This window comes from Lissotriton helveticus, chromosome 9, assembly GCF_964261635.1.
Source record: "Lissotriton helveticus chromosome 9, aLisHel1.1, whole genome shotgun sequence".
Lineage (NCBI taxonomy): Eukaryota > Metazoa > Chordata > Amphibia > Caudata > Salamandridae > Lissotriton > Lissotriton helveticus.
The window spans coordinates 644,744,423-644,888,601 of record NC_136070.1 but is presented as its reverse complement, the minus strand read 5'-3'; the positions used below and the strand labels follow the sequence as shown (position 1 = coordinate 644,888,601).

Here is a 144,179-nt window from a genome sequence, read left to right as displayed (position 1 = left end):
TTCCCCCCATATAAAGTGCTGAATCACTGCTTGCAGTGTTTTAATAGTCCCGGCTGGAGGGAACACGGGAATGGTCTGAAAGATATATAGTATCTTGGGGAGTGCCGACATTTTCACAGCTGCTATCCTCCCCAGCAAGGACAATGGTTGCTTCTTCCAGCACCCAAGATCACTATGGATCTGCGATGTTACTTTGGCGTAATTCAAAGCTACCGTCTGTTCTGTGGACGGCGTGAGAGTAATGCCTATGTAGGGGAGTTGCATCTGAACTAGTAATCCCGCTCCGTACGTGGGTGCTCTGTGCTGTTTGTGGACGTTTTTACCCAGTGGTAATATCAGCGAATTCCCTTTGTTCATCTTGAGGTCTGACGCTCTACCGAAGGCCTCCATCTCCTCCAGGAAGGCTGGCACCAAGTGTTGGGGGTTGTCAAGCGCCGCTAAAATATCGTCTGTGTACAGGCCGATTGGAGTCTGGCTCCCCGCCGAAAATTATGCCACAGATGTCAGGGTTATCACGCACCCTCTGTGCTAGCGGCTCAACATAGAGCGCGAACAGGAGGGGCGAGAGGGAGCACCCCTGTCTGGTGCCGCGTTGGATTTCGAAGGGACTGGAGCATAATCCGTTGAGACGAAGCCGCGCCTGCGGATGATAATAGCAGCTTGCAACCCATGCTTGAAAACGCTCCCCCACACCAAAATGTGCTAGAACCTTCCCTAGAAAGCCCCAATCGACGCGATTGAATGCCTTCTCGGCGTCGATGACTAGGAGCACCGAATACGATTGTTGGAAATGGGCTTTGTCAATTAAGTGGAGGATGCGCTTGGTGTTGTCACTGCATTGTTTACTGGGGATAAAGCCTGATTGGTCCGGAACTATGATCCCCGGGAGACAAGGTCCAAGCCTTGAGGCTAGCACCCCCGTAAAAAGTTTGAGGTCGAGATTGAGTAGGGAAATCGGCTGATAAGCGGAGCACTGGGTAGCGTCTTTGCCCGGCTTAGGCAGCACTATTATGTCAGCCTCCAGCATGTCAGGCGGGATGGAACCGGGGCCCTGGAATTAATTAAAATGTTTAGTAAGAATCGGGGCGGGTTGCGGACAGAAAGGCTTATAAAAACTAGCGGAGAAACCGTCAGGACCTGGTGACTTTAGGGATTTGAGGCGGGAAATGGTACTGATCACCTCTTTAATTCTGATAGGTGCGTCCAGGGAGCTTATGTTCGCTGAGTTCAGAACGGTAGTGGCCGCGCCGTGCAGGTAAGTGTTGGCGCTATCTACAGGTGTGGCATCTGCTTTGTAGAGAGATGCGTAATAGTCCCTAAACGCCCCCGCTATTTGTGCCTAATCGTGGATCTCCTCCCCTTCCTTGTTGTGTAAGGCTAAGATTTTTGAGCGCTGGACCTTGGCCCGTTGTGCGCTCGCTAGGAGGCGTCCCGTTCTGTTCTCCCCCACGTAATATGTGTGTCGTAGTCTGAGAGCCGCATATTTGGCCCGATCTGTATCCACACTCGCTTGTTGAGCTCTGGCGAATTTTAATTTCTTCCAGATTCTTGGGGCCCCCGTGCGACTGTGCACTCATCCAATTCCACTACCTTGGCTGTTAAGGATTCTCGTTTGATTTTACGGTCTTTGACCTCCGCTGCTGCTATGGCGATTAGTTCCCCCCTCACGACTGCCTTTAACGCCCCCCACACTGCCATCATAGGTGTATCTGGCTAGTCATTAACCTCAATGTAATCAGTGATGCGTTTACGGAGTTGCTGGACTATCGCTCTACGCTGCAGGAGGGGTTCCCTCAACCTGCATCGGTCCGGGTGGTCTCTTGATGCTAGGGACTCTGAACGTTATTTCCACGGCTTCGTGGTAGAAAATGGCTGCCGGAGTGATGTCCACATCCACTACCCGGGCCTCCAACTCAGAGGAACCTATGAAGTGGTCCAGTCTGGCATATGTGTGGTGCACAAGGGAATAGAAAGTGTAATGTGATGTCCCAGGGTGCTTAGCTTGCCACATGTCCCTCAGCCCTCTTTGTGTCAACCACTCGTTCCCTGCCGCCGAGATGGCGCCTGTGCTGCCATAGCGGTGGCCCAATCTGTCCTTCTCTTTATCCATCACCAAGTTGAGGTGCCCCCCTAGAAGTAGGAAGGGATCGGGGGAACGCAGGGCCTCCGACAAGGCATTTTTTAGAAAGGGCTCCTGACACGTGTTAGGGGCATAAAGGGATCCCACGGTCATTGTCATGCTTCCCACCGTGATACTATGGGTAAGAAGTCTACCTTTGATCTCCCCCACTTTGTCTCCAACGTGGCCCTGAAAGTGCTTAGCAACCAGAATCGCAACTCCCGCCTTTTTGTCAGGAGTGGAGGAGAAGAACTGTTGAGGGAACGCCCGGGACCTCATCCTATGCCAACTTTTAGGGAGTAAATGTGTTTCCTGAAGTAAGCAGATTGCGGTGCCTTAGTTCTTTAGATATGACAGGACAGCTCGCCACTTGATGGGGTTATTGAGACCCTTTACGTTCAATGTAAGAATTTTCAAAGTGGTATCAGCCATCTGGGCACAAGGGAGTAATTGCTGCGCAGTTCGCCCTTCGTTTTCGTGCTGCACCTTGTGCGCGGGCCTCAGCCCCTGTCGGCACACTGGTTCCCACCCTCCCTCCCTCTGCCCCGCAACTCACCCAACTCTCACTCCCCAACCTGCCCACCTGCCCCCCCCCGCTCCCCCTCCCCAACAAACCCGGACCCACTTCCCCCTTCCAAACAATCCAACTGCTCTCCTCCCCCCACCCTAACCCCAACATCCCCTGTCCCCCCTCCCCGCACCCTAACCCCTATGTAGAAAACCCAATGTCGTATCATAGTCCCAGGCTAGATAACCCACAACACAGGCCCGTGGGAAAGTTCATGTGAGGGAACGTGTGGCTCTGGAGTCCTTTCTGGCCCCCGTCCACCCCCCTCCCAGACCTGCATGGATGTGATGCGAAAGAGACCCCTCGCCTAACGTCAGTCAGTATCCAATGCATCTCTGGACACCTCTTGAATGGCCAAGGCCTGTTCCTGGGCCACGGTAGCAGGATCCGGCTTCATGGAATCTCTGGGTGAGCGTCTGCGACCAACCCTTTGCCACCCACTCTAGGATGGGCTCTGTGATAGATCTTGTGACGGTCGTTGCGAGGCCTCTAGCGAGGAGGTGTCCTCATGGAGCTCAATACCTAGCAGGGAGCAGGTGTCTTGTAAGGATCTCATCTGGTGCAGGGACCCATTCCACTTAAAGATCAGTCTGAAGGGGTGGCCCCAGGAATAGGGGACTCCTTTATCGCGCAGGAACGTTGTGGCTATTTTAAAAGATTTCCGTTTGTGTAGGGTGATGGCCAAGAGGTCCTGATAAAGTGCCACCGGCTACCCCTGGTATGTGAGGGGTTGCTTCTGTTGCGCCTCTCATAGGATTCTCTTCTTTAAAGGGAAGTTGGGCAGGAAGGCCAATATGTCGGGAGGGGGGGCAGGCGCCCGACGCGCCAGGCCGACTCTGTGCACCCTGTCTATACGAATGTCATAGTCCTTTGCTTCCCCCAGGATCTCCCGAAACATGTCCTGTAAGAAGTCCACAATGCTCGCCCCCTCTGCTTTGGATGGCAACCCTGATGTTGTTTCGTCTGGATCTGTTTTCAAGGTCCTCTGCATGAGCCTGCAAATCCACTTGCTGGTTACGGAGGCGGATGAGTTCCTGCTGGAGTTGTTCCACTTCTTCACCCCTAGACTGTTCTGCCTCCTCGACGGCCGCCACCCGCTCGCCTAAGCCATCTACATCTCGGCGAAGTTCCCGATGCTCACCGGCCATGTCCTGCTTCAACATTTGGAAGTCCTCCCACAAGGAGTTGAATAGAGCCTCGAGAAAGGATTTGGTTATGGGTACCTCCCTGTCCCCTTGAACTGCGGGTGGCTTCGCTGGTGGAGAGGGGGGGTTCTTGTCACCCTTGGGAGGGCCCTTGATGAGCATGTCGGTAAGTGTGCGCCTACCTCTTCTCCCTGCGTTGGCCATTTTCTTCGCCGAACTCGCAGTGTCCCTTTTCAAGATGCTGGGGTCCTCAGTAGCTCTCGTGCCACGCGTTTGTGGGGGAGTACTTGGTCACAGACCGGGGATCTAGGCACAGCAGGTGGAGACGTCAAGGGGGAGCAGCCTCAGTTGCTTTCCCAGTCCTCCTCGTGGAACTGGACTGGTACTGGTATTTTGTCATCCGCCAGAGGTGCAGCTCAAAGGGTCCACCATCACGCCAGGGGTATGGGGAAAAACCACAGGCTCTTCAGAGAGACCTCCACGGCTCTGTCTCTCATATGCTGTTGTGACTTGAGGATAGGAAGGAGGGCACCAATATGGTAGTGGGTCCCTGAGGCGACTAGGATATGGGCTGTAGGGGAGCACCAGCCCAGGGGGAAAGTCTCCCTGGGTCCCTTGTAGGCCTGGCTCTCGAACAGCAGGCAGTGCCAACTCTCTTCTGTCTTGGCGGTTCGCCGCCCCTGCTGGGCCATTGCGGGCAGCCTCATGGCGCTCTCCCAGACGTGCCTCTCCATAGCCGGGAGTCGTGGGGGCCCTGCTCCCCACCCGTCATCTGCTATCGCCAGGTTCTAGGTGGCCGGTGCTCCTCGCCCCTCTTTCTCCCACTGCGGGTGCTCGCCAGGGCCGGGACGGGCCGCAGTCGGGCCAGTCACGTAGGCCTCAAAGCCTCGGCCTAAATTTTCGCGCCCGCCGGGATCGGCGGTCTCGGCCTCCAGCGCTGCCTGCCGCTTACTGCCTTCTCCGTCCCTGCCGCGGGGGGCTCCTTCTCACCTCCGCTCTCGAGAGTGCTCAGCGGCAGCTGGTGCTTGACATTGTCCGGGCGCCCGCAGTGGAATCGGAGGCCCGCCCCAGGTCGGCAGGCCCGGGCGCCCGGGTCGCGAGTTTTCCAGGATGTTTTGGTTTCTGTATTTTTCTCGTGTTTCACATTATTCTTGAATAGTGCATACCATAAACTCTGTCTACTCTAGGTGTGTGTTTAAGCTGAGATTGTTAGTGTTCCTAATAGGCTACAATTGAAAGCTCTGAAGTTATGGCAGAAGGTAATATGTTCTTCTCATCAGTGGATCATAAATGAGATCAGAATACATGCTCATCCAATTCTTAGCCTCTCTGCAGATCGCATAGAGCATTGGTCACATGTGCCAATTGTAATTTTGATTCTAAGTCAGAGCGTGAGAAGGGGGTACAGAGCTGTCAAACTATAGACAGGGTGAAAGTAAAAGAAAATTCAGTGCTTACAGATGAGTGGGTTAACTGTGCGTGTAGAGGGGCGGTGAACTGTAGGAGATGCGAGGAAATACGTGCAGTAGAGAGTGAAAAGAGGGTGCTGAAGAAAATAGGTGCGAGATAGGTAGATAGAGGATTTCAGAAAGATGCTGGGTGAAAAGAGGCGTATGTGTCCCAGAGAAACTGCAGAGGAAAGTGGGGTAAAGAGAAGGGAGTGATTGAGACACTGCGAAGACCCCTACCACTACCACACACCTTAACAATTTTAATTCAGTCTTAAATGTTCAGAATCGAAACACTTTCCATTCTAACTATTCACTATAAATTCTATATTGCTATTTAATTGCATTGGTTTTCGATCATTGGCAAAGCCAATAGGTTGGCCTTGTTTTAGGTGCATATCTGTTACTGTGTGATATAGCTGAATGAAATACAGAATTATCACTGGGAGGCACCAAAATACTGGTCAGGTGGTACACTATGTGAAAGGAAGGATTTTAATTTATATATTTTAAGTCGTGCATTCATACAAGCCAAGCCGCTGGAAAAGGATTCCTAGTTTTGGTTTTTAGGCCACACCCCTTTTAGAGGACCACCCCAATTTTTTTCCCTCCCCTAGAAGCTCTGTCCTGCTATATGCTGCAGTAGGTAGGTGAACGTAAAATGTGAATGGCACAACAACAGAGCAATACATAAGTAGACATATAATTTTAACAAAAATAAAAAGGTCTCGGCTAATTTTAGACCTAAATTAAGCAAGGAAACGGGTTCAAGGGCCCTTCATCCCTTTAGAAAGGGAAGAAAAAAAGAGGAGATTATTACAGTAGGGGAGAGAGGATGTAGAAATATAAAAGTCAAGGAAGGGTCTCTGTTATCCTTTCAGAATAAAACAACTTGCTGAATACAATTTCAAATTAAAAGCCAGTCAATAAGTCAGATTGAAAAACATTTTGAAAGCCATTTAACTTGGAAATTTCGAGGCGGTAAGTGAGGTGACATGGATTTTCAAATGTGGCATTCAAGCAGTTTGATTTTTTTAGAGATCCCAGCTGAGGAACCATGGTTGAAGTGCACTCTAATATTCTAGGTTCAGTAGTATAGCTTACAACCAGGGGCCTATTACAGATGACTGCGTCGGCGCGAATTGTCGCTGTGCGCCAGAGTATGCACCCGATGACATTACAGAGGTCAGTAATGCACTGTGATGTTGGTGCAGACTTTGAACTCTGTGTTTATGTGCGTTTGCGTCTGTGCGCATATTGTATTAGCGCACAGATGCAAATGCACATAAATACAAACATACTCTGCCGCACAGTGACAATTAGCGCCGGTGCAGTCATCTGTAATACGGCCCCAGGTCGAGAACAGAGGGATTGGTTGGAGAAATTAATGAAATGCAATTACAAATGACAAGCCTTATCACCTCTTGACACAAGCTACACTCAGGCACATGCATCATACTCAGAGACCATATTGCCTCACATACTGTCATCTTATCACCGGGGCCGGACTAGCCTTATCGGGCATCTGCCCAGGAGGCTGGAAGGATGGGGCTGGTTTTTGAGCGGTGGGGGCCGGTGTTGGAGCAGTGCTGCAATATCGGCCCTAATAACAAAAGCAGCAGTGCTGGGGGCCAGGCCCGGACTGGCCGTTGCATGCACCGGGCAATCCCCTGGTGCGCCGCATAGGTGGGGGGCCGGTTTGGGCCCCCTGGGGGCCGTTTTTGTTACAGGTCGGGTTTTCGGCCCTGTAACAAAATCGGCCGAAAACCGGCCCTAGCAACGAGCTCAGCCGCACCCCCGGACCACTTTGCCAGGGCCGGTTTTGGTTCCCAGTCCGGCCCTGCTGGGGGCTGATTTTATGCAGCAGTGCTTCACGTTTGAACACCCCCAAACCCCCTTCCACAAGGGGAGGGGGATGGTCCAACAAAATTTACAGGGCTGCTTTGGGTTTGCATCACCCAGCAGGAAACTAGGTGCCAATAAGACAAAATCCAGATTCAAACAATCTATATTACTGCCTAGTGGCAGATACTCTTGCTGCACTGTAACCAGAGATTAATTTGTAAGTAAAATAAGTGTAGTGCCCATAGTTTTTCTTAGGAACCCACTGCTGGTACTGCCGAAATATCAGAGTTGGCGAATACCAAGGCTTGCATAGCCTTAATTCCTCCACATTCCCTTCCTGCGGCCAACCGACACTTCGTCTTTATCGCACACTTGCCTGCAGGTTACTTTCATCCCTACTTTGTCCCTCCTTGATAGTTTTCCTTAGTTACTGTTCCTTATTTCTAGTTTTTATCTTCTCTTTCTTGCTCTCATTCAAAGTTTGATGACACACCGCTCGTAGCTGTCTTCTGCAAAGGTCACTGTTCGTGGAGGCTGCTCTTGTTTCTGCCCATATCCTGGACCCAGCGTTTGTCTGCACAGAAGGAGGAACTACTGTTGCTGCTTGCTAACAGGGGCCGGGACTGCGAGACCCAGGGTCCACAGCGCTAGCCCAACGCAGCGCACCTGGAGTCTCTTCCCGCCCCCTGCTCCTCCCCGCCTGACTGAGTATTTACAGCTCGCGGCCCCCGCTTCGCGGGGGGCGCTCGTAGCTGTCTTCTGCAAAGGTCACTGTTCGTGGAGGCTGCGCTTGTTTCTGCCCATATCCTGGACCCAGCGTTTGTCTGCACAGAAGGAGGAACTACTGTTGCTGCTTGCTAACAGGGGCCGGGACTGCGAGACCCAGGGTCCACAGCGCTAGTCCAACGCAGCGCACCTGGAGTCTCTTCCCGCCCCCTGCTCCTCCCCGCCTGACTGAGTATTTACAGCTCGCGGCTCCCGCTTCGCGGGAGCCGCTCGTAGCTGTCTTCTGCAAAGGTCACTGTTCGTGGAGGCTGCTCTTGTTTCTGCCCATATCCTGGACCTCGCGTTTGTCTGCACAGAAGGAGGAACTACTGTGGCTGCTTGCTAACAGGGGCCGGGACTGCGAGACCCAGGGTCCACAGCGCTAGTCCAACGCAGCGCACCTGGAGTCTCTTCCCGCCCCCTGCTCCTCCCCGCCTGACTGAGTATTTACAGCTCGCGGTCCCCGCTTCGCGGGGGCCGCTCGTAGCTGTCTTCTGCAAAGGTCACTGTTCGTGGAGGCAGCTCTTGTTTCTGCCCATATCCTGGACCCAGCGTTTGTCTGCACAGAAGGAGGAACTACTGTTGCTGCTTGCTAACAGGGGCCGGGACTGCGAGACCCAGGGTCCACAGCGCTAGTCCAACGCAGCGCACCTGGAGTCTCTTCCCGCCCCCTGCTCCTCCCCGCCTGACTGAGTATTTACAGCTCGCGGCCCCCCCTTCGTGGGTGCCGCTCGTAGCTGTCTTCTGCAAAGGTCACTGTTCGTGGAGGCTGATCTTGTTTCTGCCCATATCCTGGACCCCGCGTTGGTCTGCACAGAAGGAGGAACTACTGTTGCTGCTTGCTAACAGGGGCCGGGACTGCGAGACCCAGGGTCCACAGCGCTAGTCCAACGCAGCGCACCTGGAGTCTCTTCCCGCCCCCTGCTCCTTCCCGCCTGACTGAGTATTTACAGCTCGCGGCCCCCGCTTCGCGGGGGCCGCTCGTAGCTGTCTTCTGCAAAGGTCACTGTTCGTGGAGGCAGCTATGTTTCTGCCCATATCCTGGACCCAGCGTTTGTCTGCACAGAAGGAGGAACTACTGTTGCTGCTTGCTAACAGGGGCCGGGACTGCGAGACCCAGGGTCCACAGCGCTAGTCCAACGCAGCGCACCTGGAGTCTCTTCCCGCCCCCTGCTCCTCCCCGCCTGACTGAGTATTTACAGCTCGCGGCCCCCCCTTCGCGGGTGCCGCTCGTAGCTGTCTTCTGCAAAGGTCACTGTTCGTGGAGGCTGCTCTTGTTTCTGCCCATATCCTGGACCCAGCGTTTGTCTGCACAGAAGGAGGAACTACTGTTGCTGCTTGCTAACAGGGGCCGGGACTGCGAGACCCAGGGTCCACAGCGCTAGTCCAACGCAGCGCACCTGGAGTCTCTTCCCGCCCCCTACTCCTCCTATTTAGACACACCCTTGTCTAACGAGCGGGACGCGAGCGGGACGCCGGACGAAGCCCGGACAAAGGGCGGACAGTTTTAGACAGTCCGAGACAGAACGAGACTGGACTGGGCCATTCACTTTGCTTGTGTCAGGTTCGAGACATCATCTTTCTGGCGTAAGACTGTCATTATTCCTGCTATTTACACAAATACTTATATTGCTGCAAATTGAAATAGGTGGATTGTTGTTGAGTGTTAATTTGATTGTTCCCTTTCTATCTCTACTTAAGTACTTCTTGTCCATCAATCCGGGGTTTTAATATTTCTTAATATTTTTTATACCCTACGGTGTGGCGCAAACTAGTAATTGTACAAAATGCCGAAAAAACTAGCTCCAATTGCGTCAAATACGATCGATAACTATATGGTTCAAGTAGTATCTAAAATAAATAACGAAAGACGTCAGTCCTTAGGACTAAGTCAATCACCAATTCTTCTCGCTATAAGTCCGTCTCAGCAACCAACTGTGTTTAATACATCTCTAGAGGCCATTGATAGTGACGTCCCTGACGCTGATCCCCATGTCAGTGGGGTACTTGACCAAAGTATACCCCCAGTGGTCGATCTAGAAAATGACACAGAGGTTAACCTGGAAAGCGATGATGGTTTCGATGCAGAGGTACATGCTCAGGTCTCGGAAAGAGATGTTTCGATTGTAGAGCAGGATACCAGGGCAGATAGAAAATGCAAAAAGACTCTACCAAAGCGGGGTGGGTTACGCTCAGGAATGAGAAAGAAAAGGGTTTCACCTCCGCGTAAAACTAAGGACAAGAAAATGGATTCTGTGGAGGTCAGTGCCAAGTACAACAACATTGATGATGAGCTTTTTCTTAGGATAGCAGATATGATAGAGATTAAAATAAAAACCATCATAAAACCAATGGTGGCAAAAATAGATAAACTCACAGCGGAGGTGAAAAAACTTGGTGGGATCCAGAGTAATGTACATAGGGAGGTGGGCAATGTAGCGACTTTGGTCTCAAATTTTACAGCTTTACCGGGGGTGAATGGTTCCACCACGGTGGAGGCAGAGAGAAGTTTGACAGCAACCATTCTACCCGGACAGGTACCAGCGAACGTAGATACCCACACATTAGCTAGAGAAGAGGTGCTGCCAACATCATCCACCGTTCAAACTGCTCCCAGCCAAGAAAATGATTGTCCTCAGTTTATGGTAGAAGCTTCCCCTTTGGTATTGGTGCTGGCAAATGTTCCACCTTTGACACATGGGCAGTCAGAATCTCCTACTTCCCTTTCTAGTAAGGCGTTGCACTGGCTGTCAGGCAATATGCAGCTGGCGATCAACTACAAACTTAGGGGTCTACTAAGGGATCCAAAAGTGATCCTCTACTCAAAGTAACCTCATCAATAGTACAAGGGTACGATGACAGTGACACTCACAGACCAAATCACAAGATGTGAAGAACCAATAACGTGAGTCACCCCTGGTTTAGGATTCCCATCAACGGTCTTGTAATGATCAATATTATCATTTGGTAATCCTTATCGGGTATTGTGTCTCTAGATCATTGAGACCGGCATACCCAGATAACCAGATATGGGGTAGCGACCCACAATCACTCGGTACTACCACATGATGTTGATGTGATGGGAAGTGCAGTGTAAAAATATATGTAAGTGGTGGTCTAAAAAAGGATAGGGAGCTCAACCAAGGTAAATTTTAATGATTGTTGGCCCCTTCCCTAATAAAAACAAGAACAGTGTAGTATCATCATCGCAGTCCAAACAAATAGCTGCGAGGAGACCAACATGTTTCAGCCACTAAAGGTTAACTCCTCTGGCTTTCGTCAGGGTCTCTGTTCAAATAATATACTACTGCTTACAAGTGAATAAAGTGTGAAAAAATATACAAAAAAACACACACAAGTGAAAACCAGTAAAGGATATAATGTTCCATAAATTGTATCAACTCCTCTCTTCGGCACCTGGTTGCAAATATACTGTGTAAGGAGGACAAACGTACAGGAAGATCACAATCAGCTACAATGGTCTGTGGTAAACATAATATTGTTTAAAAAATAATAAATCTACTTGCTTACTCACCCAGGGTGTCCGGGGAGTGGACCTCACCTCTTCCTGGACCTGGCTCAGGATATGTGAGACCCCGCTCTACAATAACACAAACCGGCTACGTAAATTACAAAGACCAGGAGGTCAAACATTAATTTACTCTTGCGGTGAAAATACTGTGTATGGAGCTTATTAACACCCATCTGGAGGTACTCCAAAACACCCTCTCTCCACTCCACTATCAACTTAATGTCTGCACATACTGTTAAATTCAATCTTCCTTTACTCCAGCAACTAACTGGCAATATGAAGAGAAGCCTGATAAGAAGATAAACAACTGCTAGACCAAGTGGACCAATTCTCCTACCTGTCCGTCGTTGTCTCAGGCCGTGACTGAGTCAGGGGGAGGCACAGTCTCTCCTGTGCACTGACTTCTTCACTGCGCTGGTAGGTGTCGTCCCACCAATCAAACCCTGCAGGGGAGGGGACTTGCCCTGTCGCCGCCTCCACAGGGAACACTTATTCAACACTACCAGGGTGTTTAATCTAGCGCTTAGACTGGCAGAAGTGCCCATCGCTAAAATCAGGACTACCTGAACTGCCCAGTGCTCATTACTCGCACTTCCTCAATCACCAGCTCATTCATGGCATCGCGCTCGTATTCTCGCGAGGTTTGAGTCAAACTACTCAATGACGTCACAGCGGCCATTTTGGTAGTTTAATGGTTAAAACTCCCACATTGCGGACTATCTCAAGTATACCCCCCGAGAACTGTATATCTCGAAAGGCACAAAACCGCATCCCTCAGGGATAGTAACAAAATAGAGACAGCCTGTACATTGGGGGCCCGCGACCCGGCCTCGCGCTCATTCTCTCACGAGACTAGCCGGATGGAAACTACAAAATGACCTCACAGTTACAGTGTCTGTAGTTCAATTCTAAATCTAACATCGAACAATGTCATCTCGATGATGCATAGCTGCGTGCATCGATAGTACTGCCACAATTAAACCATCACCCCCATGGAGGGTGTAGTCACCTCGTGCCCAGGGCTGAGGTCATATCAATATTAGAAAATCAATATTGGTAATGTAGTTGACCCGGATAGCAACTTAAAGATAGTTAATAGTGGCCAGAACCAGGGGTAGCAAGGCTCACAGTCATGCCAGCCAGGAGGCACCGGAGAAATCTTCAACCACCCACTGTCCTGAGCCCAACCAAAATAAATAAATATTCATGGTCATGATTAGTCCAAAAATCAAGTTAAGTTCTACCTAGCCAGCCATGCAGACAGGGGCTTACGGTGATAACTAGCCATCTGGTCTCTCATATATTCAGCTTCATAGAGAGAATGTTGTTAAGCACAAGGTCAGGCGGTGACCAGTAATTAGCTCTTTACCATGTGTATTACACGCCAGACCACATGTACACCCACAAATGAGCGATATATCAGGACAGGGAGAACCACGGAATGTCATCGTTCAACCCTTGTCTGTCTGTCCCCAATTTGAACACCCACTTTTGTTCGCGAATGAACAGGTACCGAGACACATCGCTCACATGTGGTGGGATGTGTGGTTTTTCCAAAACATGCCACGTGAAGTCAGTTTCTGCATGATTCCGTGTGATAAAATGCTTGGTGAGTTTGGAGATGTCTTTCTTGCAGCGAAAAGTGCTTTTATGCTCCTGCATCCTCACACGCACCTTTCTCGTGGTCATGCCCACATATCGTTCATTGCATGTGCAAGTGATGAGGTAGATTAGGTTGGTACTGTTGCAGTTTGTAAACTGCCGCAATTCCCATGGCCTATCTGTACCAATGTCCACACTGGTGATTTTGGTCGTTAGAGGGCAAATCGAACAGCCACCACACGGATGGTGCCCTACCACCGGGGGGAGATCCCATAATGTACCTATCTCTCTCCTGGGTGTTGCTTTAGGTCGGGTGTGTACCAAACGATCCCTCAGGTTAGCTGAGCGTTTGAAAGCGAAAAGTGGGAAAGGGATTTTGTCTTTGCCACTGTTCAGAATTTTCCAATGCTTTTTTATCACCTTCTGAACATAGTTCGATTTGGTGTTGAATGTGCTCACTAGTGTTAGTCGGTCCAGAGGTGGTTTCTCTACACGTGGTTCCAGGAGGGCAGCACAATGATTATTCGCTGCTCGTTTGTATGAGCGCTGGACCAATTTCTTTGGGTAATGCCTCTCTCTCAATTGCTTGGAAAGATCGTCTGCGTGGCGTTTGAAGGTTTCTGGGGTAGAACAGTTCCGATGGACTCGAAGAAACTGTCCAAAGGGCAGATTATCCCTCAGGGACTTAGGGTGTTGACTCTCGTACAGGAGAAGGGAATTTCTAGCCATCGGTTTCCTATACAATTCACTCTCCAGACCCCTCGTGGTGCTGTAAATTGAGAGGTCCAAGAATGGAAGTCTGTCTTTGCTCAATTCCATAGTCAATCGAAGGTAGTTGTTCTGCCTGTTCAACCATTGGTGAAACAGTGTGACCGATTCACTAGTCCCTCTCCACACCATCAGGATATCATCAATATATCTTTTCCACCAAATTATGGATGGAAAGAAGGGATTGGTGGGGTGCAAAACTGTAGTCTGCTCAAATTCATGGACGTATAAATTCGCCAACGAAGGCGCAAAAATACTGCCCATGCTGGTTCCAGAGACTTGGTGGTAAATCTGGTCCTCATACATGAAAAAATTTTCTTTCATGGCTATGGTGGCCAAAGCCATAATGAACGGTACTGGAGTGATGGAGTCCAATTCCGATTCGCCCAGGATGGATCTGATGGTGTCCAGAGTCGCATCCTGGGGAATGGAAGTATACAGGGACTCAACATCAACTTCATATTTTTTTTTGTTTTTTTGTATATTTTTTCACACTTTATTCACTTGTAAGCAGTAGTATATTATTTGAACAGAGACCCTGACGAAAGCCAGAGGAGTTAACCTTTAGTGGCTGAAACATGTTGGTCTCCTCGCAGCTATTTGTTTGGACTGCGATGATGATACTACACTGTTCTTGTTTTTATTAGGGAAGGGGCCAACAATCATTAAAATTTACCTTGGTTGAGCTCCCTATCCTTTTTTAGACCACCACTTACATATATTTTTACACTGCACTTCCCATCACATCAACATCATGTGGTAGTACCGAGTGATTGTGGGTCGCTACCCCATATCTGGTTATCTGGGTATGCCGGTCTCAATGATCTAGAGACACAATACCCGATAAGGATTACCAAATGATAATATTGATCATTACAAGACCGTTGATGGGAATCCTAAACCAGGGGTGACTCACGTTATTGGTTCTTCACATCTTGTGATTTGGTCTGTGAGTGTCACTGTCATCGTACCCTTGTACTATTGATGAGGTTACTTTGAGTAGAGGATCACTTTTGGATCCCTTAGTAGACCCCTAAGTTTGTAGTTGATCGTTGATTTCCACGGGGGATAATACTTAGGCTTGGTCTATAAACATCCCTCTAGCCCTGCAAGATAGTGTGTTTTTCCATTTTTAGAGCAGCGTGCAGCTGCGGGCTATTACAAGTTGATCTAATGGATAGTGATCATTTCATTTCTAACAATAAGAAGTGGGTTTTATATTGACTTTTGTCTTGAGGTTTCCTACACCTCCTTACCCTTTCCACTATATAGCTATAATGGCTGAACGCCATGGGTTGGCGTATGATGACTCCATGTATCATTCCATCTTAGATAACATGCCGAGTATCTTAGCAACTCTACCTACACCGACAGTAAGTGCAACGGACGACTGGACTAAAGTCCTAGCATTGAAAAAATCGCACTCCCGGACTCAGACACACGGGATCATCATGGCTGAGTATATGCGAGCCAGTTGTGCACCTCCCGGGCTTATAGTAACCAATGCTCCACGATTATTTTTAAGTGACAAACCGTTCCTGAAGGATTGGTCAATGATTGCCTGGCGCTGCACCCGTGACTGGCTAATTTTGATTATCAGCACAGCCAAACGGGTTGCAGACGCGATTTTAGTAGAAATACAGGTCCTAGAGGGCAAAATCAAGGCCACCATCAGTGCCACATTAAAAAAAAACAAAGATGAATCAGATAAAGCCAACAAAGAATTTGCTGATTCGATACTCCAGACTGAACTTGAGAAGTTCAAGAAAGATCTGGCCAAGTTTAATTTGGAGACTGTCTATCCCTATACTAGCGACAACTACAAAGCCCCAGATTTTAACAAACGAGGGAGAATGTATGGATCCAACTATTCAGGATCTAGCTCAGAGACAGGAAGCGATTCGGAGGCCAGCAATCAGCCACCTAATGCTGGAAACAATCGTGGTAGGGGGGGTAGATCAAAAAACTATAGGGGCCATTACAACATGCCCGGCCAATCTTGGTGGCCACCAGGACCCTGGGGTTATCCAGGTAATTTCGCGCCACCTATGGGCCCCTTTCCTGGGTTTCAAAACTTCAATAGCCAGCCTTTTTTAGCGCGTGGCCCCAGACGGTCACGGGGCAAAAGAAGACCGGCACAAGGACAACCTCAAGTCCAATGGGAGGATACATCAGGCCCCCATGCAGGAACTCGGAGTCAGACGAGAAGGAATGCTCAAGATCAATAAATAGACCTGAACAGAGCTTGGTGGTCAATCTCAGTCAAAGAATTCTATCAGACACAGAGGAGGCTGTGCTGAATAAGGGTTTAGGCTTTGTGACTACGGATGAGGGTGATCCATTTGTCCTACAAACGGAACTAGCACAGTTTTTTCGGAAGCTAAGGCTCCATTATTTCTTTAAAAATAAGAACATTGAAGAATCGGAGGAGGACAAGGACACGAATACTGGTTTGAGGAATAAATCAACTTTCTCACCTCCCTCACATGCCATACCTACTCAAGTACTAACTTTCGAATTGGCTGTGAAAAATGATATAGATTGTATTCAGTATAGTTCGAGATCAGGGTACAACAACCTTACCACTGCGGAGAGACAGGGTCTCAAAACCTTGACCCAAGATGGGACTATTATTGTGAAGCCCGCCGATAAAGGGGGCTCCATTGTGGTCCAAAATGTAGATACTTATAGGGCAGAGTGCCTCTGCCAGTTGAGTAACAGCAATGCTTATCATCCACTGACTGTTGATCCAACTCCAAGACTGATGAGTGAAATTAAAGTCCTGGTTGAAGAAGCCTTAGGAGAAGGCTGGATTACTTCCGCAGAGGCACAATTTCTGCAGACTAAACATCCCACCATGCCTTATTTCTACACCTTACCCAAGGTGCACAAACCACAGAGACCGCCTCCAGGGAGGCCTATAATTTCAGGCCAAGGATCACTTCTTGAACCCCTTTCAGCCTTTGCTGACTATTTCCTCAAACCTTTGGTCAGCAAGATGCCCACGTTTCTCAAGGACACCACCGATGTCCTGAGAGTGATTCCAGAGATAGCTTTTGATCGAGAGATGGACTTTCTTGTCTCTCTTGATGTTGAGTCCCTGTATACTTCCATTCCCCAGGATGCGACTCTGGACACCATCAGATCCATCCTGGGCGAATCGGAATTGGACTCCATCACTCCAGTACCGTTCATTATGGCTTTGGCCACCATAGCCATGAAAGAAATTTTTTTCATGTATGAGGACCAGATTTACCACCAAGTCTCTGGAACCAGCATGGGCAGTATTTTTGCGCCTTCGTTGGCGAATTTATACGTCCATGAATTTGAGCAGACTACAGTTTTGCACCCCACCAATCCCTTCTTTCCATCCATAATTTGGTGGAAAAGATATATTGATGATATCCTGATGGTGTGGAGAGGGACTAGTGAATTGGTCACACTGTTTCACCAATGGTTGAACAGGCAGAACAACTACCTTCGATTCACTATGGAATTGAGCAAAGACAGACTTCCATTCTTGGACCTCTCAATTTACAGCACCACGAGGGGTCTGGAGAGTGAATTGTATAGGAAACCGATGGCTAGAAATTCCCTTCTCCTGTACGAGAGTCAACACCCTAAGTCCCTGAGGGATAATCTGCCCTTTGGACAGTTTCTTCGAGTCCATCGGAACTGTTCTACCCCAGAAACCTTCAAACGCCACGCAGACGATCTTTCCAAGCAATTGAGAGAGAGGCATTACCCAAAGAAATTGGTCCAGCGCTCATACAAACGAGCAGCGAATAATCATCGTGCTGCCCTCCTGGAACCACGTGTAGAGAAACCACCTCTGGACCGACTAACACTAGTGAGCACATTCAACACCAAATCGAACTATGTTCAGAAGGTGATAAAAAAAGCATTGGAAAATTCTGAACAGTGGCAAAGACAAAATCCCTTTCCCACTTTTCGCTTTCAAACGCTCAGCTAACCTGAGGGATCGTTTGGTACACACCCGACCTAAAGCAACACCCAGGAGAGAGATAGGTACATTATGGGATCTCCCCCCGGTGGTAGGGCACCATCCGTGTGGTGGCTGTTCGATTTGCCCTCTAACGACCAAAATCACCAGTGTGGACATTGGTACAGATAGGCCATGGGAATTGCGGCAGTTTACAAACTGCAACAGTACCAACCTAATCTACCTCATCACTTGCACATGCAATGAACGATATGTGGGCATGACCACGAGAAAGGTGCGTGTGAGGATGCAGGAGCATAAAAGCACTTTTCGCTGCAAGAAAGACATCTCCAAACTCACCAAGCATTTTATCACACGGAATCATGCAGAAGCTGACTTCACGTGGCATGTTTTGGAAAAACCACACATCCCACCACATGTGAGCGATGTGTCTCGGTACCTGTTCATTCGCGAACAAAAGTGGGTGTTCAAATTGGGGACAGACAGACAAGGGTTGAACGATGACATTCCGTGGTTCTCCCTGTCCTGATATATCGCTCATTTGTGGGTGTACATGTGGTCTGGCGTGTAATACACATGGTAAAGAGCTAATTACTGGTCACCGCCTGACCTTGTGCTTAACAACATTCTCTCTATGAAGCTGAATATATGAGAGACCAGATGGCTAGTTATCACCGTAAGCCCCTGTCTGCATGGCTGGCTAGGTAGAACTTAACTTGATTTTTGGACTAATCATGACCATGAATATTTATTTATTTTGGTTGGGCTCAGGACAGTGGGTGGTTGAAGATTTCTCCGGTGCCTCCTGGCTGGCATGACTGTGAGCCTTGCTACCCCTGGTTCTGGCCACTATTAACTATCTTTAAGTTGCTATCCGGGTCAACTACATTACCAATATTGATTTTCTAATATTGATATGACCTCAGCCCTGGGCACGAGGTGACTACACCCTCCATGGGGGTGATGGTTTAATTGTGGCAGTACTATCGATGCACGCAGCTATGCATCATCGAGATGACATTGTTCGATGTTAGATTTAGAATTGAACTACAGACACTGTAACTGTGAGGTCATTTTGTAGTTTCCATCCGGCTAGTCTCGCAAGAGAATGAGCGCGAGGCCGGGTCGCGGGCCCCCAATGTACAGGCTGTCTCTATTTTGTTACTATCCCTGAGGGATGCGGTTTTGTGCCTTTCGAGATATACAGTTCTCGGGGGGTATACTTGAGATAGTCCGCAATGTGGGAGTTTTAACCATTAAACTACCAAAATGGCCGCTGTGACGTCATTCAGTAGTTTGACTCAAACCTCGCGAGAATACGAGCGCGATGCCATGAATGAGCTGGTGATTGAGGAAGTGCGAGTAATGAGCACTGGGCAGTTCAGGTAGTCCTGATTTTAGCGATGGGCACTTCTGCCAGTCTAAGCGCTAGATTAAACACCCTGGTAGTGTTGAATAAGTGTTCCCTGTGGAGGCGGCGACAGGGCAAGTCCCCTCCCCTGCAGGGTTTGATTGGTGGGACGACACCTACCAGCGCAGTGAAGAAGTCAGTGCACAGGAGAGACTGTGCCTCCCCCTGACTCAGTCACGGCCTGAGACAACGACGGACAGGTAGGAGAATTGGTCCACTTGGTCTAGCAGTTGTTTATCTTCTTATCAGGCTTCTCTTCATATTGCCAGTTAGTTGCTGGAGTAAAGGAAGATTGAATTTAACAGTATGTGCAGACATTAAGTTGATAGTGGAGTGGAGAGAGGGTGTTTTGGAGTACCTCCAGATGGGTGTTAATAAGCTCCATACACAGTATTTTCACCGCAAGAGTAAATTAATGTTTGACCTCCTGGTCTTTGTAATTTACGTAGCCGGTTTGTGTTATTGTAGAGCGGGGTCTCACATATCCTGAGCCAGGTCCAGGAAGAGGTGAGGTCCACTCCCCGGACACCCTGGGTGAGTAAGCAAGTAGATTTATTATTTTTTAAACAATATTATGTTTACCACAGACCATTGTAGCTGATTGTGATCTTCCTGTACGTTTGTCCTCCTTACACAGTATATTTGCAACCAGGTGCCGAAGAGAGGAGTTGATACAATTTATGGAACATTATATCCTTTACTGGTTTTCACTTGTGTGTGTTTTTTTGTATATTTTTTCACACTTTATTCACTTGTAAGCAGTAGTATATTATTTGAACAGAGACCCTGACGAAAGCCAGAGGAGTTAACCTTTAGTGGCTGAAACATGTTGGTCTCCTCGCAGCTATTTGTTTGGACTGCGATGATGATACTACACTGTTCTTGTTTTTATTAGGGAAGGGGCCAACAATCATTAAAATTTACCTTGGTTGAGCTCCCTATCCTTTTTTAGACCACCACTTACATATATTTTTACACTGCACTTCCCATCACATCAACATCATGTGGTAGTACCGAGTGATTGTGGGTCGCTACCCCATATCTGGTTATCTGGGTATGCCGGTCTCAATGATCTAGAGACACAATACCCGATAAGGATTACCAAATGATAATATTGATCATTACAAGACCGTTGATGGGAATCCTAAACCAGGGGTGACTCACGTTATTGGTTCTTCACATCTTGTGATTTGGTCTGTGAGTGTCACTGTCATCGTACCCTTGTACTATTGATGAGGTTACTTTGAGTAGAGGATCACTTTTGGATCCCTTAGTAGACCCCTAAGTTTGTAGTTGATCGTTGATTTCCACGGGGGATAATACTTAGGCTTGGTCTATAAACATCCCTCTAGCCCTGCAAGATAGTGTGTTTTTCCAATATGCAGCTGGCACCTGGAGGAAAACAGCAATTGGCAGGGGAGATTACTTCGGCCAGAAGAACAGCCTGGATAGGGAATAAACCAAAAAAATTCAAAGGGGATTGTGTGGTGGTGAATTTTTCCCACTTGGCAGTCCTCCCTAATCTCTTGCAAAATATTCCCCCCCCCCACGTAGGAATGGCACCATTGTTCCCCTTACCTTAAAATTCTTCTACGGGGAGCGGCAAAATTTAACATACCCCAAGACCCCAGGGCTAAGGTGGGATATCCCGTGGAACAGGTGGGGTGCAGGTGCCCCAACTAATGAATGGGGGATTAGTCTAGGAAATAGGTACGGTATTTTGTCAGGCCTTAACGACTGCGACTGATTTAAGGGGGATTCTACCTCTGCAGCTATAAAATTGCATCAGGCCAACGCAAATGAAGATCCTGCAGCTCTTAGTCACACTCACACCAGTGACATTTGTGTGCCCCGGTCCATCACACAGGGCATAGGTAACATTGTAGAGTTCCCCGAAGGGACTAAGGGCAAAAACCAACCTAACGATTGTATGGTAACAAATACAGCCCATATTAAAAATGTTTCTATGCAGGAGGCACTGGTCACCAGTTTAGATGGGGGTCTAGCATTACCTTGTTAAGCCGGGGATAGAAATGCTCCTAACTCCAGAACTGAGGGTACAGGCTTACCAGCATTCACCACACTGGTCTCCTGGAGTGTGGCCGGGTTGAGGAGTAAGGTTACGTCTTCGGATTGGCAAGCCTTCTGGGAAAACAAAGATATAATACTTTTCCAAGAAACTTGGCAGGTCAATCCGGAATACAAGCAAGGATATCTAAATTTTTTCACCCCTGCAACTCCCAGTTTAAGGGGAAGATCAAAGGGTGGTTTGCTGACATGGGTCAAGCAGGACAGCAGATACTCCGTCACCCAGCTGAACACAAACAGTCCAGATATTTTGTTAGTTAAACTTAAATGTTTAAATCATAAGGATTTACTTATTTTTAATGTTTATTCAAGGGGACTTCCTGGTGGTAAACCAACAGAAGCAGTTGAACAGTTAGATATTCTTCTTGAGCAATATGGTTCAACAGATCATAATATCATTGTTGCAGGAGATTTCAACTGCTGTTTTGAACCACTAGACAACTATGATGTGGATCTCACAGTGGAAGAGGACTTTATCTGGAATATCCCTCAGTTGGTAATACCACCTATTAAGAAATGGTCAGAGGCAGCATTACAGCTTAAAGTCCTCAACGTGGAGCATGGGTTACGGGCCTCTAACGGAAGATTGGGTTCTGACAAGCAGGGCGCGTCTACCTTTAATAATGGCATATCACATAGTCGAATCGATTATATCCTGACGAATAAGGAAAATTGGTCTACTATGGTCGATATGCGGATAGAAGAACGGGTAGAGAGCAATCATAATCCATTAGTCCTTGTATTCAGGTTGTTTAATTTACCAAAATCTGAGGGCACTGGTGATTGCGTGGAAATAGCTCCCTCAAACAACCAGAGACGGATTAGATGGGCAAACTGTGCTACAAATGAAGAGGGTTTAACTGCCATAAGGGATTTAACAGTCCAGGCCATAACAGATTTAAGGAATAATTCCACTGATGAGGCGATAGTGTTGAACACAAGTCGGATCCACGACTCACTCTTTACTAAACTAGGATCCTTTTTTGTAAAAAGGGCGCCTAAAAAACAATGTAGACCAGCTAGGAAGGAGGATCAATGGTATGGAAAATCCTGTAGAGTTGCATATAAGGCCCTATCAGACGCAGTAAAGACTAAAGAGATAGCCAAGATTAAGTTTGCCCGAGTCATGTACAAAAAAGTACAACTTAAGGCCAAAAGAGACTGGGACAACGAATATTGGAAGGAGCTCCTTAGTGCCTCTAAAGAAAGATCTATGTGCTCCTTTTGCGATATGGTAAAATGGGGTAGAGGGGCAAAAAGGGGCGACCTTATCAATTATGTATCACCAAATGCTTGGGTCGCTTATTTCGCGTCTCAGTTCACCGCTCTTGATACGTCGGGAGCAGTGAGTGAGGCTCCCTTAAAAACAAAAGAGGGTATTAACCATCTATCCTTTACCAAAGTGGACATCATTAAAATTTTGGATATAATCCCTAAAGCTAGGGCACCAGGCATGGACTCCGTCCCAGCCGATCTTTTTATGCATGACAGGGATCTTTGGGCCACTTATATTTCCTTGGTAGCTAATGGCATTGCAATGGGCTCGCCAATACCCGATTCCTGGAAAGGAGCCGAGATCATTCCCATCTTCAAAAAGGGGGAATGCTCGGACTCAGGAAACTACAGACCAATCAGTTTGATTGCATGTATACAAAAGGTAGTTGCAAGGCTTTTACTGCAGCGCATTCAGGGCTGGATAGACGAAATGGATATCTTGTCGCCCCTACAGGCAGGCTTTCGTAGCCATACAAGTACCATTGACCAAGTTTTTAGATTCGTTTTAATATACTGGCGTGTAGTGTTATTGGGGGGGGGCATGCTTTTTGCAGTCTTCGTTGATCTTAAATCAGCGTTTGACCTGGTGCCTCGCACCAAGTTGTGGGCAGCCCTCCAAGAGCAGGGCATCCCACTTGAGATTTTGTCACTCTTAATTAGACTGCATGAAAACAACTATGCCCGGGTTCGCTGGAACCAGCAGGGAAGTACTACTGATAATTTCCCAATTGATAGGGGGGTGTGCCAAGGGTGCGTGCTAGCACCTACGCTCTTCTCGTTATATATCAACAGGGTGATCAGCTACTTTGAGCGGCAACCAACCGATGCTCCCAAATTAAATGGTAAGCTGATCCCCCTGTTGATGTTTGCTGACGACACATTACTGATTTTGAGAACACAGCAGGGACTTCAAAAAGCTGTTGGGGTTTTCGAGGCTTTTTGCAGGGACCATGGCCTTGTCCATAATACGTCTAAGACTAAGTTCATGATCCTGCACAAAAGCAAAACCGTCAGAGGGAAGATGGCTATGGATGGGGTTCAACTAGAGCAGACCCAGGTATTTAATTACCTGGGCATAACCCTATCAACCAAACTAGATTGGAAACAGCATACCAACCAGCTTCTCACAAAACACGCACAATTGACAGGAGCTCTCACCAAGGAATTTTACTTATCCAATACTAGGCCCATTACCCCGGTTCTAAAGATTTATGACGCCAAAGTAGAAGCGTCAGTACTCTACGGGGCAGAACTTTGGGGGTTTAGCAATTTGAGAAAATTGGCGGGGGCGAAAAACAAATTTATTCGCAATATCACAGGCCTACCGCCTTCCACTCCACTAATCCCTCTCCATTATGATTTAGGATCTCATAGCCTAGAGGATATGGCCAGATATAGATCGGTCGCCTACTGGAGGAGATTATGGGTTACACCCGAACTCACCCAGTACGCGCAGGCCTTCATCGAGGTAAGAGACCTTGATAAAGCTCGGAAAATAACATGGTTGAGAGAGGTCAAGGCTATTTACAAGGCTATGGGGCTATCTGCACTGTGGGATGACCCTGCAGGTAATCCCTTCCCACCAAAAAAGACTTTTCAAGGTCTGTACTGGAGTATGCTTGAAACATCGAGACTCGGCCGCTGTATCGAGCCGTCGCTTACGGCTGATTTCCTAGTTCTCAAGCATTCCCCGGTCTTTGAGGCATACTGGGACTGGATCACCATTCCAGGGGATAGGAAGAAGTACCATCAGTTTAGGGTGGGGACATTGCCTCTAAATGCCTTTACCGCTAAATGGCGAGGAGGTCAGGGATTCGCCTGCCCCTTCTGCCCTGGTCAATGGGAGGGTATTGGGCATGTCCTTTTTGCCTGTCCTGAGTATAAGGTTCCCAGGAGATCCTAGTTAAAACCTATCTGTCTCCAGATAGGACTCAAAACGGGCACTGAGGCAGCCAGGATACTGAGTACTGACAACTCCCAAGCCGTAGTAATAGCAATAGCTAAATTTCTTCACTGGATGTGGATAATTCGGGCCCGTAAAATGAGCCTACAGTAATTTGGTCTGTTTAAAACAAAAATATGAAATTGGTAAATGTATTTAGTGATCAACGTTCCTGGTGATGCATTTCCTTTCATATTTTAATGATATTCATATATAACTAATGATTTTACCTCCTTCTTATTGTAATTATTTATTGTTTCTACTGAATTGATTTTATGATCCTTAGCTGGCCATTGTTAATTGTATAGGGATGAATTATGGATTCTACTAGCTATAAATGATGTATTCTCCCCACTTTTTCTTTTTCTACTTTTTAGACTTGTTAAAAATCTGTTTGTCCTCTTTTTAAAATGTTTTATGTAATGTCTTTTATGATTGAAAAATATCGAAATAAAGACTTTTGAATTTGAATTTGACACACCACTTACAACCACCTATACAATTTAAGCACTGAATTATGTAAAACAAACATGGCTCCTAGCCCAGTAAGGGCCTGTCTCAAGCAGGGCATTTGGACTGGGTTCCAGGGTGACAGGGTGACCGAAGAAACACCTGCCCAACACCAGTAGAGGGCTGTCCGGACACTTCTGAGTTCTCTGTCTGGGATGTGGGTCTTTTACCCACAAAATGGCTCCTTCTCCCATGATAGAAGCTGCATGGGGTGGGAAAGTCTGTGTGAAAGCAGATCCACCATATCTTCCAGAATAGAACTACAGTGACCGTACCTTTAAAGTTGGAGTTAATTTCCTTTACCCACATTGGCAAGCACTGGGAAAACCAATAGGTCTTGCCTTTATGACCACTGGCTTTGCCAATGCCTTTTGGTGATGCTGGACATCATGGAGGAAAGAGAAAATTATTTTACTCAATGCTGTGCAGCATTGGCAAAAAAAAAGAATTGTTCCCATAGCTCATGCATGCATTATGACGTATGCATGTGTATGTGTCACAACGCATGAGTGCTAGCAGAATAACGCAGGTACCATTTCCTTTGTTTCTTTATTTGCAGATCCAAGATAGCAGATGCCACTTGGATTGGTCAATAAAATTATCAAGAATATTTTAGTAGGAAATCAGAAATCAGAAAATTTTAGAAGAAGGATCATGTGCTGGTGGGCAAAGGAGAGTGTGGGGTAGGAGAGGGAAAGGGCAGTATTGGTGAAGGAGGGCTAAAGCAGGGCAAAATGGTGACGGAAACACAGGGTGGGGGAAAAGCACCCTAAGGAGAGAATAATTTGTGGCTTTGTAGGAAGCTGGCTCTCTATATAGTGCATTACAATTAAGTACACTGTGCAGAGAGTCCAGAGAGACCCAGATTAGTATACAGAGGCAAAAGTAGATAATACTAACGCTCTATTTGTGGTAGTGTGGGTGAGCAACCAGGCTTATCAGAGGGTAGTGCTAAGCATTTGTTGTTTTCACAGAGGCAATAAATGAGGCACACACTCAAGAGTGAATCCAAGTCCTATTAATAAAAATAACACCGATTTTGATATAATTTTTCAGAACAAGAACTTTGTTCTACAGTAATTAATTTTCAAGGTAGGAATTTTCCAAGTTTGCTAAATAAATCACTTTTGTGCACAATTATGCACCATTGAAGTCAATCAAAGAAAATGGAAAAATGCACATAAAATCATACAGTTGGATTTCGAGGTTCATCTTTGGTTTGCGATTTAGGTAGGTAGCTAGGCCAGGCTCAATGTTCCACCAGCGGATTCTCTGGAGCGTCCGGGAGTCAGTTCAGTTCAGTTTGAAAGCTTTATTCAATCGTTCGATAAACCATCATAAAAGCACACATATGGTTACATACATCAACAATAAAATGAACAATTTATATAAAATACAAGATTTAGTACAATTGCACAAGGTGAAGGGATAAAATCAACATAACAATAATCAGTATAGGAAGGATACACTCGCAATTAAGACATGAATTCCATGCTTTTCCTAGCTGACATTGATTTTAGAATAAATGTTGCGGTATAAAAACAGACATCCGGATCATCAAGAGCAGATAAAAATCTCATAGCAGTTGTAGCAGTAGACACAGAGTGTTTCAAAAAAAGGGGTTTAGGATAAGCAATACGGAGATGTAAATACAAGGGGCAGATTAACAGAAAGTGCAGCGTGCTCTGTTTAGTGGTGCCGTCACATGGACAGGGTGTTGTCGTATGTTTTTTCATCAGGGGGAAAGCCACCAAGTTATGAACAATGCCCAATCTCAACCGAGTAAGGACATACTGATGAGATTGCTTAGTGACTACTTTAAGATATTTGGAAAAGCCATAACCTGCCATGTTATTAGTATTGTAAAATACATGGGTGGTAAACTGGCAGCTGACTTCTCTACGTAATTTAGTTTTTTCCCCCAAAAAGACAAGTTTGAGCTCCTGTTTAGAAATGTTAGTGGCACTAGCTGGGTCCGCAAAGACATCCAAACCATGCACATCTTTATATGAAGTCAAGACATATTTAAGCCATGGGATCTTGTTAAATTTATCCAGGCCAAGGCAATCTTTTCTTATTCTCCTTGTAAAACCAGTTTCATCCTTGGCCCAAATTGACCTCCACGCCATGAGGGGTCTCAATCCTGTTAAGTCAGACAAATATTCCAACCCCACCTCTTTGTGGGCCAGCTCGTTTGAGGCCGACGTTGGAAGGCAAAGGAGTCTCTTAAGGAAGACATTTTCAACAACTTGCAGATCCCCTTTTTGGCAATATCCCCAGACGCCCGAGCCATAGAGTGCCACTGAGGCACATCTATGTCGGTAAACATTTAGCATATCTAGTGGGCGCCGACTACCTAGTTTAGATGCGAATCTAAAAACCCCTGAGGCCGCCTTGCCCATCTTAGCCTTAATATTGAGAATCTCAGGTACCCAAGTGCCACTGCTAGTAAATGTGATTCCAAGGTAGCAGAATGTATCCACAACTTCTATTGTGTGGTCCCTAAAGTTGAATGGTCTCAGCTTTTTCACCTTTCTCCCGCAAGCCATAATAAAGGTTTTGGAGTTATTAATTTTAAGTTTCCTCTCTTTTATAAAATCGAAGAAACAGTTCATTAATCTTTGCAGACCTACAGGTGTTCTAGAAAGTAGAACAGTGTTGTCTACATATAGCAGTACCGGGATCGCTAGGCCCTCAACTTGGGGAGCATCAGCTTGGACCTTCTTCAGCTCAGAGTCCATTGCGTTTATAAAAAGGGAAAAAAGTAACGGGGCTAAAACACAACCCTGCCTGATTCCAGATTTAACCTTAATCTTCCTAGTACATTCTCCCATTTGGCCGAAACGAATCTGAGCTGACAACTTATTATATAATCTGGCCAGGAAATGAATAATAGCAACAGGGGTCCATTTCAAGCAATGTGGTCCACAGTAATGCATGATCCACCAGGTCAAAAGCACTGGAGAGATCTGCAAAGCGGAGGAATAGAGAGCCCTGCTTGGCTTTAGTGTATTTGCCAATAATTAATTCTAGATTAATACACTGTTCAGTCGTGCCAAGGCCCTTGCGGAATCCAAATTGTGAATCCGCAAGGATACCGTTTGCCTCGGCCCATTCCCTCAGACGTACTAAAAGAACCCTGCTCATTATTTTTAACGAAGAGTCGAGAAGGGAGATAGGGCGGTAGTTCTTAGCCTCTCCTCTATCTCCCTTCTTGTAGATCGGCAAAATTATGGATTCACCCCAGGTAGATGGAGTACTCTCCATTATAGATGCATTAAAGACCTGGGTTAAAAGGGGGCTCCATAATGAGAGGTCCGTTTTATATAGGTCAACCGGGACCCCATCAGGTCCTGGGGCTTTTCCTCCCTTGCTTTGCCGTATAGCCATATCAACTTCAGGTAATGTAATCTCGAGGGGTAGTTTGGGCCCAATCATTTAAATACTGGGACTTATAAGATCCTCCCCAGCCGGGTCAAAGATTCTGGTAAAGTAATGGACCCAACTCTCCTCACTAACCTGAGCAGTTAAGACCGGGAATTCCTCCATTTGGAGGAAAGGGCTATTAACTGTGCTCCAGAAGAGCTTACTATCTCGTAGCTCTGCCGCTTTTGTCAGGTTGTCCCATGCTTCTTCCCTTAGTTCCTGTTGTCTACGATTCAGATGGAGTTTGTATGTGGCCCTAAGATGTTTAACAGCTTCCCTATCCCTAGGGTGGTTAGAGAGGGCGTTCTTTAGTTCGGATAGGGATCTCGTACAGGCTCTATCAAACCAACCCACAGTAGCCCTTTTATTTTTGGCATTAGTAATGGTAAGAGTCCTTTTAATAATAGCGTTAAGTTTTTCAAATTCAGAGAAAGTACATGACGGAACAGCATCATCATCTAGACACCGTTGCAGCACTTGGAAACTGGCCACCACGATTTTACGCAACAACTTTTCAGAATTGTCTCCGCACCATTTGATCCTAATACCATTCTGCCTACAAGGTATTATTTCGGCAACAATCCCACAGTTAGCTATAGGTTTTGTCCCCCATATAGATGTCAACATAGTGATGGCATTGTGGTCACTAAGGCCTAAATCAACAATTTCGGGAATAGTACGGTAAGGGCTAATTTTAACTGAAACCAACAAATAGTCTATTACAGATGCAGAATTCCTCCCTACAAAAGTCGGTACTATGTTACCTTCGCTATCGTCAGCTGGCTGAAATATTAAAAAATCTAGGTTAAGCATGAGTGTATTAAGGGAGTCACCATAAATTGAGTGGACAAAATGAGCCCGGTCCTCCCCATTTGCCCCATCGAAACCACATACATTTGTAAATGAACGAGGACATAAATGAATATTAAAATCCCCTCCCCATAAGATGTCATAAGGGTTATGGATAGCCCGACCAATTTTTGTAACAACAGTCTCTAGTTCATTAACAACACAGGAGCTGGAGGGGTCGAACACATTATTATAATGGTTAATCAGCAAAATATCACGGCCCCCACTTTGCTCCAACCATAGAACTTGCGAATGGAATCCAATGGTGGTATGGGATTTTACTCGGGCAGGGAAGTTAACAGACAGTAAGATCACCAGCCCGCCTTTTGCCCTTCCCATGATGGATTCTTGGGCTGGACAATTATAGGACACAAATCCATCAAAATAAATCTCTGCCGTGGACCACGTTTCTTGAAGGCAGAGGATATCATAGTTAGTAATGGACTCCCTCCAACCAAGAGACTCCTCCTTCTGACGCCAACCGGCGATATTCCAGCTCACTAGTTTATAACCAGAATCACAAGGGGCTACCTTAGGTGCTGGGTTCAATAATAACCGCTCCATATCAGTAATGGTGGTGAGGACTGGTGGATGAATGGGATCCCGATGAACTACAGCCACCGGTGAGTACTCCAGGGGGTTAGTGCAAATAGGACCTAATGGAGGAATTATCCCCGGAGGATCTACAACTATAAGCGAGCACTCCACAGGGGTGATTCCATGAGGCTCAACAGATTCACCCGTTATTATTTTACTCATGTCGGAAGGTCCCTGCTCTAATAGGGGTTGGGCAGCTGTGGGTAGTCAATCAACTGCATCCAAACAACTGAACCTGTTATAATCACAGAAGGGTGCGTTCAGGGGCATTGGAACCGGTCTCACATCGTATCTTCTATTTCTGCCCTTCCGCTCAACCCTGATCCAGTCATCCCTTCCTCCACCATAGGTCAAACAATTAGGAGGGAAAAAGAAGGACAATGGGAGAGTCTGGATGGTGGAATCAAAAGATCTATTAGAGCCAGCACAGATATGGGAAACAGTTCTAGGGTCTCTAAAATTTACGGTTATACAGTCCCCCATTATGGTCTTAACTGTTTTACCCAACCAGGGCACCCTTCTCACCATGATGATTTCATTATGTAGGTGAGCTGGTAGAGGTCTAGTCCAGTTTAGCCACCTGACTACCTTACTTTTTAGGGAGCTAAAAGTTTCTTCTTCCCCTTCTTCTAGTGCGGGAGCTCCCGCCAGAACCACCAGGAAGCGGTTGGCTTCGGGGGGGAAGGTCAGGTAAGCGAGGTCTGGTGGCTCTATGCTCTTTGACTAGAGCCAGCAGGCCTTGTTGGCTATCATCGGTTTTCCCCTTGGCACAACTATCCCCTAAAAGGGGTACAGATATTGTCTTAAATGGTACCTGGTTCACCAGGTTAGGGGCTGGAAGGCCTGTGGGTCTATCATTATGGGTTTGGGCCCCACCATCAACTTGGGTCACAGGTCCCCCGGGCTGAGATATTAGAAGAGGGGGGGCAGGAAGATTCTGCTTACAGGGCTTATTAGGGTTTGCTAGTATGGCAGATGTAACCTTCTCTATATTAGTCAATCGGAGTTCAATTCGCTCCAGTTTAGCTTCTAAGGGGAATAAAATTGATTCAAATAAAGCTCCCAAGCTTTCAATTGTTAAGGCTTTGCCCGGCTGGTTAATGGGGGGAGATTGGATTAAAACGACAGGCCCATTTTTAGGAGCTATTAGCCCCTCAGTAGGGATTGATTGGGAGTTACTGTCATGTCGTAGCTTAGCTGATTTTGCCTTACTTCCGTCTTTCTTATTATAGGCCCTCTTTCTTTTTGGGATCGCTCCCTCATTGACCCCCTGTGGCAAAATATTGTTGGTGGTAGTACCAGGATCGGGGGAGGTGGATACATGATTATCAAGAATTACATTAATTTCCAGTAATATTTCATTGACTAAAATGTCCAAGTCCTGGGTTGCATGTTCATCCCCCTTCTGGAATATGGATTTGGCCTGTCACTGCAATAACAGTAACAGTATCCTGACACCTTTCGGGTGTTTTGGCATTAGCAATAGTCCCCAGGGAGGATCTTTTAAAAGCCGATAGTTCTTGAGACAAACTTTTTTCCAGTAGAGTGATTTCCGTATTGATAATAGAATTAGCTCTGATAAAAAAAATTCCATACCTCCGACTGTGGACCCTCCGGCTAACGACGATTTACTCCTGGTTTCACGCCCAGCCATATTTTACCGTGATTAACGTATTAGCAAGGAGTAGTTCGGTAACAAATATTAGGGGGGTGGCCCGGTCCGGTCTTAGCCGGACATGAACGGGCAGAAACGGGCCCGCCCTTGTCCCAGGCTTCACCCGGGACGCTCCCGCGCAGGGGCCTACTACACCTGCTATGAAGGAAAGAGGATGGTCGGTGGGCGTGGCAAGCAGGGAGAGCGGGCCAGGTGCTGGTGATTTGATCCTGCAGGGACTCCTGGGAAACTGAGTCCCTGCGGCACCGCTCGCAGCCCTGCTGTCAGTCCTGCCCCCGGCTCCACCAGCCTCGATGTCTCTGCCCCAGCTCCGATGTACACACCTACAAACCGTGAAGCGGGACCCGCGCAGCGGGTCCGGCGAGCTGCGATGTTGGTCCCGTAAAATAACAGGCAACATCTCCTCGTGGGCAAGGTCAGTTTGAAGTAGCGTCCGGGACACAACTTGAGCAGGGTAATGAGGTTGTTGGTAGCTGGTGCACAACAAAGAAAGGGGCCACCTGAAAAACACACTGCGCAAGGGGACTTTAATGTACGTCTGAGGAGTCCCACTCCGGGGAGCAGGTCGCAACAGCCTCAGGTCCATGGGAGTACAGTTGGTTTGTCGATATCCAACCTGGAGATTCCATGGGCCACATTTCAAAGCTGGGATTGCCTTTGAAGCCTCCCACCTTGGAATGCCATTCTGGCCTGGAGGAGGTGTGAAGAATCTAGACCCAGAGCATGCTTTGTTCCGGGCCTCTTAGAGTGCAGGCTCTCACCCCATGAGGTCAGAAACATGTCTGGTGGGGGCAGGCTAGCTAAGACTAGTCAAAGACCACACCTGTGTTTGGTAGGTTTTCAGGGGATCCTCTGTTTGTTGCCTCTCCTTTTTGTTGTATTTTTTTAATCTTTTTTTTTTAAGTTTGATTCATTGAACACTAAAGAAAAACACAAAATAAGCTGTAGTAAGAAGAAAAAACAGTCAATATTAGAAAATTAATACATTATACCACAAGGGGGAGGGGGGATGGTGAAGATTATTCAACAATGTAAAGGGGTGCGAATCCAAAAAGAAGGACAAAGCAAGCAGTATAATCTAAGAAAAACAAGCAATATGAAACAGATTAAGGTGGTTTGCATACCTCCATGGAAAGGACATCATGGGTGATGGAGGAGGGGGCAGAAGAGGATAAATAAGTCACTAAAGGGAGCCACAGGAGATCACGCTTAATTGCTAGGGAAACAGGGGAAACAAAATTAGTATCTAGCCTATGATGGAAACAGACTGCATTCCACCATGCAAGGGAAGGAGACACAAGTTGCTTGTTTCCAATTTGATGTGATATGGTGAAAAGCAATGGCAATGACGAGGTCTAATAGGAGATAGTGCCAGTGTGACTGAGGAAGTGCAGAGGATAAGGAACCTAATAAGATGTAAACAGGGGAAAAGGGGATAGAAAAATTGAATTTTTTTTGGAGCTGTGTCCAAACCGAATTCCAAAATTGAAGAATGGGAGGGCAGTCACAAAGCATATGTTTCAAATCAGCAGAGAGACAGGGGCATGACCAACAAGTAGGGAGGGCATCTGCGGAGAACGAGGATAAAACTAAGGGAGTCAAAAGGGTGCGGTTGTAAATAAAATAGAGTTTGGGTTGTATTGGCAGCCCTAGAGGTTTTATGAAGCCAAAAGAGCAATCGGCCAATCAGTAGAAGAATCACAAGCCAGTTCCACCTTCGATTTAGACCTTTCAGCAGAAAACCGAGCCAAATTATACAAGAAAGAAGCAGAAGGAGAAGAATCCAGAGTTAGAGCTATAGAGCGACAAGCGGGGGGGATAGGATTGGACTCCGGCAGGGATGCAAGATAAGACAGGAGAGTAGTATGTAACGCACTATATTGAAAGCGCACAGTAGAAGGCAAGGAAAACTGAGTCCTAAGGTCCGAAAAGGATAAAGGAAGGTTATGAGAGAGCAGCTGGGAAATCCAGCGAAGACCGCGGGGATGCCAAGACTTCCAGAAGAAAGTACGATAGCGAATTAAGAGTTGTTTATTGTGCCAGATGGGCTGTTCATGTGTTAAGGAGGCGGAGGGATAGGAAGAGAATCAAAATGGATAAAGAAGCTTGCGCAAGTGAGAAATAACAGGGTTCCGAAGACCAGTCAGAGGGGAAGGGAAAGACAAGAGTTCGCGAAACTCAAAGGGAGAAATAAAGAAGACTCAATCGATAACCAAAGGGGAGGATGAAAAGGAAGATCCACGGAGAGCCAGCGAGCAGATTGTTTGAGAGAGAAAGCGCGATGGTAAACTTTGAAGTCTGGGAACCGAACCCCAGATTGGGATTTATCCTTTCGCAAAGAAGCCAACGCAATGCGAGATCGTTTTCCCTTCCACAAAAACTTCAGCAAAGAAGAAGCAATCCTTTTGAAATAGCGATCGGGGATATGGATAGGTATCATGGAAATAGTATAAAATATAAGAGGAGAGAGCATCATCTTGATTGAGCTCAGACGTCCCCACCAGGACAGGAAAAGCGGGTGCCAACGACTAATGGCAGATTCCAGTTTCTTAGAAATGTAATCAAAATTGAATTTCAATGTGTCTGACAAAAGAGGAGCGAACCAGACCCCTAAGTATTTCATTTTCTGTGGTTGCCACGAGAAACCAGAGGTAGCAAAAAGATGTTTTTGACATAAAGAATTTAAGGGGAGAATTTCGCACTTGTCCACATTAAGACGATAGCCTGAAACAGCAGAGAAAGAAGAAACTTGCTGGAGAAAAGAGGGAAGAGAGGAAGCTGGATCCGAGCAATAGAAAAGAATATCATCGGCATATACCGAGAGTTTGACTTGCTGGGAAGCAAAGTGAAAACCGGAAATAGATGCATCTTGGCAAATTTTAGTAAGAAAAGGTTCCAATGCTAAAACAAATAATAAGGGGGAGAGAGGGCAACCCTGCCGAACTCCTCTCCGAAGATTGAAATAGTCAGAAACAGCACCATTAACAAAGATTGACGCCTGGGGGTTGGAATAGAGTAGAGAAATAAGAGAAATAAATTCAGAAGGGATACCCGCCCAAGAGAGAGCCTGAAACATAAAATCCCAACCAATTCTATCAAAGGCCTTCTCTGCGTCCAGAGAGATAGCGGCTAAAGGAGTGTCCAAAGAGGAGGCTTTGCTAAGAATATTGAAAATATTTTTTTTAATCTAATGTGGTCAATGTGCAGCTGGCCATTGCGGTGGGCAACGGTTTTTCATCTGATTCAGTGACTATTCCAGGTGGTGCGGCTAGAAGTGCCTAGGCTGCATTTTCTTTTATTAATAACTCTAACACTGGCATCAGTGAAGGTTTATTACAATTAGATGTTTGGAACCAAACATCTTCGGGTATAGTGAAGCCATCTTGGCGCTAGGAAACTCATAATGACAAGTATCCAGCCCATGCACTCTCTATGGCTTTTCTGTAAACTTAGAATATCCAAGAATGGCTCAGCTATTTCAAGATCATATCTGCTCACGTAAATATGTCCTCACATAGGATATAGTTCACCCTGCCTTAGGGTGATATGGCCTGCAGTAGAAGTGACTTACCTGCACCCTGCAATGGCAGTTTGCAATGTCTTGGTGATGGGTCTCTGGTGTGGCACAATTGGTGCTGGAGCCCATGAGGACCCTCTTCAGTACCAATGCCCTTGGTACCAGGTGTACCACTTACTAGAGACGTACAGGGGTTCCTGAAGTTGTGCCAATCGTGGTACAGTTTTAGAAAAGAGATCAGCATCGGGAACCTCTACGTAGGGGAGAAGTAAACAAGGAAGAGAGCAACACAGAGTGCTGGGGTAATGGGGTAAGAAGTACACGAGCGAGAGGAACTCGTATGTGAAAGCAATAAGGACCATGGGCAAGTATTTTAGAGACAGCACAGCAGAGAGAAAGATGGGAAACTCATGCACTCTAATGGAGTGCTTAACCAAAAAGAAAAACAACAGATCCCTAAAATGTAAAAGTAAATGTAGTGTATTTTGTAAAGCGCACAGCTGTCCCAACGGGGCGTCCCGGCACTGTATAACGCTGTGGAACCCTTCCTGGCTCTCCATGTGAGATGCCCCTCCTGGGCACCCCCAAGGTGAAGCCAGGCATCCCAGTGTTGTAGGGGCCGTTGTGGAGATTAAGCAAGCTATTGCCCAGAGTTGCAGCGTGGGACCCGTGATTAGAGTAGGTGCCGAGGCGTGAATTATCGAGTCCGCAGACATTGAGCCCAAGATCCTGCCGCGTCGGGACTTGAACCCTGGTCCTGGGCCTGATCTCTGCTTCAGAGTCTGCCGCTCTAACCAGTGAGCCACGCTTCTCCACTAGTGAACAGTGGAAAGACACAGGTCTGCCAGTCAAAGAGATGGTAAAGAGGTTATGCTCCTGGGAGAGAAAAACACAACATGGACTACCAGGGACAAGGAAAGCCATCAAATAAGAAGGAAATGATAGTGACAATAAAGCCAATCAATGGCAGGCAATGGGTGGCGTATACGGATACGCTGACTTTCACATCACACAAAAAACTGTTTGTGGGAAATTCTGTGCAAATCCAACATGGTGAGCTTGACAGTGCTCCCAAAAAGAACTTGGGACATTGGGGCCGACATCCACCCTAAATTGCGTGTCTGAACTAATGACATTTCAAGTAGCGTCAGTTTTTTCACATCTCTTGAGCACATACCAAACCCAACGGTGGCTTCAGCATTGGCAAGGCCACCTTCACTCATTCAAATGAGGCGCGGGTTATATCTTCCACCCTTTTTCAGGGAATTCTCGTTACCACACCTATCCAAATCCGGCTGCTATAGATGCTCAGTGACTGGAAACGTAATTTTCCCCCGAAGATCAACACTGTGATCTGCCATACTATCAAAGGTAAAAAATGGGTGATTTGTTGAGTGAATGGAGTCTCAAATATACAACTTGCTTTCGTTTCTTTTCAGAAATATGCCATTTTGTGGCTAAAGGGCCTCACAGATCCCAAGCTCCTTAACCCACTGAGCTTTCTCCCCACCTAGCCTGAGATAAACCTGCCGCTGCTCAGAGGGCAGGGGATTAGAAGCCATTCATCCGTTCTTACGATAAACCTTCAGAGGCTTACAGGTATCATGAAAATTAAATAGGGTCGTAGCTGGACGAACAGAGACTGAAATGTCAGCTTTAGGTTGTTTGCTCAAGGAACGTCGGCCGCCATGAAGAAGTTTTCGTCGAAGGTGGTCCCCTTGACGGCCTGTGACTCGCCGGTCCTTTCCCTCGCATCCTCTGATGCAGGTGAGTCATGGTGGCAAGTGACAAACAGCGCCAGGCGTTCCTTTCACAAACCTTCACAGGATGTGATGGGGGTGGAAAACATGAACTGGGGGTCGAGGTGTGGCAGCAGAAATGTGTGGAGTCACCAGGGTAGAGTCACGAGGAGTATTTCTGACAAGGAATATATATATATTTATTTTGGAAGAACTTTGCCCTATAAAAATAGGCAAGAATGACAGATGTGACAGCAAAACTGTTCTGGTTTACTTCCTTGGCTACAAGCAGGCTGCATTTAAAGTACTTTATGGGGTTAAGAAACCTACTGCAGTGATCTTCGTTGGCACAGCAATTTCCAGAGCATTATAATAGCACCATAGCTCTGGTGGTTAATGCACGTGCTGGTGAGATCTGTGTGCTGTCTAGACATCATAAAATATGTAAATACTGATTTATGAATTGCTTTTATACGTCTTATGCTGAGTTCACGAAATGAAAGAAAATGTTATGTAAATTTGTTTTTATTTTAAGCTAATGTTTGCTGAACGTCTTTTTTTTATGTAAATTGTTACGGTTTTTATTAACTATACAATAAACAAATTATTAGACATCATAAAACAGCATGGAGGATTAGTGTGCCCGTTGCCAGCACAACGTGTAACAAGCCGGTCACTGATGTATATTTTATGTCGATAGCTCAGTGGGTGACTGCTTTTGTCGCAGAGTCATACATCACAGTACTTGTAATACAGCACTGCAGGTTATGAGCCAGCATCAAGGAGCTGCATGCATACTGCAAGGCATAACTTCCAAACCTTATATTTTTTTCTCAATCTTTCATTATTCTAAGGTTGTAAACATGGGTTCAATTGTTTGGGAATAAAGACATATTAATACAGGCAACCCAACCATCGCGTTCTGGAAACACCACACACGTTTAAAACCCTGACTCTCTGTTCTCTGTTAACAAGCGTTCTTAGCATGTAATGCTACTAGTACGGATACTTTGTGACCCCTGCAACATGGAACCCACATTGTCTCATGTAACCTTTCCGGTATAATTACGTTTACCTGTGTGATTCATTACCTCTGTATAATGTTTATGTGATGTAAAGCATCTGGCATTTTACATAGGAAGGAGTAGAAAGTCAAAGAAATTAAAAAATAAAAATAAATGAGAAAGTACAGCATATATGGTTATTGGTTGGTTGGTTGATAGCTTTATTTCGATATGCAGATATCATAAAAGCATTACTGAAATATATAAAATAGCACATCGTAAAAAAACTGTACAGGTTAAAATTAAGTCAAATAAAAGGTTTCTGAATTGTACAACAATAAATTATTTAAAAAGGAATTAAATTGATATAGACAGTCTTTTTAAGCGAATCAACCATGCCCATTTTAGAAATTTGGACACACCACAGACTATGGGGGAGGATGTGTCAGTTAATAAAATCCGTAAAGCCACTGTATAGTGGCGAGTTCCCAGTTGCCTGCAGAGAGGTTTAAGCCAATATCTTCTTGGGCGGGTGTAGTCAGGGCACTCTAAAAAGAAATGAGCCACAGTTTCTGGCCTAGTTGTACATAGTGAACAGTATGGTGATGCCTGCGCAGGTGTATTCCATCTTGAGAGCAAGTCTCCTAAAGGTAAGGTGCCTACTCTAAATTTAATATAAAGTGTCCGGTCAGCAGGAATTGTAATTAGGTCCAAATAGGGCTCAAAGGCAACAACGTCTTTTATTTTCAAGTAATCTGCGGTGGAGTTGTAGTGACGTGGATTACTGATGAGCTGGGCAGAAACCCACTCCCAATATAGTTTTTTCAGGGTCGCCTTTGGCGGGGCAGATTGTGTAGTCCAGCAAGACCCCAGACCTAGGTCTCCCAGGAGATTTTTGATATCCCTGAGCCACTTAATCTTATTCCAACCACACATTCCCATCACCTCTGACAGCCCATCCGCATATGTTTTCAATTCGGGAATCTCCACAGACGAGCCCATAAGAGGAGTGGCCGGAGGCGAGCCTGGTCCTTAACTGCTTTGCAACCCGCATCCAAAAGCACCGGAACTGTTGGAGTGCTCATCGGAATGGCCAGGAGGTCCTTCAGAAATTTATTCTCTGCCTTGGAAAGTACCTCCAGATTACCAAGGCCCCATAGCTCAGCCCCGTAAAGAGATGCCGTGACAGCTCTGGCTTTGTAAATGTCAATTACTGGAGCTACACATTGCTTGGAAGAATTGCGGTACTCACTCAACAATGCTCCCCCCACCCTTTTGTGACTAAGGGTCATTTTGTTTATATGGGGTGATCAGCTCATGACATCACTCATGCGGATCCCTAAGTAATCAAATTCTGAGACTCTCTCAAGGGGAACAGAGTTTAGTACTGGAGGACGACCAAGCTTGCGTGGAGGGTGCATGATCAAGTATTTAGTTTTTTCCACGTTTATGACCAACCCTCTTTTTGTACAAAAGTCCTGAAAGCGGTGCAAAAGCTTCTGGAGGCCCTGGGGAGTTTTTGAGAGGAGGAGGGTGTCGTCCGCAAACAACAGGGTTGGAATCCTCTCGCCCCCCAAAGAGGGGGCTTCTGCTGGTTCTTCAAGCAGGTGCTCTACCACACCATTCACGTACAGGGAAAATAGTGTGGGAGCTAATACACAACCCTGTCGGACACCCCTATTAACCGGGATCCTATCGGTCTTTTCCCCGTTCTGGCCCCATCGCACCTGGGCATAGTTGTCATTATGTAGTTTGATGAGGAGCAGTAAGATGTAAGGGGGCAGCCCAAGACCCTGCAAGACCCTCCAGAGTTCCTCCCTGGGAACCAGGTCAAAGGCAGTCTTCAGGTCTATAAAGGCCAAGTAAAAACTGCCCTTGCCCAGTTCCACCACCTTCCAGTGTAGAAGCAATAATCTAAACACTTGCTCAATAGTTCCTGTACCGGAACGAAAACCCGCCTGCAGGTCGGACAATGTATGGTTTTCATCCACCCAGTGAAGAATCCGCCCCAAAATCGCCTTTCCCGCCACCTTCTGAGTAGAGTCGATGAGGCTTATTGGCCTATAGTTCCCCGGTTGGTCCCGACAAACTTTTTTAAAAATTGGGACTACCTCTGCCCCTTTCCAAGACTCAGGGACAGGACCTCCATCTAGAATGGCATTCAAGATAGCAGAAATCAATGTGCCCCATTCACCCGGATAGGCTCGAAGAAGATCCCCTGGCAGCCCATCAGGACCAGCTGCTTTCAGGTGTATCAGGGATTTGATCAAGTTCATAACCTCCCGTGCAGTAAAGGGGTCAGTGGCTCTATCCAGTGCAAATGGGGGAAGGGAAAATGGGTCATCAAGTGACCCTTCTACAGCTAAATAAAGGGCCTTAAAGTGGTTGAACCACGTCTGTGCTGGAATTGTACAAGTCCTCAAGGTGTCATCAGGGCGATTCCTACTGCCCACCAGGTCCCAAAAGCTTTTAGCATCTCTCCCCCTACTTGCAGCCAGTTGATCTTGCCAAAAATTATCCTCCCTTTCCTTTTTGGCAAGTTTCAAACATTGTGAGTACAACCTTCTAGCCTCCCTAGTCCTTGTTTGGCACTTAGATTTCACTGCTTCCACGAGCAGTGTCATGGTTACCCTGCACTTGTGGTTATACCAACCCTGTCTTTTACGTGGACGTGTCTTCCCGCCATTATGACTAAATGGGACAATAAACAGATTGCTTATGGCCTGAGTTAGACTACAAAACCGGTCGTGCAGCTCCACCGGCCCGCCCTCAAGAGAGTCCAAATTGTCTGAGGCTGTGGTTAAGAGCTGAGATATGATGGACATCTTCTCAACCGAGAGCGTGAGCTTAGCCCACTTCAGCCGTCTACCACAGTTCGAGACAACTGATTCACCGGGAACAATAACGCATGTAGATGAACCCCCTATATCCTCAAACCACCCAGGAGACAAGGCAAGGGAGAGCAAGTTGTGATCACTCTCCACGGAGGATATGATTTCCATATCTTCCACCGAGCTCCATAGGTGGACGTCAAGCAGAATGTAGTCAATTCTTGACGTGTGTTTGGGCCTATTGTACGTATGGGCTCCCGCTTTATCAGATCTAATCCTTGCATTGAGGGCCCTCAGGTCAAACTCCATGGTGAGAGAATTGACCTGGAGTGCCGCCTCGGTCCATCTCTTAATTGGGCTAAGCTCTAAAGCCGGTATCCCCCTCCTATAGTCATCCTCCTCCTGATCTTGGGTGACTTCTGAGCCAAGAGGCTCAAAGGTGCAGTTGAAGTCGCCCGCGACCAGGGTACATAGCTTATACGGGGAAGATCTAAGCAGACCCTCTAAGAGAGCTATAGTGGGTGATTGTCTGCCTCCTTTTATGCCCCGCGCGTAGATATTAAAAATATTAAGAATGACTCGACCCCTGGAATTTTTTAAGGTGATATTAAGGAGATCCGGACAGTTTGTTTGATGCTCCTCTACCCTACAATTAAGGGAGGAAGATACCCACATAAGGAGGCCTCCAGAGGGACGCCCCCTGCCCAATTCCGAGTAAACAGCAGGTGTAAAATGGGATGAATAACCCGCCTTGTGCAGGGGCTCCCTACTCCAGGTCTCCTGGAACACGCAAATGGAGTACTCCTCCACAAGAGCATTCCAGCCAGGCAAGGCCAACTTCCTAACTAGTCCAGCCACGTTCCAGCTGAAAACCCTAATGAGTGGGTCCGTCACAGCTGCAGCGCTACTGGACATGACAGTGCCGACCAACCCGGCCTCTACCAAAGTGGGTTGATTGATAACAACATCAGTTGGATCCCGCCCCACACCTAGTTCCCGATTAGCCATTAAGGCTACCTGCTTCCCTGTTGCGGTGGGTGAACCTGTCAACTTTAGGGATGAATGGGAAGCTCCATCAGTTTTTAAATCCCCCGTGCCTCCCCAAGAGAATCAGCAGGTCAGTACCCCCTGGGACCCCAACTCGGCCTCGGCCACACAGCATGCGGCTGGAACAGAGGTATTGCAGGATGCCATTGGCTCTCAAAGATGTTATAATAGGTTGCCCCAGGGATTTGAACAGGACATTTCATAGCCGGCCGTGGGTAGAAGTATGTTAAATCGACCACATCAATACCTGGTCCACCCGTGACCTGCTCAGAATTACATATTGCGTGAGCAACTCTCATATCTTGAAAGTTGACTACCACGCAATCACCCTCAAACGGTTTCTTTCCCTGTCCAATCCAACCTACCCTGCGCACTCCAAGAATCACCCATCCACTCCCATGGGAAGGGGTCTATTGGCTTTTAGCCAGTGGATGATTTTATTCTTCAGTGCCTGGTGGTTTTCTGGCTGAGCGTCCTTCAGGACGGGAACATTAATGAGGACGGCAACGTATGGATGGCACTCTGGGGGGAGATTAACTGGGGGACATTTTCGAACCACCTTCAGCGGTATGGTCGCAGGAGGAGGGACTACAGGATGGCTCAATGCTGCTTTTGCCTTTAAGGCCGGGGCAGCTACCTTGGCGTCATCAGTTTGATGAGCCGATCGTTTTGGGTTAGTAATGGCCCCTCCCGCTTGCAACTTCTTTTGGTCAGGTTTGAGCTTTGCATTCCTCACTATCGGGGGGGGTACTAACATGGACCTGGGCAGTATGAATTATAGGTTTTACAGTAACAGGGGTCTCGGAAGCGGTTACCGAGTCTTTCCCTACCGCTAAGGCATATACAGACATTGTTGGTAATGCTGCCTGAATTGAGCCCCCGAGATCCCCCTTCCCAGCATTATTATAATTTCTCACACAGTCAGACACTTCTGACATTGTTATAGCGCATGCGTATTTCTTACATACAGGGTTTGAACAAATTAAAAAACGTTTGTTTATCCATTAAACAGTTATGAAATGACAAAAAGCAGAGTTTTTGTTGTTTTTGCCCATGTCATTGCCTTCAAAATATGAATATCTAGCTCGCTCCTTTTTCCTATGACCTTTCCTTGAATGTCCCCTTCAAAATGTCACTTTGGTCGTCTTTGTCCTTTCTTGCCCTTAATATGCCCCTTTATTCTCCTTATTTCTGGCTTTTTGTTTTATTTATTTCTACTTCTCGTCGTCTTTCCTTTCTCATTTCCTTCTTTTTCGACGTTATTTGGCCTTAAAATGGCCGCTCCATTATTGTCTATCTGTTGCATTTGCCAATGCTTGTTTGTTTCTTCTGTTGCATTTGCCAATGCTTTTTGTTACAGCTGTTGTATTTGCCAATGTTTGTTTGTTACTTGCCAATCCTTGTCTGTTGCTTGTCAGTGCTTATTGGTTACTTCTATTACTTTGCCAATGTTTGTTTGTTATTTCTGTTGCATTTGCCAATGCTTGTTTGTTCCGTCTGTTGCATTTACCAATGCTTGTTTGTTACTCCTGTTGCATTTACCAATGCTTGTTTGTTACAGCTGTTGTATTTGCCAATGTTTGTTTGTCACTTGCCAATGCTTGTTTGTTGCTTGTCAGTGCTTACTTGCTGTTTCAGGCTCTTTGCCTGACTTCAAAATGGCCGCCGATGATCCCTCGCAGGGGATTGGTCAATATTGCCTTACTTCAAAATGGCCGCCGGGAATATCGTTTTCAGCGAGATTTCGGTCGTTTCTGCTCGTTTCTTCGGCGGGGGGGGGGGGGGGGCAGTTAGGCGGCGATTTCACTCACCGGAGCCGTGGTCCACCGCTTGAGTCACCAATCAAGGTAGGGCAATTTCCTTCACTTCTGCCGCCGAGGTGGGCACTCGGTAGGCGTTTTCTTTGGCCACACGCTTCCGCCGCCGAGGTGAGCACTCGGTAGGCGCTTTGTTTAACGCTATTTCGCCGCCGAGGTGGGCACTCGGTGGGCGTTTTCCGCAGCACACTCGAGCCTCCAGACACGCTTGGGGTTTCTTTCATCCCACCTTCGTCGCCAGTTGTCGTGTTCTGTCTGTGCGCCGGGAGGTACACCATACACGGGACACAGGTTAGTTTCATGTTTCATTATTGGCATCTCTCATTACTGCTAGTTAGCATCTCGTGCAGCTGCTGGTCCGCACATCCGTCCCCGTCCATGCCCTGGTCATTGTCCGTTCCCCTTCCTGTCTCGTCACCGGATCTGGTGTCCGGTGACTTGGTCACTCTGCCTAAGGACCCACAGGGTCCTAATGCCCTACTGTTCGTCGCCCACACTGTCGGGACACGACACAGGACGGGGTTCGACAAAAGTAGTGTTGATGGCCCTTTAAGTGAGGCATTTGTATTGGACCCAGATGGCCGGTAAATTACGAAACCTCTCTCACCCCCGCTCTGAAATGAAAGTGGACAAAGTGCAGCACAGCTGATTGTGTCCTGGCAAATTACACTGGGACAAAGTCCGTTTATTTCATTGTGGCCAGCTCTGATCCAGCTCAGCCATCGCAACCAGATCTAGGACCCAGCTGGATCCCCTCATTACCAAACCCGATTTTGAGGAAAATCCACCCTGTATCTTTTTGCTACTCAGACTGCAAGCACAGACCCTTGACTGATTGGAACAGGAACTGGGGGAAATATAACAACAGTGCAGCAGGTGCAGTGGCACCGGGACCGATTAGTCATGGCGCTCGCTACATCCAAATTATGGCTGTCTTTCACTACCCCATCAAGGGGTCATTGGGCCCATTTCTCTTGCCTATATTATGGTCCAAGCAGGGTACAAGTTGAAAGTGGATACAGGTGAACGGACGACCCCTTAAGCATGTGGCTAAGGAAGGCTGGGAAGTGTTTGTGTGCCAACTAGTGCCCAGTCACGGTGTCTACTTGTGTTGTCTTTCCTGTACCTTCATCACATCTACTTGGGATGACACCTCAGGGCATTTACATCCAAATGGCAGCCTCCTCTCACTGTGGGGATTGCTCAGCAGGCTGTGATCTTGGGCACCTAATAACTTTTCCCTGGACTATAAAGGTGCCAATTTAAGAAGGAAGCAGTACGTTGTCCACTCTTTAAAAAACATACACCCAGCAAATGTTATTCTGTAAAGCCAGTGTGAAATGTAATTCCATAGTGCCACGCATCTGTTTAAATATGTTTTCCATTTCAGCTGTTTCTAAAGTCAGGTATACATTTCTATATAGAAATCATACATGTGATATATAAAACAGTGAAACTGACTTCAAAAATGTTCACGATAGTGTGCGACTGCATTATTTGTTTTTGTAAGGCGCATATGTTCGGGGGTTCAGGAGGCAAGTTCAGAGCACAAGCCTCATGTACCGAGTCACATTTTTAAACGTGTCCCAAATAATTCGTTTTAATGTCATATCATCCTCGTTACCAACTTCATTAGTTCTAAGTATATGTAACAACAGTAGGAGTGTGCAGCTTCACACTCAATATCTGTATCCATCCATTTTGTTTGTATGTCAAGTATACGCTGTAGCCTATTTTTTCATCTAAGCTAATATTTAAATGTTAGTGATGCAAAGATTATGCTTTAAATTTTGCCTCACATATTGTTTAAAACAAGAATGGATTGTGTTCAGAGAAGAACTTGTTGTATTTTTACTTATGACTTAGATATGGAATCAAACATGGTATACATATATTTAACATTCTTGTATATACAATATCACAAGTTCGACTGTGAAGTAGGCCAATCCCTTTTTCTTGAGGGATGTTACGGAGATGCAGCATCACTTCCTGTGACGTCACTTCATGCAACGTCACTGTATGTGATGTCCTTGCATATGCTATTTAGTCTCCCACTCTTGTTTTTTAGGACTTGTAGGCTGGGCCCAGGGCACCCTTGTTATACTACTGGCCAGGTGGGTCTTTTGACTTCACCTGAGCATTCTAAAATGTGGGTCTGTCTGGAGTGTGCGTGAGAAGGAACCCCTAATGGAGCTGGCAAGGTAGCACATTTTAGAGAGAACCGAAAAAGAGCCGAACTATCAGTCGGGCTTGGCAAAGCAAGAGCTGAGTCATCAAAAGATTTGACATGTAAATGACACAGAAAATGCATGTTGAAATTGACAGTTCCTTTCAAATAAAAAACAGGACGTTTCTTGAATGCTTGTGTTTTACTTCCGTACATTAGACTTAGTACATTATCATCTGCTAAAAGTATTCGTTTTTAAACATGAGCGTTTTTTCACTTCAAAAGCTAATGACACTGTCTTGGGTGAACCAAGCAGACAGTTTGTCGAGGGCACTGTACATAAAACTAATGATGTTAATGTGTGGGTGTGGAAACATTATTGTCTAATAAAAATCAGAGGGGCATATTAACAACAACCTCGTTAAAATGATCGCCGTTTTAGCGGCAGGAAACTGCCGCTAAAACGGCGATAATGGGCTTGCTAATATGCGTTATAGAATTCCAATAAAAGCCCAGGTTAGATGTCCTGCATATCTAACCTGGGCTTCTATTGGGATTCTATAACGCATATTAGCAAGCCCATTATCGCCGTTTTAGCGGCAGTTTCCTGCTGCTAAAACATGGATAATTTTAACAAGGTTCTTGCTAATATGCCTCAGAGTTTTTTAAAATATTGCGCACATGCAGCATTGATTTAATCCCTTGGCCGCGGCGGTAATTCTGCCATGGCGCTGGGGGGGGGGGGGCCGCGCGGCGCTGCCATGCTCGTGACGGAACCTTTCCGTCACGAGCCACGGGCGCGCTGTGCTTGTGACGAAGTGGTTTGGTCACGGCCACGCCCACGTAATAGAACATGCCGCGCAGGCGCGGAATCGCGGCAGCATGGGCGGGGCGGCGCGCTGTGACGGAACCTCTCCGTCGCCAGCACAGCGCGTCCGTGGCTGGTGACGGAGTGGTTCCGTCACCAGCACACAAGAGGTTAAGTCTCTCTCAGATTAGATGCTCAATTAAAACGAGGCCTAGTGAAGTGATGCAATTCACATAGGACTTTACAAGGGGCATATTATCAAGAACGGCGTTAAAATTAACGCCCGTTTAGCAGCAGAAAACTGCCACTAAAGCGGCGATAATGGCCTTGATAATATGCCTTGGAGAATTCCCATAGAAGCCCATGTTCACACCAGAACATGGACTTCTATTGAAATTCTCAAGGGCATATTATCAAGCCCATTATCGCCACTTTAGCGGCAGTTTTCTGCCGCTAAACCGGCGATAATTTGTAATGCAGTTTTTGATAATATGCCCCCAAATTAGTTAGGTGGAAGCCGTGATTTGACCTCAGATTTCCTGGTTACACATTGTGCACTTCAGCCAATGGATTAATATCTCCTGAGCTCTACCTTTTATCACCAAAGGGCAATGCTCTTTGCTCATTTATTTCATGACCTAAATTGGTGTACTATGCTCAATAAATACAAGTTCCCCATGTTAATTGAATCTGATACTATGTATCAAAAAAATAGCACCATGTCTTTTTTGGAAAAAATAGAAAGCTAAGCATAAGGGAAGAGAGGGGTATATGATAATATTACTGCTTCCCCTAACTTAAAGAGTAGAGAAGTAGTGGGTCAGAAACTCAGTGAAAGCAATTACATCAGGTAGCAAACAAAGAGGACTCCAACGTTCATATGGGTCTGCAGTGAGACACTAGGTCTTGCACTTGTCAGATTTAGAGCTATTGGCTTTGTAAATGACAATGTCTTTTATCTGTGTGTTTTGCTTTGGAGTGTAGTGGATGTATGAACAGAGACACAGCTGCAGCAGGACCTAGAAGAGTTAGAATGAGCAATTACCACTGGGACCCGAGAAGCAGCTGCTGCACTACCTAGAGGACATAGAATGAGGAATTACCAACGGGATCAGAGTATCACCTAGTAGCACTGTATAGAGGACTACTTAGAATAAGGAATTACAGATGAGATCAGAGAAGCAGAGCTGCCTAGAGGACTTAGAATGAAGAATTACAAGGGGACCAGAGAAGGAGCTGCAGCACTGTCTAGAGGTCTTAGAATGAGGAATTAGTGATGAGACCAGAGAAGCAAGTAGCAGCACTGTGTAGAGGACTTAGAATGAGGAATAACTGGTAAGACCAGAAAAGCAGCTAGCAGCATTGCCTAGAGGACTAAGAATGAGGAATTAACACTAGGACCAGAGAAGCAGCAAGCCCCACTGCGTAGACGATTTAGAATGGGGGCGTTATTGACAGGACCAGAGAATCAGCTAGCAGCACTGTCTAGAGGACTGACAATGAGGAATTGCAAACTGGACCAGAGAAGCAGCTTGTAGCACTGCCTAGAGGACTAAGAATGAGGAATTAGCACTGGGAACAGAAACTGTCTAGAAGGCTTAACATGGGGAAATATCCAACGGGTCCAGATTAGCAGCAAGCAGCACTTTGGGGATGACATAAAAGGAGGAATTCCTGATGGACCAAAGTAGCAGCTAGCAGTAATGATTGAAAGACTTAGAATGAGGAATTACTGACCCGACCAGAGTAGCCGCTGTCAGCTCAGTCTAGAGGACTTAGAATGAGGAATTACCATTGGGACCAAAGGAGCAGCTAGCAGCACTGCCTAGAGGACTTAGAATGATAAGTTACAAACGGGACCAGAGAAGTAGCTACCAGCACTGCCTAGTGAACAAAGAATGAGGAATTAACACTGGGACCAGAGAAGCAGCTAGCAGTACTGCCTAGAGGATTTAGAATGGGGGAGTTACTGGCGGGACAAGAGAAGCAGCTAGAAACCCTGGCTAGAGGACTAAAAATTAGGAATTACCAACTAGACCAGAGAAGCAGCTACTAGCACTGCCTAGAGGACTGAGAATGAGGAAATACCAATGGACACAGAGACTAGCTAGAAGACTTAACATGGGGAAATATCCGATGGGTCCAGATTAGCAGCAAGCAGCACTTTTGGAATACTTAGAAGGAGAAATTACCGATGGGACCAGAGTAGCAGCTAGCAGTACTGCATAGAGGACATAGAATGAGGAATTACCATTGGGATCAGAGAAGCAGCTAGCAGCACTGCCTAGGGGACATAGAATGAGGAATTACTGAAGGGACCAGAGAAGCAGCTAGCAGCACTGCCTAGAGGACAAACAATGAGGAATTACCACTGGGACCAGAGAAGCAGCTGCAGCACTGTCTAGAGGACCAAGAATGAGGAATCACCACTGGGACCAGACAAGCAGCTAGCAGCACTGGCTAGAGGACTGAGAATGAGGAATTATCACTGGGAACAGAGACGCAGCTGCAGCATTGAGTATGATTATGAGTATGAGTATTTATTGACTGTACAATTATTCAAAATCATTACAGTAAAAAGCAATCAACATGTTGCAGCTAAAACAATGGTTAAAAACTGTTGTTTGTAGAGATTTTTAATTTTTTTTTTTAAAGAACACTTTTTTTAGTAAAAGGATTTGCCACCCCTCCCCAGTTCCGCTACAATCAGCCTTCCCCAGAGTTTATGTTTATGAAGGTATGGAGTTGATGGCTATCCGGAATCACGTATTGTCCTGTCAGGGTGGATGGTATTATAAAGCTATGACTCATTCCCATTGACCTCTGGTCCATTATCCTATGAGGCGTGCTGTCCTGAAGGGAGTACTGGAAGTGCAGGGAGGCTTCAATGCACGATCAAGACCACCTCAACAGTCTTTAGCGGGGTTTATTATGCTCTTCTCCTGAATTTTATTTAGTTCTTTTGCCTTTTTTAGGGAGATCCTGATGCAGTAGGTACATTTCCCCAGTCTTGCTAGGGTCGTCATGTTGGTCTTAGATGGCTGATGCTTCACTGCAGGATTTTATTCCGTTGATGAAACAAATTGGGCGCAATAGCCTTCTTCGTTCATCGATGAGAGTGGGGCAACAGCATAAGAGGTGCAGCCACGATTCCCTCATGTATGGGCAGAGTCTACAGTTTGTGACATCCACCCACTGTGCCCATACGGGATTGAAATCCGAAATTCCTAGAGTGATTAATCTCATGGACAGAACTTTCTTTCGGGCTGATGAAGTGAGAGCGTCACTTAGGTAATCTTGGGCTTTGCCTGCCGAATACGAGCTACTCAGTGGGTCTAAGTGTGGGCTTGAACAGAGTGATTTACAGTCAAGGTCAAATGAAATTTCACACACTTGTTTGTTTATGGTTCTTTTCCAGGTGTTCATAGGAATTTCCGGCCTCCGTATGCTCTCTACCACTATATTCAATGTTTTGATCACTTTGTCAAGGGCGGTGTGCCAGAGCGTACAAGGCTCTTCGAAGATTGATCTCAGTTGGTATTTTAGTGTGTTAGCTGGGACCCTTAAGATCCTGAGATAGAGTTTTATAAAGTCACCCTGGCACGTCAGGTCGGGCCTCGCCACACCTAGTTCCAGCCTTAGCCTTGCATTCCTTGCTGACCTCGGGATTTAAAGCACTGTTTTGTATGCTTTGTATTGTGCTGAATTTAAGCAAGCGTACTGTGACCCGGGGAAGGCCAGGTGGCCATAGCTGATTGCTGGTAAAAGTTTCGCTTTCAAGACTTTCAGTATTGGGCTGGCAGTCAGGCTGATTAGGTGGTGATTTAGTTTCTTGAGTAGATGTATGACCATATTAGGCTTGTATCTCTCGTGTTTCAAGTGGGCGGTCACATTAGCCCGTTCCGTCAGCCAGACCCCTAGGTAAATGCCCCAAGAATGAGGAATCACCACTGGGACCAGAGAAGCAGCTAGCAGCACTGGCTAGAGGACTGAGAATGAGGAATTACCATTGGGAAAAGAGACGCAGCTGCAGCACTGTCTAGAGGAAGTGAAACAGGTATACAAGAGCTGAAGTTCCACTCAGGACCAGACATCAAAACTAATGTCCTCTCCACCCCCCATAGCTACCTCCAATACACACACGCCAATGCAAACCTTAATAGACTCATTAGGAAGTTCAGCAATCAACACATTACAGATTTCTGCTCCAGCTGTTGGAACTTAAAGACAGAAAAAAATTATGTATAAGGTTTCAGACCACAAGGAAAGACGCCAGATTTACAGTGAACGTAATGCGGGAAGGGATCGCATGTGCCAAATATCTCTTCCTACATGGAGCAAAAAAGCGCCAGGAACCGTGCATCCTACACTCATTGGTAAATGTTTAAAAGTCCTAAGGAATCACATGACGTCCTTACCTACATATGCATATGTTTATTAGTCTGCAGGAAGCACTTTCCCCACAAACTAATTTGCATGCAATTCAATTAACGTCTCCCAAGAATAACTGTATAACGTATTATAATGGTTAGAAAAACGAAGCCCAATTTTGCCACATCCAGATATAAAAGACCTTAACTGTGGGGGTAGTAACATACTCCCAATTGTTATTTTTGCAGTTTTGCCAGTGATTCTCAGCAGGAGGTCAGCCCAAGCCACGTGCACCAGGGCGCATCCCTTTTAAGTAGGTGGGAGAAGCGAGCACACTCACCCAACATCAAGCAGCGACAAAGGCAGAGATGGCAGGTTGTGTCAGGAACAGAGGCCGTTGGAGGCTGGAAGTCACACTAAAAACACCCCACAAAAAGGGCTGATATCAGTAGCAGCCAAGTGTGGGGTCTAGGTCCAGGCATGGAGCCGAGGTGTGCAGGAACGGTGGGACGGATTGGAGGTTGCAGTAGATGACGACCTCATGACAATTTAACAGTCCGAGCAGAGTCGGATTGGGATCACAATTTGGCCCGGGCACTGACGAAAAAAGTGGCCCACATTCATGAGGCGTGGCCCATATTTAAGGGGCGTGGCCCACATTCAAGGGGCGTGCCCATTCATGAAAAACCATTTGCACAGACAAGGAATGAAAGTGTGAGGATACTGTTCTTGCGTAGGACACAGGGCCAAGTTGACAATGGCCTACATGCTGAGCAACTAAAAAAAACAGCAAGGCCCCTTTCTGTCGCAAAATTATTCGAGCCCTCCAGCGCAGGAGCCCCTGAAAAGCAGGAAAGCCCCTGCTATTACGAACCAACTTAGCCCTCCCCAGACCTTCAGCTCAGGAGCACATGAACAGAGGTAAGGCCCCTGCAATTAGTAAATTAATCAGCCCTCCAGGCCTCAGGGCAATGTCCTGTCAGGGGAGCACAAAACACAGCTGCTGGGTCATCCAAAGTAGCCAGGTAGCCAGGGGGAGGCTGAGGTGATGATGGTGCGAGTTCCAAACATAACCTGGCCCCCACAGCGAGACCCATTCTTCCTCGCCCACTATGCCCTGAATGTGAAGGGCTGTGGGCGAGGTGTTAAGGCTAACACTGTTTCTGGGCTGTGTGGGCCCCAGGGGGGCCGAGGTGAAAATGGCTCATAGGCCTGAGCAACACCTGGCCCCCTGGGAGGCCGTTGCTTGCAAACAATCACCCCTCCCCAGCCCAGCCTCAGCGTGATTGCTTGGCAGGGCAGGGGGTGAAAGAGAGGCCACAGCTGATAATCGCTGTATGGCCGCACAGAGAGGCTGCTTTCATTTCCCTGTCTCTGTCTCCATGCCCTCTGTGGGCCGATTTTTTTTCTCCCCTTTCCTAGTCCACTCTCTGTGGACTGGGAAAGGGGAGAAAAAACCGGCCCACAGAGGGCACTGAGACACAGGCCCTTCGGCCGATGCCCGAATGCCCGCCTTGCCAATCCGCCCCTGAGTCCGAGTGACGTGCAACAAAAGCTGCTCACAGGGCCGGATTTAGAGCTATTGTCGCCCAGTGCAACAATGCTTGTTGGCGCCCCCCAATGACCACCTCTGCCACAGATTCCTTCACCACCACCCTTTAACAGTGCCCGAGTCTCCATAACCATTCTCTCTCAGATTTATATATAGCTCCACTCAAACCAGTGTAGGGTGTCAGAGCACTTTGCCTCACACACACATTACACAGAGACAATCATTCATATGTGTGTAACTCAGCATATAGGAAATGTTACAAAAACCAGAGTACTACAAGGTGTAGGAGTCACATGTCATCCATACATGTAGGCAGTATAGTTTAAGAGTGCTTGGTCTGGAGAAGCACAAACTCAGAATTTAACAAGCATTGGAAATGCAATAGGTCTCGCAATAGAATAGTTAGACATTTTTCTTTTTGCAAATGGAAGAGTGGCGTTGCGTGGATGAGTAGCGTTGCGTGGATGAGTGGCGTTGCGTGGATGAGTGGCGTGTGTGAGTGGCGTTGCGTGTGTGAGTGACGTTGCGTGTGTGAGTGGCGTTGCGTATGTGAGTGGCGTAGCGTGTGTGAGTGGCGTTGCGTGTGTGAGTGGCGTTGCGTGTGTGAGTGGCGTTGCGTGTGTGAGTGGCGTTGCGTGGATGAGTGGTGTTGGAATGCAATAAGTATCGCATTAGAAAAGTTGTAGTTATTGGTCTTGTAAATGACATATTTTTTTTTTTTTTTGCGATGTTAAAATTGCTATATTGATGGCTTTGTCATTTACAATGCCAATAGTTATAACTTTTGCAAATGTGACACCTATAGCATTTGGAATGCAACATGTTTAGTATTTACGTGACTTATATGGCAGCTCTGGTCGTTATGCTACATCTCTAGATAGTTTTATCTTCCGCAAATGTGACACCTATTGTAACACAATATGTGTTGTGAGGGTGAGTGAGGGTGAGGGGATGAGGGTGAGGTGTTGAGGGTGAGTGAGGGTGAGGGTGAGTGAGGGTGAGGTGTTGAGGGTGAGGCGTTGAGGGTGAGTGAGGGTGAGGCTGAGGTGTTGAGGGTGAGTGAGGGTGAGGAGTTGAGGGTGAGTGAGGGTGAGGGTGAGTGAGTGAGGGGTTGTGGGTGAGTGAGGGTGAGGATGAGTGAGGGTGAGGGGTTGAGGGTGAGTGAGGGTGAGGGTGAGGGTGAGTGAGGGTGAGGCTGAGGGGTTGAGGGTGAGTGAAGGTGAGGCTGAGGGGGTGAGGGTAAGTGAGGGTGAGTGAGAGTGAGGGTGAGTGAGGGGTTGAGGGTGAACGGTTGAGGGTGAGTGAGGGTGAGGGTGAGGTGTTGAGGGTGAGTGAGGGTGAGGGGTTGAGAGTGAGTGAGGGTGAGGCGTTGAGGGTGAGTGAGGGTGAGTGAGGGTGAGGGTGAGTGAGGGTGAGGCTGAGTGAGGGTGAGTGAGGGTGAGGGGTTGAGGGTGAGTGAGGGTGAGGGGTTGAGGGTGAGTGAGGATGAGGGGTTGAGGGTGAGTGAGGGTGAGGGGTTGAGGCTGAGTGAGGGTGAGGGTGATTGAGGGTAAGGGGTTGAGGCTGATTGAGGGTGAGGGTGAGGGGTTGAGGGTGAGTGAGGGTGAGGTGTTGAGGGTGAGTGAGGGTGAGGGTGAGTGTGGGTGAGGGTGAGTGAGGGTGAGGGTGAGTGAGGGTGAGTGAGGGTGAGTGAGGGTGAGTGAGGGTGAGTGAGGGTGAGTGAGGGCGAGGGTGAGTGAGGGTGAGTGAGGGTGAGGCTGAGGGGATGAGGGTGAGTGAGGGTGAGGGGTTGAGGGAGGGTGAGGGTGAGTGAGGGTGAGGGTGAGGTGTTGAGGGTGAGTGAGGGTGAGGAGTTGAGGGTGAGTGAGGGTGAGTGAGTGTGAGGGGTTGAGGGTGAGTGAGGGTGAGGGTGAGTGAGGGTGAGGGGTTGAGGGTGAGTGAGGGTGAGGGTGAGTGAGGGTGAGGCTGAGGGGTTGAGGGTAAGTGAGGGTGAGTGAGGGTGAGGCAGAGGGGTTGAGGGTAAGTGAGGGTGAGTGAGAGTGAGGGTGAGTGAGGGGTTGAGGGTGAACGGTTGAGGGTGAGTGAGGGTGAGGGTGAGGTGTTGAGGGTGAGTGAGGGTGAGGGGTTGAGAGTGAGTGAGGTTGAGGCGTTGAGGGTGAGTGAGGGTGAGGGTGAGTGTGGGTGAGGGTGAGTGAGGGTGAGGGTGAGTGAGGGTGAGTGATTACGAGTAGCAAAAAAATCGTATGGAGCCAGGGGCGTAGCGCAGGCTCCTGCAGGGGGAGGCTGGGACAGGCTGGGGTACCCCTTGAACTCAATTTCTACGACTATCCCTGAGTTGTGAGAAACTGGTGAGGGGGGGGGATTCGGAAGGACGGGGTGACATCATGTAGATTTACACCATGGCATCGTGCTCCACAGCAAGCGAACGTCTCCCACAAACGGCAACATAGCGCGGCACAAAAACTCTGACTCTTTCCCCTGAGGGAAACGCGCACAGGCCTGCAGAACGGCTTATTTCCACCCTGTCAGAAATGGCACCTCAGCATGTGCCTTCCCTCGTCACTGAACAGGGCATATTGAACAGGGTCGAGGGCTGGAGGGCTGGCAGCTCGTCCTGTTCTCTTCCGTGAATGTCTAGCTGATTTGTCTTGCCAATAAAATATTATTTAACCGGGAGATGGAAACGTGCAGAGAAATGGATAGAGAGTGAGCGGAGACAAATGGAGGCGGGGGCTGGGGAGAGCGAGGGTAGGGAAACAGACAATAGGAAAAAGTAGAAAGAGGAAACATGCAGCAATGGAGAGAACACATCAGAAGAGCAGCTGTAAAATGGGATTGCGAGAGGGAAAATGAAAGGACATGTGGGACAGAGGAGAAGAGCACGAGGTGACCCAACAGGAGTAGATGGGTACTGGGGAGACATGACAGAAGTTAGAGATTAAATAGGTGCGACAGGGGTAAGAGGGCTGAGATATAGGGGTGCTTAGAGCGACGGAGATGCAGGGAAGGAGAGTGACGGTCACAGAAGGGGAGAGGTGTATAGAGATGGCGGGAGGCGGACGAGGAAAATGGTTAGAGAAGGAAAGATGAAGGAAGCACGAGGGAGAAAAGGAAGACGTAAGAGGGTGAAAATGCGTAGAAAACAGAAAAGATTAATAGGTGGGGGAGAGGGCTAGCGAGGGGAGAGCAACAGAATAGACGATCGTGATTAGAGGGTGAAAGGAAGAGAGATGAGAGATCGTGGGACGGAGGTGAAGAGAGAGATATTCGTATAACGTGTAAGAGGAGATAGCTGGAGTGATAGATGAGTTGAGATGAGGATGAGGGACATCGAGAGGTAGGCGATTAAATGGAAACGTATTGAAAGGAGATGGGCAGTTGGAGGAAATTAACAAACAAGACGGAGGGCATTGCTGTGGGGAGGGGGTGGAGGAGAAATGCACACGGCGGGCAGGGGAGGGGGCGGAGCGGGGAGAGCGGCATGTGGGTGTGAAGAAGCCGGGGCCTTTGAAGTGAAGCTAAGCTTCACTTCAAAAGGTGTCGGGAGGAATGCGGCTGAGGGAACAGACGGCGATTGCGGCTGAGGGAACTGATGTGCACGCGCTTTTAAGCTCAATGCACATGCGCATTGAGCTTAAAAGTCACGGGCACTGCAAGGAATCGCCACGATTCCTTGCTTCTTAGTTAAAGGTTGTTTAAGCCGCAATAGGCTCGCAAGCTCGATGCGCATGCGCATCGACAGGCGAGACCTAAAAAGGAACACCACAGTTGGGGGTTCTCTTTAATAAATAAGGATAGATTTCAGCCAAATTAATCCTTTTTGCAATATTAATCTTTGCTCAAATCAATACTTTGCAGCGTGCATGCAGTTCTTTGATAAAAGTTAAAAGTACAGTACAATAACAAAGTGCATAGAATGTAAATAGGTCAGTGGGTTCCTGCTTTTAAAAGAGACGTCATTTTGTTACTTGTAATTTATAAGTTGAAATGCTATATTAGGATTTTAACTTAATAAATTGATGGTAACAAAAGGTTCGCTCTTTTAAAAGCAGTAAACCAATGACCACCCATTCACATTCTATGCACTTTGTAATCTGCTCGGTATTAGTTTTCTCCAACAGTCGCATTAACCCTCTGAAACAAAACTCTGACTCTCTTCAGAAAGAACATTAATCATGAAGTCAGCGCCCGGTGCGGTGGCACCGGTCGCACCGCCCTAAAGCCGGCCCTGGCTGCTCAGTAGAGTAGTGTGAAGCATGAATCCTTAAAGCACCAACCGATGCTATTGGATGGTTGTGCAGTCTACAGATTGGCTACAGCAGGCTTAAAATTGCAGGACAGCTTGGGATTGGCTGCCAGCATAACCTATAAAATAGCTGCACTGGAGGAACTGTCAAGCAGCTATTTAACACTGGAGCCTAAAAAACAAGTAAACAATGTGGCCTATCAAACAGAGCTGCCGACTTAGGGCCTGGTCAACCGTCTCTGCATCGACTCTACAAAACACATGGGGATGTTTACAATTAAATTTAAATGCATAACAAATATAATTATACAGTTACAGGATCGAATGAACAAACGTTCCGGCTCTAGAGAAAGCATGCCGATGGTAATAATTCAATTTAAAGGCTTAACAAATATAATTATACAATGACAGGATCGGGTGAACAAACGTTCCTGGAGCAAAGTAAAAGAAGCGGGAGGATGTTGTGGATGGAGCAAGCGCCATCAGCGTCTGATGAACAGAAAAGAAAGACAAGCAAACGTGTTTGTTAGCTCCAAAAGGGAAAAGTCAACCAAAAAAAGAGTGCACACAAGGTATGATAAATAAAGTGAAAGTGTAACTAACCTTACGGGAGGATACAAAATACCAAAAGGAGGGTCTATTAAGTGTACTAAGTGTAAACATCTTCGGGGACCGGGGAGAATATGGTTGCAAAGCTGAAAAGCCAGCATTTACAAAGGACAGTTAGAGGAACCAATGAAAATGATGGGTGTTTTTTATAGATTTAAATCCTAGATACAGCATGTCTCGAAGAGACAGCGAATGCGTTGCCTAGGCGAGACCTAAAAAGCTAAATAGCACCTTCTTAGATGTCATGCACTCAGTCATCTTCCCAGTAAGTTGTTTTGGGATGCCCTGTTCTAGTGTGTCAGTCTTCAGAGCCAGACATTCAGCCCAAACTAGGCTCGAGCCTTGCTTAGCTTGGCTAGCCTGTTCCACCCACAGTACAAAGGAAAAGGTGTGCAAATTCATAGCGAGACGTGAACTACATATGAGTCGGAGGTCTGGCTGACCCTAAAACACATTATTAGTTGAATGATCACACAATTTGGCATATAAATCTCACGACAAAAATAAGGTACAGTTATAATAAAAGCTCTTCGACATTTGCATATGTTTCAATTTAATGCATTAGAATATATCACTGCATTTAGTGGCATTTATTGGAAATAATTGTTTCTAAGCATAAACTTAGAGTCATTCAAGAATACTTCTTTGACAACATTGCCATGAGTTAAACACAATATTTTGCCATGTTCACTGTCTATACAGCCAACGTAGTTCTATACTGGAAGCAATAATATTGGCTATTCAATCATACAAGAGTGACCATTTTTGTATAGCGCACATTCTGAACTGTGTTACTCTCCAGGCAAGTCAGAAAGGTCACTCAAGGAAGAAAAATGTGGAACAATGAGGTAAAAAGATTCATCCATTTTAACACAATTTGGTCAAGTGGGGAAGTTGGGATTTGAGCCCTTGTTTCATGGTTACACATTGTGCATTTCATCCTCAGGAAGAATATCTATTTTATTCTCCTAGTTAATAGCAAAGGTTTTCATCAATGCAAATATCATTTTAAATCAATCTGACACTATGTATATAAGAGTCTTTCTAGACAAAAAGAGCAATGTTAAGCAAAGGGGAAGTCAGGACACTACTTTATCGTTATAATTGGTGGCTACCCCGACTTCGCAAAAACCAACTGAACTTACCTGTGGCTCAACAACTCAATGAGAAAAGTTAAAGAGATTAACAAAAGAAAGGAGCCACTGAGATCCTATAGAGGGTTCTCTTAGCTACATGTGTTCATAATACATGTCACATGAAGCTGGCTAGGAAGAAACATTAATTTACGGTTTTAAGTCACAATTCTGGATAACAATGTCGTCCACGCATAATCTATCTGGAAAATTAGACTATAAATATAAGATTGTGGAAAATAATACATGTAGGTAAGAAATGGTTTACTATTCTTAACTCCACATGGACATAGCTTGAATATAAGTATATGGCCAAGGTACATGGAAGTGTAGATTAGCATAACAAATCTATAATTACCAATGTATATCTGCCTTCATGATAATGTGGAAGTCGTTATTCTGGACACAATATTATGGCAGGCTGATATTTAAAGGTCAGTATGGTTGGATAATTACTTCATTTACATGCTCTGCTTTTAGGCTACACTGAAAAGCATATTTAATGTATCTGCTCTGCTTTCCTGCATTGAACAGTCTTTGCATTTCAAGATCTGCATTTGGGAGAGAATGGCGCTGTACATGAGGTACTTGGCCTGGGTCTGTTTTAGAGCCAGTCCCTGTAAGACAAAGGCAGAACTCGACATGTTACTCGAACCTGGCTCAGGCTTTCCTTGGCCCATCTGTAGAAAGTACAGATGTTCGCCTGAGGTAGGCCTCTTGAAGCCAGTCGCGGCCTGTGCAGGTTAGTGCGGTAGAGCGGGGCGAGGCGGGGGGGGGGGGGGGGAGTCGACAGACGACGGAATAGGTTTTATCAATTTAATTTGACCTATTTCGTCATCTGTCGACTACACCCCTACCAACCACGTTTACCTGCGCCGGCCGCCACTGCTTGAAGCAGCTTCAGAATTACTTGATAGATGGCCCTTGGTGAAGTAGGGCAAGCCACAATAGAATCATACCGACTGACACCTCAACCTCTTTTCTTGGCTCTGCGACAGACTTATCGAAGCTCAACAACATTCTTGGCCCGCCTAAATTCTCCATATAAATTGCACCTCCTGGTATTGCCCATATTCATGTTAAAAATTTATTTGTGGTTTCAAAATTTGAATCCAATTGAGTTGATATCTCTGTATCTTTTTGTTCTTCCACAGGTGGATCTGTGAGAGAGAAGCGCTCCTCATCGGGGCCTGTTGATGTGGAGTCGCCGGGTGAGACACCAGCGGGGTGGCTACGCTGCTGCTCTAGGACTGTGGCGAAGAACCTGGCTTGTGGCGCAGTGACAGCCACCTGCATGGCCATGTGCTGGGCAGCCATGTTGCACCTGGCCCGCCTCTCCTTGCGCAGCCTGGATGCGCCTTTCTTCACAGCCTGGTTTGCCACTAACTGGAACTGCCTCTTCTTCCCAGTGTACTATGTAGGCCACATCTACAGTGCACGGCCACGGGAGCCCCCTATGAAGTACTTCAGGTGAGATGCCATGCCACCACGCACAAGAACCCTGAGAAAGATGGGAAGACTTTGGAAAGAAATGCTAGGGAGGTGGTAGTAGGGTAGAGAGAATACAAGGGGAAAATAAATACATAAGATCTGGATGGAGAAGCAAGTGTATAATTTGGTGGTTGCAGGTGGGACCCACCACACTCATTTTTGGGAACCAGCACTTATTTTTCCTCATCTGACAAAGAAAGAGAGAAAGCAAGGATGAAAAAGAGCCTGAAAGCGCAAGATAAATGGGCTGGGTGTGTCTGGTGGTGGATGAAAGAGGCATGAGGTGGAATCAAGACTACACGACATTGGTACTTGGCAACCGTTGGGCACTGGCAGTTATTCTTTTACAAATTATGCACAGAGGATAAGAGCAAAATGGCAAAGGGTAGATGCTCGGTGAACAAGCGGAAGTAACATAAAGGAGATGAGAGCTACGGGTTTAAGGGAGTATAGAATTTGAGGGAGAGTGGGAGCAATGGAACAGTGGCGTCACTAGGAGGGTGTGGGGGGTGCGAACCGCACCGGGTGACACCAACACATGGGGTGACACCAATCTCCACTGCAGCCTCACCTCTGCTCTCACCTTTACTGTCGCTCCCTGTGCTCACACTCGCCAGGTCTCGCAGGAGATCTGCAATGCTTGACTTCAATTTTCTTTGCTCACAAGGCAACTCTATAGCAGCCTAGCTCATCTGAGGGTGCATGGTTTCCTATTTTTCAGTATCTTGCACAGTCTTCAGTTTTCCAGTGAACCGGTTCCAAATTTCAGCTTGCTCTTCACTACAGTGCCACCTGTTGCTCGCACTCTTGTTTATACAAATCCAGGGAAGACAGATGGAGTAAGAGAGAGAGAGGGAGACAGAGGGAGCTAGAGGGAGTAATACGGAGAGAGGGAGCTAGACAGAGCAAGACAGAGAGAGAGGGAGCAAGAGGGAGTAACAAAGAGAGAGAGGGAGCTAGAGGGAGTAAGACAGAGAGAGGGAGCTAGAGGGAGTAAGACAGAGAGAGAGGGAGCTTGAGGGAGTAAGACAGAGAGAGAGGGAGACAGAGAGAGAGGGAGCTAGACAGAGAGAGAGGGAGCTAGAGGGAGTAAGACAGAGAGAGAGAGCTAGAGGGAGCTAGACAAAGAGAGGGAGCTAGAGGGAGTAAGACAGAGAGAGAGGGAGCTAGACAGAGAGAGGGAGCTAGAGGGAGTACGACAGAGAGAGAGGGAGACAGAGGGAGTAAGACAGAGAGAGAGGGAGCTAGAGGGAGTAAGACAGAGAGAGAGGGAGACAGAGGGAGCTAGAGGGAGCAAGAGAGAGGGAGCTAGAGAGGGAGCTAGAGGGAGAAAGACAGAGAGAGAGGGAGCTAGACAGAGAGAGAGGGAGCTAGAGGGAGTAAGACAGAGAGAGAGAGCTAGAGGGAGCTAGACAAAGAGAGGGGGCTAGAGGGAGTAAGACAGAGAGAGAGGGAGCTAGAGGGAGCTAGACAAAGAGAGGGAGCTAGAGGGAGTAAGACAGAGAGAGAGGGAGCTAGAGGGAGCTAGACAGAGAGAGGGAGCTAGAGGGAGTAAGACAGAGAGAGAGGGAGACAGAGGGAGTAAGACAGAGAGAGAGGGAGCTAGAGGGAGTAAGACAGAGAGAGAGGGAGACAGAGGGAGCTAGAGGGAGCAAGAGAGAGGGAGCTAGAGAGGGAGAAAGACAGAGAGAGAGGGAGCTAGAGAGAGTAAGACAGAGAGAGAGGGAGACAGAGGGAGCTAGAGGGAGTAAGACAGCGAGAGAGGGAGCTAGAGTGAAAAAGACAGAGAGAGAGGGAGCTAGAGAGAGGAAGACAGAGAGAGAGGAAGACAGAGGGAGCTAGAGGGAGTACGACAGCGAGAGAGGGAGCTAGACAGAGAGAGGGAGTAAGATAGAGAGAGAGGGAGCTAGAGCGAGCAAGACAGAGAGAGAGGGGGCTAGAGGGAGTACGAGAGAGAGAGGGAGCTAGAGGGAGCAAGACAGAGAGAGGGAGCTAGAGGGACTAAGATGGAGAGAGAGGGAGCTAGAGGGAGTAAGACAGAGAGAGAGGGAGCTAGACGGAGCAAGACAGAGAGAGGGAGCTAGAGGGAGCAAGACAGAGAGGGAGCTAGAGGGAGTAAGAGAGAGGGAGCTTGAGGGAGCTAGAGGGAGTAAGACAGAGAGAGGGAGCTAGAGGGAGTAAGACAGAGAGAGAGGGAGCTAGAGGGAGTAAGACAGAGAGAGAGAGAGAGAGGGAGCTAGAGGGAGTAAGACAGAGAGGGAGACAGAGAGAGTGAGAGGGAGTAAGACAGGGAGAGAGGGAGCTAGACAGAGAGAGGGAGCTATAGGGATTAAGATAGAGAGATAGGGAGCTAGAGGGAGCTAGACAGAGAGGGAGCTAGAGGGAGTAAGACAGAGAGAGGGAGCTAGAGGGAGTAAGACAGAGAGAGAGGGAGCTAGAGGGAGTAAGACAGGGAGAGGGAGACAGAGGGAGCTAGAGGGATCAAGACAGAGAGAGAGGGAGCTAGACAGAGAGAGGGAGCTAGAGGGATTAAGACAGAGAGAGAGTGAGCTAGAGGGCGCTAGACAGAGACAGGGAGCTAGAAGGAGTAAGAGAGAGAGAGGGAGCTAGAGGGAGCAAGACAGAGTGAGAGGGAGCTAGAGGGAGTAAGACAGAGAGAGAGAGAGAGAGAGAGCTAGAGGGAGCAAGACAGAGAGAGAGGGGGCTAGAGGGAGTAAGAGAGAGAGAGGGAGCTAGAGGGAGTAAGAGAGAGGGGGCTAGAGGGAGTAAGACAGAGAGAGAGGAAGCTAGAGGGAGTAAGACAGAGAGAGGGAGCTAGAGGGAGCAAGACAGAGAGAGGGAGCTAGAGGGAGCAAGATAGAGAGAGCGGAAGCTAGAGGGTGTAAGAGAGAGAGGGAGTTAGAGGGAGTAAGAGAGAGAGCGGGAGCTAGAGGGAGTAAGAGAGAGAGAGCGGGAGCTAGAGGGAGTAAGACAGAGAGAGGGAGCTAGAGGGAGTAAGACAGAGGTAGAGGGAGCTAGAGGGAGTAAGACAGAGAGAGAGGGAGCTAGAGGGAGCTAGACAGAGAGAGGGAGTTAGAGGGAGTAAGACAGAGAGAGAGGGAGACAGAGGGAGTAAGACAGAGAGAGAGGGAGCTAGAGGGAGTAAGACAGAGAGAGAGGGAGACAGAGGGAGCTAGAGGGAGCAAGAGAGAGGGAGTTAGAGAGGGAGCTAGAGGGAGAAAGACAGAGAGAGAGGGAGCTAGAGAGAGTAAGACAGAGAGAGAGGGAGACAGAGGGAGCTAGAGGGAGTAAGACAGCGAGAGAGGGAGCTAGAGTGAGAAAGACAGAGAGAGAGGGAGCTAGAGAGAGTAAGACAGAGAGAGAGGAAGACAGAGGGAGCTAGAGGGAGTACGACAGCGAGAGAGGGAGCTAGACAGAGAGAGGGAGTAAGATAGAGAGAAAGGGAGCTAGAGCGAGCAAGACAGAGAGAGAGGGGGCTAGAGGGAGTACGAGAGAGAGAGGGAGCTAGAGGGAGCAAGACAGAGAGAGGGAGCTAGAGGGACTAAGATGGAGAGAGAGGGAGCTAGAGGGAGTAAGACAGAGAGAGAGGGAGCTGGACGGAGCAAGACAGAGAGAGGGAGCTAGAGGGAGCAAGACAGAGAGGGAGCTAGAGGGAGTAAGAGAGAGGGAGCTTGAGGGAGCTAGAGGGAGTAAGACAGAGAGAGGGAGCTAGAGGGAGTAAGACAGAGAGAGAGGGAGCTAGAGGGAGTAAGACAGAGAGAGAGAGAGAGGGAGCTAGAGGGAGTAAGACAGGGAGGGAGACAGAGAGAGTGAGAAGGAGTAAGACAGGGAGAGAGGGAGCTAGACAGAGAGAGGGAGCTATAGGGATTAAGATAGAGAGATAGGGAGCTAGAGGGAGCTAGACAGAGAGGGAGCTAGAGGGAGTAAGACAGAGAGAGAGGGAGCTAGAGGGAGTAAGACAGAGAGAGAAGGAGCTAGAGGGAGTAAGACAGGGAGAGGGAGACAGAGGGAGCTAGAGGGATCAAGACAGAGAGAGAGGGAGCTAGACAGAGAGAGGGAGCTAGAGGGAGTAAGACAGAGAGAGAGAGCTAGAGGGAGCTAGACAAAGAGAGGGGGCTAGAGGGAGTAAGACAGAGAGAGAGGGAGCTAGAGGGAGCTAGACAAAGAGAGGGAGCTAGAGGGAGTAAGACAGAGAGAGAGGGAGCTAGAGGGAGCTAGACAGAGAGAGGGAGCTAGAGGGAGTAAGACAGAGAGAGAGGGAGACAGAGGGAGTAAGACAGAGAGAGAGGGAGCTAGAGGGAGTAAGACAGAGAGAGAGGGAGACAGAGGGAGCTAGAGGGAGCAAGAGAGAGGGAGCTAGAGAGGGAGCTAGAGGGAGAAAGACAGAGAGAGAGGGAGCTAGAGAGAGTAAGACAGAGAGAGAGGGAGACAGAGGGAGCTAGAGGGAGTAAGACAGCGAGAGAGGGAGCTAGAGTGAGAAAAACAGAGAGAGAGGGAGCTAGAGAGAGTAAGACAGAGAGAGAGGAAGACAGAGGGAGCTAGAGGGAGTACGACAGCGAGAGAGGGAGCTAGACAGAGAGAGGGAGTAAGATAGAGAGAGCGGGAGCTAGAGCGAGCAAGACAGAGAGAGAGGGGGCTAGAGGGAGTACGAGAGAGAGAGGGAGCTAGAGGGAGCAAGACAGAGAGAGGGAGCTAGAGGGACTAAGATGAAGAGAGAGGGAGCTAGAGGGAGTAAGACAGAGAGAGAGGGAGGTAGACGGAGCAAGACAGAGAGAGGGAGCTAGAGGGAGCAAGACAGAGAGGGAGCTAGAGGGAGTAAGAGAGAGGGAGCTTGAGGGAGCTAGAGGGAGTAAGACAGAGAGAGGGAGCTAGAGGGAGTAAGACAGAGAGAGAGGGAGCTAGAGGGAGTAAGACAGAGAGAGAGAGAGAGGGAGCTAGAGGGAGTAAGACAGAGAGGGAGACAGAGAGAGTGAGAGGGAGTAAGACAGGGAGAGAGGGAGCTAGACAGAGAGAGGGAGCTATAGGGATTAAGATAGAGAGATAGGGAGCTAGAGGGAGCTAGACAGAGAGGGAGCTAGAGGGAGTAAGACAGAGAGAGAGGGAGCTAGAGGGAGTAAGACAGAGAGAGAGGGAGCTAGAGGGAGTAAGACAGGGAGAGGGAGACAGGGAGCTAGAGGGATCAAGACAGAGAGAGAAGGAGCTAGACAGAGAGAGGGAGCTAGAGGGAGTAAGGCAGAGAGAGAGTGAGCTAGAGGGCGCTAGACAGAGACAGGGAGCTAGAATGAGTAAGAGAGAGAGAGGGAGCTAGAGGGAGCAAGACAGAGTGAGAGGGAGCTTGAGGGAGTAAGACAGAGAGAGAGAGAGAGAGAGAGAGAGCTAGAGGGAGCAAGACAGAGAGAGAGGGGGCTAGAGGGAGTAAGAGAGAGAGAGGGAGCTAGAGGGAGTAAGAGAGAGGGGGCTAGAGGGAGTAAGACAGAGAGAGAGGAAGCTAGAGGGAGTAAGACAGAGAGAGGGAGCTAGAGGGAGCAAGACAGAGAGAGGGAGCTAGAGGGAGCAAGACAGAGAGAGCAGAAGCTAGAGGGTGTAAGAGAGAGAGGGAGTTAGAGGGAGTAAGAGAGAGAGCGGGAGTTAGAGGGAGTAAGAGAGAGAGAGCGGGAGCTAGAGGGAGTAAGACAGAGAGAGGGAGCTAGAGGGAGTAAGACAGAGAGAGAGGGAGCTAGAGGGAGTAAGACAGAGAGAGGGAGCTAGAGGGAGTAAGACAGAGAGAGAGGGAACCAGAGGGAGCTAGAGGGAGTAAGACAGAGAGAGGGAGCTAGAGGGAGCTAGACAGAGAGAGGGAGCTAGAGGGAGTAAGACAGAGAGAGAGGGAACCAGAGGGAGCTAGAGGGAGTAAGACAGAGAGAGGGAGCTAGAGGGAGCTAGAGGGAGCTAGACAGAGAGAGGGAGCTAGATGGAGTAAGACAGTACCTAGCTCCGTACATTTCCGACAGAGGTGGTCCATGCGGTAAGTCGTGAGGGGGTGACACCATGAGTTACCCGCACCGGGTGACACCAACCCCAGTGACGCCACTGCAATGGAAACAGAAATGAAGTACTGGGAGTGGAGATATTGGACAGAAGATTGTAAGTAAAAGGAGAGACTGGGATGAGATTCAGGTAAATGAGACAGTGAGAGTCTAGATGTGCTATGAGGATGACATCAGATACTGCAGACCTCCCAACTCACACGATGTTGCCATGTGCCACATGATTTCGGCTTCCTTCACACAGTCACCTGATAAGGAGGCGAAATCAAACCGTGACAGGAAAAACGAGCTGAAAACCACTCGTTTTCTGAGGCAGTAAGCAGCCGATGTCCACTAAGAGGTGTGAAAACATCCCAGGACATCAGCAACAGCCTCAGTGACAGTTGCAGCCGGTGCAGGTAAGCACAGTGGGGTGGGGAAAGAAGTCGACGGAATAGGATTAATTCATATATTTTCCTTATTCTGTGGTCTGTCGACTCCCCCGCGCCCCACCCCACCGCGCCTACCTACCCCAGCCACCACTGCTCAATGTCCCTTTATTTACATTTTTTGTGGGGACTTGGTGAGGGGCAGAGTGCCTTTTAGGTAGCTGAGATGATAAGGGGGGTGATGGTGGGTGTGAATACAGTTGTGTGAATAGCAACACTAGACCAGAGAGGGCAGTTTTAAAAGGGGATAGAGGAGTCAATGATAGGGGCTATTGTGAGGGGGAGTTGGGGAGTGGATGTACTGTGGGATAAGAGGATGTGCTGGAAGAAACGGTGGAGGGGCATACATTAACAGAAGAGCTAAAAGGATTTGAGAGGAAGATCAGGAAAAATGATGGTGGTAGAATAATGGAAAGAATACAGTGGTTTGGAGAAATGGAAGGTCTTGTAAGGTGCTCTCTGGAACTATAAGAACTTTGACTCCTCAGAGCTATGGTCCTTTGACTTATTTTCATAGCACAACACATGACCCCCACTTCAGCAGCGCAGACCAGATTTCTTCTGTGGAATTCATGGACATTCAGCCTATCGTGGGAGGGAACCTGGGCACAATTATGGAAGTGGACATGCAAAGGTGAGGGCCAGAATCCATCACGGCAGGAAATGAGGAGAGTAGCCCAGTTACAGTGCAAGATCCAAGGAATCGTTCACTGTCAAGACCAGTTGATTTATCCACCTCCAATAAGTAGAACTTGATTTTGGTTTCAGTGGTTTTTTTAAACTCTCTGCCCTATCCTCTCTGCTAGACCTCTGTTTATCCCCAGGGTTGAGTGGTGGAGAGATGGAGAGATGGAGGTATATTAGAACTAGTCTGCATGGTGGTCTGAGAAGACGCCAATATGGGAAATAGTGAGGGCATCTCATGCTGTAGCTTAGCGGCTGGATTTGGGAGAAGGAGTATGTATATGTGCTTATTTAGTAGTATGTAAATGCGATTTCAGCTCCAAGGTGCCTCGAAGAGAGTCTTAAAAGACAACAGCGGCCTTTGTTGAGTTACAGCTCCGTACAGATATGCGGAGAGATTTTGGGCAATTCTATGTATAGCTGCAATGCTGGCTTTATGAAGAGTGCTGCAGAGTAAGACATACACATTCATTATTTTTGGTAATTGTTAATTTGCATTTATATAGCGCACAATCCAATATTAGCATGACTACTCTGCATTTTCAATAGTCCGTGTTATGACTTTACAAACATTTCCTTCTTGGATTGATTCACTTTTGTTGAGATGTGGGGGTCTGCCAGTTTTAATGAGCTGTGGTTTCTGTTAGAGAGAACAGAAGGCTGACCTGAATTCCTTATGTATTTTCTCGGTTGATGCAGTTACCCGCTGCCTAGTAAATCCAGTGGCGGCTCCTTCGCTGTGGCAGAGGAGCACCCCCCCCCACGCAAGCAGCTGTAAAATGTGAAAAATAAAACTGTAATAAAGCAGGTTTGTTATCGTTTTATTTTTCTTTGCTGGCCAAGTCTTGGGGCGGGGCCTAATCCGTGATTGTCATGGAGGAGGAGTGATAGGTGATGTGGGTTTGGCCGGCTGTCTCGCCTACCAGACAGAGTACGCTGTCTATCTGTACAAACCCTTATCGTTACATTACAGTGGGCTTAGAGCTCATCTATTGCTCACCATTGGTTTGCTTTACTGTCACTCTCATTTGCTTGCTTCTTTTATTCATTAGCTTGTGTGGCCTTTCATTTTCTAGTGTTTGTCCCTCCCCTTGAGCGTGGCCTCATTACTTGTGTCCTTCCACTGCTTACTCCCCAGGCATTACTTTGTTTTGGTTAAGCCCTCAATGAGAGTGCATATGTGTTTCCAGCTGTCTCCATTGTGTAGTTCTACTCTCCCTTTCTGCCCCGCTACATGTTGGTCTCTCTCGCCCGTGTGCTTCGCCACTGTCACCTCCGTGTTGTCCTTGCCTGTGTGCTTCTCTTCCTTCCGCCCTTCATGTTGCTTCTGCCCGACTCACTCTTGCTTCTTACCACCAGTACCCCCGTGTTGCTTTCTCCAATTGCACCCTCCAAGTTGCTTTCTGCACCCGCTTTACCAAAAATAAATTTGGGATGTACTTCCAATCCAACTCGCCTACAACCAGTCACACCATAGTTTTTATTTTTATTTTCTACTCTTTAGAAATGCTACACAGCTTTGGGGATGCTATTCAGCATTGCAAAAACAATTGCCAAGCCAACAGGTCCCAAAGGTGAGACTTATTGACCTTGCCAGTGCTTGTTTTCTGTGGCACCGTGAAGCCTACAGGTGTTGGCGGTGTTTAAAAAAGTCCAATACAAATGCAATATAAGTATGTGAGTGGCAGACCCTAGTTCTGCACGGTCAAACTGTGGGAGTTAGGAGGCGGGATCCCTGTCACAGGCTCTCAACTACTTGACTCACCACAGGATAAGAGCATTCGCGCAGGCTGATAAGTCGGTCTAATCGCCCAGCTCACTTTCCCTCAGGCTTACAATCCTGTGCATTTCTAGTGGGTGTTTGGTGCTCAGAAGGACAACCTGCTTAGGGACGCATAACTTAACATAACAAACATAGCATAACATAACATCTATTTCTAAAATGCTAATAAGCTCCTTAGGACACATTGGCACCAAAATACAGAGGGTTACTGTTACCCAACTAATTGATATTTTCCCTATGGCTCATTTTTTCCCCTTTATTTTACTTTGTGAAGAATAGGGGTATAGGTACCTGGCATGCAAAGCCACAAACCTCGAGGGGTACATATATTAATGATTCAATATATTTTTGGGGTGTGGAGCAGATGGTCAAATAGAAGCTGTGATGGTTAGGGCAGAGTCTTTGAGTTCCGCTGCTTAATTCTTGCCTCTCCAGGCCTCCTGGACTCTGCCTGCCGGTTTTGCCCCTGCCCCGTGTGGCATTGTCTCTACTCTGCTCTTCTGCACCCTTTTGCTGCCCATTTACTGGCATTGCTCTGACTGCCTCAATTGTAGCATGATTACTACCTGTAAGTGTGCCACCTTTAAACTCAGTAGGAATCACTCTTTTAGCCTGTAAGCGTGCTACCAGTAATTATTTATTTATTTAGACCGATTGTTAGCCAGCCTCATTGTTTTGTTTACTCTTACTGACTAGTCAGCTTTACCGTTTTTTTAGCCTGATTTTGATTCCACTAATATTGTTGACACACTGTTATCTCCCTTGTTATAAACGCCCTGTGCTAAGCGCCGTTGTGGCCCAGGAGCCATCCCGCCGTGCCGCACGTTCCTTTCCCATCCATCCCGCTTCCTGCCGCCCAACGCCCGCCCCCCCAGGTCCAACTTAATCGAGACCAAAGGCAAGCCCGTCTGTGTCCATGCCTTTAGAGTACCCAGCACTAGGAGCCCTGGCCTTCCTACCACCCAGGGACACTCCACCGTAGAGCTACTAGCCTTGAACCATGGACGCCGCAACAACAACTGCTGCCTCACAGCGCCTTGATCTATGGTAATAACTTTTATCTGCTGACTCTGCCTCTTTACCTGTAACCCAGGACCTCCCGCCATCACGGAAACACTCATCACACCGATATCGACTGCCCCGGAACCACTCCACTGCATCCTGCTCATCGCCCGATTTCTCTCTAACACGCCATTCAAATCTGGGACACCATCACCATCCTCACCCCCAACATTATCTTCCTCACAGAGACCTGGCTCACCCTTTCATCCACCCCCAGACATCGCTACCACGACACACTGCGGCTACAAGATGACTCACCGGGACCGCACCAATGAAAATGGAGGAGGCATCGCCATCATCCACAAGGAAACCATCTTCTGCACCACCACCGAAGACGACACCTCAACTACCAGCTTTAAACCAATGGCAGAACTACCATCAGAGCAGCGGCGTTGTGAACCACCCTCTATTGCAGCTTAAGCAGGGGTGGTGTTAACACCTACAGTTATTTATGAGCCTTTCCTGTCTGCAACTCTGCAGACAAACGCTCTTAAAAATAAAAAAATATGGGACACCGATAACAGAGGTCACACAAGGAAAGTTAATTATAACAAAGAAATGAAGAGGAAAAGAGAGGGAAAGAGAAAAAGAGAGAGAGCGAGAGCTGGAAGAAAGTGTGAAATGAAGGGCATATGAAAATAAGGAGGAAACTGACGAGAAGGAAGGGTAAAAAGGATGAAAGGATGGATGCAAGAGTGAATGGACTGATGGATGTAAGAATAAACAATATTTGCATGAGTGAAAGAAAGTAGCTGGAATGATAAAATCTGGGTGAATGGATGAATGGCCACGTGAATAGAGGGGTGGAATGATGGATTGCTGGATTGATAAAAGAAGGGTGAATTGATGGATGCATTTTGTTAGACCGGGCATCCTTGGCATGGTTTTACCCTGTCTTTTTTCCGCTGCCTCCTGTATTTTTGCTGTGTGCTGGATTTCGTTTTTGCTGGTCTAGATGCTTTGTGCGCTTTGCCACTGCTGATCAGTGCCAAAGTGCAAGTGCTCCCTCTGTAAATTGTGAATATGGATTGGTGTTTCGATGGTTGGCTTGTTTGACGTACTACTAAGTCCCTAGTACAGTGCACTGTGTGTGCCCAGGGCTTGTAAGTCAAATGTTGCTAGTGGGCCTGCAGCACTGATTGTGCCACCCACCCAAGCAGCCTTTCCAAGGGGTCTCAGACCTGCCACTGCAGTGTCTGCATGCAGTGTCTTTGCGTAATCACTACTGCCATATGGACCTGGCAAATGCACCCACTTGCCAGGCCCTAACCTTCCCTTTTATTACATGTGGGTCACCCCTAACGTAGGCCCAAGGTACCCCTGTTGTCAGGGTGCAGTGTATGTAAAAGGTAGGACATGTACTGATGTGTGTGACATGCCCTGATAGTGAAATACAGTGTATTTCCTTTTTCACTATTGAAAGGCTGATGTGATAGAATTGGAGTTTATTTATAATATCTCGTAAGCATAACTTCCCATTGGAACAAGGAAGAAAGACGGAGTTGAGAATGCCTGAACTCAGAATATAAAAATGCATCTTTTAGTAAAGAAGATTTTTATATTGTGGGTTTGAAAATACCACTTCTAGAAAGTGGGTATTTTCTTTCTTAGCCATCCTGTGTACCTCTGCTGGTTTGTGGATTGACTGTCTGGCTTTTCAGTGACAGGAGCTGGGAATGTGCATTCACAGTAGATGCCCACTGTGTGGAGGGGGGGTTGAGGTGTGTCCTGCCTTTCCTGGATGAGTCAGGGCTGGGCTGAATAGACCCGGGCTGCTTTTAGAGAAGGGGAGGAGATTTCCTTGCACCTGAATGGGCCTCGTCTGCCTTACACAATGCGTCTCCACCTCCTGCCAGGAAGGTGGACCAGAGAGGACAAAACTGGTTTTGTCTGACAACAGAGCGTCTCTGCCACAAGAGAACAAAGAGAAATGTAATATAAATATTGGGGCGCAGAACTTTAGAATACTTCTGGACTCAAGAGGAACCTCTACCAAGGAGGAAAGCTGGGAAAACTGAAGGAGAACTACTGCCCCTTTGCTGTATGCTGTTTGGCGTTGGCCTGCAGTGGCTGCTTCTGCCAAGGAGAGGGCAAATACTTTTTTGTGTGCTGTTTATCCTGCTTGAAGAAGATCTCCAAGGGCTTGAAGTAGAACTTGCCTCTTGTTCTGAAGTCTCAGGTACACAGACACTTTATCACCATCTCCCCTGAGCTTCCTTGCTGGGAGTTCTGCCCTGCCAAGAGGTGCCTGTCCTGTGTGGGCCTCTAAAGTTTGTTCCTGCTGCTGAGAGCTGGAAAAGAGACACAACTAAAGAAGTGCGACACATCTGCACCCGTTTCTGACTCATCACCGCTGTGCCGCTGAAGAAACCGAAGCAGCTCCTGCCTGCTGCTGGAGAAATCGCTGCACGCCAAATCTAGTGTACCGATCTCTGAAATCCGAGATCAACGCACCGATTCCGATGCAGGCCTTGCCATGCGACAGCAAGAACCGGCGCATCATGGGACCGCAACTGCAGAGATAAAAACAGAACCGTTGATGCCGCTGCTGCATCAACAACCGATGCTTCGCCGAATCCTTACGTGTCGTACCGGGGCGCCAACTCTACAGCAATACCGGGGCCGCAGTAAGACACCAACGCATCACCTCCCAGCACAGTAAGAAACTGTCTCATCACCTCTTCTTCAGTAAGGAACGAACACATCATCTGCCCTGTGCGTAAGGAACCAATTCATCACCTTCCCTGCAGCTGTTTTTGTTTATGATTTTGACGCATCCAAGGTACTTTGTGTAGAAAGTGTCGCATCTATAGCTTGCTTTGTACAAAACTGTTTTTACCTTTTAAAAAGTTATATCCTGATTATTGTATGTTGGATTTTTTTCGCTTTGGTCTTCTTTGGTTTAGATAAAGATTACTTATTTTTTAGAACTGGTGTGGTGTCCATTTGTAGTGTTTTCATTGTATTTCTGTATGTGTCCACAAATGCTTTACAAACTGCCTCTGAGATAAGCCTGTGTTCTCATGCCAAGCTACCAAGGCGGTAAGCAGGGGTTATTTTAGAAGTGTATCCCCCTTACCCTGACTAGGAAGAAGGGTCCCTACTTGGACAAAGGTGCAAACCATTACCAACAAAGATCCCATTTCTAACATGCATGAAGAATAGGTGGATGAAGAATGCATGGATGAATGGATAGGTAAAAGGATGTATGAATGGAAGTGTGAGTGCAAGGGTGGATGGATGTAAAACTAATAAGGAAAGGGTCGATGGATGGAAGGATGTATGTCAGTACAACGCGATCTTTTAGATCGCGGTACATGACAACGCTGCCATTACAACGCAAGTCGTTACAACGACTTGCGTTGTAGGGCGTGGATTGTGGAATATTATAATTTTATATTCAACACCAGTCCACGTAACAGTAGGGAAGGTGTTGGAATATAAAATTGCAATATTCCTTATACAAAAGTGCCATCCAGCGCAAGTCGTAGTAACGACTTGCGTTATAATGGCATCGTTGTAAAGGCATCGCGGTGTTTTCACCGCGTTGTAAACGATGTTCCCCTGGATGGAATGTTGAAAGGATAGATGAATGCATGAAAAGAGGGATAGATGGATGTAAACATGAAAGGTTAAAGATTAACAGAAGGTGTTAATAAGGGACCTCCTCTAGAGTAGGTAGGGCGCACTCATTTTGTTCACCCAATGGCATCCGAGGTCTAGATGAAAGTGGGGGGTATTTTAGTTTGCTGCCTACTCCCTTGCATCAGAAGTACCCTCGCCTACAAACACCCCAGATCACACCCTGGCTTGTGCAATACCATTCCGGAATATTTTGCCTCACTTACCATCGACTGGGAGCACTACATCTTCTTCAGGGACCTCACATTCCATCTCGACAACCCCAAAGACATAAACACCGGCAACCTACTGGAAAGCAGGAACAACTTCAGCCTCACCCAACTGGTCACCAACCCCACACACAGTACTTGACACACGCTCGATCTGATCTTCATCGCCAGCGACAGAGTCAAGTACAGTCATGTCACCAAACTCACCTGGACCGATCATGCAATCATAAATTCACTATCACAGGATCCCCGTGCACCACTGCCACACTTCCCAATACCTCCCACCCCAACTGGAACCAAGTGACTGACACCCAATAAATGGACCCCCTCAACACCCCTCAGCCCGATGCAGCAAGCAAACTTTAACAGGCCATCAAGAATTTTTCAGCCTGGATTACCAACTGCTCCAACCGAGTCGCGCTAATCAAGCCTGCCAAGACCAGTCGAGCCACCAAACAAGCCACTTGGTATACACCAGAATTCAGGATGACAAAACAGAACTGCAAATGGCTAGAAAGAATATGGCGCACCAGAAAAGATCACACAGACAAAACCACCTTCAAGTCAGCCCTAAACAAATACAACCAACACCTAAAAGACGTGAAAAGAGGAACCCTAGCAGACCACATTGAAGCCAACTCCAACCACAGCAAATAAATTTTGAACATAGTCAGAGAATTCTCATGTCCAACAGCCACCGAGAACACTATCCCCTCTTCCCAGGAGCTCTGTAACACCCTAGCAGACTACTTTCACAACAAGATGTCCACCATCTACAGAAACATGGAACCCCAATCCACCGACCTCTACAACCTCCTCACACCATCGGACTATACCCACAACCATCTGCTCACCGCATGGGAACTGCCCACCACACAGAGTACCACAGCCATCTTGAACTCTATCCACTCCAGAGCACCCACGGACCTCTGCCTTCACCACTTCTACCTCAGGAGCAAGAAAATCAGCTACGCAGACACCCAGCTCATCCTCTCACTCTCAGAAGACCCCTCCACCACCAGGAAAAGCTTGCACAACTGCATGACGAGTGTAGCTGACTGGATGAAGACCAACAACCTGAAACTCAGCACAGGCCAGATAGAGGTGCTGATTTTGAGAACAACACCTCCCCATGGAACAACACTTGGTGGCCCCCCATGCTCAGACCCACACCCTGATCAACAGATCACACCCGCACCCTCTGCATCATCGCGGACAGCAAATTCCTCATGAAACGCCAGATCAACGCAGTCTCCTCTGCCTGTTTCCAGACCCTCCTCCGATGGCTCACCATCAGCAGCCGGCTAGGCTACCGCAATGAACTCCATGCAGGAATCACCTCCCAACTACAGAAAAGGCTCCAGACTCATCCTCTACCTCCCTAAATGGACCCACATCACCTCACCTCAGAAACCTACACTGGCTCCCTATTCAGAAAAGATGCCTACTCATTATGCTGACACTCGCCTACAAGGTCCTCCACAACCAAGGACCAGCCTACATCTGCCAACGCCTGAACACCAGCAACTTCTCCTACCTCACTCCAAGTCCTGTATTGACCTACTCCTCCACCTCCGAACGTCATCTCCTCTCCCAGAATTTAGAAAGGGACTCGACCTGGCTGTTTGACTGATCGCACCAAGAACCCAGCACCTGGATACCCTCTCTTGTGATTAGCCGTGCTCTGCAAATCCAGACTGATTGGTTGATTGGTGGGAAACACAGCCACAGTTCATTGAATTAGAATCTGTCTAACGAAGAGCTCTGGAACCCAAACGTCTCATAGTAGAGCCCTTGACCTGTGGTGAAAACCTCTGAAACATGAGGAGCCTAATCTGGACAACCTGCAATTCTCCAAGACCCTGCTAATGGCAGACGTGAGCCAAACAGAAAGGCTACTTACACAGCAGACCATATAACAGTGAGATGGTAGGTTTTGTGATTCTTCTCAAATAGTTGTAGAGGGAAGTCTGTCGGGGGAGTTTGTTCAAGAGCTTAGTGTATAGATGGTGGAGGCTCGTATCCTCGTCCGTCCCATCTTTCTTTATGTACCTGTAGCCCATCAAAGGATGCCCTGCATGCTTTAATGCTCTGGTCTTAAGGTTTCTAAGAAAGACCTCCAAATCTAGTTTGCAACCACATTTCCTTTGCAAGATTTACAAGCAGTTGCTAATGTCCTCTCTCGCTCTGTACAGCTTCTTCAATCTGTCTGTTGAATCTCTCTCACTCTGCATTCAGACTCCTTTATGTAGGTAGTAAAGCTCTGAAAAAAATCCCTTCTTACTGAGAACACTTCCGGGTTGAAGGCACAAACTGTTGCTTCCCCTTGTCATTCCTCTTAACATGCACGATAAAGAAACACTTCTCTCAGGCGTTGTACATTTTCAAAGACTTTTGTTTAGTCGGAGCACTGCCCCCCATAAAATCACAGATTCCTTCCTGCCAGGAAAATGACAGGATTTGGAGTTGTTTGGGAATTTAAGTAAGTAGTTTAAACTCACTCTGCAAGCTCTTAAGATCCTAATCATAACAACAACTTTTATATTTGCTGGGTGGATATTGGATAAACATCATATTGTTCACGCTCCAATAAATTAATCATTTTAATCGGATTATTACATGCAGTTCTTAGCTTCTAAACTACAGGCCATCGTGTTTCGCTCACTTTTGGAGTTTTGCTCTGATTGTAATAGATTGCAGTACATTGAGCCCTCATTTAGAAAATTACTGATGTGATTGCAAAAAACTAGCTGAAGGCAACTGCCTTATCTTCTGCTGGTCCTTTCCTCTCTGTTCTGAAAAGAGATGATAGGGATGCAGACTAGCCTAACAGTCTACTGACGAAGCAAAATCCTAAAACTACTTAAAATAAAAAATATATATATTGACAAAGAGTACAAAAAATACACTCTAGGGGCTAGATGTAGGTAATTATATTTTACCACTTTTTAAATACCGAATTTTACCGATTCGGTATTTAAGAAGTGGTAAAATAGAGGGGGGAGATGTAGGTAATTCCAGATGTGGAATTACCGAATCGGTAATATTCGGTATTTACCGATTCGGTAAATACCGAATCGGTATTTCCTATTGATTCCTATGGGCTGTGAAGCCTATAGGAATCAATGGAAAATACCGATTCGGTAATTACCGAATCGGTAAATACCGAATTCTGCAAGGGTGCAGGGGGTGTCACTTTGACACCCTCTGGCACCCCACAAATTGACATGTGCGCCATGTGGCACACAGACATGCCCTAAGGGCATGTCTGTCTGTCACATGGCATAGTGCATGCACACCTGAATTCGGTATTTTAACACCCAATTGGATTGGGTGGTAAAATACCGAATTTGTAGGGCCTTTGGGACTCAGAAGAGTCCCACCTACATCTGAGATTTACCGAATCGGTAAAAATACCGATTCGGTATTTTACCGAATCGGTAAATTTACCGAATCGGTAAATTTACCGATTCTGTAAAAATGTGCCCCTACATCCCAAAAACCCATTCACCAGTCGGTAACGGCCGAAATCGGCCGTTACCGGTCGGTAAATGGCTCCTACATCTGGCCCTAGGAGACTTACCCCCAGAAGATAGAGCGTGCCCATTTTCTACTTGTTATGCACCAGGCGTGACTAGGGGCTAGATGTAGGTAAATGATATTTACCGATTCATAAATACCGAATTTTACCGATTCGGTATTTATGAATCGATAAATATTAAGTGGGGAGATGTAGGTATTTCCAGATGTGGAAATACCGAATCGTTAAAATTCGATATTTACCGATTCGGTAAATACCGAATCGGTATTTCCTATTGATTCCTATGGGCTGTGAAGCCCATAGGAATCAATGGGAAATACCGATTCGGTAATTACCGTGTCACTTTGACACCCTCTGGCACCCCAAAAATAGGCATGTGCGCCATGTGGCACACAGACATGCCCTAAGGGCATGTCTGTGTGTCACATGGCACAGGTGTGCATGCACACATGTGCATGCACACCTGGATTCGGTATTTTACCACCCAATTGGATTGGGTGGTAAAATACCGATTCTTAAAGCCCTGTGGCACTCTGACATGTGCCAGCTACATCTGCATTTACAGAATCGGTATTTTACCGAGTCTGTATTTACCGATTCGGTAATTTTACCAAATCGGTAAATACAGAATCGGTAAAATATAAAATACAGATTCTGTAAATGCATGCCCTACATCTGAAAACCCTAATACCGGTCCGAAACGGCCAAAATCGGCCGTTTCCGACCGGTAAATGGCCTCCTACATCTGGCCCTAGGTGCCTCGAGGATCTGGACTAGGATATCCTGGATAGGCAACAAAGAATTGATTTTGGGATATTTGCCACCACCAAGACACATCGGTGAGAATTTGTGGTGGGTCAAAATGTCTGCAAAAATCACAACAGTGAGGTCCACCACAGCTCAATTTTCGAGAACAATGTGTCATACTATCAATTCAATTCTTTCTTTATTCGTCCTTCCCAAGTCAGGTCATAAAAGTCACACCATATTAAAAACATCTTATAAAATCATACAAGTCTCAACAATACAAAACTCATACTATCATTAGTGTTGTCATAAATCCCTCAGCTTTCAGATCCACCTGGAGCTGCCTTGGGGTGATTCACTGATTCTGAACGACTTGATTTTCAAGGGATGCCTGAAACCCTGTCATTGAAAGGGTGAAACATTGTCCATTTTACTCTCCCTCAGAATCACATGGGCTGCCAGGATCTCTATTTTGTGATCATTGCATCTGCTGAGGTACTCGGGACTAGCTTGATATCAAGGTGCCATGAGGTAAGGTAAGGTAAAGTTTATTATGCATAGTTAATAAAAACCAGTGCAAACCATGTTGCAGAGGATCTTAATATACATACATCAAGGTGCCATGAGTGTTTCTCGATGAATACAAAGGGCCTTATTATGAGTTTCGTGGTGCGGGAGCGGTATCGCCCCTCTTCCACACTGCCAAACCCATGTTTGAAACGTCCGCCAGATTAGGAGTTTTCTGCTGTCTGGCGTGTGGTTCTTTGGGGTTCCCACAGCGGTGCCTATGAAATAGTCACCGCAATGGGAACACAAAATCAGGGCTTGCAAAGCAGGGACTTCTGCAGTCCATGCCGTGCAGGTACTGGGGTGCATGCACACAAGGGGCACATGTTGTGCTCTCCTGTGTGTATCAATTTTCTTAGGCCCTCAGTTGCACACTTTTATGCTTGTGATTGTTTTCCCAATCTTTACGAATTGTCTTAATTTTGTGCGACTCCCTCATGAAGTGTTTTGTCTAGGAACACTGTTAAGTAATTGTACATAGATGGGGGTAGGGGTACTACTCCCAGTTTTGAGGTGTGCACACTTAGCTTTGGACCACGTGGTCCTATTCCTAAGTCATCAATATTCAATCAAAAATTCATTCGGAATGCTTCTTTTAACGTTTTTTCTCTGTAATATTTATTGATGATAATTTTCTCATCTCATTACTTCATTTTTTCAAAATATCGGCAAATTTCATTTTTTTTGACGTATTTCACATTAAACCCAATGCATTTCGGGTACAAATGGACCCTTCATCAGGGGTCTCTATGGAAAGAACAAAGAACAATATTGAGCCCAAAGCTGTGTTCTAAATGATACATAAAACGCAGTACAGTGCAAGATGAAAGCGAACATAATAATGCTACGAGTCTCATTCTATGTCATGTCTGATAAACAGTTACTCTCACTGTGTCAATACGAAAATCCAAAGCTAATAAAACATCTATGTCTTTTGCGGTTATTACCTAATCGGAACGACCAGCGTTCCGTGTCCGTTACTTACAAAAATGAACTGTTTCAATCTGCCTCTCCTCCTCGCCAATAGCAATCTGGTTAGGATCACGTACAACATTCTGTCTTTAATGTTTGATCTTATTGGCTGACAACGCGGTCACGTGCCCGCAACTCGTTCCCATTGTTTACATGTGTATATCTTGTCTACACCACTCAATGAGATTACTGCGCAACCACTACGCTAATATATTTCATGACAGACTCATTAAGAAATGTCCAATCATTATCCTCAGCTCAAAGATCGTATAAAATTCATCGTTAATTATGGTTTCACGATCTCAAAATTCAAACTGAATTGCCTACTATCACATAATTAGTCAACCACCAAAATTAAACAATGCATTTAGCTTTTAGAATGACAACAAGGTATATACATATGCAGTGATGATGAGCTCAGGACATGATCATAATATATCGGCCATATTGGAATGGAGTGTAACAGTGATAATCAACATGTATTATTATCAACAATGACATTATAACTGTAATATCGAGGTTACCCCGGGGTGACACTGTTAGCCGAGGCTAACATGGGAACATTCAAATGACCTTCTCATTGATTACAAGAAACATGTTAGTTCCAGTCTGTCATTAAGCCCATCCGGCTGAAGACTTCCCATCTTTTTTATCCAAAAGTATTCTGATCTGAGTCTCATTTTGTGTGTGTCCAGACCTGGGCGTGCAGCAACCACTTCTAGTATAGTATAACGTAATTGGGAAATGTTATGTCCTGATTCCGCCCAGTGTGCTGCCACTGTGGATTTCAAATTCTTTTGACGGATGTTACTTTTATGTTCAGTGATTCTTACCTTGATCTTACGTTCGGTTTGCCCAACATACAATTTCCCACAGGGGCATTTGATTCCATAAATCACTCCTTTAGTATCACACGTGCTTGAATGTTTCAATGGAATCGATTGACCAGTTCTAGGATGTGTAAAGGACGATCCAGTTATTACGTTATTGCAATGTGTGCAGTTTTCACATTTGCGCATGCCTTTGTGTACTATCTTGTTAGGACTCTTTTCTTTCTTTCTCAACAATTCTTTTAAATTTTTAGATCTGTTGTAAGCAAATGTTATGCTTTCTGCAAACAAAGGTTGAAGATCAGGTTCCTGGGTGATTATAGCCCAATGTTTCCTCATGATGTTGCTAATTTGTGATGACTGCATGGAATATTTGAGAACACACACTGTGAGTTTTTGGTCTGTTTTATCTTTTTTTGTAAGTAGGGACTCTCTCGTCATGGCCATGACTTTCTTTTTTGATTCTTGTAGAAGTTGATTTGGATATCCTCTTTTTTCATATTTTTTGATCTGTCTGTCAATAGTGTCAGAAGCATCCATGGCGTCCGATGTGATCCTTTTGTAGCGGATAAACTGCGATAGTGGCAAATGCTGCTTCAAAGCTTGATGGTGAAAACTGGAGTAATGCAATCCACTGTTGCGGTCTGTTTCTTTTATATGTACATTGGTACATATTTGCCCATGTTTTATGGATACTTTTACATCAAGAAAAGATAGTTGATGTTGATCAATGTCGTATGTGAACTTGATTCTTTCATGGGTCACATTCAATCTCTCAATGTTTGCTTCCAATTCTTCTTTCTTTCCTCTCCACATAATAAAGATGTCATCTATGTAACGTTTATATACAATCAGGCCAGTTTTCCCATCTGGGTTGTTGAGTATATGGTCACTCTCAAACTTGGACATAAATATGTCCGCGTACGACGGTGCTCCAGCAAAACCCATGCTGGTCCCGCTGCATTGTGCAAAGTACTCTTCTTCCCATTCTAGGTAACTGTGGAAAAGCGCAAAATGCAAAATTTCCAACCAGAAATTTTTTTCTGGTCCCTCAATTTCATTATTTAATAGACACCACTCCATTGCTTCAAGCCCCTCATTGTGAGGGATCGAGGTGTATAACGCGGTCACGTCAATGGAACTGAGCCAGACTTCTTCATTTTCTGGGATCTTCACCTCCTGTAGAATAGTTAAGAATGCCGTCGTATCTTTTATATGGGTACACCACTTTTGAACTAGTGGTTGTAAAAACCAGTCTAGATATTGTCCAATAGGTTCAGAAAGAGATCCGCAAGCTGATACGATTGGCCTGAATGGCGGTCTTGTTAGGTGCTTGTGCACCTTGGGTAACATGTAGAATTGTGGCCTCCTTGGATATTTAATATTCAAAAATTGATAAGTTTTGTTGGTGATCCATTTCATCTCCAGGGCTTTATCTAGTATCTCTTTAAGTGTAGCTGCAAAAGTTTCTGTAGGATCGCATTCAAGTTTGTGGTAGATATTTGTGTCTTGTAAATGTTGATTGACACTTTCTTTATAGAAGGTTGAATTCATTACTACCAGGGCTCCCCCTTTATCTGCTTTCTGAATAGTTATTTCGGTCATATCTTTCAAAGATTTCAATGTGTTCCATTCTTTCTTTGAAAAATTGCTTTTGGTGCCAATCTTGTAATTGATGTTCTTAATTTCTGTGGTGATCACTCGTTCATAAGCATCAATTGTCACCCGCGGGCCGTGGAGGGAGTTACGGTGGGGCAGGGAGGCGGGGAGGGGGAGGGGCAGGGTGGAGAGGGCTAAAAAACGGCACCTGGATAATTACAGGTAAGAAAACAATTTGATTAATAAAACGAATTTCGTAGCGCGCACTGCATCGCATTTTGCGATGCAGTGCGCGCTACGAAATTCGTTTTATTATATTATTTAAATTGTTTACTTACCTGTAATTATCCAGGTGCCGTTTTTTAGCCCTCTCCACCCTGCCCCTCCCCCTCCCCGCCTCCCTGCCCCACCGTAACTCCCTCCACGGCCCGCGGCTGTCAATTGTTTTATGTGATGTAGGGGCACAAAACGTGCTCTTGACTCTGAATTCTTTCTTTGTGCTTTCTCCTTGATCTGTGGGTGGAATGGTATTGAAAAAAATTTTAAGCCTCAATGTGGGAAAAAATTTAAATAAAGCGATCACATTTGTCCCGGTGTATAAATCTAACCCAGAGGAGACCGAAATCGCTTTATTCAGGCCAATCGTATCAGCTTGCGGATCTCTTTCTGAACCTATTGGACAATATCTAGACTGGTTTTTACAACCACTAGTTCAAAAGTGGTGTACCCATATAAAAGATACGACGGCATTCTTAACTATTCTACAGGAGGTGAAGATCCCAGAAAATGAAGAAGTCTGGCTCAGTTCCATTGACGTGACCGCGTTATACACCTCGATCACTCACAATGAGGGGCTTGAAGCAATGGAGTGGTGTCTATTAAATAATGAAATTGAGGGACCAGAAAAAAAATTCTTGTTGGAAATTTTGCATTTTGCGCTTTTCCACAGTTACCTAGAATGGGAAGAAGAGTACTTTGCACAATGCAGCGGGACCAGCATGGGTTTTGCTGGAGCACCGTCGTACGCGAACATATTTATGTCCAAGTTTGAGAGTGACCATATACTCAACAACCCAGATTGGAAAACTGGCCTGATTGTATATAAACGTTACATAGATGACATCTTTATTATGTGGAGAGGAAAGAAAGAAGAATTGGAAGCAAACATTGAGAGATTGAATGTGACCCATGAAAGAATCAAGTTCACATACGACATTGATCAACATCAACTATCTTTTCTTGATGTAAAAGTATCCATAAAACATGGGCAAATATGTACCAATGTACATATAAAAGAAACAGACCGCAACAGTGGATTGCATTACTCCAGTTTTCACCATCAAGCTTTGAAGCAGCATTTGCCACTATCGCAGTTTATCCGCTACAAAAGGATCACATCGGACGCCATGGATGCTTCTGACACTATTGACAGACAGATCAAAAAATATGAAAAAAGAGGATATCCAAATCAACTTCTACAAGAATCAAAAAAGAAAGTCATGGCCATGACGAGAGAGTCCCTACTTACAAAAAAAGATAAAACAGACCAAAAACTCACAGTGTGTGTTCTCAAATATTCCATGCAGTCATCACAAATTAGCAACATCATGAGGAAACATTGGGCTATAATCACCGAGGAACCTGATCTTCAACCTTTGTTTGCAGAAAGCATAACATTTGCTTACAACAGATCTAAAAATTTAAAAGAATTGTTGAGAAAGAAAGAAAAGAGTCCTAACAAGATAGTACACAAAGGCATGCGCAAATGTGAAAACTGCACACATTGCAATAACGTAATAACTGGATCGTCCTTTACACATCCTAGAACTGGTCAATCGATTCCATTGAAACATTCAAGCACGTGTGATACTAAAGGAGTGATTTATGGAATCAAATGCCCCTGTGGGAAATTGTATGTTGGGCAAACCGAACGTAAGATCAAGGTAAGAATCACTGAACATAAAAGTAACATCCGTCAAAAGAATTTGAAATCCACAGTGGCAGCACACTGGGCAGAATCAGGACATAACATTTCCCAATTACGTTATACTATACTAGAAGTGGTCGCTGCACGCCCAGGTCTGGACACACACAAAATGAGACTCAGATCAGAATACTTTTGGATAAAAAAGATGGGAAGTTTTCAGCCGGATGGGCTTAATGACAGACTGGAACTAACATGTTTCTTGTAATCAACGAGAAGGTCATTTGAATGTTCCCGTGTTAGCCTCGGCTAACAGTGTCACCCCGGGGTAACCTCGATATTACAGTTATAATGTCATTGTTGATAATAATACATGTTGATTATCACTGTTACACTCCATTCCAATATGGCCGATATATTATGATCATGTCCTGAGCTCATCATCACTGCATATGTATATACCTTGTTGTCATTCTAAAAGCTAAATGCATTGTTTAATTTTGGTGGTTGACTAATTATGTGATAGTAGGCAATTCAGTTTGAATTTTGAGATCGTGAAACCATAATTAACGATGAATTTTATACGATCTTTGAGCTGAGGATAATGATTGGACATTTCTTAATGAGTCTGTCATGAAATATATTAGCGTAGTGGTTGCGCAGTAATCTCATTGAGTGGTGTAGACAAGATATACACATGTAAACAATGGGAACGAGTTGCGGGCACGTGACCGCGTTGTCAGCCAATAAGATCAAACATTAAAGACAGAATGTTGTACGTGATCCTAACCAGATTGCTATTGGCGAGGAGGAGAGGCAGATTGAAACAGTTCATTTTTGTAAGTAACGGACACGGAACGCTGGTCGTTCCGATTAGGTAATAACCGCAAAAGACATAGATGTTTTATTAGCTTTGGATTTTCGTATTGACACAGTGAGAGTAACTGTTTATCAGACATGACATAGAATGAGACTCGTAGCATTATTATGTTCGCTTTCATCTTGCACTGTACTGCGTTTTATGTATCATTTAGAACACAGCTTTGGGCTCAATATTGTTCTTTGTTCTTTCCATAGAGACCCCTGATGAAGGGTCCATTTGTACCCGAAATGCATTGGGTTTAATGTGAAATACGTCAAAAAAAATGAAATTTGCCGATATTTTGAAAAAATGAAGTAATGAGATGAGAAAATTATCATCAATAAATATTACAGAGAAAAAACGTTAAAAGAAGCATTCCGAATGAATTTTTGATTGAATATTGATGACTTAGGAATAGGACCACGTGGTCCAAAGCTAAGTGTGCACACCTCAAAACTGGGAGTAGTACCCCTACCCCCATCTATGTACAACTCCTGTGTGTATCCACATGGCACGGAGGCCCCCTTTGTTTCCTCACTGCAGCACTTTTCATAGGGGTCGCGCCACTATAAAAACTGTTGTGGTGAGGAAGCTCGTAATATGCTTGGCAGGGTAAACAACCTTTACAACGCAACTTTTACCACGCAGTGCCTTTACAACGCAACTTTTACAACGCAAACTATTACAACGCATTGCACTGGGGGGCGCTCTAGGATAGGGAATAGGTTTAATGTACTATCCAACACCTTACCTACTATCCACGGGGACTGGAGTTGGAATAGTAAATTAAACAATTCACTATCCAGCGCCTAAAAGCACTATGCGTTGTAATGGCATGCGTTGTTAAAACCGCGTTGTAAAAGCATGCGATGTAAAAGCATGCGTTGTAATGTCATACATCCGCTTGGCAGAGCTGCAGTGGCCCCACCAAGCATATTGCGGCCTCAAGACCACCACACCGTCACCAGGGATCTATGATCCCTGCAGGTTGCGGTGGTCCCAGAGTGGCCTTACTGCCCTGGTTATAATAGGCAGTCGGAAGACCACCACCGCCGTGCCCTGCGAGTCTGGTGGTCCGTGACCACCAGACTCGTAATAAGTCCCAAAGACGTGTCCCCATCGCGGGCATCGTAGTAGTCTGCACTGAGTTTGACTCTAGTTTAATCACTTAGCTCCTTGGATATACCAGGCAAAAGTCAATGTCCTTTTTCCGTCATTCGCCACGAGACACTGGGTGATCTTAACTTCCATCAGCTGATATATGCATGGTTAAGACACCCTTTCATTAAGTCTGACCTAGGTCTTTATAAGGTCATTGTGTGCCAGCTCACCAATTCTCAATACTAATGATTTGTCAGCTGTCATCTGCCGCTGCCTCTTGCACCTGCTGAGAAATGCATTAGGTGTTTTGGGACGGCACCATCGATTATCATGCATAAGTTCACCTGTGTTTCAGCAACCTCTTCTGATTCCCACTCGGGAACAGGAACAGGGCATCATGAGAGGTAGTCCAGATTGTTGGCCATTCCTAGTCGGTGTTCCTTCACAATTGATAATCAGGGGATTGCAACCCTCGCTTTTTGATACAGGTGTGGGGTGAGGAGCTTAAAGATAGGTGCTACAGGCCTGTAATTGTCCTCACCTGGAATAGGTGTCTATCAAAGTAGACATGAACATGATAACAGTAGCACAAAATGGTTTTTGCTTCTCTGTCAATGTGGGGCTAGCGCTGTTCTGTGACCGTTATCACGAGAGTGGCATACGCTTTAGAAAAGTAGTTCATTTGAGAGTCTTTGTGGCGGAAGACTGCTCCTAGCCCAGATGGCCTTGCATCCACTATGGGCACAGGTTTCCATGTAGTGCCAAAGTAGGTCTTGAAAGTGTTATTGCCTCACAAGCACCTTTATTATCAACCTTCATCATCCAATCGGTTCTCTCTTTGATGAGTTTCCGAAGTGATTCTGTGAGCTTTGCCATGTTAAGTGTAATCATCCACCATGACTGATCGTCCCCAGGAACCCATACACCTATGATACCCTCAGAGGAGGGCGGACAGTCTCGATGTCTGCATACTCTTGTGGTCCGCCTTAATTGCACGTAACCTAAAAACCCCAAAATATCCCTGCTTGCTTTCCTGGAACTTGCACATGTCTCAATGGAGCATGAGCCCACAGTCGCCCAGCCTTTGGAGTGATGCCTTCAGTCTTTACCTTTCATCCTTCTGAGGATGATAAAATGCATACCATTGAGTTGGGTAACAATAAACAGCTATTATTCAGCGCCAAGATACCCTTCGTGTTGAAGGTGCGCTTTACAAATACACACGGTATGTTATGTCATGTTATGTTATGTTATTATACTTGTCTCAATGAGAAGGTGATCACTGACATTAATTGCGCCACTTAGCTTGACAAGCAGCTCTCAGTTGACTTTTTGGAATACCTCAGAAGAGGATGAGACCCCCCTGCTCAGTATCTTCTACCTCCTTAGCTTCAGGGGTGTGGAAAGAGTTCTGCTTTATCATGATGTCGATTTTCAAAAGCACTTGACGCTATTGATGTCTGTTCAACAACGAAAGAGTGCAACCAACAAAAAAAAGGAAAGAGCCAGCAAGAGAAAACACTCTTGTTTAAAAAGGACCCTCACTCACCAACCTAGTTGGTGACATGCTTCATCATTGGGTTCCCACCAGAGAGTCCGAGTGCCTCTCTGGTGTGCTACGACGCCTGATTACAGCGGAGCAAGTTTTTTAGTGCAAGGCGTGAGTGCAATAAGTGAGTAGAAAAAGTGATATAAAAGGTGCCTTTGTTTTATCCCCCCAATATTTGTAATGGTGGAAAACGCGACACCAATAAAAGCAAGTGCGTTGGATGTTTTTAATAACTGGCTAAATTGACCAGATACATCCTACTGTGAAAAAGGAAAAATGGTCAACATGTTTCTGCTTCAGAAGGCTATTAGCCTCACATCATGGGTCCCGGTGGTGGGTGGTGACTTATAGTAATTCTTACATCAAAGTCACACGCCCGTGAGACACCTGCGTAATCCCATCCGTGGACGTGAAATCTTGACAGTTCAATGAACAACCGTGAGTTTATTCAGTTCATTTCGCCACAGGTTAGGGTGCGCCTTAACATGCGTATACCACCATGGTGTGCTGGTCCTAAAGAATGCTTTGCTAATAGCCTTCTGAAGCAGAAACATGTTGACCATTTTTCCTTTTTCACAGTGGGATATATAGGTTATTATTAATAGGTTATTGAAGACATCCAACCCACTTGTTTTTATTGGTGTTGAGTTTTCCACCATTACACATTTTTTTGGGGGATAAGACAAAGGCACCTTTTAAATCACTTTTCCCACTCACTTATTGCACTCACTTATTGCACCAAAAAACCTGCTTCCCTGTAATCAGGTGTCGTAGCACACCAGAGAGGCACTCGGCCTCTCTGGTGGGAACCCAATGATGAAGCATGTCACCAACTAGGTTGGTGAGTGATGGTTCTTTTTAACCACTTAACCGCAGCGGCAATTCCGCCGCGGTGCAGCGGTTTAGCGGAGTGGGCGGAGCTGCGTCGGCCAACGGACGTATGCAGCACTACGGAAGTAGTACTTGCGACGGCCGCTGGCCGTCAAACACATGGAAGGGGTTAAACAAGAGTGTTTTCTCTTGATGGCTCTTTCCTTTTTTTGTTGGTTGCACTCTTTAGTTGTTGAATTGATATTGACAGGGGGACAAAGAGTGGCTCCGTTTATCTTTCCTCTCACTCTTGTTGTTTAGCTATTGATGTCTGGCCATATATCATCCACTCTGTATCGATTTTGTGTGGTCATGTTAGACAGAGTCACATCCACACAGATGTGGATCTAGTCAGGCTGTTTGGGCTTTCGGGTGACTGTAGTGGGTGCAACGCATGCAGGTAACCCTTGCAATTTCTCTTCCACCTGCATTGTACATGAAGTAGGAAGCTGTGGCAACAAGTTTCCGGGATTGAAGGAATTGAATAAAGTTTTAGGGCCTCATTTACAAGCCCCTGTGTGCCGCCGAAAAGTCAGTTTTTATTGCCGTTCAGATGGCGCACAGTGCCGTGCCATATTTTCAAAAATACTTGAGCGCAATCACTAGATTGCAGGGTTTGTCTTAAACTCGAAATACCTCGTTCTCGAGGGTGGCCTTCCTAGTGCCATAGTACTCACAGATCTTGAATTCGTTCTTACCTCTCCTTTAAGCCTTTGTCTATATTCTTTAGGAGATGTCAGACCATGCCCCTTTATATACTGTAGATCATATCAAACATTTATGTTCATTACCCTCACTACTATCAGAGACTCCAGATGCCCCCCCAGGTGCTGTCTCCAGTTTACCGGAACAATTAGAAAAACTTAAGAAAAAACAGGTCAGGCTCCAACTAATGGTACTAATGCTAACGGATTATCTCAAATCCGGTGTCATACCAGTCGGTTTGCAGGTGCGGAACATTCCAGGCATATTTACGGATAACCCCAAGTACACGACACACTTTAGCTATATTGGAACTACATGTTCCAGACAATGGTTAGCATTGGGCATTGATATTGCCACTGAGATGCTTAAAACACTGGAGATTGAAATCAATGACCTCCTAAAACAGATCAGTGACACAGACCCCACACCTGAATGCAAGAAACTGCTTGAACAAGTCGAAAAGGCAGTTGCAGAGTTTAACTACATAGAGCAAAATAAAAAGGCAAACAAAGTTAAAAAAGACATCAAGAACTATAGTGCTGAGAACACTTATCCCTATCTTAATAAAGATTTTTATACGAATAGACCTAATTTTAATCCCTACAATAGACCGTGGGGCCGTTACAATAAACGGCAAAATATAGTGGGATTCTCCGATACTTCGGAGGATTCATCTGACCACTCAGACCCCGGAGAAGGAGGGAGTAATTTAAGAAGAGGTGGAGGAGGCCCCCAAGGGAATTTTTTATCCAGGGGCCAATCAGGAACCCCACAGAGAGGGAGAGCGAAAAAGCCTCGGAGATGGTTCAACGCCCCAGGGGAGCGGAAGACCCGCAACAACTTTTACCAATGGTAGCCCCTTCCTTGCAAAATGCCCCTGAGGTAATTCCAATCGTCAATCTGTCCAACCACATACTACAACATTCCGAATTGGAACTCTTGAAGAAGGGACTGTCCTTTGTCCCCACCATTCGTCCAAATTTTATGGAATTGCAGAATGAATTACTCAGATTCTTCAGACTTATCCGTCTGAAGGCTTTCTTTCAGCTGCACCCTCCACCAGAGTCCAATCGTAACACACCCGTTAGCCCTCCCTCCACCTTCCTGCCAACTGCTAGTATGGTCCCATCTGAAATCGTGACTTTCGAAAAACTGATTAATAAAGATCTGGAGGCATTGGAGAAGAAAAAATTATTCATCCCTTATAACATCCGCAAGAGTGAGAAAGAAGCAATCAGCACACTTAAATCTAATGCTGATGTGATTATCAAGAGTGCAGATAAGGGCGGAGGAATTGTTCTACAGAACATTGACTCTTATAAAGATGAAATTAACCGTCAATCGAATAACAGAGAGCATTTTTTAAGACTAGGACGCAACCCAACTAGTGATATCCAAGCACAAATTAAAAAGTTGACCTCAGATGCCAAAGACGAAGGCTACCTCAGTAAGAAGGAATATAACTTCCTGAATGTCAAATGCCCGCGCCTACCTGTGATTTACACCCTCCCAAAAATTCATAAAAACATCGAAAAACCACCGGGAAGACCGATAGTGTCTGCCTGTGGCTCAATTTTGGAGCCGCTGGGTTCCTATGTGGATTTTCACATCAAAGATTTTGTGCCATCTACTTGCTGTTATGTCCGTGACAGCATGGAAATGATAAACTTGGTGGAGCATTACCCTTTTGATCCAGGCTTCCAAACACTCTGTACCTTGGACGTAGAGTCGCTCTACACCAATATCCCCCAAGGAGCGGCTCTACGGGTCATTCAAAAATTCCTTGACTCCAGGCCCAGACCCCATAGAGTACCGACACTCTTCATATTACAGCTATTGGAATTGTGTCTCACGAGGAATTTTTTTGTCTTTGATGGGGTATTCTTCCAGCAGATAAAGGGTACATCTATGGGGGCTATTTTTGCCCCCCACCTGGCAATATTGTTTATAGACGCGCTCGAGACGGGCATGATCTTATCGGATATGAATCCGTTTCGATCTGGCATCGCCATCTGGCGACGGTACATAGATGATATTTTTTTAATTTGGAATCTGGACGAGAAGATTTTAGAATCTTTCTTACACTGGTTAAACAATAACTGTGATGACCTGCAGTTTACTCTCTCTCATCATAAAACAGAGATCCCTTTTCTTGATTTGACAATTTATCATGAGGAGGGCGAATTGCTGACCCGATTGTACAGGAAACCAACCGAACGCAATACGTTGCTGAGGTATGACAGCAACCACCCTAAAGCCCTCAAAGATTCACTCCCCTACTCACAATTCCTCCGCATTAGGCGTAACTGTTCATCAAAATCTGACTATTTCAGAGAGGCAGATATTTTGTCATCAAAACTCAAAGCGCGTGGATATCCAAAGAGATTAGTCAGGAATGCCTCTAAAAGAGCATGGTACTGCCCCCGAGACGTCTTACTTGAACCAAAAAGTAGGGAGAGGACTGAAAGAATTGCTTGTGTCACCACTTTTTCCCCAGTCTCGAACAAAATTCGCAAAACAATCTTGCAGCATTGGTCAATCCTGAATGCAGGCCAACTAAATTTTGAAAAGCCATTGTTTGCGTTCAAAAAAAGCAAAAATATAAAAGACCATCTTGTCCGGGCGGCTCTACCTACACCGCCCGCAAATAATACAATTGAATCCAACTGGGGCTTACCACCTGTAACGGGGCATGTAAAATGTGGGCAATGTATTGTGTGTGATTTGACACTGGAGGGGCGCACTTTCAGTCACAATAATGTCACAAATGAGATGAAAGTTTTAACAAACTGCAACAGTTGTAATGTAATTTATGCGGTCCTATGCCCTTGTCCGAAAATGTATGTGGGGCAAACCACACAGAAGGTGAAGACGCGCATAAGCCAACACCGGAGCCGCATAAGATGCGGGACTCTCAATGCCCCGCTAGTGGAACATTTTTCATCCCTGAAACACACGGCTGACGACTTGAGATGGACAGTCCTGAAATCGGTGAAATTACCACCAAGAGGTGGTAATCTGCAACAAATCCTGAATCGCGAGGAATTGAAATCAATCATACAGTTTAATACCATCCACACGGGACTGAACCGGAGTGAGGACTGGACCACTCTCTTGTGAAAAAACTATATCGGAATTTAAGAATTGCCACGCAGAAAGACTTATGGGTCTCAACTATCTGGTGCTAAGATATTAATGAACATATATGTGACACAATTGTTTCACCCACACCAACTTTATTGGTACACATGCACGCCCCTCCCCCTATGCATCTTGCCAAGCGACAGCCTGCGTTATACTATCCCTGCAGCCCACCAAATGTTAACTCAATCAGTTGGATGCATGTCCCAAATTCTAGTAAGAAACCCGTGAAGGACACTTTGCGCTAACCTAATCCCTTTCATTGGGACCTCATGCAATCACAAGCTATGGGTTCTCATACGTCTTAGTAACATGCCACCTATGAACTCTAAGACATTGCAAGATGGCGCCCACGTAAGCGTCTAAGAGCCCCTGCCATTACTGTGGCCATTCAAGACTGGGACACCGTTCCAAGATGGCGCTTGCACTTATCTCCACGTGATCGGTCCGCTAAACTATGACTAGCACTCCTAGGAATTCCAGCGGTAACCGGCATCGAAACGAAGCATCCCGGCCAGACGCGAGCCCCTACCTGACTCGGTAAGTGGCTCTTCCCCGCAGGCGCTCGAACGGACACTGAGTCCGATCCTGACTATGCTTCAGAGATTAGGCGCCAAGTAAATTTCATCCTTATTTTCCAGCGCAACATTGCGACATTGATCGAATACAGAGTGGACAACTGGTCACCAGTTACCCCGGCCATCGAGCCCCCAGTGTACCACTCAGTACCACTAATTAAGGTAAACCTCCTCAATACTTGTTCTTCTAGATCCTCCGGACTGAATTCCAGAAAACTGTTAGATAACTTTGAACATAATTAATTCATTTCAGCCCGCTAAACAAGTCGGCGCTGCAAGAACTAGAACCAATTCACCCCAAGAATCATTTGGAATCGTACAAGAATTAAAACGAGCTCACAATGGGTATGTAATCTAATTAAATCACTCGTACCGTGGCCCGCCCTTACCACGCATACTAAAGTGAATTTTTCCCACAGCTCGGCTAAAAGCCGCTATGGGATATATCTAAACCATACAAGCAGGACTAGTGCTGTACCCCTGGCTTCCACTGGACGCTACCCTCGGGTGCCCGAAGAAAGCCTGACGCCTTACTCAATACCTCGCATCCAGAGGTACGTCCTATGATGACCTGTAAGCGCCAAAAGGGTCAACTACCATTGAAAAACCAGAGATGCATGAGGCCCGGCTCAAACACCAGCTCACTGAGTCGAGGGCATCCCCCACTCACCAAACACACGGCTGCACAATCCCATTAGTCACTCGTCATGCACAACTCCTAATATCTTTTGCACAAGAGTCACTGCGATTGCGAGGCTCATTGTTGATGTGTAAATGCAACGTGACTGTGTACTTCACAAATGGCACTATCACCCAGCACTTGTCACAAACTGTGATTTCAGATATATAGTGGAAAGTTTAAGGCATGCATTGACCGCTCTCCTCAATAACTGTTTTCTCTAAAGATTTCTCCTTGTGCTTATTTCCTTACTTTCTCAACAGGCTTTGTTACATTCAGGCAACTCTAATTTTTAAGTCCTGATGATGATCCCAATTAACTAATTGAGCGAAGGGATCGAAACGTCGACACCTATGAGTGTACATACATGTAGCATTTTAAAATTGATATTGTTTGTTTCACTCCAGGCGACACTGTCACTATTTCTTTTCATTTGTAAGTGCCCTGACTTGCTCTTTTTTCCTTGCCTGAAAACACCCCTTTCACTTTTCTCTATCTTCTCCTCTTCAAAGTACGGCACAGGCTTGTGTCATACTACTTGTCTGAAAAATATTGTGATCAAATCTGACATTGATTGGTAAATAAATTCCTTGCCCGGCTGGGCAGGGAGAACTTAACGTATAGTAGTCCATTGTGTACTATACTGTATTGTGACTATTTCAAATAAGCTAGGAACCCTTGTTTCTATAACGTGCCATATCTACAAGGCCACGTAAAGCCTCCCTGCGTAGCTTTTCATGGTCTTGTAGATATGGTGTGAGGCAACACAGCAAAAGTCATTGCATTGCCTCAGACTACGATGGGAAGGTGTGCCATGGGCGTTACAGTGGGTGTACCCACGTAATACCCATGGTATTTGACACATTCCCTAATTTACAATGTTTTGTAAACCTGTGACTACGTCAAAAGCCTATGCCTCCCCAGCGGAGGTGCAACGAGGAGAAATAACTTTATTACTCCTCGTTTTTCCTCTTTTTATGTTTTCTGCATTCAGCAGTACACATAGGAGGAGGAAATCGCCTCCGTAGATTGTTTTGGTGCAGAAAGGTGTCCCTCCCTTCCTGCACAAAAACAATAATTCCCACAATGCAAACACTCTTGCATCATGGTGCAATGGTGCCTGTTATAAGTGTCGTAAAAAGTCGCACACTGAAAGCATTCACCACCAATACACAACATATTTAAAGAAAAACAAAACATTGCCCATAGAAATGTAGGAGTCTCTCTCTCTCTCTCTCTCTCTCTCTCTCTCTCTCTCTCTTCCCCCCTGCTCCCCCCGGATTCCCTGTGATATTGGCTTGTGGCACAGAGATGGATGTAGCCTGCTCCGCTTGAAGACAAGTGGACACTTCATCAAGATCACTCCTGGTAGGGTACTCCCTTGTGGATCTTCCATCAGGCGTAGTGTCTTGCAGACCATTCCCAACAATGGGATGCCCCCCTTCACCACCTTGCACCCCCATGGGGAATCTTGACTCCTTGTCCTAGAGTAGGGCGACTCCAACTACCGGGTCTTGCTTCGGTACTTCCCATCTGACTATATCCATATGTTTGTCCTCCAACATAGGAGGTTCTCCTCAACACTGTAAAGGTAATCAAGAAATCAATGCAACACCACAGGTTGTAGGGTGCGCTGATAATAGCTGAGCTGGTGACGGCAATACGTTTTGGCCTTTTGTAATCCCCTGTAAATAGGCAGAAAAGGTGTGGTAATTTCTTTGTTGACCCTTGATCTTGCTTGGCAGTCTGTTGCCAAGATTCACATACCCAGGGATGGGTAAGACACCACCCTTGTCCCACTGACATCTACTCTCTTCAGTTCTTCCAATGTCAGATGGCTCTGCTGCTCCATGCACAGGGAAACACACACAATTGTTAACCTGGAAATGATTACCTCTGGTTCCACAATTACATCCACTTTGAGTTTCAGAATGTCCTTGGTAGATGGCAGGTGCTCCAGCCAGTTTCTGATCGGATCAAGTGCTTTGGTGGGCTATACCTTGGATGACTACTTCACCTACAGGGTCTTAGATTCTTGAAGCGGGTGCTATCCAAAATCATGATTAATCCATTGCCTGGGCTCACTCGCTTCTTCTCTAGTTGTGGCTTCAAGACCTCTCTGCTACTTGCGCCAGATTCATAGAGTTCAGGCACCTGAACAGACAGTACTCATCTTCTCTATGCATGAAAAAGAAGAGTACTTCTTTGTTCTTTTTTTGCTTGTTTTCCATCTGACATATTGAGCTTCTCTGCCCCTCGGGAACAGCTGTGACTTTATAATCCTATCTAGCAGGCTTACATCCCTGCCCTGGGATAGTGACTGTCTACAGGCAATCGGAAGAGTTTCTGCACTCTGAGATCTTTCGGACTTCAGCTAAGAGATTTCTCCCACCTGTTATCGCAGTTCAGTGCCTATTGAGAAGGGCCTGACTGAGATCGCAAACCAGCCCTGGCATCTGACTGGCCTCTGGGGGGAAGGCTGGTGGGTACGCTGCAGTGCTTTTGTTACAAGGGACCAATTTTGCAGCACTGCTGCAAAAACGGCGCCAGCAACAGAAACGGCCCCCTCTGATAAAAAATCGCCCCCTAGCCTTCTGGCCCACCGGGGAAATGCCCGGTGCCCGCTATGGCCAGCGCGACCCTGCTATTTAGTGAGTCCTTTTTTAGGTTGAGGACTCGTTGCACTGCTGTAAGCAGTGAGGGTGGAGCTCCGAAGATTTAATGTTTTTTAGTAAGGGGGCTTGAACCCGCCCCTCTTCTCCATTGGCTGGCTTCCTAAACGGAGGCCAGCCATTGGAGGATAGGGGCGTCACTCGGTTCAAGCCCCGTCTTTTTCGGATTCGGGGGCGTTTTTTTAAGCTTCTTTCTATTTACTTTCTCTCCTCTTCCCATTGGCTGGAATTTTACCTTCCAGCCAATGGGAAGAGGAGAGAAAGTAAACCTCGCCCCAATTGGAAAAAGACGACACTTTCTCCAAGGCATTTCTGCCTTGCCTCGGAGAAACGTGGACGTGTGGAGTCACCTCTCCTGCTTTTTGTGAATGCACACACAGTTTATCTTGTTTCGCATCTCTCTGGCCACGGGGCTCTGCAGAAAAGATTCACCCTGAAAACTGAGCAGCTCGTTGTGAGCTAGCAGGAAGATTTCGAAAGATAAACGATAGTGCCACAAGTAACCTCGCAGCGTCACTCGACTATACCCTGTATTCCGGCACCAACAATATAAGGGGAAGCTTCGGAGATCGTGACCGAGGCGGGCGCGACCGCGGAGGGTAAGGGCTCAGGGCAGAGTTTTGTTTGCCGCCCCCAAAAGGTAGTTCTCGAGTCGCTTGTTTTGTTGATGTTTCCGGGGCTATGTAAACACGCCGGCAGCCCCTCCCCCGCCGCCCCTGGAGGCGCTGCGAACGGCCCCTGTATGCGGGGTCAGGGCGCGGCACCCTCCGGCTGGGGTGCGGCACCGTCCCGGGCAGAGATCCCCCCCCTCTCCTGCCCGCCAGCTGCCTTTTACAGACTTTCAGTTTATCTCGGGCTTCTGCACACATGTGTCTCCGCAGAAGTTCAGAGAAGGGCGCCGTTGTCGACTTCCTTATTCCCCTCTAGAGTCTGCAGCAGGCCAAAAACAGAGCGCGCGGACCTTCAGCAACAACGGGGGCGATTCATCGCGCTTTTCGAAGTCAAGTGTCGTGGTGCTCCCTCGAGAATGAAAACTGACACTTTTCAAGGAGATGTTGTTGCGTTTATTATTGTAGCTATTTAAATATGAATTATTTTGGGGGTGGTTTCCTGAATTGTTTAGTTGTTACCGTTGTAATATTAGAACAGACTTGTCACATTTTGGACCAGTTTTCCACATGCCCGTGCCAGACCCAAGTAAAGAGAGGGGTGCGCAGTCTGCTCACACTCCAAATGCTGCTCGCGACAACCCCCCCTTCCTCCCACACCCAGTGTGGCTGTGTGTGGATAGCTTTTTTTGTAGGTGGCTCTATGTGTGGGTGGCTCTGTGGCTCTGTCTGTGTGAGGGTGGCTCTGTATAGGTGGCTCTATGTGAATGACTGTGTGGGTGGCTCTGTGTGGGTGGCTCTGTATGTGTGTGTGGGTGGCTTTGTGTGTGTGGCTCTGTGTGGGTGTAAATGCAATAGGTCATGCATTTGCGAGCGGTTAAGCTATTGGCATTGTAAATGACAATGCCATTTATTTAACGATTAAGCTATTGGCAATATAAATGACAATGCCATTTATTTATGATTTAAAAAAAAAAGAAGTCACGAGCAATGCCAATAACTCTACTTTTAATAATGCCGAGACCATTGCATTGTAAATGCTTGTGTCACTGGTTTTCGGGTTCTATTGGAAGGTGTTATGGAATGATGCAACAGCACCTGGAAGTAGGATAATGTAAGACAGTTTACAGGGTGGCTCCTCCATTTGAGCAGAGGAGCGTTGCCCTACTAAGAAAAGCCACAGGCCAGAGTTGAAAAATAAACGGTAATAACGTTTATTTATTACCTTTTTATTTTTCAGCATCTGACCTGTCCTGATCTGAGTGACAGAACAGGGCGGGGCCAGTGCTAACGTGCCGATTGGCACAAGCAGGGAGCTGAGCTGTTTAAATTGTGCATGTCAACCAGATTTGCCAACCAGATGTGGGCATTTTAAACTTCTCTAACCCAGTTGTCGTAGACAGCTGGGTTAGAGATACAACAGCTTGGTTAGAGAAAGCGCAGGCCTCCAGTTTTCTTAGGAGTGCAGAGTGATGCCCCTTCCTCCAATTCTGGTGCTGCTAACATGCTAGTGAAAGCAGCACCAGGATTGGTTAGGGGAGTTTGCTGCTGGGTCCTGCGCTGGAGGCTGCCAGAAGACCGAAGAGGGTGTTGCATCGCGGAGGAAGATACATTTTATGTATTTTTAAATTTTTTGGGTCACCCGCCTCGCCACCATTCGTACATGGTAGCCGCCACTGGTAAGGGATGGTATGAAGACATTGGTTGTGTAGGATGGTTTAACAGCTCTCATTCTGTGAAATGGTGAAAGGTGTTGGTGTAAGAGTGCCGGGGCTGTGGGATGGTGTTAGATGAACCTGTGTGCGATTGTTCAAAAGCCCTTTTTGTGTAAGTAAAAGTGATGTATCTATGGAATAGACCAAGAGTTCTGGATTTATTAAAAGCTATAATAATGCTGGGTCTGTGGAAATTATTAAGAGTGCCAAGCCTGCAGAATATGTGGTCGAGTGGTTACGTTTTTGGCTTGAAACCAATGCGTATGATTTTTATTCTTTGCTTCCTTCCTCTACCAAAGTGTGTGAGCCCATGCATAGGTATTGTATTATATTGGCAATTGAGTAGGGCTTTCCCACCCCATGGGATGCCCAAAGTACCTCTGGATTGTTAGGCAAACCGCCAATCTGTAGGTATAATTTCAATAGCCCTCCTGGGATCATGCAGTAGTTTGATTTGCACCAGTTTCCTGGGTGCCCTTCCACAGCATGGTAACAAGCCTGTTGGTCGTAGTTTGGCCTTGATGGGAACAGTTTAGGTGCAGGTTGTTATTCTCGGTAGAGCTGTAGGGTGCATAAGCATGGGCTGTTGTGGAGAGTGCGAGAAGAGACACAGCCACACATATAACTGATTACAGTGCCCAAGGGGCAGTTTATCTCATCGGCCATTTCTCTGCGGCTGCAGTCTTTGGAGGTTGGTTTCAGAAGGCTCAGGCCTCTGTCACTCTCTCCAGCTACCAAGGTTGATTGCAGCAGACACAGCTTGGTATAAAGAGAGATAGAGGGAAAGAGAGAGAGAGAAAGAGAGTGAGAGAGACAGTGGTGAATTAAAGGGAAGAAAAAGGAGAGAGAAAATATTTATAGCTAAACAGAAAGCAACGGAGGGAAGTGGTGGGGTTAGTTTGAGAATTTCTGTTAGCGCTGCTTTTGGTTTACAGTCTGGCACGACTACGTACCACCTTTGTGTGGCTAGTGTTATATAAGCAAAAGCAGCTGGTGTGGCAGTGGCGTAGCTAAGGGGGGTGGGGGCGGCGGAAAGTGAGCAAGTCATGTCTGTCGACTACCACCATCCCCCCTAGAACAAGTTGTCCATCGGCTGCCAACCCCCCCCTAGAAACAAGCTGTCCATCGGCCACCGACCCCCTGGAACAAGTCAACCGTCAGCCACCAACCCCCGCTCTTACCTGCACCAGGCGGCAAATTTAGGGACCTCACAGGGTGGCAGTAGGTCTAGCCACACCACTGTGGTGTGGTCCTTAAAATGGTGGGTTCTTGACTTAACAGTGTTAAGTCAAGAACCCAGCATTATCAGACTAGTAACACACTACACCATGGTTGGTAGAATGTTGTGTTCGTGTGAACCTATGTTGGAAACATTCTGGTGATGTACACAAATGTCCATAGAAGGCTCTTAGCTTGTTTTGGGACACCGCACAAAAGTGTAATCTGAAAGGAGATGTGAAAGACAGGTAAATACATTATAATTGTAATTAGCTGGATTGTAAAATTTACTATGCAGATCCCAGGTTCGGCTTCATTATTTCTCTTATGCCAGAAGGGGCAAACAAATTGTGACTAGATTTGAGGTGGTAAGGGGTAGTTGAAATGTTTCCCCTAAGAAGTTCCTCCAGGGACCCAAGGCAAGAGTTCTTGGTTGAACAAAGCAGGCAAGGACTGCGCCCACTCCCCCCCCCCCCCACCCAAGCCAAATATGATTTTTGGAGTGTCCAAGGATTGCACCAACTAACAACCGTGCCACCGATTCCTTTCTAGTAAAAGTTAAGAATATGTAAGATTATCAGTTTGACTGTTCTTGACGGACTTCAAAATGATGATAAATTCAGATTGACAGTGATATCTCTGCAATGGTAATTATGGCTAGGTATCAGGAATTCTAGCCTGAAACTGAGCGACCAGCCTTGAAGCAGTAGGGGAACCTTTGATTTTTTTCTTGGAACCAAGGCTCTGAGTTCTTGAATGTATTAGGTGGTATGGACTCACTCTTCCAGGGCAGACATCAGTTACAGAGCCCTGCACGCTCGACCAGCACTCTCTATCAGAATCTGAATTAGGAGTTATATAGAATAGGAAAATTACACTTATTTGGTCACTATTGTTCAGATCACAAGCTTCTTGCTACAGATGAGTACATAGTTAATTAATGGGGCGGGATGGGAGAGTGGGAAGGGTCCGGGCAGAGGAGAGCTTGATGAAAGTTAACTTCTGCACACATAAATAAAAGCTGTTTTATTCAAGGAGTTCAGCTCCTGTTTTCTTCCACCTTTGTACTTAATTGTTTCTTTTTTTGTTTTGCAATTTTAACACTGATCCTGAAAAATTCAAGGTTCGTTATGTCAAAACCGTTGAGGTCTTTTTGATTTGTTAAGCCCATTCACTTATTAGCATGTGGAGCCTTATAAATTGACCAGTGTCACTATCTTACTTGATTCCTTCAATTTGCACAGAGCATGTTTTGCTTTTACTTGCTTTTGTCTACTGACCCCTCTCTTGCTGCCCCACCAGGTACTGTGGTGCCTTCCTAGGCCTGGACAACTGCACCCCACAATTGGCCCTGAGACGGGTTGGGCCCTTTTGCCTCCTATGGACTCTCAGCAGCTACCTCCTCTTCCTGGCTCTGCAAAAGATAGGTCCTGGTGACACCGCTGTGCTGTTCTGCTGCAACAAGGCCTTCGTCTTCCTCCTGTCCTGGATCGTGCTCAAGGACCGATTTATGGGTGTACGGGTAAGAACCACTGTCTACAATCAACAAAGATCTGAGAGGGTCATGGCCGCCGTTGGTGGAATAGGGTGGAAACACCTTTTCAGCATGTCATTATTGCCATATTTTCTATGTTTAAAGGGAGAAACTTGTGGTAACATGGTCACCACTGGCTATTTCGTCCACAAACGGCTGAACGGATTTATTCTAAATGTGGCAAAAAGCTAGATCTTGATCCAAAAAGAGTACTTTTTGTGCGTTAGTGTAAATCCGTTCAATGTTTTTTTGAGCAATTAATACTCAAAACCTTTGTATATTACACACCGCGGAGGATCCAAGGGGGCGACAGATCTCATGGTGAAATCTGCTTGACTGTCACCACATCAATTAGAATGTGGTGGCAGCCATTTTAGGATTCAGGACTTAGTCCCAAGAAAAAGGTTTTAAATTACATAAGGGGGCAGGTTAGGGACATCCTGACTCCCTGGGCCTGGTGGTGGGTTCCCAGGAACAAATGCGCTTCCCCGTGCACTGTTCATACCCTTTCATATTACATCACTCATAGCATGTTAAATTATAGCATTCATAACAAGACTGAGGACATCTCAAATGACATCATTTATGAGAACACTTTGAATGGTATTGAGCCGAGTTATAGTTAATGTAGTGTGTCTTGGCAGCGGCCGCCATAAGTAGGGGGTGAGGGAGGGCGGATCAGCTGGGAGGGGGCTCGGCGAATGGGCGATCGGGTGGGCGGGGCCGCAGGGGACGCAGCGGCGGAAACGTGGGTTTGAGGCGAGGCGAGGGGGGCGGGGCCTCATGGACGCAGCGGCAAACAACAGGAGGCTAAAGGGTACAGAAGGAAATGGGGAGCAGCTAACAACAAGTACAAAAGTGGAAACAGGAGCAAAAGAGAACAGAATCAAAACTACAGTACAGACAGTACACTCGCAATTACCCACGCTCCACAGGGGATACCAGGACAATAGCAGGCACGAACAGGCAGCGGCGGCTGGCTGAGAGGCACGGGCGCAGAGAGATGGAGCTGCGCGGCGTGTGAAGCAACCTGCCTGCAAGCAGGGTCAAGGGTCAATAACTGGGAGTATGCATGTCTGAGTGGTTCTGTGAGTGGGTGCATGCATGAGTGTGTGAGTGCCTCTGTGACTGGAGGTGGCGAGTGTCTGGGTGGGTCTGTGAGCGGATGCATGAGTCTTTGAGTGGGTGAGTGGGTGTGTGTATATAAGTCTGTGAGTGGGTGTGTGAGTTTCCAAGTGTATAAGTGAGTGATTGAGTGCATAAGTTTCTAAGAGGGTCTGTGACTGAGTGTGTGAGTGACTATATGGGTGTATGAGTAGGTGTGTGAGTGCCTGAGTGGATCTGTGACTGGGTGTATGAGTGTCTCACTGGAGGGCTGTCAGGGGGTGTATGAGTATCTCAGTGGGTTTGTGATTTGGTCTGTAAGTGGGCGCATGAGTCTCTGAGTAGGTCTGTAAATGGGTGCGCAACTCTCCGAGTGAGTCTGTAATTGGGTGCATGAGTATCTGAGTGGGTCTGTGAGTGGGTGCATGAGTGCCTAGGTGGGTCTGTGAGTGGGCGTGAGAGTCTCTAAGTGGGTATGAGACTTGCGCCTATGTCTGTGAGTGGGTCTCTAAGTAGGTGTGTGAGTCTCTAAGTGGGTCTGTACATGGATGTGTCACTCTCCGAGTGAGTCTGTAAGTAGATGCATGAGTACCTGAATGGGTATATGACTGGATGTATGTGTGTGAGTGGGTATGTGAATTGGTGTATAAGTGTCTGAGTGAGTTTGTGAGTGCGTACATGAGTCTGTGACAGTGACTGGCGAGTGTGTACAAATATATATATTTTGAAAATATTTCCACCAATGTTCGCGATGTCGCTGCAATAGTGACAACCTCCTTGCAAATATCGGGCATAATTAAAAATATATATTTTGGACTCATAACTTGTGTCAATAACACCCCCATTTCTCAAACATACTTTCACCCTGACCCCTTATGTTAGCTTTCACAGAAATGATCAGCCCCCGGAACCTTTCCAGATCAATAAAATGTCAGCCGCAACTTTCTTTTCAGGTTGCATCCAGTCAATCACAGCATTCCCCCTGGTGTGCACATTTGTGATTTACAGCGTAATCGTTGTGACATATCCGTGACCAGCGCAAAATCACGGCGAAATATCCGCGGCCAGAGATATAACTGAATTGTTCGGCTTTCATTTCGCAAAAACTACTGAAGGGATTTGCACAAAATAACAACAAGCACAATCTGCGTAATAAAATCTACCTTTCTGCCAAATTTGATGTAATTCTGGCCAGTGGTTCAGGCTGTAGGTTTGACAACATGTTCCCATGGGAATTAGTATTACAAATGCCCCCTTATTTCGCACCTTAATTTCTCGGTCCCCACTGTATGGATCGCCCCAAAATCTTTCATGACAAGCAACTTACTTTGAAACTTTTCATGGAAAATTTTTTGATGATTGGTCAAACGACTCCAAGTTATAGGCATGCCAAAAATGGCTTTTTCTAAGGAAACTAGGTCCTAACTATAACCACCTACTGGCGATGGCCAGCAGGTAATATATATGTATATATATATATATGATATATATATATATATATATATAAATATATATATATATATATATATATATATATATATATAAATATATATATATATATATATATATATATATATATATATATATATATATATATATATATATATATATATATATATATATATATATATATATATATATATATATATCTCCAACTTAAAACTCCTGCCACTTCCAACCCTCGGCGGCAAAGAAGGAGACTCGGACCCCACAGCTCTTCAGGCAAGGTAATTTTTTATTTTACCACAACCCACGAACGACGCGTTTCGGGCTACAGAAGCCCTTGATCACATACCTTGGAGCTTTGAGATATACATCCACTGCAGCAAACTTCATGAGGTAAAAGCCGGATCTTGCGGGCGGATCCAATGACTGTCGAGCCTCTGAAGAGTGCAATGAGCACAAAACGCGTCAGACGTGATTCGACAGGCATGCTGTAAACTGGATCCGCCCGCTGATCCGGTTTTTACCTCTTCAAGGTTGCTGCAGTGGATGTCAGAGTGCGTCACCACAGGTGGGAACCTTGGAGCTTTGATTTATACGTGGCCTCCCAGCTGCGGGAGATGCACCATCCGGAAATTTGGGCCAAGGAGGTCGGAACCACGAAGTCTCAATGTGGAGGCATCCATGGAGGATTGACAAGCCGGGTGTGCGGGTGGAGGCCCATTGGTGGGCTTGAAACATCTCAGACAGCGGCACATAGGGTTCATATTTTTAATTGGGAGGTATGGCCTCTATGCTTAAATGACTATTGTGCCTCTGAAGAGTGCAATGAGCACGAAACATGTCTCCTACTGACAGTCACCTGTAGGTAGTTTGAGTTAGGACCTAATTTCTATAGAGAAAGGCTTTTTTTGATTTGCTAATAACTTTGGCACCGCTTGATGAAGCTTCACAAACATTTTAACCTAATACACCAGTCCCTTCAGCTGCTGTCTGGAAAGGAAAGGGGGGATCTAAAAACACGGTTTCCCCATGCAATTTCCATTAGGGATTTTAGACACAAGTACAGCCCGAACCACTGAAAGGAATTACACCAAATTTGGCAGAAAGCTAGCTCCTGGCCTAGAAAGAGTCCTTTTTTCTAATCTGTTCAGTACTTTGGAGTTAATAAATAAAAAAAAGATTTATGTATATCTTGAGATGCAAATCCTCGGTGGATCTGACAGATCTCATGGTGAGATCTGATTGGCTGCCACCACTTCAACCAGGATGTGGTGACTACCATCTTCTGACTCGAGGCTCAGTGAGTACTGAGAATTAAAAAGCAAAAGACAAGCGGGCAGGGAAATAATACCCTGACCCCTTAGGCCTGCTGGTGCCAACAGGGACCTCAAGGGGCCAAAAATGTTTTTTGCTTTTTAAATTTTGCTGCAAATTCACAGAGCTTCCGCTGCAAAATAACACCCGGTCCTGGGGGGAATTTCCTATCTTATTTTGGCGAAGGGGTGCACATCCTGGGGCCCGGACAATATTCAGAAGAGGAGTGGGGCGGTACCCAACTTCCAGGGCCCAGCCTTAGAAATAGTGGGATGGGGCATACACCCCCCCTCCCAAGCCTATTTCAGCCCTACTTTTCTGGGCCTGGCCGTGAAAAGTGAGAGGGCTGCACCCCCTTCTCTGTTTTCAGCTCCAGAGAACCCAACCCCATGTGGCGCAGCCATGCCAGGAAATGGGAGGACGGTCCCCCTCCCAGAGCCCTTAATGGCCCCCGGGAACTCTCCCCCAGGGCCGGATCCATCTATGTCTCGGGGTGGCCAACCACCGGACATAACGGTTTTCCTGCCCGCACTGTAGCAGGCGAGAAAACCTGTGTTTGCTCTAGCTTGCATGTGAAATTTCAAAGCTCCCATCAACCAAGAGCAAACACGAACCCGCTCCTAGCCGGTGGGAGCTTTAAAAAGGCTCCCGCCCGCAGGGAGTGGACTTCAGATCAGTATACTCGCCCGCTATGATGCAGGCAGGGAATCAAATCTGAATGTTGCTCCAGCCCACAGAGAGCAGCATTTTTACCTGTTCCCTGTGGGTGGGAGCAATACCGGCTCTCGATGGATGCATGGAACAGGCTGAGACCACAGGGACCTTCGGACACTCCTGTAGCCCCCATCGAATATGCAGTAGGTGCCCTGGGTGGGCTCCAGGACACTCACTCTTTCTTGAGATGGGTTCCCCAGGGCCGAAATCGGTCTGAGGAGGAGGTCCCCTTCCCCTCTAGTAATAGGCCAGGGCCTGCGTTATGGGGTCCCAAGGCATTCCCGGGGCCAAATTGGTCCAGGGAGGGGTATGTGTGCCCCCTCCCCTATACGATAGGCCAGGGCTGGGCCCTGGGAGATGCGGTCCTCGCTGCCAAAATCAGCCCAGGGTGGGTGGCTGCATGCCCTTCTCGATTTACAATATGGTGGAGACACTGGCGATGGGGTCCATCTGGGCTGAAATAGGCATGGTGACATGGGCGGCTCCTCCGTTATGGCAGAAGAGCATTATCCCAGTGCATCCCAGTGCTGATAGCCAGCAGAGGCAAAAGTGAAAAATAAAATGATGATGAATACATTTTATTATCATTTTATTTTTCAGTGAGCCAGAGCCACCTGAGTCATAGAGCAGGTTGGACCATTTTGAGCTTCAGGGAGGAGTGATGGGCACTGCTAAGTGCACATATCAGTTTGGCCAGCTGTCTTAGGATGGCCAAACTGACATGCACACTGAGCATTTCTCCAACTGGAGCTGTGTTGCACAGATGGGTGGAGAACAGACACAGGCTCCCAGGCCATGTCTGAGCGCCAAACGGGGCCACTCAGACCATTCCCAGTGCTTCACTCATGCTGAATAATAGTATTCCCAGCATGAGAGCAGCATCAGGATTGGCATCTGGGAGCCTGCACAGCGTACATCAGCAGTGGGAATCGAGAATCAGGAGAGGAGCAAGGCAGCGGACGTCAGCTACAGGTACATACTATTTATTATTTTTTAATATTTTCTTCTGTGTTTTTTATTTTTGTATTCCTCATGCACTGCCTCACCACTTCGCATTGCCGTCAGCCGACACTGCCTGTGGAGGGGGGCTGGGTGCCCCCTCCCCCATATATATATAGTTGTGGGCCACAGTTAAGGGGTTCCCAGGACCACATATGGCCTGGGCAGAGGAGCCACACACCCCTGTCCTAAAAAAATGTACTGGACCACGGAAGATGGGGTCCACGGGCCACAATTGGCCTCGGGAAGGGGACACATCCCCTCCTCCACTAAAATATGCCAGGCCCTGGGGTATGGGGTCCCCAGTGCTGAAATTGGCCTGAGGAGGGGGGCTGATTGTCCTACTCCCAGGTTAGCTGCCTTTGGGGGGTTGGCCACAAGGCCAGCAGTATGCGGGGAGTTGACCACAGAGCTTGACCTCAGGCCAGGTCCTGTGGCCAACTCTCAGCATGGGGTTGGCTGCATCCAGTGTGTTGGCCACTGGCCCTGCAATCAACCCTCTGCTGCACATGGCCAGGGGTCATGCAAGGTGGCGGTTGGATTAATGTATGGGAATGAAATACTACTTCACATATAAAAAAAACTACGGATTTACTGAAAAAAACAAAGGTTACTGGGATGTTATAGTTAGGAACTAGCATTAAAAAAAACTAGAAATTCACAGAAAAAAACTAAAGTTACTGGGATGTTATAGTTAGGAAATATTTAAATGAACATTTAGTTGGGTTCAGATTTTACACACACAAAACCATAAAAAAAAGTCAGCAGTTATAGTTAGAGTTATCTCAAGTTACTATAATTTGTGTCCTAAGAGAGTGGGGAGACGCTGCATACACTGAAGGTACCTTTATAAATCTGGACCACTTTAGGGAGGTGAACATGTTAGTACTTTAGATGCGTTTGGGTATTTTAGGCTTTGACAAGTTGCTTTTACTTCCCTACAGTATCCCCTAAGAGTGTACCTGTTACAAAGATGATAAAGACCCTTGATGCGAGATACTAGGTGGCCAAACTATATTATTTGACAGACTGCAGGAGGGTGGATGTGAGGTTGATATCCAGAAGATTGTGGGAAGGGTACACTAGGGTGAGGATCTCAGATATATACTGGACCTCTTGTTTTTCACAGAGAAAGCAGATATCCATTAACCATAGAGAGTTTTCTACACTTTAAATTTCTATTTGGCATAAATCATGCACTGGTGTACCTGCATCAATTCAAACCTAGTGTATTTCCTGAATGTCGTAGATGTGGAGCACTGCTTCTTGAATGTATTCACCTAACAGGCATTGTCCATCAGTAAATGCGTGTTGACGGGAGGTGCTCTGGGCAATATCCGGGGTAACTGAGATAGAGTTGCAATATCACCTCCAGCGGCATTACTGGGGTATGCTAGTGATTTTCCTGCTACAATTAGATGACTGCTTGCAATAATGATGCTGTCGGTGAAACACAGCGGTACAAAAGGGGGTGGTGATGGACGGAGTATCTGAACCAATCAAACACTCACACCCAGTCAACAGATCTGGGTTTAATCTATCACAGTTCTTTAGCCCACTCTGCCACCCCAGTTCAGGCATCACCATATGCAAATCAGCCTGACCCTGTTCCTCTTGGGAACAGTCCAGCCCGAACTGCCAAGCCATGCCTTCCCTGGACCGGAAACAAGCTTCCTAGGATCAGTTTCTGGCATTTCAGCCGTCTTCAGCCAGGCTTGCTTGAATCCAGTGGCAAAGTGAGCAAGGGACTCACGTCTGAGCATACCCTGCCAATTTATGGCGAACAAAGCGGTACAAAAGGGGGTGGTGATGGACGGAGCATCTGAACCAATCAAACACTCACACCCAGTCAACAGATCTGGGTGAAACACAGAGCACCATCCCAGCACACTTCAGGCACGAAGACCAAAACATGCTGTGGGATGTGATTATGTGCCATACTTCCCTGTTGTCTGAAAAGGTAAAGCCGCAGGACATATGGGCTCTCTTCAGGGATTACATTGCTAGGAGAATAGAAGATACACCATATAGTCATGAGATTGAATGATGCAGGAGGGTGGCAATAAGACACCAAAGGAATGCCTAGGGGATAGGGTCACCCAAGGGCATTAGAGCTTGCCCACGATATCTTCATAAGGGGCTGCCTACATAGGGGACTCGTGGAAACTACGAGGCCCAGAAGTTGACACCTGTTGCTGAAACAGAGGATGTATATGCTCTCTAAGGAAATGCTCAACTGACTAGGGTAACTGACATAAACCCTTAAGTTGTTGGTGAGGTTTGTCATATAATGGATGGTATGTCATGTTTGAAACTGTCACTAAAAATCAACCTAACATGACATTCACCAGAATGTCAGTTTGAAACCAGTAAGCTCACCCAGGGCCGGCTTTAGTGCAGTGTGACCAGTGCGGCCGCAAAGGGCTCTGAACTGGAGGGGGGACGCTGGCCTCAGGTGGGAGCACTGGGCCTCATTTATGAGGCCTTGCATCAGTTTTGCGCTTCCGATGCGTCACTTTTTGTGACGCATCGGCGGCGTAAAATATGCCTCCTGTTGCGTACTATTTACAAAGTGACGCATCTAAGCAGATGCGTCACTTTGTAAACCCCTGCGCTACATTATACCTGCGTCAGGTATAATGTATGCAAAAAGCCTCATAATAGTGACGCAGTGAAATCTATGAGATTTCACTGCGTCACTTTTAGGACGCTGTTGCGTCAAAATCTTGCGCCTGCCTCACAGCAGGCGTAAGACTGACGCAAGTCCTTTCACATGGGGCTTTCCCCATGTGAAAGGGCGCATTGCTGGAGTTGCGTCACTTTTGTGACACATTCCAGCAATGCGTGACTTTTGCGCTTACAGATACGTCAGAAATACTGACGTATCTGTAACTCCTTGCGACATGATGCGTCATACATTAAATATGACGCATCAGGTATGCCGCAAGGAGTGCGCACTGAGAAGTCACGCAGCAATGCGTCATTTCTCATAAATGAGGCCCACTGTGTTTAGCAATAATTTACGACTCAAAAGCAGCTGATGCAGAGTTTCTTGTGCATCCATCTTTCAGGGGGGAATACAAATGTTAAGATAACTCTTGTGTTAATGTTTCTGCTACAGAGAGAGATCTGAGTTTTGTCTAGAGGCAGTTTTGACAGTTTTGACATAAAGTAGCACAGAGGGTTAATATGCCTGCTGCAAAGAACAGATCTGTATTTAAAGCGGATAGCTGAGTGGATTAGTAAAGCCAGCCTTTACCAGCGCTTTAAAACAATTAAAATAAATGCGAGAGAGGGGCTATGGAGAGATAAGAGGCCCTTTTGCCGGGTGGTAGTGAGGGACTCATAGGAGGAGGTCATGGGGGGGGGGGTTGCGCCAAAAAAGTTTGTTGCACCGGGCACCACCAGCACTAAAGCCTGCTCTGTGCTCACCACCGGTGCAAAACCATCTGAAGCGAGGGCTCCTGCACCTCACTTGCTTCCCTTAAAAGTCACTAATTGATGCAAATATTTATTTATTTATTTATGCAAATTGTTAAGCGCAAAAATACCCTTGGGTGTCTCGAATATGCAAATAGAACATGGTTTTTTAGATCTCTGGGTGGCTACTGGTCTAACTTTAGATTGGTGCCAACTGCTTCTATATAAACGTGCATGCTTTTACATTGACATGACTAATGTTGTAATTCATTAAAAAATAAGTATATCTTTTTGATGAAGGATATTGTCTTATATGAAAGAGTACCGCCATTAACATGTCTGTTTGTAAAGCGCTTAGACTCCACGCAAAATAGTAGTAATTGGGAATGGGGCTATGAATTCTCTCAACAACCGTAAGGACATTCCCATATCCATTTTATGGTTCGTAACTCCAATGAAGGTCCACATACGAACAATATAAAATATACAGAATACAATAAATTCCACCATACATGAACAACCATAAGGCTGACTACTAAAGATGAAAGCATCCCTGGGATAGGACATCTGACAGAATGGATTTAAAAAAAAGGACCTCTGCTGAAGTAATAGGATATCTGCTGCGGGGGCCATAATTACCTGTCAAATATGTTAATTATATTTTTTAATAGATAGTATGAGCTCCCTCTCCTCATATGCCACATAAAAACAAGTTCATATGTATGAATTACACTGTTCTCTAATTACACCATTGAATACAACCCTTTCAAGACTCTTCCCTACTCCACTTCTCCTTGCATCATCTCATACCTCTTTTTACTATTCCGATTCCCCCAAAACAAGCTTTTCTAATCCCTCCCTCTGACTCTTCCCCCTTCACCTCCCTTTTATTCATCCCAATCCTCCTCCTACTGCTATGAAATCCCCCAAACAAATTCTAATTCATTCCCTTCTATCTCTCCACCATCCTTTTCAATCTAAATAAAAGACTAACATGTCCACCACTCAAATTAATTTCATATTTCACCATACTAATTCACCGCTAATCCGTTATGGGTTTCAGAGTTGCGTGCTACTTGCCGAAAAAGCACTTCAACACCCCATCAGGAGGAGCAAGCACAATATATATGCAAACCTTTTTCCCTTTTCTATCCCTACACTATCCTTCTCAATCCAAATAACTGACTAACATATCTACCACTCAAATTACTTTCATATTTTCACTATACTAATTCACAACTAATCCTTTATGGGTTCCGGAGTAGCGTGCTACTCGCTGAAAAAGTGCTTTGATGCCTTGTCAGGGGTAGTTAGCGCTATATAAATGCAATTACAATACAATACAATACAATATGTGGATTTTTCCATTCAGTCTGTCTTCTTTCTCATTGCCTCCCCCGCCATTGTCCAATCCTGTCTTGTGTTTGGCAGATTGTGGCGGTTATCCTGTCCATCACTGGAATCGTAATGTTGGCCTATGCTGACGGCTTCCACAGTGATTCCATCATGGGCGTGTCCCTGGCCGTGGCTGCAGCGTCCACCTCTGCACTGTACAAGGTAAGTCCTTTATTTGGGGCAATATCAAAGGGAAACATCTCAGATATGGAATACTGAACACAACATTTTCAATCCTCTCCAGGCGAAAACTAATCGTGATCTGAAGACCAGTTGCAATGAGGCCCATATACATAAAAAATATATTTTTTAATAAATTGAAACAAAAATTGCCTTCATTTTAAATAGATTTATTGTGTACAATGGACGGAGCCACGACTTTCTTATCTTAAAGGAAGTAGAAAATACACAGTAAACATCTTCCAAATAAATCCTGAGCTTGAAAAGAAATCCTGCCCTCAGCAGGCTTACAGAAATCTCTTTCAAAGAGCAGAGCATCAGGCTTGGCTGCTAAGGGAGAAAATAATTATGTGCTAAGCATCAGCTTTTATCCCAAGAGTCAGACATGAATGATTTAGAAGTCTATATTCAAGCATTTTAATGCATTAATTCGAAGAGCATTCACCCAGAAGGCCAAGCACGCTACCCTGCAGAAGGCAAAAGCAAGGTTTGCATTTGCTTTGAATGCTATACGCAAGGAGCGGAAGGTTGCCAGATCTTTCCCACAAGCGTTGTAGCTATCAATAGTGCAGAAGGTGCAGTGGTACCAGGGCACAGTGATTTTAAGAGGCCCAATGAACACGAGCTATGGCAGTATTTTGCTTCTCAGATGCTAGCGGCCAGTGAGGTCATTTCCCTTGTTTGCATCATGACCAGGGCAGGGATACTGGAATTATGTGATTGTGCGCCTGCCGCGATTTTTGCATAATTATATATTTGCCTCATCTGCCACATAATCCATCATCTGCCGCATAATCTGCAGATTTGAACAAAAAAGTGTGTTTCTAGCTCAAACAGTTTGTTACTTAAAATGCAGCAACACATGTTGCTGCACAGTGGAAGGCCCTTTGCAAAGGTTGACTGGTCACCTTCCTGCTGTTTATTGCTAAATTCGGGTGTTAACCCCTTCGAGGCTGATGACGAGCTCAGCTCGTCATGAGTTTTACCTGCCGTGCGCAGCTCGTCATGAACCGCGGGGTTTTTAAAACTTCAGCGCGCAGCGGGAAAAACCGCCGCGCGCATGAGGTTAAACTGGTCCTGATGAGGTGGATCAAATGCCTAGACTGTGTTAACAAGTGTTAAAATAACAAAATAAGGAAGTAATACTATCAAAAAGTTTACCTAATTATGCTGCACAATTTGCATTTTCCTGCTGCATAATTTACCCAACCCTGACGCATAATTTGGCCCTCCCCCTGCTGCATAGCTAAAGTGCCCCTGACCGTGAGCTATGGCGCCTTTGCTGCACCACTGGGGTACTGCACCATTGGTTAGCAAAGGTGCCTCAGATGGGGTGCCATGGATGCCAGCTAGGCCTCAACAAAGGTACCAGTGTAGAGGGGAATGGATTTTTGCTCTATAGCTGAAGAACCAGTGTATAAAGAAATACAAGAAGATATGGGAACAGTGGTGGGAACATTCTCATGATACTAGTGTGCTGTAATATTTTGCCCATGTTTTAACCTGTTGATAACAAATGCTGCTTCATTTACATGCACCCGCACTGAGAGAAAAAACAGATGCTTCGAGTCAGTGTTAAAATTGTGGGGTATTTTGTATTGTAGTACTAAAGAAAAAAACTATCAAAAGAATTATTTAAAAAAAACAAGGGTATCAGCTGATAATGATAATAATCCGGTATTTGTAAAGCGCAAACAATTACCCCTAAGGGTGTCAAGGCGCTGGGGGCCATCGGGAAGATTGAGCAAGCTATTGCCCGGAGTCACATGGTGCTGGGCTAACCTGCCGCCGGGAATCGTACCGTGATCCCCCGTGTTCTGGAGTCAGCCGCCTTGGCCGCGGCGCCACACCTCTTCCTCTTCTGATAATCTTGGCTTACCCTTTGGTACTGTTAGCAATGGCTTTTATACCCTTGGTATAAAGGATCATAAAGGCAGTGGTGGGAACAGAAAGCAAACAGGGGTTTGCAGCTGCGCTGCTTTGCAACATGGCTAAAAAAACATTGACAAGGCCAATAGATCTCGCATAGATGAGACGGATTGGTTTTACCAGTGCTTGTTTTTGTATCAACTTGAGAGGAAAGGGGTGGCACAAACGATGCAGCGTTACAGCCAGGGCTGCCGACTTCTGAATAGGGGAACCAGGTTCGAGCCACAGCGTCCGCTCGTCATCCTGCGCACAACAATTAATCCATTAATGCGAACTGATGCTATTTAACCCCTTCCATGCTGCCGTCGGCCATTGGCCGATGGCAGCACTACCTCCCCAGTGCTGCCGTCGGTCAATGGCCGACGCGGCCCCACCCTTTTTGCAGAAGTGCCGCACTTCTGCAAAATCGCGGGCGCAGTAAACGGGTTAACTGGCAATTCCATAAAGCGCTCAAATGCTTCGCACTTGAATTAGTTCACCCTATATATAAACAACTGATGGGGCAAGAGTGACAGGGCAACAATGCAACAGGGCAGGAGGGATGGGCCAGAAAGGGCAAAGTGGGAGGAGCGACTGCTACAAGCAATGGAGCAGGAGGGAAGGAAAAAAGTACCTGATCAGAGCCCAAATACCAAAAGGGAAACTATAAAGAAATCAATCAGTACTTGGTCGAAGTAACGAAGGGACATGAAGAGAAAGTGAAACCAGACATACTGGCCAATGCGAAGCAAGGAAATGAGGGCGAGGATGAAACTGAACAAGGGTAAGTAATGGCTGGACTCTAAGCCCCCTTTACATTAAAGTTAACATTAGACCTTAGCAAGCAACAGCGCATACGCTGTCTCAGGCGAGTCCTAAAAAAGTTATGAGATGTGATACTGCTGATTATAACCCGATTAGCCTTCCCGATAATCTACAAAAACATATTTATTTGGTAATATTGCCTAGATTTGAGGGGTGGGACAACTCTAACTCGATCCTTTCTCTAAACAAGGCAGGGCTTACAAAAAAGATAGGTACTGTTGCCCATGTTTTCAGGCTGTATATAATTTTGGCAAAATTTGTCAAACTAAAGTCAATTCCTCTATATGTCGTATTCTATGACGTTTGTTCCATGTTTGACAATGTTCACAGGCATCTATTATGGAACTGTCATCGAGAGATATAGTCGTCCTGGATTTTCTAAACATCCTCATACGTCCTCATGGCAAGAATTTGGCCACTGCCGCTGTCAGATGGGAAACTGTAGGGGAAAATGCACAACCTTTTCGGTGAACAAAGGTATCCGTCAAGGCTTCCCTTTAGCCCTCTCTCATTTTCATCTTTTATATAAATCAGACGGTAGAGTAGTTAGTCAGTGCATCAGTGATGCTCCTTGCCTTGGTGACATCAGGATTGCTACTTTATTGTTTGCGGATTACACCCTTCTGGTCGCCAAGTCTCCTATGGCTGAATATATGATTATACCACGATTTCAATTACCACGCATGGCTTTACCACGCGAATTTTACATCGCAAGTGGCTTTACCACGCTGGTATTTACAATGTAGGATTTTACTACGCCTAGAAACGTCTTACCTGCACGTCTTTCTCTACGAGCCCTTACTTCCATCCTCCATTGAAACAAGCGTCAAAACACGTATACCAAAATAAAAAAAGGACTGCTTTTTTGACGTACACGGCACGTCTTTGGGGGAGGACGAGCCCCCCCCCCCCCTCTGCCCCCCAAGCCCACGCAGAACGACTTGAAGGAATACCACGTCTCCCCCCCAGCCCGTGGTAAAGACGTCGTGGAAGGCACCCTGCGTGGAAGGCACCCTGCGTGGTAAGTGTCACGTGGTAAACGTTAGTACTGGTAATGCCTTCGTGGTAAATGATGTTTCCCCTATGGCTCTACTGTCACTTTTAGACACATTTGCTGATTTTTGCAATAAAAAGGGGGTAATAATAAATACAGACAAAACAAAAGTAATGCTGTGTAGATACACAAAGGTGCGAGAAACAACTTCACACTCAATAATTCTAGGTTGGGTTGCAGAATGCAGCACGGATAGAAAGAGGAAAAAAATTAGGAGAAATTAAAACATTTCTTCTCGTTGTGCTTCACTACGCCTCGCCTGGGGAAATGTAGCATTCAGACGCATTGCTAGGTTTACGATTCCTCATAAATCTGGGAACGTGTCTGGTTCCATGGGTGTTGCGTGAGAACACCCACAGCAACGCCCATGGAATGCCCCTTTCACGCAAAGTGTTGTATATAAAGGAGCCGTATTTACAAGGACAGGAAAAGCCACACAGGGTGGATTTTCATGTCCTTGTAAGTATTGGGCAGCTAAATGCACTACCGGGGCGTCACAAAAAGTGGCACACTGCTGGCGCAAGGGTCTTGAAAATAAGTCCCTCAGGGATTAACCTTTCCACACGCACCTCATGGACACCACATGTCTATAGAATGGGGAATATTCTGGCGTAAAGGGCGTGAGTTACGACTTTCGTTCTTACAGAAAGTAGAGGACACTTTGTATCACCTGCCCTGGAGGTGTACAAGGCACAGTGTCAGAGCGCTGCTCTGTACGGTGCAGAACTTTGGGGCCAGCCACATTTGAAAGACTTGGCTTTTTGTGAGAAAGGACTTTTGAAGTCTATTGAGACTTGCACGCACCCTGTACTCCAGCTCTCCTTTTGTACTGTCAAGAATACATTGGCGGAAATAGGTCTCGTCTGTCACACCTTTTGAACCAACCTAACACAGGGGAGAGGAGTTGGCCTAATGGCTAGGGCGCTCGACCTCGGACCTTGGGAACTGGGTTCGAGTCTCAGTAATGTTGCTAAAAAAACGTCCTGTGAATATGGGCAAATCACTTAATCTCCCCGTGCCCAACACAAATGAATGTGTGTCCTCATGTAACGTAACTGGTGCTATGTAAAGCACTCAGATACCCGATTCGGGTCAAGTTCGTGCAATGTAAAACTCTGCAAAATAAAAAAAACAGTTCCTTAGGGGCAAAATTAGCATATCAGTGGTCCTCAACAAGAGATTTGTCCAATGCACATTATGGTGGCTTGGCCAAGGAATGCTTTTTACTGCACAAGCAATTGGCCAAATGTGAACCTTTTTTTAGAAGATGTAAGTAACTCTGGTTTTATCTAAAACTCTTTATTTTAAATGTAGGACTCGCATTTTGCCTTTGAACAATTGTATCTCAAAATGGGGCACCTCTCTTTCTCAATCCCCTTGTTGTCAAATTTAAACTTGTGTTATATTTTTGTGCAGCACATATTGCCGCAAGGTGTAAGTGGCTGCTGCACCAACTAAGAGCCACTGGTGCTCAGAACTTAAAAATTGCCCTGGAGACACTGACATTTTCCACAGACAGTGAGATGGTGACCGTTGTCGCTGGCTGCCTTCTCACTGCTTGGGTTACCAGTGCATGGGTTGCTTGTGATGATTATTACTGTGTATCTTTTTTAACTGTGTGCTTTTCATTACTGTATTGTTGTGTTATGGGTTTTATCGGTTGTAACCAAAATTAATGTTTTGGTTATTACAGTACCTTAAACTTGGGCTAGTTTGCAAGCGCACAAATATTTTACATTGATTTGTACAAAGGCCTTCTATTTAATTTGCTATTGGGTTCCCTGTTCTAAATTTGCAGGCTTCTACTTGCCCCAGGCCAGTTCTTTATTGGTGTTGTTACGCCTCTGGAGCTGATTGCAAGTGAAAAATATGGGGCATATTACCAACGATTAGCAATATTTATCGCTAACGAGGCTTAGCAACGAATTTCTTATCGCTAAGCATCGCCGGAAATTATCGCAGAGATAACTTGCTATTAGCAAGGTTTATCTCAGAAGTTATAAAAATCCTCGCGCTAACTGCCAAGTGAGAGATTATTGCTGGAAAACCAACGATAATCTCTCAAAGTTTGGCGTTAGCTTGATGATAGGGGCTCACAAACGTAGCCATGATATCCACCTTCCATAGGATATCATGGCTAAGTCAGGAAAATACCACATGTAAAAAAGCAGCGCTAACTGCGGTTAGCGCTGCTTTTTTTATCACTAACAGGGTTAGCGAAATCCTTGATAATAGGAGAAATGTCGCTTAACAACATTTCTGCTATTATTTTTCTCTGGAACGCCCCCTTTGCATCTCATTAGAGATGCAAGGGGAAGCGTAGAGAAAAAGGGTGCTAACACGCAAATTTGCGTGTTAGCACCCTGTTGCTGATAGGGAGATAATTTTATCTACGCTTTCTTGGCTTTTAAAGCCAAAAAAGCGGAGATCAATCCCTCGATAATATGCCCCATGATTTTAATTGATTTGTACTGAGGCCTTCACCTTGACTTACCATTCATTTCCCTGCTTATGGGTTTATAGTCTTATACTTATGTGCCCCAGGCCATTCCTTATTCCTGTTATTACATCCTTGGGACTGATTATAGGTGGAATAAAGGCTGTTTAGTTGATTTGCACCTTGATTTACTATTGGTTTACCTGCTCCTTCTTTAAGGCCTTGTATCAGACTAACCAAGGCAGGTTTGGAGAGACCTTTTATTAGTTTTTCTATCCTTTGAGACTAATGTAATGTGCGCCCACTTAATAGAGCGTGACAATGTAGATATTTATTCAATAGGAGTTTTTATTTATTTTTCATTATTTACATTTTACTGATATGATAGGATGATGATATTTGTAAAACCACTTCAACGATTTCGCAAAGGATTAACGGGAAACATCTTTTACGATGCAACTTTTACCACGCAGTACCTTTACAACGCAGGATTTACAACGCAAGTCATTACAACGACTTGCGCTGGAGGGCGCTGTAGGATAGGTAATAGTTTAATTTACTATCCAAAACCTTCCCTACTATCCCCGGGGACTGGAGTTGGAATAGTAAATTAAACTATTCACTATCCAGCGCCCCCCAACGCAAGTCGTTGTAACGACTTGCGTTGTAAAACCTGCGTTGCAAAGGCATGCGTGGTAAAATCATGCATTGTAACGACATACATCCAGGATTAACAGTCAAGTGATGGATCCTGTGATGCTATTTTCTTTGATGTGACTCGTGACTCGCTCTCCGCTTCTGTGCTGAGTGGTCGCTCCCCTCTGGCCCTGGTATCGTTTTGCAGCGCTTTGAAAACGGCTTGGAAAACTGCTTGTATTTAACTGCTGTGCGCTTTATTTGCCGATCTGTCTTCTCACTCATTAACATATTTTTATCTGCCAGCGCTACTCTGTTGCCGTCTGTGTTATCGTTTGCAGCGCATTTTTCACCGAAACTGACCTCATTTCTGTTGACTGCTGTCTGCTTGGGTATAGCGCTCTGCTTATCAGCTTTTCATTATTGCTAGCGTTTGCTCACTGCTGCATTCAAGTTTTCCCCCAGGCGCTCCTGCCGTGCTGACCCCTCCATTTTGTGTGTTGTTGTCCTCGTGTGCCCGCCCCGCCTCCCAGCTGAGACGCCCTCCCACAAAGTAGAAACAGCGCTCCCATACCTGGTAGCGCCGTGACTCGCTCTCCGCTTCTGTGCTGAGTGGTCGCTCCCCTCTGGCCCTGGTATCGTTTTGCAGCGCTTTGAAAACGGCTTGGAAAACTGCTTGTATTTAACTGCTGTGCGCTTTATTTGCCGATCTGTCTTCTCACTCATTAACATATTTTTATCTGCCAGCGCTACTCTGTTGCCGTCTGTGTTATCGTTTGCAGCGCATTTTTCACCGAAACTGACCTCATTTTTGTTGACTGCTGTCTGCTTGGGTATAGCGCTCTGCTTATCAGCTTTTCATTATTGCTAGCGTTTGCTCACTGCTGCATTCAAGTTTTCCCCCAGGCGCTCCTGCCGTGCTGACCCCTCCATTTTGTGTGTTGTTGTCCTCGTGTGCCCGCCCCGCCTCCCAGCTGAGACGCCCTCCCACAAAGTAGAAACAGCGCTCCCATACCTGGTAGCGCCGTGACTCGCTCTCCGCTTCTGTGCTGAGTGGTCGCTCCCCTCTGGCCCTGGTATCGTTTTGCAGCGCTTTGAAAACGGCTTGGAAAACTGCTTGTATTTAACTGCTGTGCGCTTTATTTGCCGATCTGTCTTCTCACTCATTAACATATTTTTATCTGCCAGCGCTACTCTGTTGCCGTCTGTGTTATCGTTTGCAGCGCATTTTTCACCGAAACTGACCTCATTTTTGTTGACTGCTGTCTGCTTGGGTATAGCGCTCTGCTTATCAGCTTTTCATTATTGCTAGCGTTTGCTCACTGCTGCATTCAAGTTTTCCCCCAGGCGCTCCTGCCGTGCTGACCCCTCCATTTTGTGTGTTGTTGTCCTCGTGTGCCCGCCCCGCCTCCCAGCTGAGACGCCCTCGCCCCTCCCCCTCCACCATCCATATATGATAGGAGTTTCCGCGCGCAGCGTCTACGCGCAGCGTCGCGCCCAATCCGCGCCGAAGGTGCGCCAAAGGTAAGCCCGTCTACGCCCGTCCGCGCCTGGACCGCGCCCAGCGCCAGACCCCCTGCCCCACGCGCTGCCCTGCCCTCCCGCATTACCTACGATGCCGCCACCCTCCTAGCCCTCGACCCCGGTCGCGCCCCCAACTGCGTCCAAGCCGCTCCTGGACACACCCATGGCCCTTTCTCCTGCTACTCCTGCAAATTCAGCAGCACCGACAACATCTCTGCTACGACCACACCTCAGATTCCCGACCCCAACCAACTTCAATGCATCCTTCTCAACACCAGATCGATCCACAGGCATGCCATTGACCTATGGAATCTACTAGACACCATTTCTCCGGACATCGCCTTCCTCACGGAAACATGGATGAATGCTTCCTCCGCACCAGACATCACAATTGCCATTCCTGAAGACTATAAGATCACCCGCAAAGACCGTACCAGCCACACAGGAGGAGGAATCGCTATCGTCCATAAGAAATCTATCCGCATCTCAACCAGCTCTGACGTCAATCTCGCTAACTCCGAACACCTTCACTTCCAGATCCACATCGATCCCAAAACAACACTCAGAGGCACTCTCCTCTACAGACCACCAGGACCCCGCGCAAAATTCAGTGAAGACATCACGGACTTCATCACCCCACACGCGCTCCCCTCCAAAGACTACATCCTTCTGGGAGACCTCAACTTTCACCTTGAAAAGACCAACGACCGCAACACCACCACCCTCTTGGACAACCTCGCCAACCTCGGACTTAAACAACTAGTCACTTCCCCCACCCACATCGCAGGTCACACACTCGACCCCATCTTCACATCCAGCAACCATGTCTCCTTCAGCCACACCACGGATCTCCTCTGGACCGACCACAGCTGCGTTCACTTCATCTACAACAAGCCGAAACCCATCAACCACTCCCAACCTACCCTGCAAAGAAACTGGAACAAAATCACCACGGACCAAATCTCCGCATCGCTCCTTCGAAACTCCCCAGCCCCCTCTTCCAACGCCAACGAAGCCGCCGCCAACCTCACCCTATGGTTATCCAACACCGCCGACACCTTAGCTCCACTGAAAAAACGTCAAAGCAAACCTGGCAGCAAGAAAGCCTCATGGTTCAACGATGATCTCAAGAAGTCCAAGAAACTCTGCCGATCCCTTGAAAAGGCCTGGAAAAAAGACACAACCATCAGCACCAAGGACGCCTTCAAAAGCGCCACCCGCTCTCACCACCAACTGATCCGAAAAGCCAAGAAAACAGCATTCAAGGATCGACTTGACAACAACGCCCACAACAGCAAGGAACTTTTCAACATCGTCAAGGAATTTTCCAATCCCTCAGCCAACTCCAACGACATCACACCCTCTCAAACCCTCTGCGACTCCCTAGCCTCTTTTTTCCACAACAAGATTGCAGACATCCACAACAGCTTTGACAACCAACCCGGAAACCAGCCCACCCTACCATCTGCTGACCATCTTCCCCCCGTGAACACCCTTAACGCTTGGAACCCAATCTCCACTGAGGACACCACCCGCCTGATGAATTCCATCCACTCAGGATCCCCCACAGACCCATGCCCTCACCACATCTTCAACAAAGCAGACTCCGTCATCGCACCGCACCTCCGAGACGTCATCAACTGCTCCTTCAACTCAGCCACCTTCCCAGAAGACTGGAAACACGCTGAACTCACCGCCCTTCTGAAAAAACCAACAGCGGACCCCACCGAACTCAAAAATTACCGCCCCATCTCGCTTCTTCCATTCCCGGCCAAAGTCATCGAGAAAGCCGTCAACAACCAGCTCGCCGCTTTCCTTGAAGCCAACAAATCCCTCGACCCCTCACAATCTGGCTTCCGAGCAAAACATAGCACTGAGACCGCCCTCATCGCAGCAACAGACGACATTCGAACTCTACTGGACAATGGAGACACAGTCGCCCTCATCCTCCTCGACCTCTCTGCAGCATTCGACACAGTCTGCCACAGCACCCTTCTACAACGCCTCAATAACATCGGAATCCAAGGAAAAGCACTTGAATGGATCACCTCGTTCCTCACCGGAAGAACCCAGAGAGTCCGCCTTCCTCCATTCAAGTCCGAGGCCTCTGAAGTCATCTGCGGCGTACCTCAAGGATCCTCACTCAGTCCCACCCTCTTCAACGTATACATGAGCCCCCTCGCGACCATCGCACGCCAACACAACCTCAACATCATCTCCTACGCGGACGACACTCAACTAATCCTTTCTCTCACCAATGACCCCAGCACCGCCAAAACTAACCTACACGAAGGAATGAAAGAAGTTGCCGAATGGATGAAGCTAAGCCGTCTGAAACTGAACTCAGACAAAACAGAAGTCCTCATCTTAGGTACTTCCCCCTCTGCATGGGACGACTCCTGGTGGCCGGAAGCCCTCGGAAAAGCACCCATCCCGACAGACCACGCACGGAACTTAGGCGTCATCCTGGATTCCTCACTTTCGATGAACAGACAAGTCAGCGCCGTATCCTCTTCCTGCTTCAACATTCTTCGCATGCTCAGAAAAACATTTCGCTGGATCCCCTCCGAAACAAGGAAAACAGTCACCCACGCTCTGGTCACGAGCAGACTGGACTACGGAAACACCCTCTACGCGGGCACCACCGCAAAACTCCAGAAGAAACTCCAACGAATCCAAAACGCATCAGCCAGGCTCATATTAGACATCCCACGCAACGAACACATTTCTGGCCACCTTAAAGACCTCCACTGGCTACCCGTCAATAAGAGGATCACTTTCCGACTGCTTACCCACGCACACAAATCACTCTACGACATCGGACCAGATTGCCTCAACTCTCGACTGTCCTTCTACACCCCCCCCCGCCAACTACGGTCTTCCAGCCAAGCCCTCGCCACTGTACCTCGCATCAACAAGACCACCATGGGAGGCAGATCCTTTTCATACCTGGCCGCTAAAACATGGAACTCACTCCCCGCTTACCTGCGCCTCACCCAGAACCACCTAGCGTTCAGAAAGCAGCTTAAAACGTGGATATTTGACAAATAATCCTCCTCCCCTTCCTAAGCGCCTTGAAACCCTCTGGGTATGTAGTGCGCTATACAAATTTTATGACTTGACTTGACTTGACTTGATGTCACGTCCTGTGATGAGGTGCTATATGCAAATTAGAGGATATTATTTTCCTATTTCTGCCCAGCACCCCAAAATTCATAAGAACGGCCCTGCTTGCTGCTTCACTTTTCACTAGAAAAATGGGATCAGTTTCAAAACGGAAAGCAGTAGACAGATTTCTCAAGCAGTTTGACTGAGGAAGGAAAGAGACAGTGGGGCTTATTTACAAGCCCCTTGCACCACCCGTACATCACATGTTAAAAATGACGCAAACGTGCCGCAAGGCGCTTGTAAATAGACCCAAGTGTGTTCAAGTGTGCTATGCAGTTGAGAGGAGATTTTGGCGGGAGTAAAGAGGTGGGAGTATGTCCTTTGATAACTGCTGCTCTTATGTTTTTGGCTCCGGCACAGGTGCTCTTCAAGCTGCTGATTGGGGCAGTGAAGCTGGGGGAGGCGTCTGCCTTCCTGACGGTGCTCGGGGTGCTCAACGCGGCCTTCCTGTCCTGGGTTCCTGTTCTCCTCCACTTCACGCATGTGGAAGACTGGTCGCTGGAACGCCATGTGCCCTGGGGCCGACTCTGTGGCGTCTCTGCCCTCTTCTTTGGTAGGAGTAGTAACAACACCAAAAGCCAATGGGGTAGAACTCTGGCTCAGCCACATTGGGGTTCAGCAAAGGCGGAAGGGATTTATCAGATACAGAGGAGATTACCGGTTGGCGGTATACATGTGGGGGAGGGGGCACAGAAGATGTGGGGTGCGTAAACTAAAAAATATTGGGGTGGTGTTAAGAGATTTCTTGGGCCAAGGGAGGCCATTTGAACAGTGGAAATCCTGCAGACAGAATGTCAGATACATTTCAGTTGAACATCACCAATTCCCAGAGAATGGTCCAGTGGACACATGACAGATGGCTAAACACATGTGCTAGGCCTATATGATGTAATAAAAAGGTGGGGTGTCGATGAACCACAGCGAAAGGGACATTAGTGTGTGAAAAGCCCATGTGTCTGAGAACCAGAAGGTACTGGAAAGATAAATATTACTTTACCATAACAAAAAGGCCATTGGAGGTTGGGTGTCACCAGTATAGTAATGTTTCTGTACTGGACACTCGCCTGCCACAACACATTCCTAGGATGTGCCTGCTCTACTCCTGCAAATTCACAGCTTGGACTGGTTCTGCTCATGCACAACCATAATCTACTCCTGCTCTGCCACGGCTCAGTATCCACGATCATACAAATTCTTGTAGCTCAGTTATTCAAATTTGAATTAACACAGTTTTTTAGACATCCCTGAATGTAAAAAAAATAAGATGGTCGACTGGACCACCAGACAGTGTGAGTGTATGCCTGACGAAGGAGGAGGAATTGGAAACTATTGAGCTCAACTCACTCATTTTCTTTCTGCGAGTGAGTGCATTTTACTCTTAGAAATTCAGGGCTAGGTCACCTAGGTCAGGATTAAGGTAAAGCTACTGCATGAATGTCATTGTGGCTACCCCTTTCTTGCCTTTGCTACCACTGGTCTCAGAACTCACGCAGGAAGTGGCAAGAACTGCAGTAAAACAGAGCTCTAACACTCCTGCTTATGTCCCTTAACAGGGACCTGGGGAAGTAAATAGGCTGTTCTTGTGCTATGGTTGACTAAAGCAAAAAGAACAATTGATGGACAGAATGCAGAACAATGTCATGCATTCACCCCAGTACAGAGATCTGGGCTTAAATCCATCGTTTTTTTGCTCACCATGCCATTCCAATTTGGACCCAGCCCAATTCAAATCAGTCTTGACCCTGCGCCCAATGGGAGCAGTCCAGCCTGGACTGGAAACAAGCATCCTAGGACCGGTTTCAGGCTTTCAGCCCTCATCAGCCAGGATAGCTTGACTCCAGTGGCATGGTGAGCAAGGGACCCACGTCTAGGCATACCCGTCTCACTCGGAGTGACAAATGCAAAAAGAACAATTGATGGACAGAATGCAGAACAATGTCATACATTCACCCCAGTAGAGAGATCTGGGCCTAAATCCATCGTTTTTTTGCTTATCGTGCCATTCCATTTTGGACCCAGCCAGGACTGATTTGCATATGGCTGGGTCCAAACTTGGGTGGCGTAGTGGGCAAAAGAACGATGGATTTAACCCACATCTTTTGACTGGGGGAGAATGTTTGCATTGTCAGCATTCCGTCCATCATTTGTTTGCTGTAACATTGTTTGCCCTAAGTGGGATGGGTATGCCCAAACTTGGGTCCCCTGCTCACTGTGCCTATGGATTCAAGCTAGCCTGGCTGAAGAAGGGTGACATACCCTAAAACCGGTCCCAGGATGCTTGTTTCTGGTCCACGGAGGACCTGGCCTGGCAGTTTGGTCTGGACTGTTCCCATGGGGCACTGGGCCAAGACTGATTTGCATATGGCTAGGTCCAAACTGGGGTGGTGTAGTGGACAAAAGAACGATAGATTTAACCCAGATCTTTTGACTGGGGGAGAATGTTTGCATTTTCAGCATTCTGTCCATCATTTGTTTGCTGTAACACTTGTGCTATGGGTGAGTCATGAGCCAAACATTTGATGTCATCAGGGTCAAAGGCCATGTGATATCACTTCTGCTACACATAGCATTTTGATGAATCTACATCAATGAACTTATCATAGAAAAGCTTAGCGAATCAAATCTGATGTGCTAGAGGGTGGTACGGGAGTTTTCACCATGAAATGCAAGAACCTCCTGCTGCCACCCTTTTTGTTTCCCTGCCCACTTACTAGGATGAGGAGGGGGGGTCTAAATTGATAGCAGAGCTTCGATAGGAGATCTTATTGGGCTCAGTTTCGAGCAGTGGGAAGGCTACCAAAAATATGATCTCCATTTATGGTTGAGCCTCTTTGCAGAACATTGACACATAACCCATGGCACGCTTCAACAGAGTGTACGGTAAGCATCTATGACGTGCTGCTGATACGCAGACAGTGCCCACAGTTGTTGATCGTAATTCCACCATGTCCAATGCGCATATGTGAATTGCGTTATTGCTGTTATAAAGCCTCCCACCTCCACCCTATGATGGTTCCTTAATTGCAGAGGAAGACAACTTGAGACCAATAAAGCCCACCCCCATCATGGGTATTTGTAAATAGAGTGGATCGTTCTCTGATCATGTGGTTCGTGCACCACATTGACAGGGACGCCTGGCCACCACTCTGGGAATGAGACCTAAGGCAACCATAACCCGGGTGAGTCTGAAGCGAAATAATTGAGCAAGAGTGCCTTATTAATTGGGGATACTGTATTATTATGCCAACTGGGTCATTTGTTTCAAGGACCATACTCTCCCCTCTTTTTGGTGAACATGCACCAGCACATACCTAGTCCTGGCCCATGGGTAACAGTGCACGTCACTAGACTGTGGTCGTTCTGCATGTGGACATCATGTTCCAAGTCTGAGCTACCCCAACACATGCCCAGTGTATACCTGGTCTGCCCTAACAAATCTCCTGGGAAATCCTCGTAGATGCATCTCACATTTCTCTCCTTTTCATTGCAGTGTTTAATGCCCTTGTCAACTTCGGCGCAGTGTTTACCTACTCCACCATGCTTTCTATTGGGGTCTTCCTGAGCGTGGCAGCGAGTGCTGGTAAGAAGAGGCAACTGGCCATGGAGACCGAGGTATAGAGGGGGTTGATCTTGCCATCCAATCACAACCAATCCATTCATTCCACGGGTCATGGGGGCCAGGGCACACAGGGGGCTGACGTGACCATCCAATCACAACCAGTGGCCATGGGAGCCAAGCTATACAGGGGCTGATGTTTCCATCCAACTACAGTGGCCATGGGAGCCAAGGTTTCAGTGGCTGGTGTGACCATCCATTCACAGATCGCTGTCAGTGCACATTAGTTCATACCCACGTCACCCCATCCATTTCCAATCACGCTCACTAAGAAGTGAAGACCGGGCTTCCATTCACCCTAACCGGACACTGTGTGCGAAGTCAGACCAGCTTTACTTATCCAACGTCCGTAACAGGATACGATGAGCAGCCCCTCTCATCCAATAAAAGATATTGGGAGGTAAAGGCCCACCCATGTGTTTATCTAAAGGCTGCAAATGGAAGTCAAGAGCTATCCCTATAATCTAGTTCTTAGGTCTGTTGTTGAGAGGTAAAAGTCACCCTCTACTCTTCAATCCCAAAGACAGTCTTGAGGAGGCTAAGGCGAAGCTTTCTAGTCATCCAGCAACTGTGGCAGGAAGAGAACAATGGCCATCTACATATCTAGTATGAGCTGTTGCCACAGCATAGTCAGAGTTTTTTTTTAGCATTTTTAGCATTTTTTTAAAAGGAGCTGGCTCTTTGTATCCTTTTTCCATAGCCTGCTGAGTCTTTTATGGTTGGAAGAGACCTACATAAGCCCTTTTCTCTCTAGCGTCCTTTGCTTTTCTTCCCTTCTTCTGTTTCAACGCTGGTTCCATATTGGAGCTCCGTTTTTCCTTTATGGGATATATATTAGCCACTTACCTATTTTACATCCCTCTTCTAGTATATTCACAATGTAGCTTTTGTCCCACAAAGCATTCCCTTTTTAGTGGAAGGTACAGGCACACACATTTTCTGTTTTTGTTTCGTTTTGGATTTTAATTTTTAATGCATTTTCTTTACTATAAACCAAACCAAAAACTGCCAAGAGGAAGTGGTCTCCTTTTACATGTCCCATTCACAGTCATATATCTGTCAAATAGAAGTACATTCCAGTGTCCCCAGAGAGAGGCAATTCTTGCCTCTAGGTGCAAGGCTGTCCTCACCCAATCCCAATGGCTGTTACTGAAAAGTGAAACACCTCCTCTCTGTTCACCAGAAGCCAATGGGAACTCAATGCCTGCACTTTATCCTCCCTTTCCAATCCTTATACTTGTCTCCAGTCAAATTCCAAATGTCATTTATTTTTCCTACACCTCACATAATACTCAAATACTTCTCTTCTTTCTGCTTTTTTCTCAGCTCTTGATTTTCACACCAGTGGTGCTGTGGTCCTCACCGGCGCCCGCCTGGCGGCGTCTGCAGCCATTGGCGCCGGGTTCATACTCCTCCTCCTGCCCGAAGACTGGGACGAGGTCACTGTGCAGCTTCTTACCAGATGGCGAGACCGGAAGCGGGAGGAAGCAAATGAGGAGAGCCCGGACAGTGGGATGCAGTTCAGAACTAAGACCAGCATCTCCGGACTCTCCATGAGTACCGCTCCTTGATCTCTGCACCATATGGATTTAATGTGCATATTAACACCAGTGGAACCTAACCCAGTAAGGGTAGAACCACAGAGTGCCACTGGTCCACCTAGTAAAAGTGTTTCCCTGTTGAGGGCATATGGTGATAAAAAGACAACTTTTCAGTCCTTTGGTTGTAATATGGCACCAACTCCAGGGGGAGCATCAAGGCTGCTGCCTTATCACAGCTGTAGAAGTGTCACCTTTTCAACATTCTACATGTGGGCTGGGAAAGTCAAGACAGACCTGTATGTGGTGAGGATATAATAGAGGCGTTTTGGCGTTAACATGGAAGTGGGTGTTCCTTGTCATATGACATCATAGTAGATAAAGACGTCTATGAGAGAAGACATGAAACGAAGGGTGCTGTGAGAAGGAAAATGCATAATGCATGATGTGTTAGCAGTATACACAACACGTTATGCCCCACTACCAGTTTAGAAGCTTCAAGCAGATTATGAGGCTAAGCTTGCAGGCCCTATTTTTGAGATCTTCGCCAAACGCCCGAGACCTTTTTATAACTACTGGGTCAAGTACTAGAGGCTTCATCAGAAGTATTTGTTCCTGCATTATGGCCCGCTTCAGGAATACTATGTGCAATTGGGGTAGCCTTAGTAGCAGAATACAAACGATTCTGGTGCAGACGAAAAGACTGTTTGAGGTTAGGGAAAAGGATTATGACCACTCAGCGATACTAATGGAGGTGGTGAGAGGGTCACTGGGCTTCTGATTGCTCCAGTCGGTCAGTTCTTTATGCATTTAGCCATTCGGGAAACCGATTGTGGCACAACCCATCTTGGGCCATTCCTCCACCTCTAGGGAAGGTTAGGAGTATCTACATTGTGCCTGTGGAACCCCAAACTAAGGCTCACCCTGACCATGGAAGGACTGTCTTCATCTCTCCTTACTAATCTAATTTAGCAATAGTAGCCTTAGATCCTGAGCCAGTTCCACTTGACTTGGGAGGAGGTGACCAGAGATTCAAAATATGTCCCATGTGATCTATGTGGAAAATCTACAATTACACAACTTGTGCTGCCCCACTCAGGAAAGGTGATAATCGCACATGAACCTCCCGGGTGTAGGGAGGGTGGCTTGTGTTTCCTTATACTATGCCTCCTTGAGTAAGGCAGGGCTCTAAAGGAGTAGAAAAGTTACTTTAAAAGACACATATAACCAATGCCACTAGCCAACATATCAAGCACATATTTACCAAGCTTGGTCACCAGCCTCCCTTATTCGGACTAAGTAACAAAATGGGTATTTTTTGGGGGTTTTTAAACAAATCAATACTGAATTTTGTAGACTTTTAAGAAATTGACATTTAAAATAAAATTATTTCGAAAACTTTTGAAAACATAAACATTCTCTCTGATTTATACTGATCTGTGGATCTACCCACACACTTTTGAGATTTAGTGGTCACTTTCTTAGTAACAGTTCACTCCCAAATCTAATTAAAAGCTGAAACTAGTCACTTCCTCCACCCTACAAAGCGGTAACCAGGCTCCTTAACCAGGGTCGAGTTAAAGACCCTGACTAGGACTCGTTGTAGGATAAGGTAGTTCTAGCTTTTTGACCTGTGTAGGCTGTTTACGGACTGAGAACAAACATACATTTGTTCATGCTTCCTAACGGGCAAGACCATTGTGCACCAATCCTCACGTCTAAGCATCTGTTGCAAGAAAGTGTGTGCAAAATCTATTGAAGTTTAGCTCAAGACTTCAAATTAATAGAACAAATGTGAATCTGGCAATTCTTATGGAAAGTGCAGAATAACCTTTACTTATATGTGGTAAATGAAAAACATAATCTCAGGGACGGTATGGTTCTTAGCAAACATGTTATATCTGCATAAAAGCTACACATTATTTTAAAATAAATAAATTTAAGTTTGTTATGGTCATGATCCAAATCATAAAATTGATGAAACTCACGAACCAAGGGGGCATGTGCAAAAGGTCTGACTATGTGTATGACTGGAAAAAAAGTTATTTGCAGCACTCCTTATTATAATTAACCCGTCGCGGTCCATGCAGGTAACAGCGGTAGGGTGGATGGGTCGCGTGGGGGGGGGGGGATTTCGAGGGACAATGCCAAGGGAAAACGAATTATTTATTTAATTTTCCCTCTGCATCGTCCCCCGAAATCCCCCCTCCCACCAGGGCCGGACTGGGAGCCGAAACCGGCCCTGGCAAAGTGCTCGGCCGGCCCCCCCTCCCCCGGGGGGTTGGGGGGTGCGACCGCGCTCTTTGCTAGGGCCGGTTTTCGGCCGATTTTGTTACAGTGCCGTTTTTGCAGCTATGCTGCAAAAATCGACCCCGTGACAAAACCGGCCCCCTGGGGCCCAAAATTGGCCCCCACCCTCGCGGCCGACCGGGGGATTGCCCGGTGCCTGCAACGGCCAGTCCGGGCCTGCCTCCCACACGGCCCCACCGCTATTACCTACACTTTCAGTTATCAATGATACTGTTGTTGGCAGGTATGTAATATAATTTGTTAAAAAAGAATATTTAATTGATTCCTTTGTGAGTTTGCATTTGGTACAAATTTGGAACAAAGTTAATTTCACTGCTAAAATAAGTTATTTTTTAGAACATAGGTCGCATAAGCATTCATTGTTCCTGTAGCAATATTTTGTCACTCGAAACCGTCGAGGTGTTTTTTCTTATGGCACTGAAGGTACTGCTGAGTGTTCTTCCAGCTTAATTATGAAATAAGGGGGCATATTTATGAGAGAGTTGCATCCTGTTTTTGTTGTTGTTTTTTTGCAGACTTATATGGCGCGAACTGGACCCGAAGGTATTGGAGTGCTTTACATGAGCACTAGTTACGTTACATAAGAACACGTTCATTTTTTGGTAGGCGTGGGGAGATTAAGTGAATTGCCCGGAATCACCGGAAACCTAGTTGATGCCGAGACTGGCTCCCTGTTCCCCAGCTCCAAAGTCGGTAGCTCTAGCCGTAAAGCTACATCCTCTCTCCCATCCTCTCCTTTGCCCCACAAAACGTTGTTCATGCGTGACGCAAATCTCTAAGTCACATTTTTTATGTCAGGCAAATCCACTTTGCATGGCTCTGAGTGGCTCCTAAAAGGAGTAACGCAACGTAGCGCACATCGATGCATTGTGTTACTCTCTGCCCTGGGAAGGCATTTCATGGGCACTGCATGCTGGTTCCGACGCATCTTCCATGGTTTTTGACACATTCTTAGATTTATAAGACCTTGAAAACCTGGGAATGCGGCAAAAAGATACACCTCCCCAGGACAGGCCTAATGAGTTGAAATATCTTTATTTCTCCTTGCTACTTCCTTTTTCTATGAGTGCTGCATTCTGTACCACACATGGAAAGAGGGAAAAACCTCTCAGGATTGGTGCCTGCTTTGGGGCTAGGCAGACAATTGTGCACCAGCGCAGGGGGAAAAGGCAGCAAAGCCATATGACTTAAATATGGCACATTCCTGCCTTTTTCCAGTGACGCAGTGCAGCAAGGGGACTTGCTGCTCCGCACTGCACCTCTTTTTCATAAATAGGCCCCTAAGAATGCAGATATCATTGTAAAACGGGATGTGTAGACAAAGAGAACGTCTACGTGGGGCGGGCAGGATATGTTGAATATATATATATATATATATATATATATATATTCACTGAAAAAACCATAGGTTAGAGACCATATATAGTTAGCTGGACATTTTATTGACATAAAACCAATGAAATTCCATATATAGTTAGTTGCACTAACTATATATCGCGCACCCGCAATCCACTGCTGATGATGTCACATATTACATCATTCATGACATGGTCAGTGACATCACTGATGACATCACTGATGACATCTCAAATGACATCACTGATGACATCACTGATAACAACATCCAGTGATTTTTTGTTTCTGTAAAGTTTAAATATGTCTTACATATTGAAGAATGAGTGGATGTGTAAGTGTCTGGACGAAGGATTTAGTAGGTGCATGACTGACTGTATGAGTGAGTGATTAAATGTGTCTCACTGAGTGCATGGGTTAGTGACTAAACTGTCTTAATTTGTGCATCATTATGTCTGTTGTTCTGTAAACTGCTGCATGTGTTGATCAGTAGCTATATGAGTAACTATATGGGTTATTGATTGATTGCCCAAGTATTTGTATGGGAGACTGAGTGTGTGTGTGGCTGGCTGGGAGGTGTGTGACTCTGTGCAGATCAATGTGTACTTGTATCAATGATTGTATAAGAAGGTAAGTATGTGTTAGTATATGTTTGAAAATGTAAGGTGCTCTATGTTTAACTGTATAGACAAGAAAATGGAAGTGTCATTGATTCTTTACAGGACTGACTAGGTGTGTGAGTAACTCCATGGATGAGTGGCAGACTGTGAGTGTCTGTATAGGTGTATGAGTGCATATGATAGTGTTGTAAAGATGAGTGATTGTATGTATGAATGATTGTATGAGTGAATGAGTGAAGGTGTGTGTAGACGTAGCAATCAGTGAGTGCGTATGTAGTAACTAGTATTGGTGTGTCAATGGTTTCAAAAATTATACTCTGTATTTAACACTGGGTGAAACAGAGGTTATATTAAAATGTGAGGAGATGCATTGTATTGTCACATGAATGATATCATCAGTGATGTGGTCATTGATGTCAAATGAGATGTCATCAGTGATGTCATCAGTGATGTCATTTGAGATGTCATCAGTGATGTCATCAGTGATGTCACTGACCATGTCATGAATGATGTAATATGTGACATCATCAGCAGTGGATTGCGGGTGCGCGATATATAGAGAGTGCAACTAACTATATATGGAATTTCATTGGTTTTATGTCAATAAAATGTCCAGCTAACTATATATGGTCTCTAACCTATGGTTTTTTCAGTGAATTTTCAAGGTTTTGTAAATGCTAATTCCTAACTATATATGGTCTATAACCTATGGTTTTTTCAGTGAATTTTCAAGGTTTTGTAAATGCTAATTCCTAACTATATATGGTCTATAACCTATGGTTTTTTCAGTGAATTTCAATGGTTTTTTAATAGCAAATATCATAAGCTGTCGAATGTCAAGTACGTGGTAAGTAACAACATTTTCGTGTTTATGCACACTGATCTGCTTTGAATGCTGCCCCCCACCCCTCATTTCTATTAGGAGTACTCTCTCTTTGCAGATAGTGAAGGGTAGTTAACGCAGGCCTTTGCCCCCGTTGTAATCCGTCGTGCCTGCTTCTCTCTCCATTTGATTGATTGTTCGCTTTGGTTCATTCTCTATTTACAAACAAGCACAGAGTCGCAATACTCTGTTTAGTCTTTGCAGATAGCGAAAAATCGTGTAAAAAAACAAAAGGAATCGAGCAAAATCAGTAGGCCACTAATGGGATCTCTTTTTGACCTCGCTAAAATAGAAACATTAGGAACAACCTGTTGAAAATAGCAATGTGTATGTACATAAGCGGCGTTCATTTGTGTTCACAGTACCCCTTGTTGATTGTTTGAATCGAGCATTGAATTGTTCGAAGTTGGTTCTCTTAAGGATCTTCTCTGCCTGCAAACGAGGAAGAATAGGAATATTCTCTCTCCCTTTGCAGATAGTGAAGGGTAGGTAACGCAAGCCTTTAACACATCGTACCTATTTCATTCCTCATTGATTGATGGATTGTCCGAACATTGACTGTTTGGGAATTAGTTATTTTTGGAGGTATTCCCTGTTTGCAAATAAACGTAGGAAAATCTTTGCAAGTAGTGAAAGGGTAGGTAATGCGGACCTTTCTCCCCCGTTGTAATCTGTCATGCCTATCTACTCCCCACTGATTGATGCACCTGTTTCACCCGGACCATTTACTAGAGATAGGTCATCTGGCCCAACAAGAGAGCACCCCTAGTGAAAAGGACATATGCAATAATAACGAAATGATCACTGTATCCTGTTAACAGAAACTTTAGCATGAAACAACCTGGAAAGAAAAGAATAGGAAAACGAAAATCAGTAGGCCACTGATGAACTTTTTATTAAATAACAAACAAAGAAACGATAACAATACGTAATGATAAAACCTATTATTGTCCTAGAAACAAGAAACGTTAGAAGTAAGCCCGTAATAAGAAACCTGAAAACATCGCCCCTCACTGCCCCAAAACGTGTCTGTCCCACCGCCTGCCACGGCCAAATAACGGCAAACTGGGAAAGATAGAAGTCAGCAGACATCCGCCCCATTCTAGAAACTTCCAAAGGGCAACAGGTTTTCGGCTACGCCCAGCCGGAAGCAACACATATAAGGCGGGTCCTGCTGCCACGCCTCGGAGATCATCACGTAGGGTGTAGCCGGAGGAGAGGCCGAGGCCGAGGCCAGCGGGACCCGGCCAGGGGGATTGACAACGCTGGAGAGTTGCAGGGGGGGGAATGTCCGTGTCCTCGACCCTCCCCTCTCTCTCCCAGTCTGGCCGCGGTGGCCCTTGACAGTTGCAGGTAGTCCCGCCACATTCTCTACCGGTCCGGCCACCAACGGCCGGGGCCGATGGGATCCGGCTGCAGCCGATAAACCAAGGAACCCGTTCATGGGGCCAGAGCAAGGGGCGTCCGGCCGACATCCACCGGAAGCCCGGCCCGAAGACGGACGGGACATTTCTTCTTTCTTTAATAATGGCTTTGACAACACTGGGGGGGATGTCTTGCACATGCCTCCGACCCCCCCCCCCCCCTCGTCCTCATCGCCTGGTCCGGCCATAACAAATGTCAAGCGAGACGCCGTGGGGTGCACTGGGAGGGAGAGACGGTGCGAACAGGCCTCTCCCGCCTCCCCAGTGGAGGCTTCCCACCTGCACCCTCAGCGCTCCAGGCGCCCGGAAAAGGGTTCTTCCACTGTGGCGATGCTGCAACGTCTCGCCCGGCAGGGTGGAGCCCGTCCGCTCATTTGACCCCGCGATCGCCAGTAGCTACCGAACTCTCAAAATGGCGATCGACCTGGCAAGAGCGGGCCCAGCATAAAGAAATGGCCCGGTCACTGGTTGACTCCACCACCGTAGTCCTCCACGACCTTGAAGATTCTAGAGGAGCCGCGGGAGTCTCCGACCCCCGCAGACACCCCCGATGGGGAATGACTGCCATGATCGCCCGTGGAGTGACGAAACTGTATCCGCGGGACGTCGGCGCTCCCATGCTGGCGCCAGCCTCACTTTGAATTACTAGAATCCTGCAAACCTCAGTTCCGGTGAAAGCACACTGTGACCCGGTAGGAAAAATTGTTGCACCCCCTCCCCTTTTTGACTGATAGTTCAAACCACCGATCCTTTCCTTTGCCCTTTTACCAGAACTTTGGACTGCCTCCCCCTCTTTTACATTTTCTAGAGAAAACAAAACATTAACCACTACATTAGCATAACAGTTGACACCAGAACTGTTTTCAAATTGAAAACCAACAACATCTTCAACAGAATCCTTTTTGTTTCTGCTGTGACCCTGCTACAACACAGGCATTGTCCCCAGCAGTAATTCTGCAATGCCGGTAAGAATAGCTGTGGTGCCTACTGGACTCACTCACCCCCGCGGCGCCCCACGCCGTTATTTGCTGGGCGGCAACTTACTAGACATCACCTTCGTGCCATCTAGATTTCAGCGCGTTCTGCTGCCTTGGAACTATTCGCACAACAGACTGCTACTGACGACCCACCCCCAGGCAACATCTTCTGAATTTTCATAATTTGAAAGAACTAGTAACATGTCCTCATCAGGAATTTCCTCATGAAAAGTCTGCAATGATGATTCTTGTAACTCTATGGTCTCCAAACATTCGATAAATTCGCCATCAAGAGATTGATCAAAAAAATTATTCAAGTCATCTCCTCCTTGTGAGAATATTTCATTATTGGTGCTGTCAATTTCAATAAATGTATTGGATAATTCAAAAGAAATTGCCACGGTCTCTTCGTTGTTTAAATGTTTTTACTGTTTTTGTTTTGTTGTATATATTTATAAGTTATTAAAGTTTTATAATCCTACTACTTTGCTGGAGTGCTATATATTTTTAATGTGACACATAAATGTAAAAACTTTGATGTACAAAGAGTCATCCCTGGAATCTTCCGCTTCAGGCTCGGTCCCCTCCCCAATCACAATACAGGATGGTTTTCAGATAGTAGGAACACGTGTGGTGTGACGGATCTCATCGGGTGTGGGCCTTGATCTACTATAACTCCTTTGAAGAGGGGTGATTCTTTACAGCTGGGGCCATAAACTACATCTGCAGGGCTAGCTGATAGCCTGGACAATCGGACACAGAGGAAGAGGAGTGTCAGAGGGTGCGGTAGTGAATAGGGCGAAAGGGAGGTGTCGGGCGGGCACAGAGTGTGATTCTCAGGGAAGAGCAGCGCAGATGGGGAGAGGTTTATTGCCCATGCATAACACAGAGAGCGGGGGTGACCAGTGCCTGGGGAAGATGCTTGCGAGGGTGGGGAGCCATGCTACGAATCAACAGCGTGCAGAGAGTGGGTCTGGTCAAGGCATCTAAAATGGCTGCCGTGCACGACAAAAGTGTGGCATTTCAAAAAAGGCAAGATGGCGCAAACAATGTTTTTCAACACTTCCTCATTTCCTTCAAATCGAACGTTAACAGACGTTGGTGCATATTACCAAAGTTAAGCGATATTTATCGCTAACGATGCTTACCAACGAATTTTTTACCGCTAAGCATCGTCAGAAATTATCGAAGATAAACCTTGCTATTATCAAGGTTTATCGCAAATGCGATAAAAAACGACCGCAATGCATCAATATCGCTGAAAACTCAGCGATATTCATGCATTACCGAGCTAATGCTCTTAGCCATGTTATCCACCTCCCATTGGATAACATGGCTAAGAACTGCTCAGGGCAGGTGTTAGTTTTTGGAGATATTCGCGCTTTGCGCGAATATCTCCAAAAGTTGGTAATAGGAGATATATATCTTGCATGTTGTAATGCAAATTATTGTGGTATATGGAACTCATACCATAATCTCTCAGGAAAGCAAAAACTGATCCTTTTGGGACCGCCTGAGAAGGCCTAGGGGGTGAGGGGTACTCTACTTTGCCCCCTTTTCACGTTCCGAACTATTTTATTTTACTCTCTTCTGTAATTACACAAAATAGCAGCGATAAGATGCATCAGAGACACACAGTGAGAGAAAGGAGGCCGGAGATGAAGAAGAGATGTCAAATACACATTGGAGATAATATAGTGGGAGAAGGGAAGTAAATATGAGTAAACTTACCATGTAACATAAAAATGTTGCACTCTATACTATAAGTCTCATTTTATACTACAATCACTTCGCTACAACCTCATAAATTAAAAATAAAAATGAATAATGTCTCAAACAATTTTTGATTTCTAAATATAAATTTATTCTTCTGAATTTTCTAAATTTGAAAGAACTAGTAACATGTCCTCATCAGGAATTTCCTCTTCAATCATCTCATCTGGAATCTCCTCATTAAAAGTCTGCAATGATGGGGCGTGGCTTAGCGGGCGATCATGGCGGACGTGGCTTGCTAGAGCTCCCGCCGGCCCGTTACTTATCCTGTGATTTCTCCTGGCCCCCGGACCCGAATTGTGCACCACGTCTGGGGCTACGGCGGCGGACGGCGCAGGGAGTCATCCGGTGCTGCCAGGGACGCGCTGTGACCTCTCTCGGCGGTAGGGCAGCCTGGAGTAGCGGGCGGCCTAGTGCCGGTTGAGCAAGCCGGGGCCTCAATTTTGGCGCATCTGGACTGGAGGTCTCGATCCGGGGCCTGCGGCGCTCTCCTTTGGCCACGACCCCGGGCTGTTGATTGCCGGCGACCTGCTGTGGGACCCCCCCTGCCTCTTCTCGCCACATCAGCGTTGGGGGCTGGTGCCTGGGGGGGCCTCGGACGACCTGCGGCCTGCCTGGCCTTGGTGGAGCCGGGACCTCGAGTTTGGTGGTCCCCGCCTGGAGTCGCCGGCCCAGATCCTTCGGCCGAGTGGGAGTCCCCGGGGACTGGGGTGTCAGTCGGGCGCCTGGCCCGGATACTTGCCCTTCCCCGCCCCTGTGGTCGCCGGGGCGGCGGCCGGACGACTCGTGGACTGGGCTAGAGTGGCCCATATTTGCGCCGTGCCAGTGGGCGCGGAGACGACCTACTACGCCCTGGTGTGACGGCGTTTTTCCTGGGGGCCTGCCCGTTCTGTGGACCAGTGGCGTGAGGATCCCGTGTGGCCTGGTGTGCCCTAGACGCCCCGGCCGAGGCCTGGTTGGTGGACTATCGTGCGGTGCGGCCTCGCTACAGGTGTGTGATACTGGTCTGCCTTCTCTGTGGCAGCCATGACTCGGGGCTCGGCCGCCACTAAGACTGGACCCATTGATAAGTTCACCGGCCCTGGTGGAGGCCCTGGTGCGGCTGGCGGGGGCCAAAATGCTGGACCAGACAACGCGGCGTTGCTGACCGCCATTACACAGTCCCGCGACATGCTGGATGCGAAGATTGGCGCGGTGGGGGCTGACGTGATGCTGCTGCGGCAAGATCTTCGTAATGCGGTCGCCCGCATTACTGAAACCGAGACCAGGGTCACAGCAGTGGAGGGAGATGTTGGGGCCCTTCAGAAGAAGATTGCCGACATGGAACAGACTCAGCGGGGCCTGGCGCTCCGTGTGGAAGATGCCGAAGGGCGGGCGAGGCGGAACAATCTGCGCTTTGTTGGCTTTCCGGAGGACTGCGAGAATGGGCCCATGGACGTTTTTCTGTCCCGGTGGCTGGAGAGCTGGCTGCCCCCGGACTCCCTGTCGCGATGCTTCGTGGTGGAGCGTGCTCACCGCGCCCTGACTCAGAAGCCGCCGGTCGGGGAGCGGCCTCGCCCGATCATCGCCAGGCTCCTCAACTTCCACGACAGGGACGTCATCCTCCGGGAGGCTCGGCTTAAGGACACCCTGCTCTATGATAATCATAAAATTATGATATTCCCGGACTATACCAAACTGGTCCACCGGCAGAGACACTCCTTCCTGGAAGCCAAGGCCAAGCTGCGTGGCTTGAAAATCCAATACTCACTGCTCTACCCGGCCCGCCTCCGTGTGATCTTCAACTCCAAGACCCTCTTCTTCGATACACCGGAGGCCGTCTTCAACTGGACCGATGAGACGGTCAGAGTTCGACCTCATGTCCAACCAGGGCTCCACTCCGGGTCGTCGCGTGCCTCGTCTCAGGACCGGGGCACCACGTCAGGCAGAGGGAAACGTCACCGCAAGTCTCGCTCCCGGCGGAGGTCCCTGTCCCGGGACCCTCTTTTGGGGGACACACAGCCCGATACGGATCACTCTGAACACGGCTCTTGATCACCGTTCACAGGAACTATCTGCTGGATGCCTTTCATATGTCAATCTGTGTGCTGCGAATGCTGAGCTGTGGTTGGTGGGACAGACATTGGCCGGTGCAGTATTGACTTCCTTTTTGGTGCATACCAGGGCCATCCTGGTCTGGTACTTTTCTGTGGTGCTTTGTTTATGACTCGACTGTATATGTTTTTTTTGGGGTTCGGGGCATGTAGTATGGGCTGCCTCCTCCTGTTGGGATTGGGGGGTAGTTCAGGGAGTGTGTCTGGTTAGTTTGGGGGGGAACTAGTTGGGATCCCTTGGTATGGCTGGCTTTGGGCGCTATGTTTTGGGCCTGAAGTACCGTTTACCGCGACAGATACTTCATTGTTTATTGAGGTATGGGGGTGGGGGTGGGGGGTTTTGGGGTGTTTGGTTGCTTGTGGGTTGGGCTGGGGTTGGTGGGGTAGTGGGGTTTAGGGCAGTGTTCTGGGGGGTGCACGTGTTTCTTATGATGTTGGCAAACAGGGTGTCGTGGGCCGGGGTCGGGTACTGGGGTGGATGGGTACTGGCTCATCGTGACAATGGCTGAAGCTCCACGGCTTGTATCTCCTGGCACTTCCATGCGTGTACTGAGCTGGAACGTCCGGGGGCTCCTAGACAAGATCAAGCGGGGGGCCGTGCTTCGCTGGGCGAAAAGGGACTTGGCAGATGTGCTCTTTCTTCAGGAAACACACATGATGGGTACCAGGGCACTGAGTCTGCAGAGGTTTGGCTTCCACCAGGTGTTTCATGCTGGCTTCACTCGGGGATCGAGGGGCGTGGCCATTCTAGTTCACAGACGGCTGGCTTACACTCATGAGCGTCAATGGCTCGATCCTCAGGGCCGGTTTGTGTTTGTGCAGGGTAGGGTTGGTGTGGAGCCTGTGGTGTTCGGCTGTGTGTATGCCCCTCCCCCGTTGCAGTGGGCCCTTGCGGAGCGACTGTTTGCCTTATGGGCCGAGCTTCCCCGTTCCCTGGCTGTTATTGGAGGCGATTGGAATGATGTGGTGGACATGACCTTAGACAGACAGAGGGGACGAGGGGCCGAGGTTGTAGCCTCCCCTACTCGGCTGAGTGCCATGATTGATGGTCTTGGATGGGTGGATGTGTGGAGACATTTGCATGCCGGGAGGCGGGAATACACGTATGTCTCTGCTGTGCATGGCTCTCTTTCGCGCCTCGATTGTGTGTTTGTACCGGGGGCCTTCCTTGACAGGGTGCAGGGGGCGGCGATCCGGCCTCGCGGGCTCTCGGACCACTCCCCTGTGGCGGTGCAAATAGATCTCTGTAAGGCGCGCCAGCCGTTTCGGTGGCGGATGTCTACGTGGCACCTGCAGCGACCGGATTACTCCCAGCATCTGCGCGGTGCGATCGCCCACTACTGGCAGGATAATCTTACGGTAGGGATGGATGCCATCACAGTGTGGGAGGCCATGAAGCCCGCCTTGAGGGGGGTGGATATAGCCTGGTGCGCGACGGCTCGTCGGACTCGCCAACACAGTATTACTGCGGCCGCGGTGCGGGTGGAGGCGCTGGAGGTGCGGCACAGGACGGCGGCAGACGATGTGACATTGCGGCTGCTTTTACAGGCGCAACAGTCTTACTCCTCGGTCTTATTAGATGAGGCACGCCAGGCGTGGCTGGCTACACGTAGTAGGGTGTACCAGTGGGGCGACAAGTCTTGCACAATGCTCCATAGGCTTTGTCAGCAGACTCTGCAGCCGATCACCTTGCCGGGGCTTGTTGACGATACTGGAGTGGCGATTACAGACCCTGTGATCCTTGCGGCGAGCTTTGCGCGCCATTATGAACGTCAGTATGCCCCTCGGGAGAGCCTTTCCTCCGATGGCATTGAGGAATACCTCACAGCGGTCCATCCGCGGGCGGTCTCCGATGATGTTCGTGACGCTCTGGAGATCCCCCTGACGGCGGAGGAATTAGGCGACGCACTGGGTCAATTAAACGCGGGTAAGGCGCCGGGGCCGAGCGGGTTCCCCAGCGAATTCTATCGGACATTCCACCTACAGCTTGGGCCACATTACAGGCGGGCGTTGGAACTGGCGCGGGAGCGTGGCACCCTCCCCCCAGACTGGCGGCATGCCGAGATTGTGGTCTTTCAAAAGCCGGGCAGGCCCCCCGAGCGCCATGAGTCGTACCGTCCCATCTCCCTTATTAATTTTGAAGCCAAGCTCCTGGCCAAGGCGCTTGCGAATCGCCTCCTCCCGCACATCTCAACCCTTGTCCACCCGGATCAGGCGGGCTTTATGCCACGCCGGGCGACGCGGCACAACATTCGGCGGGCCCAGGCCGCGCTGGACGCGATCGGAACCACCGGGGAACAAGCGGCGCTGTTGTTGGCAGACATTGATAGCGCCTTTGACTCGGTCAGCTGGACCTATCTCTTTACTCTCCTACCACTACTGAACTTGGGACCGGTTTTTATTTCCTATGTAAGGCTGCTCTATACAGATGTCACCGCTTCGGTACGTGTCTCTGGGGCGGTCTCTGCGCGGTTCCGTGTGGCCAGGGGCACCCGACAGGGATGTCCCCTCTCCCCGTACCTATTCGCGCTGGCTATGGAACCTATGGCCGCCCGGGTGCGCCAGGACGCGCTTTATCGGGGCTTTGTATGGGGGGCGGATCACACGGACCGCATTGCCTTATATGCAGACGATGTGCTCTTCTTTATGACTGACTTGCATCGTACGGGCCCTCGCGTTCTTGAGATAATGCATGAGTTTGGTCTGGCGTCGGGGCTATTTCTTAACCCGCATAAGTCGACCTTGTGGGTGCTGGGGAGTGACTCGGTACACTGCCCATGGGCTGCGTCCCTCCGGGTGGTGGTCGAGGGCATGAAGTACCTGGGCGTCTTCCTCTCGGCCTCGGCCGCGGTGGCATGGGATCGGAACGTTCGGCCGGTGTGGGATAGGGTCCAGATGGACGTTAAGGCCTGGACCCGTATGCCCCTTAACATCTATGGGCGGTCGGCGATTTTTAAGATGGTTGCCCTGCCTCGGCTCCTCTACCAACTGCAGAATCATCCCTATAGAATCGACCCACAATGGTTCCGGAGTGTCAACTCGGTGTTGGGTAGGTTCTTGTGGGCCGGGGGCGCCTCTCGGGTGGCGCTACGTACCTGCTTTCTCTCTACATACAGTGGCGGCTTGGCGTCCACGGACCTCCTGTCTTATTACCAAGCCTCCCACCTCCTCGTGCTCAATGAGTGGTGGTATGGGGACCGTAGTGATCCGGCTTATGCTCTAGAGCACTCGTTGATGGGCGGAGCCACGCTCCACACATTGCTGTACTCGGCCAGGCGGAGGAGGATATTGCCGAGGGTCACTCAGGTGGTCTTCGCGGTCTGGCGGCAAGCTTTGCATCGTATGGGGTGGTGGGGCAGACTGACGGCCGAGACGCCGTTGTGGCATAATGGCCTGCTCCCGGCGCTGGCTTCCCTTTCCGGGTTTGGCGGTTGGGACGCGATCGGGATCTCGTCCCTTGGTCACGTTCTCTCCGGTACCACGCTTAAGTCCTTTCAGGACCTTAGCTCTGAATTCGATATGCCTAAGTCCCAATTCTTCCGGTACCTCCAGTTCCGTCATGCCCTTGGCCCGAGTCTGGTGGGCTTGGAGCAACTCCCTGATTTCAGTCCCATCGAGGCTAAGCTATTTATGGGTGACCTAGGCGACAAAAAGGTTTCTCAGATATATCGCTCCTTGGTTACACACTGTTCCCCTTCCCTCTCGTCGTTGAAGGCCTCCTGGGAGATTGATATAGGTCCCTTGGATGATGATGACTGGCGCGAGGCGCTTGAATCCCCCCGGGGAGCTGCTATAGCTGTCCGTCTCAGATTTATTCAGTTTAAGTACCTTCACAGGGCCTACTATACTAGAGAACGGCTGTGGCGGGCGGGCCTTATAGCCGCCCCGGAGTGTCTGAGGTGTGGTGCTGAGAGGGGGACGCTTCTCCATACTGTGTGGTCCTGCGGGAGGCTGACCAGATTCTGGGCGGGAGTTTGGGACTGTCTTTCGGAGGTGCTGGGGTGGGACCTGCCCCGTACCCCTAGGCTGGGTCTCCTTCATATCCTGGAAAATGTTGGGGGCAATGTTTACAAACGTCACCTGCTGCTTTTGGGACTAGTGGTGGCCAAGCGAGATCTGGCCCAAGCCTGGAAAAGTGTTCGTGCCCCCCCGCTGGGTGCATGGAAAGCGGGACTGGACTTCCTTATGGGCCTGGAATTGCCTGTCTTTGAGGCCAGAGGGTGTCCCCGGAAGCACTACAAAATTTGGAAGAGATGGGCGGAATACAGGGGTCTGCACCTCGACCCCCCCGCGGATCTTGATGATGTGTTGGCTCTGAATGTGGACCCCGTACCTTAGACTGTTGGCTGACTCCACCTTTG

At 47.0% G+C, this 144,179-nt stretch overlaps 1 protein-coding gene across 1 annotated transcript; it reads left to right on the top strand.

Annotated features, from left to right (window-relative positions):
- The first annotated feature begins 57,093 nt into the window (after window positions 1-57,093).
- On the top strand, window positions 57,094-130,260 carry LOC144781746 (solute carrier family 35 member F3-like). Its single transcript, XM_078660731.1, has 7 exons — window positions 57,094-57,200; window positions 59,525-59,840; window positions 100,876-101,095; window positions 111,536-111,661; window positions 123,592-123,784; window positions 126,722-126,811; window positions 128,174-130,260. The coding sequence occupies exons 2-7, from the start codon at window positions 59,665-59,667 to the stop codon at window positions 128,416-128,418; spliced, it is 1,050 nt and encodes a 349-aa protein (XP_078516857.1). The 5' UTR covers window positions 57,094-57,200; window positions 59,525-59,664; the 3' UTR covers window positions 128,419-130,260.
- Window positions 130,261-144,179: the final 13,919 nt, after the last annotated feature.

Coding starts and splice junctions, on each gene's coding strand:
- LOC144781746 (XM_078660731.1), top strand. CDS start 59,665: ATGGCCATGTGCTGGGCAGCCATGTTGCACCTGGCCCGCCTCTCCTTG. Junction 101,096..111,535: donor ACCGATTTATGGGTGTACGG/GTAAGAACCACT, acceptor TGTGTTTGGCAG/ATTGTGGCGGTTATCCTGTC. Junction 111,662..123,591: donor CCACCTCTGCACTGTACAAG/GTAAGTCCTTTA, acceptor GCTCCGGCACAG/GTGCTCTTCAAGCTGCTGAT.